Source organism: Solanum dulcamara, chromosome 4, assembly GCF_947179165.1.
Source record: "Solanum dulcamara chromosome 4, daSolDulc1.2, whole genome shotgun sequence".
In the NCBI taxonomy this organism is placed as follows: domain Eukaryota; kingdom Viridiplantae; phylum Streptophyta; class Magnoliopsida; order Solanales; family Solanaceae; genus Solanum; species Solanum dulcamara.
In genome coordinates this window covers 11,308,813-11,421,981 of record NC_077240.1, presented here as the reverse complement: position 1 = coordinate 11,421,981, position 113,169 = coordinate 11,308,813, and the positions used below count along the sequence as shown (strand labels likewise).

General features: G+C 34.0%; 15 protein-coding genes across 19 annotated transcripts; 11 read left to right on the top strand and 4 right to left on the bottom strand.

Moving 5' to 3' along the window:
* The first annotated feature begins 590 nt into the window (after window positions 1–590).
* On the top strand, window positions 591–3,177 carry LOC129886221 (increased DNA methylation 2-like). Its single transcript, XM_055960805.1, has 2 exons — window positions 591–2,521; window positions 2,758–3,177. Exons 1-2 carry the CDS (start codon window positions 1,294–1,296, stop codon window positions 2,994–2,996), a joined length of 1,467 nt encoding a protein of 488 aa, XP_055816780.1. The 5' UTR covers window positions 591–1,293; the 3' UTR covers window positions 2,997–3,177.
* A 104-nt stretch (window positions 3,178–3,281) lies between these two features.
* Window positions 3,282–7,823, bottom strand: LOC129886220 (cation/calcium exchanger 5). Of its 2 annotated transcripts, XM_055960804.1 has the most exons (3): window positions 6,796–7,823; window positions 3,894–4,490; window positions 3,282–3,832 (listed from the first exon to the last, which is right to left on the bottom strand). In XM_055960804.1, exons 1-3 carry the CDS (start codon window positions 7,687–7,689, stop codon window positions 3,830–3,832), a joined length of 1,494 nt encoding a protein of 497 aa, XP_055816779.1. In that variant the 5' UTR covers window positions 7,690–7,823; the 3' UTR covers window positions 3,282–3,829. The 2 variants fall into 2 exon arrangements, with proteins under 2 accessions (XP_055816779.1, XP_055816778.1); XM_055960803.1 differs by having other exon boundaries at window positions 3,283–4,490.
* A 4,091-nt stretch (window positions 7,824–11,914) lies between these two features.
* On the top strand, window positions 11,915–13,744 carry LOC129886222 (alpha-crystallin domain-containing protein 22.3-like). Its single transcript, XM_055960807.1, has 4 exons — window positions 11,915–12,083; window positions 12,476–12,750; window positions 13,162–13,425; window positions 13,501–13,744. Exons 1-3 carry the CDS (start codon window positions 12,067–12,069, stop codon window positions 13,410–13,412), a joined length of 543 nt encoding a protein of 180 aa, XP_055816782.1. The 5' UTR covers window positions 11,915–12,066; the 3' UTR covers window positions 13,413–13,425; window positions 13,501–13,744.
* Window positions 13,745–16,606: 2,862 nt separating this feature from the next.
* LOC129886218 (alpha-crystallin domain-containing protein 22.3-like) lies at window positions 16,607–18,319 on the top strand. Of its 2 annotated transcripts, none has more exons than XM_055960802.1 (4): window positions 16,607–16,815; window positions 17,255–17,529; window positions 17,631–17,898; window positions 17,974–18,319. In XM_055960802.1, the coding sequence occupies exons 1-3, from the start codon at window positions 16,799–16,801 to the stop codon at window positions 17,879–17,881; spliced, it is 543 nt and encodes a 180-aa protein (XP_055816777.1). In that variant the 5' UTR covers window positions 16,607–16,798; the 3' UTR covers window positions 17,882–17,898; window positions 17,974–18,319. The 2 variants fall into 2 exon arrangements, with proteins under 2 accessions (XP_055816777.1, XP_055816776.1); XM_055960801.1 differs by having other exon boundaries at window positions 16,609–16,815; window positions 17,631–17,894.
* Window positions 18,320–20,883: 2,564 nt separating this feature from the next.
* LOC129886217 (alpha-crystallin domain-containing protein 22.3-like) lies at window positions 20,884–24,240 on the top strand. Its single transcript, XM_055960800.1, has 4 exons — window positions 20,884–21,118; window positions 22,558–22,976; window positions 23,465–23,740; window positions 24,030–24,240. The coding sequence occupies exons 1-3, from the start codon at window positions 21,102–21,104 to the stop codon at window positions 23,719–23,721; spliced, it is 693 nt and encodes a 230-aa protein (XP_055816775.1). The 5' UTR covers window positions 20,884–21,101; the 3' UTR covers window positions 23,722–23,740; window positions 24,030–24,240.
* Window positions 24,241–25,450: 1,210 nt separating this feature from the next.
* Window positions 25,451–28,057, top strand: LOC129886216 (root phototropism protein 3-like). Its single transcript, XM_055960799.1, has 4 exons — window positions 25,451–25,961; window positions 26,057–26,126; window positions 26,360–27,457; window positions 27,546–28,057. The coding sequence occupies exons 1-4, from the start codon at window positions 25,840–25,842 to the stop codon at window positions 27,918–27,920; spliced, it is 1,665 nt and encodes a 554-aa protein (XP_055816774.1). The 5' UTR covers window positions 25,451–25,839; the 3' UTR covers window positions 27,921–28,057.
* A 685-nt stretch (window positions 28,058–28,742) lies between these two features.
* LOC129886215 (uncharacterized) lies at window positions 28,743–32,523 on the top strand. Of its 2 annotated transcripts, none has more exons than XM_055960798.1 (7): window positions 28,743–28,905; window positions 29,089–29,183; window positions 30,428–30,507; window positions 30,596–30,651; window positions 30,756–30,868; window positions 31,845–31,903; window positions 32,125–32,523. In XM_055960798.1, exons 1-7 carry the CDS (start codon window positions 28,797–28,799, stop codon window positions 32,423–32,425), a joined length of 813 nt encoding a protein of 270 aa, XP_055816773.1. In that variant the 5' UTR covers window positions 28,743–28,796; the 3' UTR covers window positions 32,426–32,523. The 2 variants fall into 2 exon arrangements, with proteins under 2 accessions (XP_055816773.1, XP_055816772.1); XM_055960797.1 differs by having other exon boundaries at window positions 28,757–28,971.
* A 7,737-nt stretch (window positions 32,524–40,260) lies between these two features.
* Window positions 40,261–45,446, top strand: LOC129886213 (mevalonate kinase). Its single transcript, XM_055960795.1, has 5 exons — window positions 40,261–40,632; window positions 41,498–41,735; window positions 41,828–42,081; window positions 43,831–44,244; window positions 45,064–45,446. Exons 1-5 carry the CDS (start codon window positions 40,500–40,502, stop codon window positions 45,210–45,212), a joined length of 1,188 nt encoding a protein of 395 aa, XP_055816770.1. The 5' UTR covers window positions 40,261–40,499; the 3' UTR covers window positions 45,213–45,446.
* Window positions 45,447–45,593: 147 nt separating this feature from the next.
* On the bottom strand, window positions 45,594–47,658 carry LOC129886214 (NADPH-dependent aldehyde reductase 1, chloroplastic-like). The gene is made up of 4 exons (XM_055960796.1): window positions 47,413–47,658; window positions 46,367–46,743; window positions 45,914–46,272; window positions 45,594–45,820 (listed from the first exon to the last, which is right to left on the bottom strand). Exons 1-4 carry the CDS (start codon window positions 47,533–47,535, stop codon window positions 45,798–45,800), a joined length of 882 nt encoding a protein of 293 aa, XP_055816771.1. The 5' UTR covers window positions 47,536–47,658; the 3' UTR covers window positions 45,594–45,797.
* Window positions 47,659–49,050: 1,392 nt separating this feature from the next.
* LOC129883989 (uncharacterized GPI-anchored protein At3g06035-like) lies at window positions 49,051–54,007 on the top strand. Its single transcript, XM_055958379.1, has 2 exons — window positions 49,051–49,132; window positions 53,432–54,007. Exons 1-2 carry the CDS (start codon window positions 49,051–49,053, stop codon window positions 53,935–53,937), a joined length of 588 nt encoding a protein of 195 aa, XP_055814354.1. The 3' UTR covers window positions 53,938–54,007.
* A 590-nt stretch (window positions 54,008–54,597) lies between these two features.
* Window positions 54,598–63,480, top strand: LOC129886212 (uncharacterized). Of its 2 annotated transcripts, XM_055960792.1 has the most exons (10): window positions 54,598–56,194; window positions 56,851–57,076; window positions 57,164–57,297; window positions 57,383–57,451; window positions 58,632–59,126; window positions 59,235–59,303; window positions 60,232–60,396; window positions 61,282–61,498; window positions 61,650–61,988; window positions 62,778–63,480. In XM_055960792.1, the coding sequence occupies exons 1-10, from the start codon at window positions 54,743–54,745 to the stop codon at window positions 62,891–62,893; spliced, it is 3,282 nt and encodes a 1,093-aa protein (XP_055816767.1). In that variant the 5' UTR covers window positions 54,598–54,742; the 3' UTR covers window positions 62,894–63,480. The 2 variants fall into 2 exon arrangements, with proteins under 2 accessions (XP_055816767.1, XP_055816768.1); XM_055960793.1 differs by lacking the exon at window positions 59,235–59,303.
* A 631-nt stretch (window positions 63,481–64,111) lies between these two features.
* LOC129886211 (serine--tRNA ligase) lies at window positions 64,112–71,401 on the top strand. The gene is made up of 10 exons (XM_055960791.1): window positions 64,112–64,267; window positions 64,365–64,517; window positions 64,819–64,889; window positions 65,740–65,901; window positions 65,983–66,088; window positions 67,234–67,427; window positions 67,847–67,950; window positions 68,041–68,224; window positions 70,419–70,598; window positions 70,794–71,401. Exons 2-10 carry the CDS (start codon window positions 64,385–64,387, stop codon window positions 71,001–71,003), a joined length of 1,344 nt encoding a protein of 447 aa, XP_055816766.1. The 5' UTR covers window positions 64,112–64,267; window positions 64,365–64,384; the 3' UTR covers window positions 71,004–71,401.
* Window positions 71,402–75,533: 4,132 nt separating this feature from the next.
* Window positions 75,534–79,826, bottom strand: LOC129886210 (uncharacterized). Its single transcript, XM_055960790.1, has 6 exons — window positions 79,562–79,826; window positions 79,419–79,461; window positions 79,240–79,320; window positions 78,135–78,321; window positions 76,042–76,309; window positions 75,534–75,912 (listed from the first exon to the last, which is right to left on the bottom strand). The coding sequence occupies exons 1-6, from the start codon at window positions 79,616–79,618 to the stop codon at window positions 75,706–75,708; spliced, it is 843 nt and encodes a 280-aa protein (XP_055816765.1). The 5' UTR covers window positions 79,619–79,826; the 3' UTR covers window positions 75,534–75,705.
* Window positions 79,827–81,220: 1,394 nt separating this feature from the next.
* LOC129886208 (peroxisomal adenine nucleotide carrier 1-like) lies at window positions 81,221–85,578 on the bottom strand. The gene is made up of 5 exons (XM_055960789.1): window positions 85,257–85,578; window positions 83,223–83,454; window positions 82,357–82,503; window positions 82,026–82,183; window positions 81,221–81,942 (listed from the first exon to the last, which is right to left on the bottom strand). Exons 1-5 carry the CDS (start codon window positions 85,397–85,399, stop codon window positions 81,669–81,671), a joined length of 954 nt encoding a protein of 317 aa, XP_055816764.1. The 5' UTR covers window positions 85,400–85,578; the 3' UTR covers window positions 81,221–81,668.
* Window positions 85,579–93,709: 8,131 nt separating this feature from the next.
* Window positions 93,710–106,406, top strand: LOC129886207 (mitochondrial Rho GTPase 1). The gene is made up of 15 exons (XM_055960788.1): window positions 93,710–93,923; window positions 94,304–94,542; window positions 95,026–95,158; window positions 95,356–95,505; window positions 95,728–95,904; window positions 96,026–96,277; window positions 97,931–97,999; window positions 98,873–98,928; window positions 99,637–99,718; window positions 100,499–100,710; window positions 100,838–100,904; window positions 103,353–103,465; window positions 104,508–104,658; window positions 105,015–105,201; window positions 105,984–106,406. Exons 2-15 carry the CDS (start codon window positions 94,328–94,330, stop codon window positions 106,055–106,057), a joined length of 1,938 nt encoding a protein of 645 aa, XP_055816763.1. The 5' UTR covers window positions 93,710–93,923; window positions 94,304–94,327; the 3' UTR covers window positions 106,058–106,406.
* Window positions 106,407–113,169: the final 6,763 nt, after the last annotated feature.

The window sequence follows — 113,169 nt, the reverse complement described above, 5'->3', positions numbered from 1 at the left end:
TTTTTTTAATTTTTGATATAAAATTCTATTATATTAATATAATTTCGCATAACTAATATAAATTTGATTTTCATTATTAAATTCAACATAACTAGAGTTCAATAGTGAAAATTAAACCTGAGTAAAACTACTATTAGTACATATAACTTGTACAATAATCTATATGTGATAGAACATGACAATACTCAGTCTTATTATTTAGCGGATAACAATCTATTTATATTATAACAATTCTTATATAATATTATGATTTACCAATTACAGTTTTTGTATAACCAAATATTAGACTAAAGGACGCGTGGCACTGATTGGGATGACTGATGTCTGAAAAACTCCTTGCTTTCTTTGTGGCACTAGCAAAGAGACATAGCAGCTCAACTTTCACTCTGGAGAAGGAGAACTCATTGTGGTACGCTTTCTATACATTAAAAAAACTGAGTTGTATCCAACATTTTGTATATGAAAACTGCCAAATCAATGAAGTGTATCCTTGTGTAATAATATCCCTAATTTTACACTTGAATTGGTGTCTTTTTTGGGTCAATTTCTCTGATGTTGGATTTGCACTATCATGTTTTTAGTGTTGTTGCATGTAAGACTCATCAATGAGTTGTTGTATGTGGGTCTTGCATAGTAAAACTCCACTGTCACTTGCCAATTTGTTGATGTAGTGCAGAAATTGTTCTTAATTTGTGTTTGTACCTGCTTAAATCCAGCCTAGTGAAGCAATTTTAAATTATTTCTGTTCATCTATTTACTATGGTGTCAAATAAATAGGCAGCCTAAACTTTCATCGCCCGTGAAATTCCTCTAAAAGGTTTATTTAGAAGATACAAGATAGTTTTAATCTATATTTTTGGAAAATGAAAGTATGCTCTGGTGCATATACACTTACAAGGCTCCCCTTTTATGTATAAAAATATCCTCTTGGATAACTTACATAATCTCAATTAGTACTAATCATTTGTGTATCTTGGTCGTCCTAACCATCCACTCAATCATGCTTTTAACCTTCACGTTGGGGAAATCCATCTACGGTAATAGACAGTAAAAACTCCATATAATTGATCTTTTGAACTCACTTCAAGCTATTCAATCTTGGGGTAAGCAATCTCTATTGCTTATGTATACTTTTTTTCACCAATTACTGTCTTCAGTTTTATATGTCTCAGCCATGTTTATAACTAAAGGTAGGCTTAAAGTGTTATATTTATCTGTTTCGTTTTATCTGAAACAGATGAGTAGCTATTGGATAGATTCACGATCACAGAGTTCTTACTCTTTCCATCGAGCATGGACAAAAACTTTGGTGGATTGGTTCCAACGGATGATCAGTTTTTCCTCCTTTACTTCATCATCGGAACCTACTTTGGACCAGATCTTCAGGGAGAATATCCCAAAAAGTCAGTTTTGCAAAGAAAAGGTCTAGGCCTACCTCCATACAGTTCCAATCAACTAGCTGGTTCATGCCTAAGAACCATAGAAGTAGAAAGGGCTTACTATCATGCATTGAGAAAGGCAGATCGGTCTGTTGTCCTGGCTCAACCGTGGCTGCACCAGTTCTTTCATGGAAAGCTTCCTACTCTTTACCACAAACAACCGGCAGCTTATCCTCGGTTTTGTGATCTATTTCCTCCCAGCCTGCATCCTCACTTATGCTGTCATGTGTATAATGTTATTGCAAACATTGTGTTCATCAACGACCCTGACACCAGTTATATTGAACCAGACAGTATTAAGAGGTTCAAGAAGCTCACTGGTCTAGAACATTTGGTCATGGACAAAGATTGCACAAAATCACAAGCCAATGTTGATTATGAAGCTCTAAGTAATGTTGGAAAAGAGGAGATATCAAAACCTGCTGATATCCTCCAATATGCATCATTAGCTGCTAGTAGCCTGCCATATAAGGAAATGCCTTCTTGTAGTAAGTCATTTAATGATATACCACTTGACAATGAACAATTTGACAATACATCTTTCACTAGTCTCTTGAAGGATGCTTGTGATGAACCATTTAATGGTGTGCCACCTGATAGAAATGGACAATTTGACATTAGACCTTTTAGTAGTCTCTTGAAGGATGCTTGTGGTGGGTCATTTAGTAATATACCACCTCATCACAATGGACAATTTGACACTACAAGTTTTAGTAGTCTCTTGACGAATGATGGTGTCGGACAGTTTACTGATGCACTACCACCAGATAGCTCAACAAAATTTGGCGGTACTCCTTTTAGTAATCTCTTTAAGGATGTCAATCCTCTGGCGGAAGAGTCTATGGGTCCATCATCAAAGCACACCAACTCTGGGGACTTAGAGCTTAGTATTGTCTTCCTTCCTTCTCGCCCTTCTAAGGAGGAGCTAAGTAACATTGTTGCTGCTACTAAAAGTGGATTTGCAGTGGCTGGGAGTGCAGCAAAGGGTAAGATAGGACCAGTTCTCGGGCTCTTAGATGTAGGAGAAAGCGAGGACTCTTACTTGTTCCGTGTATCACTCCCTGGAGTAAAGAGAGATGAAAGTAAGTTACAATTATGATATTAAATAGTTTTCACGTCTGAATTTGCAATAGGTCCCAGTTACAATTTTCTTCAACATACTTGATCTGCAAAATCCTTTTAAAATATGGCTGCCCTTCATCTGATTCTCATCACTGTTCTGTTGGTTGGTTCTTTCCTACTTAATTGTACTGCATTCTTCTGATGCTTCCTGATTCACTATCAGGACTAATTTGTTCAAAATTTATGGTTAACGCAGGAGAATTTACTTGTGAAGTGGAGAGTGATGGTAAAGTATTGATTAGGGGAATGACAACTGGTGATAGGACAGTCCACAAGTACTCTCAAGTATTCGAGATGCAAACTCAGAACCTTTGTCCAACAGGACATTTCACCATCTCTTTCAAGCTGCCAGGCCCAGTTGACCCTCAAGAATTTTCTGGTAATTTTGGCACTGATGGAATTCTAGAGGGAATTGTAATGAAAGCAGAAACATAATCTCAATAGAATAGGGTAATACTAGTGTCTTGTTAAATATAAAGCTAGTAGCTGTACAAATTCTAACCTAGCTTATGTCTATAGTAGTGGTAATTTGGTGTGAGTGCAACCACCTTACCTGTTCAATTACAAGCACATTCGTTTTGCAAATTTTGATGGTTGTCCTCAAACTGCAGGGCTACTCAACAGACAACAGTCAACAAATCCCTTTTCGTCCCCCCCCCCCCCTTCCCCCCCACATAGTTCTTGAAGGATTATTTTTAATTCAAATTCAGTCTCCAACAATGAGAAAAGGTTTGAATAATATGGTATGATTTGAGTAGTTCTGCATGAATACGGAGTTGAGCATTTTTCTCTAAAATTCTGTTCAATTTCACAAGAAAAAAGAACAGGTTTACATGAAACTTCTTGGTGGCCAGAAATTTTCTATACAACTAGTGGATTATGCTTTCCAGCTCACTTTACTCACTCAACAATAAACTGAAAACATGAATTATTATATTCTTGCATGGAAACCAATAGGATCTCTTAACTGGTTTGTGAATGAAGGCTAACAACACAGCCATTTCCCAAATTTTGTAGTAAAGGCGCATTTCTAATAACTGCCAGCTACTTCATCTTGAAAACTTTAGCAGCTCCCATATGGTTACAGACCAGTGATGGATGAATCAACTGTTATTGTTCAACGTCTTATATGTGGCGACTTTTCAGCACTTCTGTCTCTAAAACTCAGGCAGAGAACGTGGCAATGATCAGGCTTATTACCATGAAAACAACGTAGAGTCCTACTAGGCAAAATCCCCAGAATCTTGGCACCCGGAACCTATTCCATGTCACTAAAAGCAGAGATCCCATCAAGCTCAATAGCAAGAAAACAAAAGCAACCACAATACTCACGTGGAGATGAAGCTCATAAGCTTCAGGATATACATTTGCTGTCTGTATAACCAAAGCAGTTCCAAGCCCAAAAAGCATGTTGAACATCGGCCCAGCAAAACAACCAGCCATGGCCATGGCCGGCTGGCCAGCCTTTGCAACAGCCACATCTGCAACAAGATCACCAACTGAGTTTCCCCATGCAAGCACCGTTAAACCAAGAAAGGCAGCAGGCAGTTTCAGGAGCTCTCCTAGAACTGCAAGACAGTTGAGGAGTTCCCCAGCAACTGTGGAGATCCAAAATACACTCATCACAAATGCTATGACAACTACAGGCATTTGCTCAGTTTTAGGGGCCTCCTTTTCAACAATGAAATGTAGAATAGCCAAAGAACAAGTAGCACAAAGTACAATGAACCAAAGAGGCAAATGGGTGTCTGAGAGTAGGAAAGAGATTGGATGATTTAATGGCACGAAAGATTTGCAGGAAAACAGAAGTAGGAGGGGGCAGAGAGCAATGTTGGCAGATAGATAGAATTTACTCCATTCAGAAGGTGCAGTCTGTGGTACAGTGAGCCTAAGAAGCATCGAGACAGGAAGTGTCCAGATTAGTGAGACCTGTCAATAAAGAAAAATTAAAATGTCAAAATGAAGATATTACAATAGCTACAGACTACAAACTGAGATGCTGTGAACAGCATCAAAATTCATAAAATAGAAGTATGGATTTTGTGTGTGCCTGATGGATTCTTCATGAATGATCGAATCAACAATATGGATTGCAAAAAGAAGCAGAGGCAACTAGTTTCGATAAAAACAGTTCTTTAAGGAGATCGGTAAAATACAGAAGTTAACATAGACAACCAGGCACTCTGCAAGATACGTCCGAACCAATGCAGAAAAGAATCTCCTTGACTAGAACGGCCCATGAGAAACAACTAGCGAAAACCCAGATGATCTAATATCTGTACCTAAAATAGGCATGCTTGCAGATAAATTGGTCAGTATGCAGGGGATCTCAAGAAGAACCTATAAGACTTCAAAAGCACAGCAATACTAGAGTTCCATGCTGTAAGTAGAAAACTGAGAACATATTCCCACATTGAACACACTCACTTATCAAAAGATACTTGGTATGTAGGATATTACAAATGGCAGAAAACCACCGGAGAAGGGGCTGCTCAAGACACCCAGAAGAAATCTCTAGAAGCCGCATAGGGAAAAGTGCCAAGGAGCATTTTTTGTTATTTGGTGTTAACTGTTATCAGTTACAGAGTCTTGAGTTTTGTACTCCAAGGAAATTTTAGCACTAGATGCCCAACTCTTCACATCATATGTTATTGTATGCATCAACAAGAATAATCGCTTTTAATATATTTTGAGATTACTAAAAAGGGAAAGCTTTAGACCCCAAAACCCTCCAACTTACGATCCAAGTATCTAGGACTCCCTCCGTTCCCTTTTACTTGTCCAATATACTAAAAATAAATTTTCCCATTTATTTGTCCACTTAAGCAAAAGCAAGAGAGAATTAATTATTTTTTTCCGTTTTTACTCTCATCATTAAGTAACTGTTTCCCAAACTAATTGGAGAATTAATAGTCAAATTTAAATTTTCAAAGTTGCATTAATAAGGATAATTTAGTTTAATAAACACTTCATTAATGATTTCTTTAAGGGAATGCAAAATGGAGAAGTAACAGGGAATGGAGGGACTAAAAATTTGCTTGTCTGCATGAATAGTGGAAGTTCGAGAAACACATAAGGAAGGAAAATCATCTATACTTGTCATCATAAGACGCATGATTAGACTAACCAGAATGCTAGATGATTATTTCTAGTCAATGACGAATAGCTCTGCCTTAACCCTATTCATCATGGCTCTATTCAGTTATCTAACTTAATCGGTGGTCACATCCTGGCTTGGTACACTCCAAGATTGAAGAAATAATACAGAACTGAAGCCAAAGCTGGTTTTGTGGCATAATTCAACACTGACACTCCAATATTATCTAGATAACTTCTCTAGTTCAAAAATTTGTGACTACCTAGGCTGTAGTCATTGCTGAATTTCCCCACTAAATTATTCTGAACCTTGAAAAGCTACCATTCCAGATGGTTTACTTTTGAGGGTGCTAGAAGCGCCAAACCAGTTAGCTTTGCACCATCATTTGTCAAGACCATGATGGTCAACACAAACAACATTCAGCATCGTCAGTTACCAAAGAGAATCCTTCGAGGAGAAGATCTAACTTATGGCACAGAATGTGGGGCCAGTTTTCAGCAATCATCCGCAATATGGATCAGATGTGCTTCAAAATTCTAGACGGCAGCATATACCATGAAGTTTGTGAAGTAACATAAATCAACATAGAGTACCATTTTTTTCTTATTGCTATATAACAGGATGGATTGTTTATGTGATTATGTCAGGTTGATAATACCAGACTCAAACCCACCAACCATTTCCTTTGTCAAAGCTATGGAGCTAGTACAAGGTTGCAATTTGATCTTGATAATGCAACGGGTTTACAAATATTTCACAGCAATGCACAGAAGAACCAAATAGTTCCTACGCGGGAGGAATGACAACAAACCTATTAGCCCTTTATCTCTCGCATCAGTTTCTCACTTTATTCATTTTGTCTTTTTGGTCCATCACATGTTCAATTTTCTCCTTCTTAAAGAATTTCATACCAATTGGCTTGTTGATAATTAGAGCACAACAGACATACAAACAAGGTCGCAGACCACAAAATTAAGAAATTTTAACATGGTTACAAGATGATGAATAACTCATCTATCAAATGTCAATACAGTTTCCAGCTAAGATGAATAACTAACTGAACTTGCATTTCCATATGTGTGTTTAATTTAATGAAGAAAAAAAAACCGAGAACTACAAGCAAGATTTAGGACATACCTTTCCAAAACCTTGCCAGGAACCTGTAGTATGCCTCTTTCCATCTTCTACAGTTGCAATAACTTTGCCTTTTTCAGAATCCAACTCAACAATCCCTATATGAACTTCATCACTTCTAACCAAACCCACCTCACCTCCAAACTTACCCCCCTTCTCTTTCCCACCACCCATCCCCAAGTCCATCCAAAATACAAATCCAACAAAGAAGAGATAAAACGCAACAAACCCGATAGCTTGCCAAAGGAAAATCTCAGCACTTAAGTAGACATAAAAAAGAAACAAGGCAGCAGTCAAATAAAACATCACATCCCTCACAAACGGAGCAGGATCAACAGCAAAAGGTGCTGCATAAATCGCCACGAACCCAACCACAAAAGCAGAGACAAAAGTCCCTGCTGAAAGAATCGCGCCAAACCCAGTCCTGGCTTGACCTCCCCTAACTGCAGCCACAGATGCAAAAACATCAGGCGCACCATTACCTAAAGCCAAAAGGGTCACTGCACCCATAGAAGGAGACAGCCTAAGATGTATAGAAAGCTTAGTAACCACAACAGAAAAGTAATCTTGGGCAGTCTTGATGAGGATGTAGAACTGTAGAAATACACAGAGGGCGAAAAAAGGGATGGAGAGAAATGGGTTTCCTTGGAAGAGACAATAGTGCAAGGAAAAGTAGTTAAAGATTCCATTGGAGTTGGTGAAATTGCACACAAAATGGTCGGATTTTTCTTCAAGAATGGTGGCATTCAAAAGGGACCTGTGAGGAATTAATGGAGATTTGTGAATATGATTTGGGGAATATTGGGGAAATGGGAGGACGATGAAGAAGAAGAGGATAGTAATGATGAGGATGAGTGAGGTTACAGTGGTGTTGAAGCAGGAGAAATTGAAGGCCATGCCATTCCAGAATATTGGAGTTGAAGATCGCGCTTTTGATGAGAGTATCAACGCGTTTTCCCATTTACATAATAATGGAGTATAATTTCTCTTCCTGTAGGATCGCTAGATCCGTTTAGGGATTAAAACTAAAATACTGCAACCCAACTTTTCATAAAAATAAATATTCTTCTTATAATTATTTATTCTATAGACTAATTCAATAAATATATGTGTTTACCTAAAAAAAAAAAAAAGTGAAATTTATTGAGATCAAGAGCATATGTCATGATTTAATTTTTTTCAAGCTCATTTACTAGCCATTTGAATATTAATAGATAATATGCAAAATAAATGAAGTAGAATAAAGAGTATGGATAAAGATTTGACGTAAAGATTAGCTATATGTTCGATCCCATTGGACCTTTGCGTTCACTCTTTTGTTAAGTATGAGGATTGAAATACTTAATTCTAACTATAAATATATGAGTCAAACAATTTTAAATAAAATTTAAAACTATATGAAAAGAACAAAACAATTCAAAATATTTTAACATTTAAGAAAACTATAATCAAAGAAATTTTAATTTTTTTTTATATTTCTCCACATAAGCTCTTCAATTTTGTTCTTTTTGTTGACTCAAACTCACAACCTCCCGGTAGAAGATGAAAGGTGTTAACCACTTAACCAAGAGTAACACTTCGCATAAATAGAACGAGGAAGTTACTATAATTGACTTCATTCTACAAACTTAGGTAGACAAGGAAAAATGTTAAGTTTATACTATTAAATATATGGTATTTTATCAACAAAAATAATAATTTAATTCACCAAAACTTAAATGAATGAAAAGACTTATTATTTCAAAAAAATAATTTATAAAAAGGCTTAAGAAATCATTTTTCTTCCTTCTGAATGGTGAAATGTACATGTTCTTTGATCAAGTCAAAAATTTGGAAAAGAAAATTGGTTTGAGAAATATCAAGGAGCTTTGCTTCAAGAAATGTGAATTAATTGAGAAACTAAATAAAGAGTCATTTTCGACCATGAACAAATCGTTCATTTATTTTAAAGGCTTCTAATTCAAATAATAAAGTTTTTATATATTCTTGAGACATGAATATGAGAATAGTATATGTATCTCAACGAGAATTGCTATAATCCACCATAAATATGAGATTAGCTTTCATTAGCCAAATTAGCTCATACTAATGTACATGCTCCCACTTTACGTGATAGATACAAATTATGATCAAATAGTAATTTCATAATTTTAAATTCTATATACAAAAATTGGTAGAAAGAAAATGTTTTCATAATTTTAAATTCTATATACAAAAAATGGTGGAAAGAAAATATTTTCATAATTCTTTTTAAATTCTACTTATATAAATAAAGAATATGTGAGAGAGACTCCAATATAAATTTGAAACAACTCGTTAATTATTATATGTGAACTTAAAAACAAAAAAGAGAGAAATTGTCGCTTCATTTTTTTTTACTTTATCCAATGCCTTATTTGTAGTCTTTTATTTTTTAGACGTAATTGTTAACTAACTAGTATACGTATGTGATGCGTGAATAATATTAAAGTATTTTTTTTAATTATTTTAAATTATGATGTCTTGTTTAAATATGTTAAATCATATTATCTTTAAAATATTTAATTATTATATTGTTCTTCAATGAAATATACTCTCTCTCCGCCCCCCTTCCCTCCCCCTCCCCACAATTTCATTCCCTATGGCCTATCATGTAATTATTAAATAATTTTATATATTATATTTTTCTTTATTACATTTTTCACTATTTAAAATTATAAGATTGCTAATATTGATTTTTATTAACTTATCACTTGGCTTAACATAATCAATCTCTCTTCTAAGTAGTATAAAATAAATATATTTACTCACAATTTTTTAAAAGTTTTATTCTGTTGTTCACATTTCTGCAATTTAAAATTCATGGACAGTAATATGTGTATTATCTAAATATTTCATTATTATTATTATCAAAATTATTTCAAAATATTATCTTCCCACCCCCTCAAACTTACGTCTTTATACATCTTTTCTTATTACTTTTCGCTAATTTGATTATGACTAAACAAAAATTGTGTTACATATCATACGCAATTGAATGTTCTTTCTCTTTTATTTTCTAAGTTTATTAAAAAGAAGACAAAAATGTGTCGTTTTAGTTGTATTGAATTTTTTTTTTAAAAAAAAAGAGAGAGGAGATAAATTTAACAAAATCATAAATTTAACTGTGAATTACTGTGTAGATATACAAAAAATGTGCATGTGTTTGTGAGTTAGTGGGGGTAAAGAGACGTGTAGGTTTGTATTTAATTTATTCTTTTATATATTAAATTTAGTAACTTTTCTCTTTTATAAAATTTCAATCCTCTTCCTATTATTTTGTCCATATTTCACGGTTAGTCTTTTACATTCAGGTGAATTTCATATTTAATTAGCATGAATAAATTATAGAGTACAAAAGGTATAATAGATGAAGATATTGTCAATTTCACATATCTTCTATCTTCATCTATTTTCACAGAGTTCTATTGAAAGTTTTTCAGTAAAAAAAAAAAAAAGAAGTTGAAAGTTATCACAATTTTGTATTGCAGAATTTTTAAGGTATCCTTGTAGAGCAATGCACCCAACAATTCTTCATTTATTAAATGAAGTGCAAAAAAATAAAATTGGATAATACAGGATTTGTCACCCATAATATATGGAGATCCACCTCCTTATATGTGAGGTCATTCATCTTTTTCAGCCAATCGATAGCCTAGTCAACATCTGTGTAAAAAAGCTACTACATCAATGTAGAACATTTTTAATTGAGTTAGAAAAGCAGATACATATTTTTGAGAAAAGGTAAAAATATCAGAATAGTTTATAGAGGGAAGAATTGAACCATGTCCAGCATTAAATGGCAGTGACTTTTTGCAATGAAACTCTGCATGCCAAATGTTAAATTGTGTATTAGATGAGAGATAAGAGTATTACTATTTTATTTATTTTGAATCTATAACAAATTCTTTTCTTCTTTTTTTTTTGAAAACGAAGGGGAAAACTGCATGGGTTTTATTCTCTTCATTAAAAACATATCCAAGATATGTTATACACTCCACTGCCCAGAAAAAATGAAAAGGAAAAAGATGTACATGTTATTAGTAGATCCTTTAACCTAGTATGCTTCACTAAAAGAATCTTCCAAAAATTTGATTGATCACTGCAACTCGCCAAGCCAGAGGAAATGGAGGAAATGATGCAACTTTGCACTCAGACTAACCTAGTATGGTGTTGGGTTCAGTCTTCTCACGTGATTTGGCCGCATCTGCTCCAGTTGTTCAATACACCATTCCCTGATATCCTTCAATGGAGGCAGATCTTCTCGTATTTTATCTTCGGAAATGATAAAAAGAAACCAACATCAATTGTTTTCAATATTAGATTGTGTTGCAAGAGTAGTTCATTTGGAGGCATAGACTCTTCTACCATTTTCACTCACAAATCTATAACAAATTCCAAGTGTAGATTAAAATTTAAAAATGTAGTCACCTACAAAAAAAAATGAAGTAAATATGATCATATCTTCTACTAAATAGCATTTAAAGTATACTAATTTTTTTAAGCAATAGATTATGAAAGAATTATGAACTATATAAAAACAATGAAGAAGAAAATAAAAAATTTTCATCAAATATAAAGCAAATCCTTTAAATTTTTCATCATTTTTTCTACACTAAAACTATGATTTATTTTAATAAAAATTTATTCCTAAATCTGATCAACGCCAATTAAGAATGAAATGTAAGTAATAAATACTTGAAAATAAATTTTAAAAATCTATTACTAAATCCATTGGTCAAATATAAAGCTTAATATATAAGCAAACCCTTTAAATTTTTCATTAATTACACTCAAATTATGATTTATTACAATTGAAAATTTATTCCTAAATCTGATCAAACTCCAACTAAGAATGCAATGTATATAACAAATACTTTGAAGATAAATTTTAAAAATCTACTACTAAATCTATTGGTCAAATATAAAGCTTAATATATAAGTAAACCCCTTAAATGTTTCATCAAAAAATCAAAACATTCTTAATAATAGGGACCATTTTAGTAAAATTATTAAAGAAGAAGAAATAACCAAGTCAACATGGCTTTCAACACTCTATAAATATGAAGTCCCTAAAACATAAAGCACACAGAGAACTCTTGAGGAAAAAAATTCAAATAAATTTCCATCTTTGGGTATTTGTCGCTCGCTGAATTTTATCAGATATCCCTAGATTTTCCGAGTTGTACATCTGGGTATCGTCGAAATCTACCTCACAGTTGAATTTCCACCATCTTTTTCTCCAGCAACTTTCCGATGGAATCTCCTTCGAGGTACTTGACCGATCAGCATTTTACCTTTTTTATTCATATCTTACATAACAGTCATAGATTTCATTTTACACAAGATGATGAAAGTAAAACCCTAAAATAGCAATAGACATAAGGGGTGTGTTGATTTTCCTGTTTTTTGAGTGCTTTTGAGCATTTTCTAGTCAAAATCTAGTAAATACAGTGACCAAGATGTTTTTTCACATCTAACTTTTATTTTTTAGTAACTTCATTTAAAGGATATGCTGGAAAGATTAAATCTTATCAATAGTTGTGTGCTTGAGACAACATTTTATATGTCAAGTTAGGAGTACTAGTTTTTTATTTTTTATTTTTTTTAATTCTAGCGATTATTATAATGGAAACTAATGCTGCATTTTGCTTGTGCATTTCAGAGCATCTGAGACTTGTTTGCCGAACTATGGTGAAAATAATGGTTCAACTCCGCTGCATCCTGAACCGCTTAATGTGGCCCCCATCAGTTCTGTTCCTCCTCTACCATGCGGTTCACCAGATATCAATACTGGTTCAGTCCCAGTTGAGGCTGATTCCAAGCATATCATCAGCTCTCAGCAGCATGGTGGTCCACTTATTGGATCACTTGATGTCGCTGAATCCGAGGATAACTACCTGTTTCGTGTTTCACTCCCCGGTGTTGTAAGGCATGAAAGTATGTTCTGCATATGAGCAAGATTTTCTTAAGTAGAAAAATAATTATCAAATCTTCTTAATTATATCTCTTTACTGTCTTACATCAGAGCTTTTTATATCTTAATACATCGAGTGTTCGATCCCCTACATGGTCTGTATATGAATGTAATTAACTTGATGATGCATTAATTTCAGAATTACCTTAGCTTGCTAATAAATATGCTGCATATCGTTTACTTATTCTCAAAATGTCCCTTCATTGAATATGAAAACAATGCATTAAGAATTGCTTGTTTTTTTTTTATTAGATTGGAGACGTAAACGACAATTTAAACTGTTATTTTTATGTGGTCAATGAATGTCAAACTGCATCCATATCCATATGAATCCAATTGATGATTAAGAGATCTTTCCATTCATGTGGTTATAGGAGTCTTTTTCTGTGATGCTGGACCTAATGGGCAAATCAATATAAGAGGAGTGAGTGAAATTGGAAAGAACATGGTTCGCAGGGGCACCATGGTTTTTAAGATGCAAACTCAGAACCTATGCACATCGGGAGAATTTTCTATCTCATTCCAGCTACCAGGTCCAATTGATCATCAGAACGTAGATTATGTTTTTGGATCTGATGGAATTTTTCAAGGAATTGTGAAAAAAAAGAAGACAGCAGGTCCTTAAATCTTTCAGCTTGGTAAGTACCTCTTCTTCTTAGTGTGAAATTGCATGCAACAGTTGTGCTGAAACTAATTCTCTTTTTTGCTTGTAGATAGTAGGAGAGAAAAGCAAAAATTGACAAGACCAGGAGCAATGCTGCTGTTGATTACAGGACTTCTTTAAGGCTTATTTTTGCATCATACTTTAGTTCTTTTGTTTATCTTTTTGTTCTTTTCATTGTTAAGACTTACTAAGGCCATAGCTTACCAAACTGGGCCACTCTACCCCATTGCCTGTCCAAGCAAAAGGATTTTGTTTTTGTATTTAAAGACCAAGGTTTTGTCTTTGTTGTTTAATTGGTTTGTCATGGTACACTTATATCTATGTAAGCAGCTTTCTTAAGCAGCTTACAATTAACTCAATTCTTCTATCGTAGGAAGTCATAAGATATTAATTTCTCTCTATATATATTTTTCTCTAGTGCATTTATTTTATAATCTTTTCTTTTATAATAATGTAAACTTAAATATGAAAAATATAAAATTCTAGACTGTTGAAAAAATGAGGAGAATATAAAAAAAGAGAGAAGTTGTCTCTTGATTTTTTTTCGCTCTTACTTGGAGATGTGACTTTTGAGCCAAGGGTCTTTTAGAAACAATCTCTCTATTTTCATAACGTAGTGGTAAGATTTGCGTACATTCTATCTTCCCCATACCTCACTTGTGAAATTTTATTGAATATGTTGTTGTTGTATCTTATGCCTTTTTTTGTAGTCTTTTATTTCTTAGACATAATTGTTAACTAGTAATATGTTCATAAGGCTGATAGTTTACTTTCAAATAAAAAAATTACCCTGAATTTTTTTAAATGAAAGGTAACAGAAAAAAAAATAAAAAATGAAAAAATCATATGAATATATTTGAATCCCTTACTTGTATATTTCGTTCGCTCTAAAATTTTATTTATCTCGTTCCACTTTCTCTTATTCTATCCACGATTTCATTTCACCTTAACTTCGGCTCATGCATTGATCTTAACTCATCAGCAAGTATTGTTGCTAACGTCTTATACAAAATTAAAATATAATAAGTTTTATTTTATAATCATTAAGATAAAACTACCCACGCATGAAATAAAGATGACATCTATCTCACCTATAAGATTTGAAAATTCTTAAGATTAAGCCTCCTTTGTTCATCTTTTATATGTGCAAAGAATTGATTGTTTGATCATGAATAACAATATAAAAATGAAAGACTAAGTAGAACGTATATGAATGTCTCAATTGAAAAAAATGCAACATATCATAAACGATGCTCGAGATATATTTATTCAAGAATTAGTAAGCCTCTTTTAAATTGTCACCCATTGCTACATTGGTTATCTCTTATCACAAAGCATGCAATTACAATGTATTGAAACCGCATCCAAACAAATTTAATCCTACAAAATTATCGTGGCAATATATATATATATATATATATATATATATATATATATATATATATATATATATATATATATATATATATATATATATATATAAACTAGTTTTTTGATAGCTCGTGTTGTGTACGGTCCTAATAACAATAACCTTATATCTATATTTAATTCAAGTTATAAGTATAATTTGCGCGTAGTTATAAAATATAATAAAACTTCATCCATAACAGCAAAACAGTAGGAAAAATAATTAATTATACTCCATTTTTTCCAATAAGGCCATAATGTATTTCAAAAAAAATATATTTTATTTGAATTTATAAAGTTGAAATTGTTTTGGTTATACTTTTTACAATATGTGAATTAATATTCATATTTGTATGTACCATTTTTTTAAAATTGAGTTAGAAATTAAGACATAAGTTGTTTTTAAATTTGATACACAAGTTCAAATTAAATCTAGAATTTTTACGGCCAAACATTTGATTTTGAAATAAAGTAAAATTTGTTCTAAAAAATGTGAATCGTGATTTTTTTATAGCTAAACGGATAGCTTAGAAGTTAAATGAAATGAGCAACCGCACATGTAATTTTTTATATTTTCTATATCAATACAAAAAGCCAATTGCTACAATAATAATTTTTTTTCCTTTGAAATTTTTTGAGTAATGCAAATCTTATCTTTGAAAAATAGTAGAAATCTAAATAATACTACACCCATTTACTATTATTTGTCCATTGTCTCAAAAATATTTTTGCTTACTTTTTATTTTTAATGTATCAAGAGAAAATTATTTTTTCAACCTTAAAATTAATTACTTATTACCCAAATTATTTTTAAAATCTAAGATTATATATCAATTAATATAAATATTATGATAAATAACTCATATTATCATTAATTTAAATGGCATGCAAAATTCAAAGTAAACAAACAAAAATGAACATAAAGAATATAAATATAAATGGAACGCACAATTTTATATATGGTTCTACAATATCATTATTAGCCTAAGCAGGCACGTTAACGACTCTTGCTTGCTTAGGCTCATTCTCTTATATATATATATATATATATATATATATATATATATATATATATATATATTGTGTTTGGATATATATTTTATTTTAGAAACTATTTGATGATTTTGTGATTAGAAGTCTCAAAAATTCAAAAACTGATCTGAGCTAATATTTGAGAATTTGAAAAGATTTGAAGATTAAATTTTTAAAGTTTAATCAATTCCTATGATCAAACAGATACTTTAAGATAAATTTTTAAAATTTAATCAAACACCAGTTAAACATGAAATATATATAACAAATACTTTTAGATAATTTTTAAAATATATTCTTAAATCTATGGTCAAACGCCAACTAAGAATGGAATATATATGATAGATACTTGAAAATAAATTTTCAAAATCTACTACTAAATCTATTGATCAAATATAAAGCTTAATATATAAGCAAGTCCTTCAAATTTTTCATCAATTATACTCAAACTATGATTTATTCCAATTGAAAATTTATTTCTAAATTTGGTCAAACGCCAACTAAGAATAAAATGTATATAACAAATTAAATACTTAGAGACAAATTTTAAAAATCTACTACTAAATCTATTGGTCAAATATAAAAGCTTAATATATAAGCAAACCCCTTAAATTTTTCATCAAAAAATCAAACCATCCTTAATAATAGGGACCATTTTAGTAAAATTATTAAAGAAGAAGAAATAACCAAGTCAGCAAGGCTTTCAACACTATAAATTGGAAGTCCCTAAAACATAAAGCACACTAAGAACTCTTGAGGAAAAAAATTCAAATAAATTTTCGTCTTTGGGTATTTGCCATTCGCCGAATTTTACCAGATATCCCTAGGTTTTCATAGTTCTGCATCTGTGTATCGCCGGAATCTACCTCAGAATTGAATTTCCCATCTTTTTCTCCAGCAACTTTCCGATGGAATCTCCTTCGAGGTACTTGAACGATCAACATTCTACCTTTTTCATTCATATCTTATATAACTGTTGAGTTTAGATTTCATTTTACACAAGATGGTGATAGTAGAAATCCTAAAATACCATAGACATAAGGCAGGTGTTGATTTTCATATTTTTTGAATGCTTTTGGGCATTTTTGTAATGTAGAAAGTAACCATTTTTCTGGTCAGAATCTTGTAAATACAGCTACCCGATTATTTTTTCATAGCTAATTTTTATTTTATAGTAAGTTCTTTTAAGGATATACTGGAAAGTTGAAATCTTGTCAATAGTTGTGTGCTATTAAGGTGTATAAAAGAGTTTTCTTGAGACAACATTTTATATGTCAAGTTAGGAGTACTGTTTTTATTTTTATTTTTAATTCTAGCGATTATTATAATGGAAACTAGTGTTGCATTTTGCTCGTGCATTTCAGAGCATCTGAGACTTGTTTGCCGAACTATGGTGAAAATAATGGTTCAACTCCGCTGCATCCTGAACCGCTTAATGTGGCCCCCATTAGTTCTGTTCCTCCTCTACCATGCGGTTCACCAGACATCAATACTGGTTCAGTCCCAATTGAAGCTGATTCCAAGCATATCATCAGCTCTCAACAGCATGGTGGTCCACTTATTGGATCACTTGATGTCGCTGAATCTGAGGATAATTATCTGTTCCGCGTTTCACTCCCCGGTGTTGTAAGGCATGAAAGTAAGTTCTACATACAAGTAAGATTTCTTTAAGTAGAAAATAATTATCAAATCTTCTTAATTATAACTCTTTAAGAGATCTTTCCATTCATGTGGTTATAGGAGTCTTTTTCTGTGATGCTGGACCTAATGGGCAAATCAATATAAGAGGAGTGAGTGAGATTGGAAAGAACATGGTTCGCAGGGGCACCATGGTTTTTAAGATGCAAACTCAGAACCTATGCACATCGGGAGAATTTTCTATCTCATTCCAGCTACCAGGTCCAATTGATCATCAGAACGTAGATTATGTTTTTGGATCTGATGGAATTTTTCAAGGAATTGTGAAAAAAAAGAAGACAACAGGTCCTTAAATCTTTCAGCTTGGTAAGTAAGTAACTCTTCTTCTTAGTGTGGAATTGCATGCAACAGTTGTGCTGTAACTAATTTTCTTTTTTGCTTGTAGATTATAGGAGAGAAATGCCAAAATTGACAAGACTAGGAGCAATGCTGCTGTTGATTACTGGACCTCTTCAAGATTTATTTTTGCATCATACTTTAGTTCTTTTGTTTCTCTTTTCGTTCTTTCCATTGTTAAGACTTACTAAGGCCATAGCTTACCAAACTGGGCCACTCTACCCCATTGCCTGACCAACCAAAGGATTTTGTTTTTGTATTTAAAGACCAAGGTTTTTGTCCTTGTTGTTTAATTGGTTTGCCATGGTACTCTTATATCCTGCAGTTTACACCAAATTGGAAACTTGCTCACAGGGAGCAATCTATTAGGAAAATTGTTATAAGAATTTATTACATTGTGGTTTTTGGTACAGAAGAAATTGTTTCTCCCAAAAAAAAAATTGAAATGATTTTTATTGTTTTATTAGTACTAAAAAGTAGTGATTTTGCGTAATAGTAGTAGTTGTTGAATATTGATACTATAGGTTGATAAATGATAACAAAGTCTGAATGTTGATAAACTAGGCTTGGGATATTTGTAAAGGAAAATGGCTACCTCACAAGTAACATAGCAACTTTTTCCATTTTGATATAAATATTTCTTTTAACTCAGAAAGTTTTGTTTATATACTCGACTGAAAAATTAGAAATTTACCTAACAATCTTCGTGTTTGCACTGAATTTAAAAATACATTTTCACCATTCTCTGTTTTCTTTTTGTTTTAACATGTATTCTTATAGATTGAGTCACAATTTTAGACTTTTATAAGATATGCTACACTAGAAAGGTTTAACGATTACATACTTTAAAATTTTAAAAAAAAAACTAAAAAAAAACTGAAGAGATGGGAAAAATAATAGAAAAAGATAGGGGTGTAGTTAAAACCTCAAAAGACGTGACTTTCAGTTTTTCTTTTTGAAATTATTATTGTCACATATAAAATAAAAACAATTGGAGAACAACCAAACAATTGAGGAGAAGAAAAATAAAGAGAAATACAATGTCCCTATGTTATAATGTTAATTCAAACTAATTACATAAGACATTAATAGGCTGTAACATTTAGGTTGAAAAAACTCTGTTAAAGAAAGTTCAATGTGGAACAATTTACATAATTATTAAGTAATTAATGAGAGTGACTTTTTTTTTAACACATAAATATTAAAAGTGAAATTGGAGGTCATACTTTGTCCATATTAAATTTTTTATTTAATTATCAGAAAAGGAATACATAAATAAATGCAATTTGAAGGTTATGGAATGTTTAGTTTTTTATTTAATTATTAAAAAAAGATAAATACAATTAAAAGTCAGGGTATCACAACACTTTGTCTATGTTTTATTTTTTAAAATTAAAAATAATAATATGAATGAACATTTTCTTGAAAGACAATATCATAAATGAACCAAAGTTTTAATCGATGACATAGATAATCCTTTTATCAAAATTGGATTTATATTTGAGCCTTTTTCCTTCTTTATTTAATCATCACTAAAGGAAAAAAAATACAATTGATGGTCATAGAAAAATGTCAAATCAGCTTGTTCATCTTGTCCATGTTTAGTCTTCTCAAAAATTTATTAAATAGTTAAGTTAACCACATAACATATATTGTCTTCTTTAATTATGCGCATATGCTTCAATAAGTAGTAAAACCTTAAAAATTTTCTAATTGAGTTTGATTAGTATAATTTTAAAAAAAATGAAATATTTTATTTAATTAACACAACTATCTAATAAACTCTCGGAACACATGCAAGATTCTTTCAAAATTTAGATAAAAAATAATTCACCCGTTTCAAAAATAATGACATAGTTTGACTTGACTCGAAATTTAAAAAAATAAAAAAGACTTTTCAATCGTGTGGTCCTAAATTAAAGTTATGTCAAATGTATCAAATATTCTTTAATCATGTGGCCTTAAACATGTCACGTAAAAGCTAAAATAAAAGTATTACCAAAAAAGTAAATGAATTATTCTTTTTAAATCAAACTAAAGAGGAAAATATGTCATTATTTTTTAAATGGAAGGAGTATTTTTTTTTTAAAAAAAAAGATAAAAGTCTCATTTAATCATTGATGTGCAAAAAGTTACAATTTGAGTTTGGCATCCCAAACTTTGTACATAGAGGAGTATCTAATTAGAGGATTTTATCATGTATTTAGATTCTCAATTAAAGTAAATAGCAATTTTGAGTATCTAAATAAAATTTATTATTAAATGATTGCCTATGTATTTAGCCTTTTAAAAAGTAAATCAAAACATCCTTAATTTTTATTCGGATATTCAAATTGTTATTTATTTTAACTAGAATCAATGATTGCCTATGTATTTAGCCTTATAAAAAGTAAATCAAAACATCCTTAATAATATGAACCGTTTTAATAAAATTTTAAAGAACAAAGTCAGCGAGGGCTAGGCGTGTGTAAAAATTAAATTGAATTTAATATTTATTGGTATGAGTTCTTTGATTAAAAGATTTTTAATGATTTTATAAGAAAAAAAATTGGGTTATCAGTTTGATTTTGATTTTTAAATATTGACTTTGTTGGATAAATTGATAACTCCTATAGTAATTTATTTCTTTAAGCATTTTATAAAATATTATATATTAATATCATTACCTGGTAACTATATTTGCCCTTTAGTCTACTAGTTCTTTTATTTGTATTACACTCGTATAATTCTTTTTATTTTTTACTAGTTTTGAACATTATGTAAAATTATATTATTGTCATGTCGGGTCAAATTGGTAAAGAAATCATATATTTATTTTATGTTTCTTTTTTTATTAATTAAATCAAACCGTTAAATATGATAAATCAAAGATCAACAAAAAACATTTTATTAATTTGATTATTAATTTAATATATTTAAAAATAAAAAGCTAACAAATTGGACTGAATGGACCAATGCACAGGCGTAGCAAGGGCCTTCAACCCTCTGTAAATACAAAATCCCTAAAACATACAGCACAGCAGAACTCTTGAGGAAGAAAAATTCAAATAAATTTCCATCTTTGGGTATTTGCCGCTCGCTGAATTTTACCAGATATCCCTAGGTTTTCAGAGTTCTACGCTTCTCTGCATCTGTGTATCACTGGAATATATCTCATAGTTGAATAAGCAACTCCTGATGGAATCTCCTTGGAGGTACTTGAACGATCAGCATCATACCTTTTTCATTCATATCTTACATAACTGTTGATTTTAAATTTCATTTTACACAGGATGGTGAAAGTAGAAGCCCTAAAATAGCATAGACCTAAGGCAGGTGTTGATTTTTATATTTTTGGAGTGCTTTTGGTCACTTTCGTAATGCCGATAGTATTTATTTTTCTGGTCAATATCTTTTAACTACAGCTGCCCAGTTGTTTTTTCAGAGCTAATTTTTTGTAAGTTCGTTTAAGGGTATGCTGGAAAGATGAGATCTTATCAATAGTTGCGTGCTACAGGTCGAATATCTGTGCCATTAAGGTTCATAGAAGACTTTTCTTGAGACAACATTTTATTCCTGAAAAATGTATGACTGATTCATTGTTTGTTGGTCCTTTCTGGGGTTTGTTCTGTGTATTTTGCTGCACTGGGAAAGGGTACTGTTGTGTCCCACATCATGGTTTTAGAGTGAGAAGCATCTCAATCATTATTCACCTATGTTGAGTGCCCATCTTACTTTGTCTACACTCCAGAATGTCCATTCTTCGGTGTGCGGGGGGTGGGGAATGGGGATGTTGAGTCCCACATGAGCTAACTTAGGGATAGGCGGTCTCTTTATATGGTCCTAGGCAATCCTCATCTCATGAGCTAACCTTTTAGGGTTGAGTGAGGGTCCATAACAGGTACCAAAATGAATTGTCTGCTTGCCTAGAATTAATTGCTCAGAGTGAAATTGCCTAGGACGGAAGGTACATTTTCTTAATCCTACATGGAACTGGAATGAAAAGATGCATTTTGTTAAATAGAATAAGATTTGACATTGGATAGTTCCTTCATCTATATAAACTATTGTTGGCGAAAAACCCTAATTGTCCTCCACCTCCAAGCAATATTAATTGTGGTGAGGAGTCGTCCCAAATTGTCATGCTGTATCTCATTTGCAAATATCGACAAGTTGGTTTCTGTTTTGTAATGCCCATTTGTGTCTTGACTTCTATTTAAAGGAGAAATTGGGGAGTGTCTAGCCGTCTGGTGCCACCCTTATGAGAAACAAGGAAGTTATTTGAATTTCATGTGAAGTAGATCTCTGATAAACTGTTGGGACCTTTTCCTACCCAGATTCAAAATAACTTATTGCTCCGTGGATGCTGAAGCTTTTCTTTTTCAAAATATGTACAAATGCTTTTGTGATTTTCCTGTATGTTGAGAAATCATAAAGTGCACAAGTAGGAAATGAAACTTTTTCTTAATTCGTAAAGAAACCATTTCATACTTGTGCATCATATGAAATGTATTTGCTTACTCCAGTGAAGCTCTTATTACATTGATTTTAGGTCCTATGGACGAACTTTTTATATGTCAACTTAGGAGTATTTTTTTAATTCTAGCGATTATCGTAATGGAAATTAATGTTGCATTTTGCTCGTGCATTTCAGAGCATCTCAGACTTCTTTGCCGAATTATGGTGAAAATAATGGTTCTGCTCCACTGCATCCTGAACCGCTTAATGTGGCCCCCATCAGTTGTGTTCCATATACTGGCCCTCCTCTACCATATGGTTATCATGCTTCATCGTCACCAGACATCAATACTTGTTCAGTCCCAGTTGAAGCTGATTCCAAGCATATCAACTCGCAGCAGCATGCTGGGAGTCAGCCTGCAATGATTTTCTTCACTGCTTGTCCAGCCAGAGAGGAGTGGGATACTCTCATAAATTATGCTAATGGTGGGGTTGCACTTACTGGATCGGCTTTATTGGGAAAGGTTGGACCACTTATTGGATCAGTTGATATTGCTGAATCCGAGGATGACTACGTATTTCGTGTTTCACTTCCCGGTGTCGCAAGGGATGAAAGTAAGCTCTGCATATGAGTAAGATTTTCTTAAGTAGAAAATCACCAAATCTTCTTATAACTCTTACTGTCTTACATCAGACCATTTTATATCTTAATACATCAAGTGTCCCTCTTATCTGTGACCATATGGTTTGTATATGAATGTAACTTGTTGATGCATTGCAGTAATACCTTGATGATAAATATGCTGCATACTCCACCTTACTCAGATAAAATCTACCGTTTACTTTTTCTCAAAATGTCCCTTCATTTCATACTGAAACTTTTATTATCTCACATCAATAAATGCTTGCTTATTTTAATGCGTGTTCTTGTTTATAACATTGGGCTGCTCTTGTTTTGACTCCACCAAAGGGTTTTCTATGTTTCCTCTAACTGATCGTAAACTATCATTTCATCTGTTCTTTTTATGTGGTCAATGAATGTCAAACTGCATCATATGAATCCAATTGATGATTAAGAGATCTTCCTGTTCATGTGGTTACAGGAGTCTTTCGCTGTGATGTTGGACCTAATGGGCAAATCGTCATAAAAGGAGTGAGCGAGACTGGAGAGAACATGGTTCGCCGGGACAACATGGTTTTTAAGATGCAAACTCAGAACCTATGCCCCCCGGGAGAATTTTCCGTTTCATTCCAGCTACCAGGTCCAATTGATCATCAAAACTTAAATTGTGTATTTGGATCTGACGGGATTTTTGAAGGAGTTGTGAAAAAAAGAACAGGTCCTTTAAGGGGTATTTAGATCAGAATCTTTCAGCTTGGTGAGTACCTCTTCAGTCCAAAGTACTTATTAGCGTGGAATTGCATGCGACAGTTGTGTCTATGTCCTTCCCCACTTTCTTATGATAATCATATTTGCCATTATAGCACAACCGATTATGTCATTTCACCATATTGCCTCTTGCTTTATGAACAATCATTCTGCATAATTTTGAACTATGAATGAACTTTATATTGTTTTGGTTTTTGTACGTTGAAATAGTTAGCTTGCATAGTCACCATTAAAGAAATGTCTCTTTCACTGAAACTAATTCTCTTTTTTGCTTGTAGATGGTAGGAGAGGGGCCAAATTTGAGAAGACTAGGAGCAATGCTGTTGTTGATTCCAGGACACCTCTGTGCAGCTTTAAGCCTTATTTTGCATCATACTTCAGTTCTTTTGTGTGTATGTCTTTTTGTTCTTTCCATTGTTAAGACTTACTAAGGGCACAGCTTACCAAACTGGGCCAATTTTACAGAATGGAAAGTTTGGATTCCAAGTCTCTGAAATCGGTTTATCTGCGCGATTTCACCTTTGTCTCAGCACTCTTACCCCATTGCATGTCCAAACTAAATGATTTTGTTTTTGTATTTAAAGACCAAGTATTCGGTCCTTGTTTCATGGTACTTTTATATCCTGCAGTTTTGCACCAAATTGGAAAGTCGCTCACAGGGAACAACCTATTAGGAAAATTGTCATGAAAATTTATCACATAGTGGTTTTTGGTAGAGAGGAAAATATTCTTTTGTGAAATCACTTCTTACTGTTTTATTTAGTATAAAAGTAGTGATATTGCGTAATAGTAGTAGGTGTTGAATATTGATATTATAGGTTGATAAGTGATACCAAAGTCTAAATGTTGATAAGCTAGTGAGATTGAATTAGTTTGGGATATTTGTTAAGGAAAATGGCTACCTCACATTCTTTTATGAAAATATAATCACACACTTCAAATTAAATAAAGAAGAAAATCTACTACTTTTGAAAATGAATATGACACATAATGCACATCACCCAAAATATCAAAAACCTCATCAAAGAACTTGACTGACCACGTGGAATACTTTGATTCATTCGTTGCCTGAATTGAAGAACAAATAAAAAAAAATCAAGGCCTTTCAATGTGATATTCATTATAGGAGTAACAGTAGTATTCTTCTTCTTTCATATATAACTAGCGTCAATTCAATTTCTAGATTCTAGTAAACAGAAATATTCCTATACCACCAATTTCTATCGTACTGTGTGTGAGATGTAGTCATAATTGCTATGTCCTGTTCTTTTTTTTGTGGTTCGCTAGTGGATATTTTGGATATTTTTGGGACTCACCATAGTAGTTGGGCTATTAAAAAGGGTAGTTGTATTTTGCTATCTATACTCACTTTAAGGCACGTGAAAGATTCAATTCTAGATCATCCTCTTGAGTAGAGTGGACACCTCACCACCTTTCTACATCACTGCCACTTTTTTTTTTTTTTTTTTTTTAACCGTGGTGTTAATTATCAAAGTTAATTTGCTCGCACCTCGACTAATTCCATGAGTTATTTATTACTCTTCCACCACCATATATATCGAGTAACTCATCACCTAATAATTTGTCTCCGCTGAAATTTGAATCCGAGAACTCATGATTGCCACGCTCATGACTGTTGGGACAAAGTGTTGTGGAATATTATGTTCATGGACCTTTAAACCTAATAACTTGAACTTTACCTCTTATCTATCCTGCCAGGAAGATTTAATTTCTTGACAAAGTCCATTAGATAGAAGTTTAATTTAGGTGTAAAAAGATCAATAGAGAAATAGAAAACGACATCCAGAAGTGCCGTTGATCTTATATTTGTGTAAATACGATGTCTATTATGCAAATTGTGTGTTTCGAGTCAGTTGTATTACACATTCCTTTAGGAAGATAATGATTGTTTGCTAAGGACTAAAAGTAAGACTGGTTCCTAAAATTCCTAAAGTAGTTAGGACTCTTATAAATTCAATGCATGAAAGGGACATTATGGGGTGATGGAACTATATAATATTGCAAAGAAGAATTAAGTGTATAATTCAGAATACAGGAAACTAAGGGGCTAGTATACCTGCTGAAGATATGGTGAAAGAAAATCCAGTAACTGGTGAATCGATATTTGTGGAGAAGAGAAATCACTGTGTAATTTTTCCAGCCAGTGGCAGTATGGTGGCAGAGTCTGTGGAAAGAAGAAACAAGAGCTGGTAAGAGTACATTCCTCTCTTTGTTTGTGTTAAGTGATATTGATTTAAGTTTTAATCGTCTGCAGTGACTAATGAATGTAACAACACTGGTGCAGGTTTGTCCAAACAAAAATACCAAGTGATTTGATAGTCGAAATCAGAGACCAAAGCTTCCACTTGCATAAGGTACACAGCTACACTGTTCATTTCTCTAATTGAGAGGAAAATCCCAAATAGATAAAGTTCAAAATCACACCACGTTTTAGCTTTTTGCTTTTTATCTGACTGATCTTTCCAATTTTTCGACTAATATTTGGTAAACTAGATGGAATAGGCATTGTTAGAGGTATGGTTTTGTGTTATGGAGTTCAACTATGCTTTCTGTGGAACTTTTTAAAGTTATTCTTGTCGACTTTCAGCTCTCCGTGGTTTCAAGAAGTGGATACCTTAACAGATTGGTATTCGAAAGAAATGGGAACAACTATACTAGAGTTCAGATTGATACAATTCCCGGTGGGGCTAAAATCTTTGAATTAGTAGTGAAATTTTGCTATGGACTGAAGATCAAAGCTACAGCTTCAAACGTTGCCCCACTGTATTGTGCTGCTCATTTCTTGGAAATGAACGATGATCTTCACCAAGGGAATCTAATTTCTAAAGCAGAGGCATTCCTTAGCTACGTAATCCTTTCTTCGTGGAAAGACACATTTAGGATCTTGAAAAGCTGTGAATCAGTTTCGTCGTGGTCTAAAGACTTGCACATTGTCAAACGTTGCACAGAAGCTATTTCTTGGAAAGCTTGCTCAGAGACTGCAGTGAGTAGCATAGAAGACAATGAAGTGTTAGTGAATATTACGGCAGATGATACAACCAAGTTGGTGAAGTTGTGTGGCAGTTGGTTTTTCAATGATTTTTCATCCCTCCGGATAGATCATTTTATCGAAGCAATTTCATTGATCAAAAAGAGAAAGATTAAGCCAGAGCTTGTGGGGTCATGTATAGCTCACTGGACAAAGAAGTGGATTTCTCAAATCGCAGTTTCACAAGAGAAGCTGAAAGATCAAGAATTGTCCATCCAGCTACATAGAGTGACAACTGAATGTTTGATAAGGGTGCTTCCTGCTGAAGAAGACTCAGTTCCCAGCAATTTTCTGCTTCATCTTTTCAAGATTGGACTAATTATGAATATTGATCCCAAATTAAAAGACCAGCTCAAGACAAGAATAGCTCTCATGCTGGAAAAATGTAGTGCTAAAGACCTTCTAGTCAGGAACAGTACAACTCTTTTCGATGTGGATATTGTTGTTCAAGTGGTAGAAGCTTATGTTTCTCTTGCATCAAATAATCCCAAGTCAAGAATGTGTGTTGTCGGGAGGCTGGTGAACGACTACCTCTCCCTCATAGTGAGGGATGAGAACCTTGTAGCAAGAAGCTTTGACTCTCTTGTAAATGCATTGCCAAAAGAAGCAAGATTTTGCAATGACAACCTATATAGGTCGATAGACATGTACCTCAAGGTATGCATAATGCATTTGCTCTTTTCCTCATATCTCAAAAAATTGATTCAGTATTTCTTGGAAATTGAAATGAAATGGCTTCTTGCAGGAACATCCTGACTTAACAGAAGAAGAAAGAAGCAGCATATGCAGAAAAATGGAGTACCACAAGCTATCACAGGAAGCACAAATGCATGCTTTGAAGAATGATAGGCTGCCTGATAACATCAGGACACAATTTATACTTCTTGAACAGGTCAATATGACGAGGTTACTAACTTCAGATGGTTCAAGTTACCAGAGAACTAAGTCACAGACCATAATGAAAGTCAGCAGCTGTTTAGGCAAGAGTTGGATAAATTCCTCCCAGAAGGAAATGAAAGCGATAAAACAAGAGGTTGAGATGTTAAAGGCTCAAGTTGGTGAACTGCAACAACGTAGGATGGAACTTCAGAGGCAAACGAAGAAAGCTGTCTTTTGTTAGTTTGTTATGTTTCATGTCTTCAATGATAATGAAGCCTAAAATATTCCAAAGTTTTCTTTTGGTTAATCCGCCTTATGGTGTGGAGTTCTTGGCACTGACTAAGCATTATCTTGATGGGAATGGAATCCCAAACTTCATGATTTTCTCATCATCTTTTAGTATATTTCCTGCGCAAAAGAATTTAAATGGAACGAGATTACGTCACAACAGTCTATTCACGAACATAGCTAGACTTTGTGAATAGACTGTTGCCACTGTCTCATAAGGTTCCAAGCAAAGAGCACGAAAAGTTCCCATTTAATTTGTTGCCACTGTCCAAATATCATAGTCATTATAGTTCAAAAGCAAGTCTTCTATGTTTCCTTTTAATCGAATATCCCCAGAGGGACCAAAGTAAAATGTTTGTTTAGTGAAATTTTGGACAATGTGGTTTCAGTTTATTGAACTCAACCTGGCGTGGTTTTTTGTTATAGTCCGGTAGACTATGTTTTTTGTTAAGACGAGTTGTTTAGCTGATATGTCAATGTTTATTTTCAAATTAATGTAACTTCAAGTTTAATAATTTTAAATTTTTAACTTTAAAGACTTGCTTCTAGAGTAAAAGTACCAAGATGATGACGTATTATCATATACTTAAATTTACGAATCTAAAAATATTTCATTTTTTGAACTTCATGCCATCACATAAAATGAAATGGATCTTAAATTATTAATTTTCTTTCTTTCTAACAAGTGATGCGATATTTGTTGGAACACGTATGACTTAAATGAATATTCAACAAAACTTCTTGGGGCAAATTTAGAAAAAGAAAAAATAGGAAAAAGGATAAATTGGGGTTCTCTTACAACGTTTCCGATAGATTTTGGCAGTTGTCCATGGCTGAAGACGGCCGGAACGCGGCGGAGCCACAGGCCTCCGACCCAAATCCGTGCCCGATTTGTCTTGCACCAGTTACTGAAGAGTCCTACTTGGATCAATGTTTCCGTACGCCGCCTCTTTTTTTAGTTTTACACATATCTGCGCAGCCATTGTTAAGATACAATTTCATAGGTTTTAACTTTTAAGCTCTAATTCAGTAGCTTTTTTTATATATCCTTTTTGCTATATATGGATTGTATCTAAATAAATCAGTTAGTTAGTGCTTAAACCATTCATGTTTTTCTGTAGACAAATTTTGCTACAGCTGCATTCTGCGTTGGATAAAAGTGGTTACGAGTAAGCACTCTCATGCACCTGCTTCAGTAAAGTGTCCTTTATGTAAGGTCCGAACCTGTTTTATCATTCTTATTGGTTCCTATTTTCCAAGTGTTCTTAGTAAAATGGATCCCTTTCAGGAATGGTAGCAATTTGGTACAACAAAATTTATAGGGCATTGATTGATGAACTACTATTAACAATGATATGATTCCCTCTAAATGCCAGGCTTTCGTGTAAGAGTACTTTTACTATGTAGGAACCTTAAAGAAAAATGAAGCATTTTCTGTTAAGACATATTTGAGAGGATTCCAGAACTTCTACCATCCATATAATTGTGTGTCACACACAATTGTGAGGTCAAGACTGTGGGATTAGATATTTGGTCTTACAAACTTTTTGCTTGATCTGAAAGTTGTCATGGAGCTTTGTACATAGTGTGGATATACCAAAGTGATAGAACGGAGATGTGCATAAATGTATGCAATTTATTTGTAAATGTTTTCCTGAACTTGAATCAGATTTTGGTCCCTTTAGAAACTCTGACTTTTGTTTGCCTATTGAATGTTTTGGAGTAGCTTGTCTAAAGTTTATTGGTGGGGACATTTGTATCTGGGAATTGAAATGAAAGAAATATGGATTCTTTTTTTTTTTACCATCTTATCTTTGACGTATTAGCCGAAGGTCTTTTAGAAACAACTTCTCGATCTCCTTGAGTAGAGGTAAGGTTTACATTCACTTTACTCTCCTCAACAACCAACTTGTGGGATTACACTGGGTATTATGTTTTGTTGTATATTTGACATATTGTATCTCACTGGATATTATATTGTTATTGTTTGACATATTCTATCGACATTTTGTCCAAAAAAAAAAAGAGGCACAAAAAGACACAAAAGTTACCATTACAGGCAGTAGTTAAAAGCTTGATAAAGCTCGAGTTATGTGCCTCGTGTCTCTCTGAGTCAATGTGCTAAGGCATGCACCTCATCAACTAGTACTTTCTCATTAAGAGGCTAGCACTAGACAGCAGATATCGGTGCAAAGTGACACATTATTTTCTAAAAATCATATGAATGAATTTTTTGTTCAGAATAAAACTTAGACACTTAGAAATCTGTCACCTTTTGTTTTTCATGTTGCTTTTCTGGAGGATGCTATATTTATTATCCCTGGTACTTTTGAAATCACTCTATATTTCTGACTCTTCTTATAACTGACAAAAATTTCTAACTCTTCTATTATTAATGTATAAAATATTTTCTGCTGTATTTCCTTTTCAAATCAACACTCTTCTTTGTCTATTTTGCAGACAGATAATTTTTCTATTATACGGAACTATAGTGGAGGTTTTTTTCAACAACATTCTGTTAATGAAAACTTGGACAATAGGTAGCAAGTCCTCTATAGTTGTTCTGCTTTGTTTGTTACTTTTCTAATTTGATTTATTGAGCTCCTTTTTATGACATTTGTATTCCAGTGCATTCTTCACAAAATCTCACAAGTATAGATTGCAGTGCTATTATATTGATGAAGGTATAATGTTTTCCATCATTGGTTTACATCTTAGCCATATCTACTGGATATCTTTTATGAGATATCACTTTGCTTCCAAGAACTTAAAATTGGTAGTTCTGCAGGGGGCATATGTGACAAATTCAATGTGTTGCGTTATTGGAAGTTGCACAAGTACCTTCAGCCTAATCCTTGGCTTATAAGTTGGTTGAGAAGAGAAATCCAGGCTTTGACTCAGGTCCTTCAATCTCATCTTTTTCATTGATTAATGCTGTAATCTTCAATATAGATTGCAACTCAACCTCTTAATAACTTTTGATTATGATGGTCAATATAAGCAATAAGCCCTTGAATCACAACAATTAGAAGCATATAATGTTTCACAGAGAAAATAACTTCTGATTATTATTCTGTGCTCATAGCCTGTTTCTTACATTCTTTGTCTTATGTGTTCTTATAGCTGAAGTATTGAGGTGCAAACTCTTTTTATTTCCAGACTGAACAAGTTTCTCGGGGTCTTTGTAAGGTAGAGATGAATAATACTAATTTCCAACCAATAGGAAACTGTCTACAGAACCAGCATATCCATGGGTATTTCTTAGTCAATCTTTAATTAGTCTTCAGTTGAAGTAAATCTTGGTGTAACTGGCCTGTTTTCCACTCTGAATAAGGTTGAAGTCACTGGGATATAATCGCTGTAATGTAGAGGTAAAACTGCTTACAATCCTACTCTGATCTGTGAAAAAGCTTACTGTGAGACCAGTTATCATCAATAACCCATTTCTCATCTTAGGCTAGTAGGCAACTGACTTCCTATATGCCCATTTCCCTCCCCAAATAGTGGAACTTGTAACAATAAGGAGCTTATATTTTAAAAAATCAACATGAATTGATGTAATTTTGATCCCAATTTCTCATAAAATGATATGTTGAGAACACATCATAGTTGTCTAAAACATTACAAAATGGCTTGAATATGGTGACTTATTCAAACTTTCTTTCCTTGATTGCTGTGACTGAAAGTCGTTAAATGGCACCCACGGTGAACTTCGGTGATTATCGATCTTGCCATTGTTATTGCAATAGTACATTAAAGTATGCTTAAGTACTAAAATTAAACTGGTATGTCAATAATTCACTCATCTTTGCAACATCTCAGGGAACTTTATTGTATGACATTTCTGCTAAGTTTGATTCTTTTATGTGTCATGCAGGAAGAAGATGTAGATATTATTGTACATCATATTCTAGGTGTGATTGATTCATTTAGAAGGTAATGTTTGCTGTAAATTGTTGATTTTTCATACATTGAACTCACCACCATCAAGCTAACCTTTTAGTTTGTTTACAGCGCTATGGGAAAATTAAATGGCATTTTCTTGAAAATCAGTTACCTTAAAGTTACCATGTTATTGTTCTCATGTCCACTTAATTGGTCATCATTATGCATTTTCAATATAAGATGAATGATCTGTCAGCTGGTTAATGTTGCAGAAATGAGCAAAAGCAAATAATAGTTACTCCTCAAGCAAAGCAAGAAGAGTTCAAGATCATGGTATCTGAAGCAGCAAGGCCTTTCCTAACAGGTCGAACTGATCGATTTGTGAATGAGTTAGAACTATTTCTAGCTTCATCTTTGACTGTTGATGCTTTTGATAGAGTTTATATCCAGCATTTGGGTTGGAAAAATTCTGAAATGGTTGGGGAGGGTACTGAGGTAGGAGAACCAGTTGAGCATGCCCCTTTGGTTCCCTATTTGTACTTCTTTGATGAGGATTCTGATGGAAATGAATAGATTTGTTGTCCTCAAATCTTAAGTTCACCTCATTTGACATATTTTAGCTGGTTCGGGTGCAGTTTGTCAACCATGGATTATATGCTTGCTATTTCTCACATCCATGGTTTCAAACTCTCGCTGATCTCCCTTGTCCCTTTCAAGTTATTTACAACACTCAGCAATTTAATGTCTGAGGTTAACTTGATTCAAATTGTAAGTTCCAAATCTTCTTATTGTAGCTAAATAGCAATTTTATCTGGAGTTCTAGGCATACACAACTCATATGCTATTCTTCTTCTTGACTTGTTTAAGTTTCACTACGACAATTTTCCAATTGATTATGGATATGTTTCCATCATGTCATGTGACTAAACATTAATTCTTTTGGCATCATATTACTTTAATGTGCTATAGCAAGAAACATAGAAAAGATAAAACAAACATGGTTGGCAGCCTTCAGTAATGTATATAATTTTAATAGGCTGATATGGCAGGCGGCAAAAGTCCAGAATGGATGCCAATGGCGTTTTACCAAGACAGGAAATATTCTATTTAGCCGGCCAATTGGCCAAGTTTGACAACTAAACTGTAATCAGAGTCCACCTTTTTTTATTTGGTTAAATCATTTTGCACTAATCCAGAATCACGTCACGTTAGACCACTGAGAAGATAAAATTGTCCCTATCAAAATGCATTTCATTCTCGGGGCTTAATCTCGAACGCTATAAATGGTGTTTTACCAACTGCACCATGTTGTGTATCATGAATTCATAATTAGTTGGAAAAAAATACAAAATGAAATTAGTGTCAGAGATTGAACCAAGGTCGTATAGCACTAAAAAGAAAGTCAATTAGGCACTCAATTAACTGTCCTTTTGCAACAATTTATTCATGAATGGGAAAGTACCTAATTGATACTATATGTATAAAGTGTGCCACTTGGTGTTTGGAACAATTTGTACTACAAAGAACGTCAAGCATCAGAACATGTATAGATAAACGTAATTTTCAGTGAGCCACTTGGTTTGAACTTGACAATGGAGGTAAGAGTTGAAATTCTATTACATTTTAAATGGGAAGTGAATCAAACAGCAAATCTGTGAAAACTACAACAATGTTTAGAATAATCAGTGGTCTTAAAGTACTGTATGGTAATAGAATAATGGAAAATCATTCAGGAATATAGGGTGCGGGAAATTCTCTTTTGATAAATTTCTCACTATTTTTGGGACAATCCAAAACAGAAAGTATGAGTGTGTTTGGCATGGAGAATACTTTCCATGGAAAATGTGTTCCTCAAACATAAGTTGGTTTCTTACTTATTTTTTAGTGTTTGATAAGTCAGTAAAAAGATATTATTTCAAAAGTATTTATATGTAATCTAGCAAAACACTATAAGGATGAGAAGGGGTTGACATGGGTACGATGGTAAAGGGGTAGAAGTTGGGAGCATTGAGTGGTGTGGAGGATACAATAAACACAGAGTAGTAAAGTTTGACAAGAAAGTTGCAAATTAAGCAGAATTATTAATAAGTTATAACTAAAGATTAGTAACATTTAAATCTGAATTATTACAGTAATAAGTTAATACCTAAAGATTAATATTTAAAATATTTATAGTTTCCAAATTGATATGCTGGATACAGATTTGATCAAATTTGGATGGGCGGACCTCCAAGTCTGAAAAAAAATCTTTAACATATTTTACCTGAAGTTAGGAATGTTTAGAAAAATATCCCAAATAATTTGAAGATTATTGTAGAATAAAGTTTTCAACTTGGGACTACATATATTATTCCTACAGAAAAATTATTTTCAGCTGTCGACCATGAACTACTGCACAGAGAGTATTTTCCTCTCATATAATAGTCTATTTAGTTCTCACTATGCTAATCAAAACATAGTTATTCTATTATCTTTTTAAAAAGTTATTGAACACTACACGGATCTCCCTAAAGTTTAATTTGTAACACATTTAATTTTAGACCATTATTCATATTTCTTTTAAATTATATTGTAATATAATTCTGCCACATAAATATATAAAAGTATTTCTGTAATATTTCATATTTGTATCACAAGTGAAATGTTTATAGTACGAATGCAAATGTCCAGGAGGAACTAGGAAGTGTGTAATTCTTCCCGAGAATCACTCTATTTATGTGACATATTTTAATTTATATGTCACTGAAGACTTTTAAAAATAAGATTTTTTTTTGAATTTTATGGATTTAAATTAAATATATATAATATAGCAAAATATTTTAAAATATTGTGGTCTTAGATGTATCACGTGACACAAGGCCGTCTCAACAAAATTGGGGGCCTAAATCCAAATTTTCATAAACAATAATAAGAGAATAGAAATAGTGAAAAGGGAATGAACAAGGTAAATATAAGAATAATTATGTGGGTTTATGTTAATCATCGGGATATATGATGAAACAAGATAGGTAGCCACGTAAGAAATGATACTATAATTACCTAAAAATTACTCAATTTCTCAATTATAATGATCTTCACATTAAATAAGGTAAAAAATCATTATATTTTTATCTAAAAAAAAATTCAAATTTAACAGCACACAAATTTCTTCATAACAATATTTATATATAATAGGAAAATTGGGGCCCCAAACCATTGTTCCAGTGACTTTATAGTCCAGTTGGCCTTGACTCGGCATTGGAATATCAAGGGAAAGTTACACTTCATGTCTAATGGGAGAAAATATTTAGAAAATATTTATGGCACATGATTCATTATAAAATATTATGCAACACTAAACCTGATTTATAGCTTGTTTGGCTTAACTATATATTATTGAATATTCCATTATTTTCATACTCTTTATTTTTAATTATCTCGCACATTTGATACCATGAGAGTATATAATATACTCAAATAGTATCAAGAACAAATTGTTTGATAAAATGCTTCATACCATCAAAGTATAATATACTCCGATGGTATCAAAGAAAAGCAAGGGAGGAGACAGTGGCTTAAATACATGTTTGATACAATGAGAATATATATATACTCTGATTATATCAAGAAGAAAGAGACAGTGCTTTAACGAAACTGCTTGATATCAAAAAAAAAAATTTGATACCATCAAAGTATAATATACTCTGATAGATTATAAATTAAAAAAGAAAAAATGGGACAAGAAGATAAATAATTTTACAAGTGATCTATTTCGTGTAATTTTACTTTTTAAAATTTTATTTATGCTACGTAAAATAAAATATAGGATATTGGAGCACGTGCTCGTGTATCAGTTATGAAGAGAAAAGAAGGGGCTAAGGGATTCAAAGCACATGCCTAACAATGAGAGGGGTTTGGTAAGGGATGTCAGAAACAACAAAAAGGACAATTTTGTTAGGTATTGGATGTTTTCTAAGTGGGCAAATTACCTTGTAATCATATTCTTGTGCCTATATATATAGGCAATGAAAGAACACAGAAAGATAGAAAATATATAGAGCCCGTTTGGATGGGTTTTAAGTTGATCAAAACCAACTTAAAGTCTTTTTTTAGCTTTTGGACGTATTTTCATAATGCTAACTTTAAGCCATAAAGTTCTTAAAGTCAGTCAAAAATGAAAAGTTAGGATTTCTAACTTTTTTTTTAGTGCTTAAAGCCATTTGGTTTGACCATGGAAATTACTTTTATATCCCTTATATTTTAACTAAATTTCCAAACTATCTTTTTTTATTCTTTTAATCCTAAAATTCACATCATAAGCACTTTTATCCAAACGCTCAACTGCTTATTTATAAAAATAACTTTCAGCACTTCAAAGTTCTAAAAGCATTTCATACATAAAAGTTACTTTTTTAAGCCCATCCAAACGGGCTCATACACTGCTTCCTCTTCTGTTCTCCTCTAAATTCTCTCTCTCTCTCTCTATTTATTAATCTTTTTGTTACTGTTTCTCCTTTTAATTGTTAAACTAGTATATTTCTTAACACGTTATCAACACGAGCCTCTGTCGCTTTGAGCTATATTTTTAGCAGAAAAATATGGATATGCCTCTAATTTTATTTAGATCAATGATAAATCACGAGGATATTTGTGTAATTGATAGTGGAACAACTCATGCTATTTTTAAAGATGAGAAATATTTTTTCAACTTACTTAGAAGGAAAGCAAATGTTACTACAATTTCTGGCAATTCAAAAATGATTGAAGGCTCCGATAGAGCTATTATAATTCTGCCTAAGGGGAGAAAAATTGTTATAGAAGATGCACTATTCTCTTCTAAATCTCCAAAAAAATTGTTAAGTTTTAAAGATATCCGCAGAAATGAATATTATGTTGAGACACTAAATGAAATGAATACTGAATATCTTGGTATAAACAAGAGTGTCTCAGGCCAGAAATATGTTTTGGAAAAATTACCAACTTTGTCGTCTGGCCTATATTATGCAAAAATTAGTGCAATTGAAGCACATATGATCGTAAACTAGAAGTTTACTGATCTAAATACATTTGTGCTATGGCATGATCGAATAGGTCATCCTGGATCAATAATAATGAGACGAATTCTTGAAAATTCAACTGGACATCCGTTAAAGAACCAGAAAATTCTTATGAATGATGAATTTTCATGTGCTACTTGTTATCAAGGCAAATTAATTGTCAGACCATCGACCTTGAAGGTTGGCATCGAATCTCTTAGCTTTTTAGAACGTATACATGGAAATATATGTGGACCTATTCATCCACCTAGTGGATTGTTTAGATATTTTATGGTTCTAATATATGCATCATCTAGATGGTCTCATGTGTGCCTCTTATCATCCCGCAACCTGACATTTGCGAAGTTGTTAGCACAAATAATAAGATTGAGAGCGCAATTTCCAAATTATCCAATTAAGGCTATTCGCCTTGATAATGCTGGAGAATTTACATCCCAAGCTTTTAATGATTATTGATTATCAATTGGGATAAAAATTGAAAATCCTGTTGCTCATGTTCATACTCAAAATGGCCTTGCAGATTCATTTATAAAGCGTCTACAATTGATAGCAAGACCTCTACTAATGAAAACAAAATTGTCAATTATTGTTTGGAGTCATGCTATCTTTCATGCAGCAGCACTTGTACATCTCACACTGACATATTATAATAAATACTCACCGTCATAATTAGTATTTGGTCATAAGTCAAATATAGCCCATCTAAGAATTTTTGGTTGTACGGTATACGTGCCTGTAGCTCCACCAAAACGTACAAAGATGGGCCCTCAATAAAGGTTGGGCATATATTTTGGGTTTGACTCATCCTCCATAATTCAATACCTTGAACCGTTGACTAGAGACTTATTCACTGTTCGATTTGTAGATTATCGGTTTGATGAAATAACTTTTCCGCTATTAGGGGAGAGAAAAAGGAACCCGAAAAATAAATTACGTGGAAAGTTTTATCACTATCTCATTGTGATCCACGCACCCGCACATGTGAGCAGGAGGTCCACAAGATCATCCAATTATAGAAAACAGCAAATCAAATGCCAGATGCATTTACTGATTTGAAATGGATAACTAAGTCACATATCCCTGCAATGAATGTGCCTATCCGGATTGATGTCTCAAAAGGACCATCTACTAGTATCATAGCTTCTGAATCCCAAACACGCCAGAAGCGTGGTAGATAATTGGGTTCAAAGGATAAAAATCATAAAAAGAGAAGCGTGAGAAATAATAAAGATGATAATACACAAGAACTTTCTGAAGAAGGTCAAGATTTGAGTAATCCTGATATTAGTGAAGAAATTAGTGAATCTGAGACTCAAGTGAATGAAGAACTTTCAATAAGTTCTACCGGTGATGAGATAAATTTAGACCGATCAAAAATCACGATTGATAATATTTTTACATATAATGTTGCAATTAACCTCATGCAAGATAATGAAAGTCGTGAGCCTAAATCCATCGAAGAATGTCGATGTAGATGTGATTAGCCAGAATGACAAAAGACAATTCAATCAGAATTAGACTCACTTGCTAAACGTGATGTTTTTGGACCTGTAGTCCAAACCCCTGAAGGTGTAAAATCAGTTGTCTATAAATGAGGTTTTGTGCGAAAATGAAATGAGAGAAATGAAATTGTAAGATACAAGGCACGCCTTGTTGCACAAAGATTCTCTCAAGAAGAAACATATTCACCTGTTATGGATTGAATAACATTTCGATATCTCATCAGTCTAGCTGTATATTAAAATATGGAAATACATCTAATGGATGTAGTTATAACTTACCTTTATGGTTCACTTGATAATGAAATTTACATGAAAATCCCAGAAGAATTAAAATTGCCTGAAGCATGTAATAAGTCTCAGGAGATGTACTCAATAAAACTGCAAAGATCATTATATGGTTTAAAACAATCTGGGCATATGTGGTATAATCGCCTTAGTGAGTACTTAATAAATGAAGGTTATATAAATGATGTTATTTGTCCATGTATTTTCATTAAGAAAAAAAGAATCAGAGTTTGTTATACTCGCCGTTTATGTTGATGACATAAATCTCATTGGAACCTCTAAAAAGGTCCAAAAGGCGATTGAGTATCTAAAGAAAGAATTTGAGATGAAAGACCTTGGAAAGACAACTTTGTCTAGGTCTACAAATTGAATATTTAGCAGACGGGGTCTTTGTCCACCAATCTTCCTACACTGAGAAAATCTTAAAAAGATTTTACATGGACAAAACACATCCATTAAGTACTCCAATGGTTGTTCGATCACTTGAAGTGGAAAAAGATCCATTTCGACCTCTAGAAGAGGATGAAGAACTTCTTGGTCTTGAAGTATCATAACTCAGTGCAATTGGTGCACTTATGTATCTTGCTAACGCAACCAGACCTGATATAACATTTTCTGTTAATTTGTTGGCAAGGTATAGTTCATCCCCAACGCGAAGACATTGAAACCGTATCAAACATATTTTGCGATACCTAAAGGGTACTATTGATATGAGTTTGTTTTATACTAACAAAGGTTGTGCAGACCTTATTAGTTATGCAGATGCAGGTTATTTATCAGATCCACATAAAGCTCAATCTCAAACAGGCTATCTATTTACACACGGAGGAACTGCTATATCATGGCATTCTACAAAACAGTCTGTTGTTGCTACTTCTTCAAATCGTGCTGAAATAATAACAATTCATGAAGTAAGTAGAGAATGTGTGTGGTTGAGATCAATGATACAGTTCATCAAAGAAAGATGTGGCCTGAAAAATGATGTCAAAGTACTCACAGTTATATTCGAAGACAATGCCGCGTGCATAACTCAATTAAAATGTGGCTTCATAAAAGAAGACAGAACGAAATATATTTCACCAAAATTCTTCTTCACACATGATCTACAGAAGAATGGTGATATTATATGCAACAAGTTCGTTCAAGTGATAATCTTGCAGATTTATTCACAAATGCATTACCAACATCAACTTTTGAGAAACTAAGATATAAGATTGGAATGCACCGGCTCCAAAATATCAAATGAAGTTTTTATTAAGGGGAGTAAAGTACGCGTTGTACTCTTTTTTCCTTACTCAAGGTTTTGTCCCATTGGATTTTCTTGATAAGGTTTTTAATGAGGCAGCACTCAAGGCGTATTACCAGATATGTAGACACAAGATTTATGGATGTTCACGATAAATATGTATATTATGTTTAGTAAAGTTTTCTTTACGTAAGACATCCAAGGAGGAGTATTGCAAATTGAATGTCTTTTTCATCTAGCAATATGTCCATTTCTTTCCAAGTGGGCCCCATTTTTAAGTGGGCAACTTGGTATTTGGTCTTCATACTATGCCTATAAATAGGCAAGAACGCACATATACAAATGATATAGATATTGAAAAAGAAAAACTATCATTTCTCTTCTGTTTTCTTCTTTCTTCTCCCTTATTTCCTCCGTCTAATTAATTGGTAAGGTATAATTCTACCAATTGCGGTAGCCCACACTCCACCAGTCCAGCAGCCATACTCAGCCAACAGCAGTCTCCTTCTGACTCTCCACCATCTGATCTTTATATTTATATGTAGGTACCGATTCGTATCTCAGGAACGAGAAAAAAAATGGAGGTGAGAGCTAGAGCCCCAGGGAAAATCATTGTGACTGGAGAACATGCTGTGGTTCACGGATCAGCTGCCGTCGCCGCCTCCATTGATCTCTACACTTACGTCTCCCTTCGTTTCCCTACTCCTGCTGGTATACATTCTACCCCCGAATTAGTTGTAAATGAGATTTCTGAATCTAATTTGCTGCCTATGATTCCCAATTGAGGTTGTTGAGTTCTTAATTCCGAAATCAATCGTGTGTTTGAGACTTTTATTGAGCTCGATTCTGGAATTTTTTTGAACTTTAGGAGAAATCCTGTCCGGTTCTCTAGTTGACTTGAACGATTTTCAATTTTATGCTTTTAAACTCTCTTCTCCTTTTCATAAATATCTCAATTCAATCAATGTTTAGAAAGTGTTGTCGTCCTATAATTAGAAGAAGTATGTTAGAACACAATCGTCGCACTTTATCCTACATCATGTATGTTGACTTTTGTTGCCAACCTTTGCAACTGATCAAACACTGAGAAATGATCCATCAAAGACGGTTTTTCTTCATTGTGAAGGCACCTTAAGAGACAGAGTTTCCTCAAAAAATGTATAATTTTATTTAATGAAGTGTGGAGATTGTATTCTGATGGTTGAATTTTAGGCTTTTAGTTGTTAATGGGACTGACTAATTAGTTAATGTTACTGTGTTATGATCATTGTTTACTGCTGCTACTCCAATATTGAGATGAGATACTGGAGTTCTAACTGACCTCTAGGATTTGTCGCATATGTTAAGTCTATCCTAAATATGGATGAACCAAGATAGCAACATGATAAATTCACTTAAATTCAACTTTTACTAGTCTAAAGCAGATTATTTTTCTTTGACGGACCATAAAAAGAAAAATCGCTTTTACCCAAACTGTTGTTTCCTTTTCATGATGATCCTAATATGTTTACTGGTTTCTTCATTTAGTTTTACTTAAATTATGTTTCTTTTCTTCTTATTTTCTTCGGGGGAATAGATAATGACGAAACACTAAGCCTCCAGCTCAAGGATGTGTCCTTAGAATTTTCCTGGCCAGTTGCAAGAATTAAAGAGGCTTTTCCAAACTTGGAAACTCCGATTCCACCTTCTTCATGTTCTCTGGAGACACTTAAATTAATTGCTTCTCTAGTCGATGAGCAGAACATTCCTGAGGCAAATATAGGTCTCGCAGCTGGTGTCACAGCTTTTCTTTGGCTGTTCACCTCAATCCATGGGTATTAACTTCCATTCCTTTACTTGACTACTTGACATTCATAAAACAGTTTTCATAATATCACATTGACTTTCTCTTTGATTGCCTTATTAGATGCAAACCAGCTAAAGCAGTTGTCAATTCTGAGCTTCCACTGGGATCAGGCTTAGGTTCGTCTGCAGCTTTTTGTGTTGCACTCTCCGCAGCCATTCTTGCTTTGTCAGATTCAGTCACTATGGATTTCAGCCACCAAGGTTGGCAAGTATTTGGAGAGAGTGAGCTGGAATTGGTGAATAAATGGGCTTTTGAAGGCGAGAAAATAATTCATGGGAAGCCATCTGGTATTGACAACACAGTGAGCACGTACGGTATGTAACAGTAGCCATAGTTACCATATCTGCTTTCCTTTTATGATATGTTAAGCAATCACAGAACAAACAGAAAACATCCCAGTCAAGCTGACAAGGGACATGAAAGCGTAGAAATATCTCTACTTTTTGCTTAAGCGGGTTAAAAGCAAATATGCTAATTTGTGACTGAGAAGTGAGAAATTGGTGGGACTGTGGGAGTTAATAAGCATTTATTTAAATAATAAAAGAAGATATCTTAAAGAACTTGTGGGTGCAAGAAAAAGCACGTGATTAACTTGAAAGCCTCCCATAATTAAACATTATACTCGAGATTTTAATTAGTAGTACCATAGTCACTAATAAACATTTTAGTTTATACATGTCTTGCTGCCTTAAATGACTCTAGAATAACAGCTAATCTAAGGAGAATTGTGTTTATAAAAGTTTCACAAGAGGAATTCATTAGGCTTGTTAAAAGTATTCCTTTCTCTATGTTAGACCAGCAGTTGGTATGCTGTGTTCTCCTACTTTTGTGTAAAATCTTCTTGTTAAATTCATCTTGAACATCCACTTCAAACAGTTGCAGTTTTTTTCGTTTGGTAATTATGCTTTTGGAACCGTGATATGAATAAGATGTATTGTATCCTTAGTGATCCATGAAGAATTATTGAGATTCAAATATGGATTATAACAATGTTAGCAACACTTATTTTATCTTCTGTATAAGTCTTTAAATCTCCCCAGGTGTCTCAAATATATGTCGTATGATTAAAGACATCTTCGTTGTTTGTTTGGGAGCTATATGTGTTATATTGCCATAAATGAGGACGTGTGTCCTCATCAGACCAGAATCAAGCAAGACCTGCAGACAATGTAAATGTTAAGCTCCTTTTAATATCAACAGATCTTTTACTTCTGTGGTAATTTTTAGCAAACAAGTTAACCTCTTCATGTCCACACCCATAGCAAAAGTAAAGTTTAGAGGAAGTAACTTGAAACAAAGAAACCTTGCCTTACAAGTTAAATTATGCTCGTTTCCCACTTGTTTTGTCTTTGGCTATTTAGACATGATGGAAGCACCGGAGACAGAAAATATTCATTTTAGGGTAAATGGGTACAGTCAGCATGGAAAAGATTCTGCCAGTCACAATCTAAACATATCATTACTCACTCACAAAAGGAAATGCAATTTTTTTTCACTTTGCATGTTCTATGTTGCTCAATAATTATAACTTTTTGTTTGCAGGGAGAAGAGAATTGTTCTCTCTTCTTCTTTTGCAGTTCTACCGAATAAACTTCACATGTATGTCCTGTTTATATTTGGTCTCGCAAAACACACAATGAGGTCTTAGATCCACTAGAGAATCTGAATTTGCTATTCATGAAGGTAATGACCTGTTACAGAAGGTTATCTAATTAGAACAGATGAGCTATTGTAAAATTGAGGTCTGCTTGGCAACATAAGATTTATGCTTAGGGAAGCTCCTGAATTACAATGTTAATTTCTCTCATGTGCATTGGGAGTGTTTTGAAATTCTTTTCCTTTTATGTGGCAATTGTTTTGGGACACGGGGTTTTATAGCCACTTGCCCTTCTTTTCCTCCTACTATCATCAAGGTATCTGTAAATGATTTTGCCTAAATTATTCTCCTTGGTAGATTTTTTTTCTATGGTCAAGAAACATAGAATACTTCTAATTTTCAGATATTCAATGTCGGGCTATGTCAGGAATCTAATAACTTCCCAACATATAAACTTTACCCACAGGAAACATGATCAAGTTCAAGTCAGGTGATTTGACACGCCTCAAAACAAATATGCCACTTAAAATGCTGATCACTAACACAAAGGTTGGGAGAAATACAAAGGCATTGGTAACTAGCGTCTCCGAAAGGACCTTAAGGCATCCGACTGCAATGGCTTCTGTGTTTACTGCAGTGGATTCTATCAGTAATGAAGTTGCTGCTATTATTCAATCACCTGTCTCAGATGATCTTGCCATAACTGAGAAAGAAGAAAAACTGGCAGAGTTGATGGTGATGAACCAAGGATTGCTTCAGTGCATGGGTGTTAGCCATGCTTCCATAGAAACTGTTCTTCGAACGACTCTAAAGTTCAAACTGTCTACCAAGTTAACTGGAGCTGGTGGTGGAGGCTGTGTTTTGACATTACTACCAACCCGTATCCTTTAATTTATTTTCCTTCACAACGTGTTATTTATATGGTATCTCTATTCAATATTGACAATTTTGGAGTTACTTTTATTTCTCCAGGAAATAGCTTTTCATCATTTTGATTTTACCTCTAAATTCCATCTGCTTTACCTGGGGTCATAAATGGGCTCAATTGGCCATTCCTATGAACATAAAGATTAGGTTCTTGAACATCACTCTAAAAGGGTAAAAAGTTATTCACTGGAACACAACTCTATATGCCTATAAAATTGATTTCGTGTTTAGTTTGCTTCAACTTTTGATACTATTGAGTCAACTTTGCTTGTACTTTCACAAGAGATAGGACAACATTCTTTATCACTTCACATTTTCCGCATAGTGGCATAAGCTTTTTGCTTGTGGAACCAGCATCTTATTTGAAAGTACAATTGCAATCTTTGCCTTAACCAAGTGAGTCAGGAATATGTAATATTTGCTTTCTACTGCTCACCGTTTCACATCCGCTGCGTGTTCCACTGGTTGCCAATTTTTTCATTTTATTTGCTTAGAACAATGAAAATATTCACATGAAAGCATTCGTTAATTGATTGAAATTACATGATTCTGCAGCTAATTTACTGTGTTATATATAATTCTACAGCTATTTTACAGTGCTTTATCCATCTCTTCTTGGCTGCTATACTTGATCTTTGACTTGTCTGAAAAACCAACCACTAGACACTACTCATTCCAATCTTTCCCATAAATAGCATAGATCATGAGTGCTGCCGAGTTCCCACATTTCATCCGAGTCTTCTTTAAAACTTTCCTTGACAACATTTTCCAGTTCTGTCAGGAACAGTCGTTGATAAAGTGGTAGCTGATTTAGAAGCATGCGGCTTCCAATGCCTGCTTGCTGGAATTGGTGGAAATGGCGTAGAATTGTCATATAGTGGCATTCCTGATATTGGAGACAACGGAGGCAATTTGTCATGAGATCCGTCTCTGCACTCTTGAATGTGGACATGGAGTGCGCTTCGCAATCTAAAGAAGCTCAGATCCCTGCCATCGACTTTGTTGTAGTTCAGGTTTTGAGAACTTGCAATAATCATATAAATGAATTTCATTATTTTTCTTCCTATTTCTTCTTTGACAAAAATATAAATGGTAATGGGAGAATTCCTCGTTTTGATGATTGGAAGTACATGCTAATTAATTCTAGTTCCGAAATTCTCTTGGTTCCCTGCTATTTACTTGTCCTCTAATTTGTTTAATTTCGTTATCTAGTTGCTACCGGCTTCTTCCGGACATATGTAATAGTTGATAAAAACCTTATTTTAAGGGAAACCCCAGCGCACACACAGATGGAGACACAAAAGAGTATATTGCACTGCAACACTTAATAGAGACAAAAGAGAGTATCTTACATTGCTTAACTTATAAACATACTGGGTGGAGTATTATTCTATCGATACCACTTCACTGTGAAGACCATAGTACAAAACATAGATAGTACATTCAAAACTAAAAAAAACATATCATAGCTTCCCATGAAAACCGACAAAAGCTCCCAAAGAGACTTCAAGTATTGACTATCGTCCCACCTGCAAACCAACAACATACAACATTCAGATTATATGCTCGATCCAAGGATAACGTATTAGTTAGCAACTTGGTTATGTAAAAGCTCAGCGTACCATTAGGGTGGATGACTTGGCCAGTTATATAGGAGGATTCAGGGCAAGAAGCCAGGAAAACATACGACGGGGCCACCTCTATAGGCTGACCAGCCCTCTTCATTGGTACTTGTTTACCAAAATTTGCACATTCCTCTTCAGTAAACGAAGCTGGAATCAGTGGTGTCCAAATTGGACCAGGGGCAACACCATTAACGCGTATGCCTCTCTCAACAAGCTGAAGGGCAAGTCCTCTAGTAAATGCAACAATTGCACCCTTTGTGGCTGTGTAATCAAGAAGCTTGGCATTCCCCTTGTATGCATTCACTGATGTTGTGTTTATTATGCTGCTACCTTCCTTCATATGTTTCAAAGCATGCCTGCATCCAAAACATCACTTGAATTCTGTCAAAACGTCATTAATCCAATTTTTAGTCCTCTTTCGAGTGTATTATGTTAATCTTCTGGACCAACCTAGTGACAAAGAAGTAAGAGAAGATGTTAGTTCTAAAGACTCTCTCAAGCCTTTCTTCATTGATCTCCTCAACTGAGGTAGCCTCGTACTGCTCTGCAGCATTGTTCACCAGAATATCAATACGTCCATAGGAATTCACAACCTCCTCCACCACACTCTTGCAATTGTCGTCGAATCCCAAGTCTGTTGGCACCGCCATTGGGTCCTTCGCATCTGTCGCCTTGGCTTGCATTAGCAATTTAAGTGTGTCTTGCGCATCCTTTTCTTCTTGAGACTTGACATAAGTGAAGGCCACGGTTGCACCCTCCATCGCAAAGCAATGGCACACTGCTCGTCCAATCCCAGAATCGCCTCCCGTCACCAGCGCTATTTTGCCCTTCATAAATGTGATCACATATTATTTTCCATTCTCATATGGAGTAAGAAAATAAAAAACTTGTTATACTACTCCCTCTGTTCCACTTATGAGAACGTTTGGATGGGCTTAAAAAAAGTAACTTTTATGTATGAAGTGCTTTTAGAACTTTAAAGTGCTGAAAGTTATTTTTATAAATAAACAGTTGAGTGTTTGAATAAAAGTGCTTAAATGAGAAAAATTATGTGAATTTTAGGGTTAAAAGAATAAAAAGGGTAGTTTAGGAATTTAGTTAAAATATAAGGGATATAAAAGTAATTTTCATGGTCAAAGAAAATGACTTTAAGCACTTAGAAAAAAAAATTAGGAATCCTAACTTTTCATTTTTGACTGACTTTAAGAACTTTCTGGCTTAAAGTTAGAATTAGGCAAACACATCCAAAAGCTGAAAAGGGGCTTTAAATTGGTTTTGACCAACTTAAAGCCAATCCAAACGGGCTCTATATCTTTTCTTTTCAATCTTGGTCCGTTCAAAAAAGAATTATTTTTTTAATAAAAATAAATAAATTAAAATTTCATTTTTTTATAGAAAAAAAATTATCAAATTTATTTTTATGTGAAAAAACAAAGTAAAAAAGATGGATAAATTGGACAGAATAAGAGTACAGAGAGACAAAGAGAAGTAATTACTCGAAGCTTGTTAGCAGGCTTATAATCGTGGCTAGAATAGTGAGGAGTAGGGTCCATGACATGCTCTTTGCCAGGCTGAGTTTCCTGTTTCTGAGGTGGGAATGTTTGGCCACCTGAAGCCATTGATCTGACAATCTGGGGATATGATCTTCTTCCCTTAGTGTTGTTTAAAGACAGAGTTGTAAGAAAGCTGCTGGAGGGAGAAATTAGGTTAGTGAAAGAGGAAGACAAAGCTCTAGCTGAACAAGGCAGCAAACGAGGGTACATATATATATACAGTGGCGGACCCATGATTTTAAATAAGGGGGTTCAAAATCTAAAAACTAGACACACGAGCTAGTCGAAGGAGGTTCGACATCTACTTTATATACATAAAAAATTATTTTAACCATGTATAAATAGTACAATTTTCCATCGAAGGGGGTTCGGATGAACCCTCGGCATAAGGTGGATCCGCCACTGTGTATATATATACGTAGAATAGTAATAGTAAAGTGTTGGTGATGAATGGATAAATACTTGGTAAATTAAGGAGGTGTGTTTTATACGTATGGAGGAGGAATAGGGAAACGGTGGAAGAGTAGCAGTACGTGTCTTGTTCAGCCGCATGCAGCGGACACTTCTCTCCAAACGCACGTCATAATAACTTAGAGCCCGGGTTTTAAGTTGGTCAAACCAACTTATAAATCCCTTTTTAGCTTTTGAACGTGTTTGACTAATGCTAATTTTAAGTCATGTTCTTAAAGTCGGTCAAAAATAAAAAGTTAGAATTTCTAACCTTTTTTTTCTAATTGGTTAAAGCCATTTTGTTTGACCATGAAAATTACTTTTATATCCCTTATATTTTAACTAAATTCCCAAACTATCATTTTTTATTCTTTTAATCCTAAAATTCAAACACTTATTTTCAACATAAGCAGTTTTATCCAAACACTCAACTGCTACTTATTTATAAAAATAACTTTCAGCACTTCAAAATTCTAAAAACACTTCATACATAAAAATTATTTTTTTTAAACCCTTAGTTGTGTTCCGCCGACCACTTTTCAGCTCTTGAACACTTTTTTTCCCTCGGCTGCTTTGATATGCTTTTGAGCCGAATTAAGGTCATCTATCTTAAACAAAAAAAAACAAACAATTTTTCTATCTTTTTTCTTTAAATAAAAAAGTTTGAAGTAAGTTTTACGCTGCTTTTTTATATGCTACTAAAATAATTAATTATCAGAATTGGTTAAATGATTTTAACATTAATAAACGCCATTCTCATGTTTTGATCTTATCCTTTTATTTTTAATTTTTATTTTATTACAAGATATAGCTAGATAAACTAAAAAGAGAGACTCAATCTCATCAAGAAATAAGACATGCGGATTTACTTTACAGGTGCCAATAAGAGGTATGTTCAGAGGTTAACTTTATGCGTCAGCTGCTTTGCATGTCCACAACGTGTTATTACTTCCATGCAAATTTCTATACGGCCCTCGATTTCACTTTGGGACTTGAGAAAACTAGGCATATATCCAGATAACTGTCCAATATTCGACTCTACACAGCAAGAAAATCTGGTGTAGTTTCATATTCCACTGGAAACAAAAGGAACAAATTTGATCCAAGTGATTTTCGGATCAGAAACGTAAAATGGCGTCACTTAGGATTCCTCCTCCTACATTTTTATTTCTTCTAGCACCGCTCCTTATCTTGGCTACGGTGAACTGCGATGGTGCACTCTCTCTCTCGCTCTTACATTTTCTGTAATCCTTTCGCTAGCTCTTCGTTGATTCATTATATATAAAAGCTTGTTTCAAAGGTTGTAATCAGGGGCGGACCCATTGCCAGTTCATGGGTTCATTCGAACCTCCTTCGTTAAAAAATTATACTTTATATATAACATAATTTTTTTAATTTATGTATATATATTTAACATTGAACCCCTGAGCATAGGCCAGAGGACTAGCTCAGTGGCAAAGGGTTTAATATTTCGCCTTAACTTGTCTCGCGGGTTCGAATTCGAATAAGTACATTTTTTTTCTTTTCTAATTAGCGTGTTTAATTTTTTTTAACCTCTTTTGTAAAATTTCTGGCGGAAGTCAAAATAAAGGCAGGATTCTCTCGTTTTTTATTTTCCTTTTTTCTTTATTTTCCTTTTTTCTGAGAGAGATGTCGGTGTAGGTTTACTGATGGATTCAGTCAGCGAAAGTCCCTCCAACTCAATTAATATCATATCCATTCGTTAAAAAATTATACTTTATATATAACATAATTTTTTTAATTTATGTGTATATATTTAACATTGAATCCCTGAGCATAGGCCAGAGGACTAGCTCAATGGCAAAGGGTTTAATATTTCGCCTTAGCTTGTCTCGCGGGTTCGAATTCGAATAAGTACATTTTTTTTCTTTTCTAATTAGCGTGTTTAATTTTTTTTAACTCCTTTTGTAAAATTTCTGACGGAAGTCAAAATAAAGGCAGGATTCTCTCGTTTTTTATTTTCCTTTTTTCTGAGAGAGATGTCGGTGTAGGTTTACTGATGGATTCAGTCAGCGAAAGTCCCTCCAACTCAATTAATATCATATCCATCAGCGAAAGTCCCTCCAACTCAATCAATATCGACATCTATGTCGTGACCGTTTAGGCTTGTTTTTGCTTTGTTTGCCGGATTGGTATGTTTTTTTTTCTAAAAACCCTTCTCTCATAGGTCAACTCAATCAATATCATATCCATCAGCGAAAGTCCCTCCAACTCAATCAATATCGACATCTATGTCAGTGACCGTTTAGGCTTGTTTTTGCTTTGTTTGCCGGATTGGTACGTTTTCTTTTCTAAAAATCCTTCTCTCATAGATCGTTACATTAAAAATAGAAAATAGAATCAATAGAAAGCGCTAGAACTGGTAAGTAAGATCTTCTCCAACGTATAATTTCATTATAACAATACATTGTATTTTATCCTCCTGGGCAATAGCTTAAAGGATATTTTGGTATTTTTTACATATTTGTCTAAAAGTACAAAATTTAATTTAGCAAATTAAAAACGGAGGGACTATAATATATAGTGTTGTATTGTATCGTACTTTGTTGTTTTAACTTATATACTATTGAAATACGTTGTATTATTTTTTGTCATTACATAATTTCACACTTGAAGAAGGATATAGTAAAAGGTAAAATATAATTATTAGATATTGAGCAAAGAAAAACTGAAGAAAAAAAAAGTAAGGATGCCGGCATCATACCAGATCAGGGGGATTTCCTTAGTTACGTGACAATAGATGTAACAGATTAAACGATATAGTATATATAATAAAATCATAAAATGTAAAGTAACCATCAAAATAAATATGTTGTTAGTATTTGAACCAACAGTACACTAAGTTGTTATCCAGTCCTACAAAAATAATTGTAGGATAAAAACTTTTATAGGACAAAAACTTTTATAGAAATAATAAACAACAAAATTTCTGGCAAGTTAGTTTTCAAAATCAGAAATTAAAATTAGTAATGATAACAGAATCCGTAAGAAAAACAAAAATAATATTTTGATGAGAAGAAAATCGAATCCATTAATGGTAGAAATTATTCCCCTTCTTAATTATCCGACGTTAATGAAATATATCCTCCTCTCAACATAGAATGATCTCATGTATTGATATCTAAAATCATGATGACATCGAACCATTTCATTCTGAATTTCATCGGGGACAGGTACGAGATCTGGGTCGGTCTATACGAACCATTTAACAACAGTAAAGACTAAAGTACATAGAATATTAGATTAGCAGTAGAAGACTAGAGTACACACAGAATATTAGATTTAGCAGTAGAAGAGGAAGTCCAGAAATTTGTTCTTCAGTAGAAGACTAAAATACACCTAGAATATTAGATTTAGCAGTAGAAGAGGAAATTCAGAAATTTGTTCATTGAAAAATAAGAGGAAAATCCTCTAAATAGACTACAATAGTGTGAACAAATGTTTATTGTGCATGCCTATTGCATGCCTTATTGTCTTATTGTAAAAATCTCAACCTTAATCAACCTTTCAGAAAAGTAACAATTCTTCAAAAAGTCTGGAACTTTCACAACTCTTCATAAGAGTCGGCACCTTTTCCTTTTCACTTCGCGCCTTTGATTGAGAAATAGAACCATCTGATTTCATTCGTTCTCAATAGCCACGAGATGATCATCTTAGGGCAGTGTTTTGAGAAGCAAAGCGGAAAAAAGCGATGGGGGCTCGCTTCACAGAAGCGAGAAGCGTGAAGCGAAGCGCATGCTTTTTTCAGAAAAAGCGCTATTTAGTATAAAAATATAAAATATAAAATATGCATAGATAAATAATCAAGAACTCAAAAGACTTAGATTAAAAAGTAAATAGATAGTCAATAATCCTCATAAGTAACAACATATAAAGCAAATGCATAACCAAATCACAAAAAGAGCAAAATCCTATTCTTCAACAAGATCCTCAAACTCTTGAAGTGCCATCAACAAGGGTTCTACTTGGTCCTCATCTTCTTCATCGGAGGACTCATCAACAAGAGTTCTACTTCTATTTGAACTTGAACCTGTAGCTACTCTTTTTTCCTTGCCCCTTAAAGTACTCCCCTTAAAACTATAAGATTAAAAGATATTTAAATACAATTAATATATCTTTAGTTTAAGATCACAAGATTCATAAGTTTTTTTCTAATACTTTGTATTAAGTCAAAACCAAACAATCAAATTGAAACGGAAAGAGTACCAAATCGAACCTTTAGAAATTGTGAGTGTAAGCATATCATAGTATTTGTGTAGAAATAAAAGCTTTTAATTAAGAAATTATAAAAATGTTAATATTATATCTGGACGGGCTAATAAGAAAAATAGTGTCAAATAAAAATAAAATGGAAAAAGTCATATAAAGTGAGCAGATCAGTAGTATTCTTATAAGTAATTTTGATTAGCTTTCTAATTAAATATTAATATTATATCTGGATTGAATAAAAAAAAATAGTTTCAAACAAAAATGAAATGGAAGTGAGCAAAGTATTAAATTAATCTATACCTAATTATCAATCCTCTGAGTGTAACCTTTTGGACTTTGTGGCAGACAAGTGATTCATGCTTTTGCTATTAGACCTTCATGGCAATAGCACTAAGTTAACTTTATAATTTTTCTTAATATACAATTATGAGGAAAAATATGAATGATTTTCTCTATAAATTTTTTAATACTGAGATTATTTTTTTCACTATCCGCTTTTTCCAAATAAGCGGTCTTTTTTCTCGCTTCTACATGAAACGGGCTTCTCGCTTCTCCCATGAAGCGCACGCTTTTCTGAAATCGCTTCGCTTCACGGTATTGAAGTGCTAGAGCCTCGCCTCGCTTCGCTTCACGCTTAAAGCGAGTGCTTCAACGCTTTTTCACAACACTGTCTTAGGATGATCCTTTTGTCGACGGATGTTCTTATTACACTCATAGTCTCTAAAGGATGAGAACCAACTATGTAGCATCTACATCGAAAATTCAAGTATTGTATACGTTATTAGTTCGATTCTTTATAGGAACTACCCGTAATAACGAACTTGCAAAATGAATCTCTTTATCATAAAGAGATTCTTCGTTCCTAACCTTCCAAACAAGCTTTTTGCATTTATTTTCACCAATAGTGTAATCAACTCACAGTATAGTTTACCCCCTTGTTTTATTACTTATTACGTTAGAGTATTTATTTTACTTTATTATGAATATATTACTTAAAAGTTACCTTTAAAATGATGTGATAGTGGTTAACAACTATATTGTGTATACTGATCAGAGTAATACTGATACATGCTAGCGTATAAAAATTGGAGTACTAAAACTAATAAGCTGCTTTTTGTATAAAACGCTGAATAACTAAATCTTTAATTAATTTCTAAGAAGTTAGATACGGAAACGTTATACTATAAACAAATTTTGCGCATGAGAGAAAATTTCAACCTTTCCTCCCAACACTTTTTGCTTCACCATCTTTTAAAATGTTGACATGATCATATTATTGCAGATGAAGAAGGCCACGTCCTTTCCGGTATCAACAGTTACCGGCAATCTCACAACTTACCAGCCCTAACGAAGCACGACAAGGCAGATTGCCTAGCAGATGAAATCGCAGAGGAGTTGGAAAACCAACCATGCCCCAGTGGCGGCATTACTCCTGCTCCGGCATCTCAATTTTCTCAGTATCCCAAACTGTTAGACAAGTGCGACATAGACATTAACACGACAACGGAAGGCGTTATCCTCCCGGTTTGCGTCCACGATCGTGTTGCGACCCTCGTGCTCACGAACTATACTCTGTCTCGACATGCTGGATACCTTAACAATTCTAAGTATAGTGGAGCTGGAATTGGCACTGAGGAAGACTGGACTGTCGTGGTCTTGACCACAAATACTGTCGGTGGAAGCTTTGCTAATGGAGTTACTAGTTTGATTAATAGTAGTGTGTTTGGTATGAATACTATTCATTATTATTTTATGTTTTTGTTGTTGGGGTTCTTCCTAGCTATTTAATTAACTGATAGGACTAGTAGCTACTTATGTGTATCGACTGTTCTTCTCTACATGTATGTATATATGTATTGCAAATATATCGTGGAATATTACGTCTAAATCGCATTAAAGGGTCCCAGGAACACATTGGAATTTTGAGCCGCCAATGCCGTTGTAATGGCATTAGCAGTTGGACGATATATATCATAACTCATTAGACTTTTAAATTATTTTTTCCAACTTAAAAGTAGTAAGAATATGACAAGAAAATCTTAAAAGTAGTAAATTATCCTGTGTATTTTCTTAGTTCTTTTTGTTTTTTGCTTTCAAGACTCAATTACTATGGACTTTTGGGTTAAAACTAAAATGAAAAATAGACCAAAAAAATGCAAAGCTATTCCCTTTACATATATGTAACTCACAAATAATTTTCCAATGATTTACAAAAATGAGAGAGATCGAGTTATTTTTAATTTTATCAACAAAATATTTAATTGAATATAGATAAATAATAAATTAAATTGCAATTGAATAAGTGATTTTCTAACTTCATACCTTTGCGATATTATTTTTAATTACATAATTTTATACTTGCAAATATATCATAGTTTTAATTAAGACAATTACTTTGAAAAATTATTTTAATTAGTTATTACCGAAGTAGTTTCGGTGCTGATATGTAATTTTCTATAAAAAGTCGATTAAGTAAATCTAGTCGGAGTTTTAGGCGGTTGAGACCGCAAAATGGAACACGACAACTTCGCAGAGGGAATAAAGTGACACAAAACCGCCGCGCAGCACCGCCGCCTTTTGGAGTCCGTCAACTATGGCGGAGGATGACGATGATAGCTTTGGCGATTTCACCTTTGCATCTTTCTCCAACAATTCCCTGAATACCCAATTCACCCCACCCAAATCAATCACCTCCCCTGAAGATGATGAATGGGGTGATTTCGTTGAATACCCTAGTGGATCTGAACCTTCCACTGCATCCCTCCTTACCCAATCGAAACCCTTCGACCCTTTTGGTTTCTCCCCTAATACTGCTTCCGCTTCTGAATCTCCCTCCAAATCTGAACAAGCCAAGAAGACAACTGGGTGGGTGAAACCTTCTGGAGCTCTTCCACTATCATTATTCGGTGAAGAAGAAAATGCTGAGGAAGATGAGAAAGAAAAGCCTGCTAAAGAGGATACGAATAATAAAGTAAGAAACGGATCTAACGCTAATTTGGGTTATGGGTTTGATTCAAACTTATACAATCAGAAGTTGAAATCTGAAAATGGGTCACTTTCAAATTCCAATAATTTGGTAGGCCCGGATAATGTTAATTCGAATTCCAAAAAGTCCTCATTACAGTTGAATGGATTGAGTTTCGATCCGAATTTGGACTCTCCCTGTGTTAGTAGAGTGCAGAGCTTGAACTACCTGGCGAGCTTGATGGGTGAGGATCAACAGATCAGGGCACAAAATACGGGTCTTGTTTTGGATTCGAATGATTCAAGTTCTTCCGCTAATGTATCAAGTTCAATTTTTACCATGTCGAATCCAGATTTTGATGTGTCCAAATCTATTCTGAATGGATTGAATAGAACTTTGAGTGCAGATGCTGCAACAAGCTTGAATGATCATGGTCTGCAGATCAAGACCGAAAGTACTGGGCTTGTTTTCGAGTCAAATGCATTGAGTTCTTCAGCAAATTTCACAAGTTCAAGTTTTGGTGTGTGGAATCCGGATTTCCATATGTCCAAATCCAATCAGAATGGATTGAGTAGAACTTCGAGTCTGGATGTTACATCAAACTTGAAGGATCAGGGTCAGAATGTGGGAATTGGTTCTAATTTAAGTGGTGTAAGTTCTTCTTCAGCTACCACTAGTTCAAGTGTGTGGAATGCGGATATTAATAGGTCCAAATCCAATCAGACTGGCTTGAACAGAACCTTGAGTCTGGATGGTCTAACAAGCTTGAATGATCAGTATCAGCAGATCAAGACTGAAAATGGCGGGCTTGTTCCCAATTCAAATGGTTCTAGTTCTTCTGGAAATGCATCAAGTTCAACTTTTGGGGGATGGAATTTTGATTTTGGTGGATTTGGATCTGCTGTTGAAATGCCAAATTCTAGTTCTGATGTCGGTGGGTTGAATTCAAACATCAATGCCGTTGGCTCAAGTGCATATTTGAATGATGCTCACAACAACAATGATGACGATGACGATGAGGATGGATGGGAGTTCAAGGATGCTTACTCAATTTCTGAAGTTGGAGATTGTAATATTAAGGTAAAACTTGACATTTATATGATCAGTAATAGTTATGTTGTGCACTAGTGCAATTAAAAAAAGGTTATGTTGTGTACTAGTGTAAAAGCCTTCTCTGCACTATTTTAAAACTCATATTATGAACATGTGATATTGGAGTCATCTGCATCAGTTTTGACGGTAGGATGGAAATTCCAGGCAGTTATTGTTTATTTTCAGGTTCCCCACTCTTCAATTACTGCACAGCAAGATGTAAATTTTTTGGTGGTCAGTGCAGTTACAGAACTGCTTGCTATGTCTTACACTGTTCAAGTGTTACATTTTTGGTGATAATTTTTTTCTATTCACAATTCATGCAATTCTGTTATTTTGGTTACTCTTTTTTTTTTTTGACACTAGGGCATGATTTGGTCAGGAGGTTTTCCCCCTCTGGTTAGAGATTGTATTGGGGAAAGACAACTCCTTATTTACCTTTAAAGACACATTATTTAGTGTTTGGATGAAATGTGACCGAATTGAGTAGAGTGGACATAGAGGATTCATAATGTGACTATCTAGTTTGAGATTGAGGAATAGTTGATGATTTCTTGGTTGGTTGCCTTTTTTGTTCTTATTTTGGCTAGTTTGTACGCATGAAGGTGTTTATGGTTCACTAATCTTGTTCCTTGTGTGTGAAGGCTGCATCAGAGGCAAAAAAAGAGCATGTAACTAATGCCTTCTCTTTCGATTTTCACAATGGATTGAATGGCTCAGTTGACTTGTTTGCAACATCAAACGGATCAGTAACATCTGATTCAGAGGCACATCATGCTGGTCACATGCAGGCATATTCCTCTGGATTCGGCAATAGTTCTATGGATTTATTCGCCATGTCAAGTCAACCAATTGATCTATTCGCGACATGTAATGGAATTTCTGCTGTTCACCCTGACAATATATTTGGATTTGATTCTGAACCATCTATGGCATCTTAACATGTGTATATTTCAGCATCAGACGGTAGACATGAGCAAAAAGAGAGTAATGGTGCACTGGACCTTCATCCAGTTGTTGGGAGCTCTGAATCCGATGAGGATTTTGGGGAATTTACAACGGCATCTTCAGACTCTGGATTGAAATTAGAGGTAATTTCATATTGAACTATTTCTGATTAGATGCTATTACTGGAGTTTTCCCTTTACAGGCCATTCTTCTTATCTTTTTGTGCAGGAAGAATGGAAGATGGGTGATGTTGCTCATTCTGAACTCCAAGCTTCCGAATCTGATGATAAAGACCAGGTCGATGGTTGATTTAATGGCATTTCCTTTGGTTAAGAAACCACTATCTTTTTATTGGAAAAAAAATTATTCCTTCTCCTACTTTTTCCTCCTTTTATTTTCATATATTTTGTGAAGTTTAGTTAGCAATCTGGATTTTGTTGAAGGTAGTCTGTGTGTAGTATTTACTTGTTTCTTTTGGCTCTTCTTCCCATGTTTTTCTTTTCCGGTTTTGCTTAATAATTTGGACATTGTTAAAGATAAGTCTTCGTTAAGCAGTTAGGATATTCCTTTTGCATCTTCTTCTCTTTTTTGTTCCTTTTCAAAATAGCTTAACAATTTGGACCTTGTTATAATTTGTTCCTTCATAACATTCTGGTCATGGTGAATTCTTTGCCCCTGTCAATTATAGTATTTCTGTTTTACTTGTAATGTATAAGCAATGTGCTGAAATTTTGATATGAAGAACCAATCGTCCTCGCCTTTTTCATGCCTACAACCATGGTGCCTGCATGTATCTCTTGCAAATTTTTGCTTCCTTGTTCCATTGATGCTGGATTTGTGCAGAGTATAATTTTTCCAGATCAGTTGGCCATTTGGAGCTTTGAATTCCTTTAGAAAAGAACGATGTTTCCTTGCATACACTAATAATAAATCTTTAAGCTTACTACTCTTGGTGGGATGTGTGGATTGTGTGTTGGTATAATGGTTGGGCTATTCTACACCCAAAGGATATGGCCTAGTGGTCAATGAAATGGGTTGAGAATCGTGAGGTTTCAGGTTCAAATCCAGTAGAGACGAAAACACTAGGTGATTTTCTTCTCGTGTGTCCTAAGCTTTGGTGGACAGAGTTATCTAGTACTTGTTGTTGGTGGGAGGTTTCAAGTATCCCGTGAATTCAGTCGAGGTGCACGTAAGCTGGCCTTGACATCACGGTTATAGAACTGGTTGGGCTATTCTTCTACTTTTTAATTTTCTTAATTGGTGTTTGGTTATTTTTATAGGTAGGAACTTATAATTAAATGAGATACATGTAAAGTAACTACCATTTTTTAGTGTCTTTATCTTTCTTGAATTGTCAAGTTTACATTAGAGAACTGCATCATCTACCAAGATTGGTAGAGCTTTTCTTCTTTATGTTTTGAACTTCGGCAAGTCTAGATTCCAGCCTTTCCTTACCTTTTCTTGATTTATTATCCAGGTGAGGGATTCAAAGTTAGAGAATCCTAAAGGGGCTCTTCCCCTATCTATATTTGGGGATGAAGAGCTGGAGATTGATGAGTCTTCTAATACTGAAGATATTATTGTCCCCCATAATGCTTCTCATTCGAAGAATGATAGAAGTCCAGATTCAAACATTTCCATTAATGATCTCATTTCAAATTTATATAGCGAAGCTGAACAGACCTCACCTGTTCACTCTGTTCAAGTGACAAATAGTATTAGTTTTAGTCCACAAGATTCAGTCGCACATTCAAATTTGTTGAATGGTGAGTATGACCAGGATGATGGTGAATGGGAGTTTAAGGACGGATCTTCTCAAATGAGAACATATAATGATATTTCTTTTCTTACTTCTGAGGATCCCCCACAGAGAAGCTCTTCCAATCTCAATCTGGATAATTATTTGGATTTGTACTCTGAATTAAGGAATAAGTTGTGCTATCTTGCTAAATGCCAGCTCGATGACCTTAAGGTATGTGGTTTCTTAATATTTTTTAAATTTTCATCTGTAGTTCCACATACAGAGAACCAGTTGAATTTGTGTACTGGTGCATTAACTTGTTTATAATCTATCCTCAAGAGAGCTCAAAGCATTGATGGACTTCCAGTAGAAGAAGCAAAAATTTCGCCTCTTAATAAGGAAATTGAGGTTTGTGTTCTTTTATTTTATGTCCATATATTACTGAATATAATGAACATTTGTTCATGGTTTTTTGCCCCCCTTCCAGTTTGCGAGATGATTTTGAGAAGTGTAGAAGTCCTACCACCAATGCTCGAGGATCTAATGATGTTTTGGGAAAATATAGAACATGTTACTATTATGGAACTTCCTATACTTAGCAGAGAAAGTTTTTCTGTTGATGAATTCTAGAATTTACATGCAACTTACATTGTACTTTTTTTAGATTTAATGGCACCTTAATGGCACTGACATATACAATCCATATATATTTTATCAAACTATTAGTAGATGCCTTCCATTTAGCTAAGCCGAGGCTACTGTTTCTGACCACAGTTTAACTCACGTTGAATATAGTACTAGAGCCTAGGTAGTCGATCTTGGAGAGAGGACATTTGTTTGGTACGGACCCAAAGTGAAAACATGCATCCAATTTGAAATAAAGAGTGTTTTCTGCTCTCCTAACTTCTCTCCCTCTTTGAGTTCCTTTTCTTCATTGTCTGCTTTATTGAGATCCACAACATTATGCTCAAGGAGTTGAAAAAGGTGCTTCTCAATACTTCTACTAGACCTGATGATGGAAATCTTCTAAAAAAGGGGTGCTTTTCAACTCGGGAACTCACGGATGGGACTTCTAGCTACTAATAGCGCTTGTATAGCTGTTCAGTTTCCAAGAAATTATTGTAGGTTAAGGTCCGTCAGAAATTGTTTTCACTGCCATCACATGTTTCGTGTGCCTCCTTGATTCACTAGGTTTCAGTAGCTCTCTGTTTTTAATAGTTTTGAGACAAAATCTGTCCATATGTGTGAATGTACCGTTCTCTTATTTCCTCAATATGATGTGCAAAAAGATCTTTCTCAGTTGGCATTATGTGCGATTTATTTTTTTATTTTATAGGAGGCTTGCAAGGATTTTGAACAGGATAATGCTATGTGCAAAGGTGACCATTTGGAAGGACATTTATCTCACAATGCTTGTATGAGTGCATTTATTGAGATTTTGCAGGACTCAAAATTTCAAGTACTTGAATCAGAGTACCACTTATCAAGGAGACTATCATTGGTTTGTCATTTTCTCCATTTCCTAATGCTCAGAAGTCACAGGGAGAAATAAGTGACGTCACAATTAGACTTTTATATGCTTAGATGTAATTCATAATTTACTAATCAATTAAGTAATTGTGACGTCACTTATTTCTCCCTTCATCCCATTTTTATGTGATAGTATTTGTCTGAGAATGGAGTTTAAGAAAGAAAGACTTTTGAAATTTGTGGTATTAAACAATCCCTAGAAATTTCTGTGGCGGTAAATCATCTCACTAAGGGTAAACTGGAAAGTCTAAAGTTTAACTATTTCTAAATATAGAAAGGTGTCATAATTTCGGGGCAGACTAAAATAGGAAAGAGTATCAGGAAGTGGAACAGTGGGAGTAATTTTAAAAAGAAGAGAGTCTTAATGTCTTCTAAATTACAAGCTTTTAAAATTAAAATTCTCTAGATATATTCAAAAAGTTTCCAAAAATAAAATATGTTAAAACTTGTAATTTTTTTGAAATGGTCTTCTTTAACTTTTTGAATAAAAACTAGTAAGTGTTTATTAAGATATCATAAACTTGGACTCTCAATTTAATCACATTTTGAACTTGGAAAGTCCCTTCCATTGTCGTTGAGAAAAAACGTAAGAGTTGTGTTGAGCTTGGGCTTAATTGCATTGTAACAAAACTCTGACGTGGCAGCTATGCCCAATCAAGGAAATAATGTATGGCTCATTTCGGGTTTGCATTTCAAATCAATAGAGTTTCTTTTTAAATCAAATCCACTAATCAAAGAAGAATGTTTTGTATAAAATCTGATAAACTTAAGCATCCTTTTGGATATTGTGCTTGTATATTCATGTGTACAATAAGCTTTGGTTTATTGTACTTACATGTGATTTTCTGGTAAATAGGTGGACAATGATTTGGAAACAACAGTTGATCTTATAAGACATGCTACAATGATGCTAAAAATTTTGAGATCAGGATCTTTGGAGGAGCAATCAATTTATGTTTCAGTATGGTATAAAATGATCTCTGCTTGTGCACAAGAGTTGCAACATGGCTCCTGTATCTGGAAGAAGATATTGGAAATGAATGCTCGGAGTCATATGTTATCTCACCCCAGAGGTACATTATCTGTATCTTGGACATGGCCCTGGAAAAATGGTGCAATGAAAATCTTATATTCCCTAAGTAGGAAATTCCATGAGATTGTTTAGTAGGAAAGATTATATTTCTTAGTTCCAGTGCCTTATTGCAATCAATATGATAAATGCAGGAAGGGCATTCATCCGGGCCCTGGGTGAGATTTATAGGGTAACTCTAGTGCTTGAAGCATCTGTGAAACTATGCAAACCTTGGACTTGGTTGAATTCTGCTCAGTGTACAAGTATTCATTCTATGCTAGATGAATGTCACAGTATGTGGTCCTCTTTGGGTCTTGGAGAAGCTCTGTTGAGTATGTTAGACTCTGCTTCTGGAGATGGGAGTTCTGTTGCTTCATTGCTGGACTCTATCAAGTTAATTCATGGTCTTGATGGACTTTCCCTTCAAAAGCGTCTTTATGCTCAGAAAGAAGTGTGTAGTCTATCGCTCCTAACTTTGGAAGTATTGCCAGGTATACAAATTCTACGAGTTCATAATTTTAGAAGTAAAGAATCATTGCGGTTCTTACCATTCTTTTGACAAAGCCATGTTAGTATCAGGAGCCACAGAAATGATATGAGTAGTAGTCATGACAACGTGATAGTTTGTTGGAGATACATAACAGGATATTGAAACTTAAAAAAGGATTTTTGAAAAAAATGAAGAGCGAATTATAGCCAGTGGTGCATTTGGAAGTGCATTCTGTAGTAAATCTGCTTTACCCGTGGAATTTATGGTTTAGAGGCATATCTAGATTGTTGTATATTTCCTCTATTTAACTGGTAGAGATATAAATCGTGAAAGAATATTTTTGCTGACCTTTTGGATTCCCTGCAATTAAAAGGGAACCACATTTTTTTCTCCTTCTTTGAAAAGCCATTTGCAAATTCTTCCTAAGTTAGTTAAAAGAATGAAACTGGCCAAAAGTACTTTTGCATACATTTTGGCACCTTCTTGGTATAATAAGATCTTACTTATCAGAACAAACAGATAAACAAATCATGAAAGAAACAATTTTTGGGAAATCTCTCGAACAATTAAAGTGAGCGTCTGATTGAAGAATTAGGTGTAGAGTCCTAGGCTGAAACTTGCAGAAGACTTTGGTGCTAATTGTTCTATTTTTGTTACTTTGTTGCTGAAACTCATTGATCTGCTTGGTTCTGTTAATTCCTTGGGAATCAACCTCCACTCACTGTGTAATAGTTTTTGAGAATTTGCTAATTTCACTTTACATTATTTACTCTTGCAATGCCAAAATCAGGGATGGAACTTATTGACTGGAATGGAGAGCATTACTTCCTCACACTTGCAAATCTGTGGGCAAATCTTATAAGCAGTGACCCTCCAGAGTTGCCACAATTAATAATTGGATGGTGAGAAAATATTTAAGGTTGGTATCAAATTTGCGAAGTGTCAAATCTGAGATAAGGACCTTAGATTAGCACCATGTCAGCTGGAGTTGCTATGCAGAGGCTGGAGTGAAGAATGTAGGTTCCTGCTCTCCAGGGGTCTTGCCTTTGGCTTATTTGGAAGAGTTTTGTTGGCACAAAAGTACGCTTTGGGACAAAAAAAGGGTTGCAGATCTGAACAGCAAGAACTGATTGTAGAAGACAGCTTGAGGTTCTTTACAGATGGCAGTAGAGAGATGGTGTGAGATACAGATTACTTGATTTTTGTTTGGCAGCCTTTTCTTGCAAGATATGTAGTAAAGCATGTCGGTCATCGTTCCTGATTTTTCCTTTCTTTTCTCCCCAATAGGGGGAGGGAGGAGGTATGTGACATGGTCACATTGTACCATTAAGTTGCTTGTGTATAAGTTGTATGTATTGGTGAAATCTCATGTTACATCCATAAAGATAGAAGTAGGGTTGTCAGGAAAATGAACAGAGATTTTCGATTCTTTTAGTGCCTATCTTGTTAATTTCTGATCTTCAATGGTTAATTGAGAGGTGTACAGTGTTAAATATTGGTACTTGAAATTCACTCATTTGCACATATCCAAATCTACTGAATAAAATCTGGGAGAACGGTATGAGTAATTATTACTTGACTAAATAGGGTAGAGCCATACTGTGTATATGGTGTTGCTATTTGCTTGAGTTGTTTAGATGCTGGTGATGGCGTGCATACATATAATATCAGTAGATTTTGTCATAGTCAATTCATTAGTAACTTGCCTGCGAGTGAAATTTGTTATGGTATTAAGTAAAACCAGGGTCTAATCAAGGATGTAAAGAGAAGAAGCATGGAGTAAAAGGGGTCGTTTCATTTGGTGGACAAGCATAGATAATTTGGCTACTAATCTTAAAATAAGTTATATCAGAATTAGTAATCAGTACTGAAATTATCCCTATCAAATCATGGATTAATAATAATATCAGAATTTGTTATTATAAAAAAATAATAAAAATAATTTTTTTAAAATTGTATAATATATATTATTTTTAATACGATAAATTAAATCGTCAATAAATAATACTATCAAAATATTTAATCTCAACATACCTTAAGTTGGTTAGGTGTAGGACTAAAAGTACACTAGTTCATCCAATATTATGGATTATTAACACTCCATGTGAAAGAGGACTATTTTGATCCTAAGTTAAAATATGATGGACTATTTTAGGTTTTTTCTCTAAAAACGTTCGTACCCAACTGTTGCTTGGATATTGGTTTTAGGGGCCAAACACATAAACCCTCCGCCGCCGCCTTCGTCTTCGACTAGCATTTACCTTCACTCACATATCTCCGGTACTTCTTGTTTCATCTTCATTTTCTACTTCAACTTTTTTATAAACATCGATTTGGTTTTCCTTGCCAATTGATTTCGTTTTTTTTTTTTGTTCAGTTGTGAAAGTTGCAGAGAAGATGTTGGACATAAATCTCTTCAGAGAAGACAAGGGACACAATCCCGAAATCATTCGTGAATCCCAGCGTCGTCGGTTTGCCGATGTCAATCTTGTCGATCAGGTCATTCAACTTGACAGAGAATGGCGTCAGCGTAAGTCATCCTGTCCTCTTCAATTTACATTTCACGCACCAGATTTTTCTCTGTAAAATGTGTGTGTCTCATTCTGCTTATTAAAGTGTGTGATGAAAATAGAATTGATAGTAAGGGGAACTCTCATCTGTAAATATGGCTTCAGCACTGCTCTACTGATTTCAATTCCAATGTTACCAATTTCAAAAAATAATGCTTTGATGAATTGTTTGAGTATTAAAGATTGATAATGAGTTTGTGTCTAAATGTCAGTGGAGGAAACTAAAGGCGTGATTTGATGAGGATTTGTGTATTATTTCAGGCCAGTTTGAGGTTGATAACTTGCGGAAAGATTTCAACAAGATTAACAAAGAAGTTGCCAAGCTCAAAATTGTGAGTGTTCTATTTAGTTGTTGAATTCATCTGTCATTTTCTTCTTGTCAATTGTTCTTCACATGTTTTGATATTTTGTAATACGAGCTGATAATTCAGCACATTGACCAGCCTGACTCATGCCTACTTGGCATCGTGATTATTACAGTATATCACATCATTTATTTTGGACCTAACTGAAAGGAGAACCTAAGAAATTGATCAAATTGCAAGTGTAAACATGCATTTTAATGTACCGGTTAGGCAAACGGCAAGTCTGAAAGCTGTAGAGGATTAGATGGTAGAAAATATATATTACCTACATCTCTCTAATGTTTATATGCTGTTGATGACCCTAAATTCCAGTTCCAATGTTAGGCTTGGTCCTTCTCTAATGTTACAGTCTGAAAGTAAAAGCCAATATTTAAACCTTCTTTCTTGTTATGAAAAGAATTATCGAGGGTAAAAGCTTTATTTCTGTTCTGAAAAAGAAAGATTTAGTTTAGATTCCATAGTCAGAAGCAGAAGTGTTTTCCTTCTTTTTAGAAATAGATTGTCCCTCATGCTGGTGAGAAATGATGGATTTTAAGAGATAATATTACAATGATCTTCATGTTGTTATGATTATTTTTATGCTGGCTATCAACTTACCATGATTCTCCTCCTTTATTAGGACTTATGGCTCTACTAAACTCAAATAGGTGGGATGCTAATATTGGAAAATTTTAGTTCTTGATTCTTCAGAAACTAAAATTAATTCTACCCCTTTCATTGGCAACTGATTTAGTTTTCTTTTTTATTTATTACCAAGCATGTATATTTTTCTTAAGTGCAATTTTGGAGTTGATACTGTTCTTTTCCTTTGATAAAGTCTGGTGAGGATGCAAGTCAAAAAATTAAGGACACTGCAGAGAACAAGCAACTAACTGCAAAGAAAGAGGCAGAAGTACAGGAGGCTCGAGCCGCTTTATATTCAAAGCTGGAAATCATTGGTAACCTTGTGCATGATTCAGTGCCAGTTAGTAATGATGAGGTATGTAGATTTTGCTGCTTTTTTAGTGACATACATGAGCTTAAAATAGTACTTCTCTTTTAACCAAAGATTATTTTGTAGGCAAATAATGTTGTAGTTCGAACATGGGGAGAGAGGCGGACTGAGAAGGGTCTTAAAAATCATGTTGATCTCGTTGAAGCTCTTGGAATTGCAGACATAACAAAGGGTAAGGGCTATATTGAGCTTATGGGATTAGACATCTTGCATTTATTAAGTGCACTTGTTTTATGGATTGTGCTTTCTTGCATGTTATTTTGAATGACTCCCTGAACCAGGTAGCAATGAGTAATTTCTCGCCAGCTAATCCACATCATATACTGAATAGCTAACACATACTAGTAGGAGTTATCCTAATGCCGTGGAGAATATTCTTAATACTGAAAACTAAATGCATCATATTGTGTTTTTTTTTCTTAGCACGCTGTTGAAGTGAATATCTTTAGGGAAGCTCTGAAAGAGGGAAACCAGGTAGTTTGAGAAGTAGAAGTTGTTGATATCAAGGATTCTAAATGGTAAATTCCTTATTAGGTACTAGCTACACGCTACTTGTCCACATTCCCGTATTCACGACATTCTTGTTCTCAATTTTTCTAGAATTTCTATTTCCATTTCCTGAAACAGCTCCCCCCCCCCCCCCTTTTCCCAATACAAGCCTGGAATAAATAAATTGATACTGAATCGCTGCCTGCAAGAAAATATTACCAGGGCAAAAAATGTAGGTATTAGAAAACAGGACATCTTTCTCTAAAAACACCATAAGAGTGTTTTTTATGCATTAAATATCAAACAAACTTATATAGAATCCCATGATTGGCTGCTTATTTAAAACATGATGCTGAGCGGCTCTGCCTTTTCTCTCTCTCTCTCTCTCAGACTGGCTTTTTAATTTTACATTTACCCATTAAATGCTTGCTTTGTTCACAGTTTTATTTGGTCATATTTTGTATTCTGGAGTTGGTTTTCCATCCGTTACTTTTTATCTGGCAAGAAGGGGAGCCTTGGAGTAACTGGTAAAGTTGCTGCCATGTGACCAGGACGTCACGGGTTCAAAGCCTTGGAAACAGCCTCTGGCAGAAATGCAAGGTAAGGCTGCGTACAATAGACCTTTGTGGTCGGGCCCTTCTCCGGACCCTGCGCAGAGCAGGAGCTTTAGTGCACCGGGCTGCCCTTTTTACTTTTTATCTGTCAACCCACTATATTCAGGATAAATTGTTCCTCTTGCCCTTTTCCTTATTTTGTTGTTCAATTTGTATTCTTTTGTTCACTGGTATATTACTTGCAAGTTAATGCAAAGATATCTAAAATATATAGGTGCAAATGTTGCTGGAGGAAGAGGTTACTATCTGAAAGGGGATGGTGTACGTCTTAACCAAGCATTAATTAATTTTGCTCTTGATTTCCTGGAGAAGAGGAAATATACTCCATTGCAGACTCCGTTCTTCATGAGGAAAGATATTATGGCAAAGTGTGCTCAGTTAGCTCAGTTTGATGAAGAACTTTACAAGGTAATCTTCCGTATATTTTGGTACATGGAGCTGAATGGACTTAATAGAGACTCATAGTGCAGCCCATTCGATGAATTAGTTGCTGTAACTGCAACAGAAGTCCTTTTGAAAACAATGTCGGATTATTTTAGAGGATCCTTTGAGTCCTGTCAGAATGAAAAAATCTCCAATATACTGTTCATTAGTGATAGTAACTCATCATTTTTTTTTAAAGAAAAAGATATTTCACTAAATGGACAATAAAGTCCCAAAATATATACATCAGAATAGAATTTCCCTATCCCTGATGATTTAAGGTTACATTAACTCTACATTCTTAGCGTTATTCTTACAAGATGACAGGTATTTCATGCTTTCCTGTTTGAAATTATTGATGGCTTGGTGTCAAGACATACCTCAATTATCTTCTGTTTTGATAGGTCACTGGTGAGGGAGATGACAAATATCTGATTGCCACCGCTGAACAACCTCTCTGCGCTTATCATTTGGATGACTGGATTCATCCTTCACAGCTTCCGTTAAGGTATTGTAACACAACCTGGCACCAACAATGTCCTCTATTGCTTCTATTGCCAGTTGGCTTTTATGGACTAACATATATGCCATTCACCAGGTATGCTGGATATTCGTCATGCTTCCGCAAGGAAGCTGGTTCGCATGGCCGCGACACACTTGGAATTTTTAGAGTCCATCAGTTTGAGAAAGTGGAACAATTTTGTTTGACCAGTCCAAATGGCAATGACTCCTGGGACATGCATGAGGAGATGATTAAAAACTCAGAGGAATTCTTTCAGCAGGTACATCTGATTTTGTATTCCTTTTTCGGGGATATTGCCTTCTGTTAGAAGTATCTTTAAAGCTGCTCAAGCAATATTGATAGGACAAAGGTCTATTTCTAACTCAACGAGTCGCCAAAGTCCCTCAATCATTCATTGGAATCAGAATGTCCTTTTATTTGGGTTTGCACCTCCTGAACACACCGATGCAAAAACAATCACATTATCTCATTTAGCCCATCTGGGGTTCTTTTCTTGAAATAATCTTTCTTTTGTCCGCTATCCCATATTCTGATATATAGAGTTTAATTGCTTAATAAAATAGTATTCTATAATTAGCTATTTTTGAAATCGAAGTTGTTTGTTTAAGCGACTCAATTCTGTTAAATCCTGCAATTTTGTGCTTAAAGATATAGTGGTAATGAATAATTGAATTGCTGCAAATTGATCGGGCAGTTGCAAAATGAAGTTCTTTTGGAATAGGCCCAGAATCTGTTTTGCTTTTTAGTTTTTTTTATTAATCAGGACCTACTTGTGCACAACTGACTAATCCTACCAGGTACGACCTCCCACTAGCACATGTGTAGGGTGAATCTGCACATCAAGGTTTAGGTAGAAGGTAAGAATTCACCTTTTGTTGCCTCTGACTAATCCTACTTGTGTACAACTGACTGATCCTACCAGGTCCGACCTCCCACTAGCACATGTATAGGGTGAATTTGCACATCAAAGTTTAGGTAGAAGGTAAGAGTTACCTTTTGTTGCCTCTAAGGATTGGTTCCTAAGGTTGCTATTCCAACTCTTTGATCCTTAGGCCACCTCTTTAAGGGCTTTTGTCGCTCCTAGTGCTTTGATCTAGTGGTAAGACTGCAACTTGTGACGTGTGGGTTAGGTACAAGTAACATATTCAAAACTTGCCACTGACAAATGCCTAGTATTTAAGTCGAGAAGGTTAGAAGAGTGAGCCTGTTATTCACCGCGAGTTTTGAACCACTCCCTTGGTGTTTCTTGTTTATTAAAAAAAGATTATTAGTGAATTTACAATTAACCACTCACATTTAAGTCACTTATTAGCGACTTCGGTATCAAATAACTTAGTCATGCAAAACAGGTATAAGGGAATAATTGAAGTTCCTTAAATAACAGACCACCTCAACAGCTACCCATATAGGGAATCTGGACCGGAACCAAAAAATATATTGATGGGTAACTTTCCCATACATGTACTTTTCAACTGAATCATATATGTATTTTCCATGAGCATACGCGCAGAAAAGATACAGGAACCAGATACAGCAGAAAAGATGCTAAATTCTCCAACCCTACCAAGACATACTAGATACTGGGCTTTACCAACCTGGATGTGCAATTCTTCATACAGGAAATACTACAGAAAATGCTTGTGTAGAGGATGTATTAGGGTGCGTATGAGGCTGGTATTGGTTTTTAAAAGGGAAAATGTTTTCTAAAATTTATGATTATGTTGGACTGGTATGTTGGTTTGCCGATGATGGTTGGATTTTTCATTTGGTTGGAGTCTTGGCGGTGATGTTGGTTTAGTAATCGGCAACGACATGTGAGTCGCTGCTTATTGGATCCCAGCCTTTGGTTTTATCTAGACTAGATGGTTAGTAAGTTTTGTAATTTTGAGATTTACGTATCCAAAAAAACTTTGTACCTTTGAGATTTCTAAGACCACTATCTGAACAAAAATTCAGACTGAAATAGCTTCTGCAGCAAAGGAATGCATTCTAGTTCACTTTATTTCTAAATATTAGATAATTGTAGGTGTTTACTATTGGTCAGTCATGTTATCTATTATTAAACTTATCTCAAACTTTGCTTGACATACTCTGGGTGTAAGAAAATCTAAACATAGCTCTTCCATTATATCACTCTAGATTCCTTACCAAATTGTGGCTAGCGTTGGAGGTGTTTAGGGATTCCACCACCTATTGTCTTTTGGTTCTCTAGAGTCTAGATGACTAGTAAGCTTTATAACCCGAGATTTACGTATCCAAAAGAAGTTTATCCTTTTGAGATTTCTGAGACCACTATCTGATTAAAAAAAATTCACTCTGAAATGACTCTGCAGCTCAGGAATGGATTCTGTTTCACTGTGTCGACAATACTAGGCATTTACTTCTGTTTAGTCATATTATTTATCATTAGGCTGATTTCAAGGAAATCTAAATATCGCTTTTCTTGTTCACAGTTAAATATTCCTTACCAAATTGTGGCTATTGTTTCTGGCGCACTGAATGATGCCGCAGCAAAAAAGTATGATCTGGAAGGGTGGTACCCTGCATCATCGACTTATAGAGAGCTTGTGTCCTGCTCAAACTGCACAGACTATCAGTCGAGGAAATTGGAAATTCGGTTTGGACAGAAGAAGGTAATTTTCCCTTCATAGGACATGTATGGCTGCAAAAGAAGAAATCTCTAGGCATTAAGCCAATAATTGTTGATTTATTGTCTTTCACTAGTGGTGTTTATTCAGAGTGTTTGCGAACAGGGCAAGTCAGCTTCAGTTTCCAATGTTTATATTGTCACACAAATCTGAACTACTTTGACATTATTGTTTCCTTAGGGTAATGAGCAAGCGAAGCAGTATGTGCATTTATTGAACTCCACCCTTACAGCGACAGAGAGGACTATGTGCTGTATACTTGAGAACAACCAGAGGGAGGATGGAGTTGAAATTCCTGAAGTTCTACGGCCATACATGGGCGGGAAGACATTCATGCCTTTCCAGGACCCTCCAGCAAAAGAAGCTAAAGGAAAGAAGTCAAAGGCATGATAATCTATCCAATCTTACACTTAAACTTCCATTGTGAAAAGAGCTGATGCATGTATTCTCTTGAACTTGTACCCCCTCCTTATAAGAAGCCCCGAGGAGGAACAAGGGAATGAAGGCAAGGACGGCTAGTTTTGAATTTTGGAAGTGTAACAAACGAATTAGAAAACAGTTTATTTAAGTGGGGTCATCAACATAGAAAAGCAGATTGCTATTCCCACTTGATGTCATTTTTGGTTTTTAACTCATATTACTCTGTGGGGCAGATGTTAATTTCATGATTATTTAAACCTGTTTCGAACCTATATTTTGCTGTTATCCCTACTGTAGATGGAATTGTCAGTAATGATTTTCTGAATCAAGGGATTTTACAGTAATGGGCTGGTTAGTAGTATGGGAAAGCTCATGACTATATTACCATTATGGTGAAATGACTGTAGAGGGAGCCTGTTCATTCTCTTAAGTTAATTCATAACATTGTGACATTCTTATTTTAAAAAAAATGGTTTCAACTTATCAAACATCTTGTTGAAGTGAATACATATTTCACTTATTAAAAATTTCTAACAAATTGTTTGGTTTATACATGAAAAGTTCAAAATCCTACAAATTGCTGGATATTGTGGTAATTTTTCGTTGCTTTCATCAATGGTATTCTGCAAGATATTTGAGAAACAATTGCGTTATGTGACATGCAAGTTTTTGAGGATACTATAGATATATGTACATTGATACATGTCCTATCAAATCTCTGGTACTACCAGTTTTCAGAGGCAAGTTGTTATACGCAAAGGGGAGCCTAAATTAGAATATTACTAGTAGAAATTAAATGAGAGGAAAGTTGAAGTAAACTCGAAGATGCTTTTTGGAGTAATTCAATGTAGGACCTAATTAGTCCTTAATCCATGTGATAAAAGGGTCCTACAATGAGCTTAATTTTCAACGCGTGTGCATGATGTTATCTTTTTCTACAAGTTTATTAGTCACATCCCCATGGAAATCACAACTACAATTATTAGTCAAATTAATGAGGAAAATGGGAGTTATTTAATTCAGTCCTTCTGTATTATTGAAGTCAATAATTAAAGGATGTTTTAGACTTATTCTGCAAGCTTCAAAGTCTTATTCAATGTTCACCATTCTATGCACTCCACAAATGACCCTACATGTATTCCAACATAATTATTTTTTTATTAAAAAAAAACTTATTAATTATTCCATAAAAGTAGAGGAAAATTGAATTTTTGAACTCACTGTAATATTAAAAAATTGGAAATCCTGTAGTACTTTTCAAAGGTTTCTTTTGCTATATGGTAATCTTCTTGTTTGTTTGGGTAAATCTCTTTCTTTTTTACCTTTTTTTTGCAGTGGCCTGATTTTTTCCTCTCCGTGAATCAATGAAAGAATTACACAATAATATTAAAGAGACTGATGTAATATTCTACTTGAGAAAACAGCGTTCACATGGTGGGAAATAGGTAAATGTAAGCAGGTTTTACAATCTAAATAATGAAAGAATAAAAGAAAATCTCATACTCAAATCTCTAGGGATTTCCAGAGCTGTTGATTACAAGAAGTCAAAGAAAAGGCAGTAATTTATTTTTATATTTTTTTTAAAAAAAAGGAACTCCCAAGTGTTTTGTTCCATTATTACAAAAATGACAATGATTCACAGCCCCTTACAAAGCAATTCGTTTGTATCTTTCATGCAAGGGGTTGTGAAGCATCTCCAATCATACCAATTCTTTTTGCTAACATACAAAATAGTATAAGAATATTACTCGCACCCAAAGGTGTGGTGTAGTGGTCCTATAAATGATCAGATGGGCTTTATCGAAGCAAAACTCAAATTCCAGCAGAAACAAAAAACGATAAATGGTGATTGAATTTCTTGAGTTACCCACGTCGTTGTTTATGCCGCAAGAGATAACAAGTACCTAAAGAATACACACCTTGCAATGATTTATCTATATATGTACAACTATCTCTTCTTTAATTTACTCATCTATTGTGCAAGGGATCAGGAGTAGAGGGCACTTCTCTATTGACATATGCAACAAAACCACCTTCATCATCTCCAATAATATGGCTTCTCCTTGTAATAGCTACAGGACTTTGTGCATTATCTTCCATATTAATGTTGTTGTTATCTTGCTCCATCAGGTACCCGCGACCTCCCAAAACATCTTGTTGTATCGTCACAAAGATCATTAATAAAAGTACTATACTTCTTTTGGCAAACATGGCCCTTTAATGATTGATGTATTTTGCGTGAGAATGTGTTTGTATTGAAAAATATTAAAGATATTGCTACTGAACCAAGTGAGAAAAGATTAAATGTTGTGAATGAGTATATATATTTGAGGGAGCTGCATGGTAGTAGCTTTCTAAACAATGTGTGTGTGAAAAGTAATTAGTCAATATATACAAAGGGCTTTCGGTTTTGTGTGGGATTTGGTTGAATTTTTTTTTTTGTTTTGGTTAGTAATTTTAAATAAAGAAGTTACATTCTTGGAGAAGTATGGATGATGACAAAATGTAATGTCAGCACAAACAGTGATTGCTAAAATTCTTAGAAATTTCTACCAATAGGCTTTTTCTATAAACTTTTAGGTAAAAATCCACATACCTTAAATTCAGGATCTAACTTGACTCTAGCTTAGTATCTTTCCCTAAAAGTCTAAAAGGCCAAAACCTAATGTTTGTGCAAATACCTAGGTTATAGTAGGACTTAATTTAGCTCTTGTGTTGACTGTGACCTACGCCCTAAAGTTCAAAACAAAAAATTAAAATTTGTGGTTTAAAATAAGTAATAGAATTTTAAAATCTAATTTTTTTCTTAATTAAGGAAAGTGACACTCTTTATATGATAGACTAACAAGAAAAATGTGTAACGAATCGAATGAATCGAACAGGGAGAAATATGTTAAAAGTACTTTATGGCTTTGATTTCATAATCAAAAGGGTTCTTGCCTTTGAAGAAACAAACACATTTTTCATAAAAGGCATCTTTAGCGTTTTGTTTTGTTTTGAGTTAGACTTCTTCCTTGGTTTAATACCATCTTTTGTTTCTTCTTTTGTTCTAACCTCTCTTAAAAGTAGAGATTTGTACTATTAAATTATCATCTCTCTCTATCTCTCCGACCATGAAATCTTGTGACGTTTTGTTTAAATTATATACTATAGTAAAACGAGTTATTGGTACTCTTTCTTTTGCATCAAGTCGATTATGCTTTTTTCCTCAAAAGCTCAACTCTTTCTTCAATAGGTTAATTGATTACTATAAATGAGTACTCATTTCTTGAATTTTTCTGACTTATATATGTTTTGGTACTTTGGGATTTATTTTTATTAACAAGTTAACAGACAACCTTCTTGATTTATTAAATCTACTTCTTCACAATTCATTGACGGGTTTTTTGTGTTTGGGCAAATTGTTTTTTTCCCTTTTACTAATGCCTAATTTTTTTACTAAGCAAACCAGTTAATATCTCTAATGCACTAAACGTATTGGAAAATGAGCACTTATAGAGTTAAGAGGCGTAGCATCTAGATGAGCCATTTGACGTGGTGTCTAGCCGCCTTCTTGGTTTTTGAAATTCTTGTAATTACTTTTGAAATATGCCTGGAGAAAATACCCTTTCTACTATGATTTCCGGGGGAGAAGAAAGTCATATATATATATATACACACACACTTGGGCCGCAGGAAGAACATCTTTCTATATTTATTCAAAGATCTGAAATTGCTAGTCAAGTTGCTAATTGAGTTATGGCTTAGGGTGATTAAACTGTATTCCCCTCGGGAAAAAATACCTTTGTTTTAGTGGCACATTGGTTAAACTCTAAGATACAATCACTACACGTGTTGTATAATGTATATGGTTAAACTTTGAGATTATGATCATGTGTTGGGATCTTCCTGTATGCTAACTGGCAAAATTATAGCTTGCAGTAGTTGTCTCCTCATGTCTTAGCCAACTTGATGACTTCAAAAGATTCCAGGGTCGTCGATTTAATCAATCTTTCTAAATATATATACTCCATCGACTTGTGAAAAAGTTTATACGTAAATTTAATATCATGTATGAAGAAAAAGAACCCCTCTTTATATTCACAATGAATGGTCTGACTATGAGGAGATATAGAATTAACGAGTGCAGCAGCAAGAGTTGATAAAATAGTAATTAATCATTAGAATCAAATGTTGACCGCAAAAGGAGAAGGCAAAGTAAGAAATGGTAAGACAACAAATTGAAAATTTGGTCATTCAAGGATCATCGTGGCAAGCAAAAGTATTTCCGCATGCTTTGAATATCTTGTAGGTGGAATTTGCTAACAAATCTTGACATTAGAATTAAAACCCCACTAAATACAAATGCTTGACCAAATCATCGATCCCTGGAACTTCAAGACCAATATTAAAGCTCAAAAGGGTAACATTCTCAAACCTACTTATGAAGACACCGCTAAAGATTTTGACATACACCTTAAAATAAAGGGGAAAAGAGGACCAAAAGTTGAGAAAGAACCCTTTTGTTGAAAGTGAACTATATTATTGTATATCGTCAAAAATGAATGAATACAGTTCCGTTTCAATGACCAAGCCACACTTCCAGTCAAGTGATACGAAGAACAGTGTGCTCACTCTGTGATTAATATGACATGTTCAAACCGATCCTCGACACATTTCAATAGTGTCATAGCTATACTGTAACGTTGAATAAGTAAACCCTCAGTACCAAAGCAAGAGCAAGTTGCAACAGGAAGATAGCAGCCACAATAAAGAACCACCTTTCGCCAGCCGATGCTATATGGTGTTTCAGATTAAGAGAAACAAATGTGGCAGACATGAAGCCAGCTACACCAGCAACCACCCATCTCACTATCTCCCAGGGAATAAGAGACAGACACTGTAAACAGAGTAACCATAGATCTTAGTAAGGATCTTAATGCCAAATTTAAAATGAGAGTGAAATGGTTAATCAAGCAACAGGATTCCAAAAGTTCAACAAAAGTATACTGTAATCACGAAAACTTACCAATGCTGGAATGAAGACAAAAAGGGAATAGCCATAAAGGCACAGCAGCTGAACGAGACCAGATGGAGCAGAGAAGTACTTGAGGACTAGAAACAAGCAAAGAGGAACTATAGTGGAATAACCATAGAATAAACCCGCGGACCATGTGACAAGGTTGATGTCATAGTTCCACTCCTTGTTCTGTAGCTTGTGTGCTATATAGGTAATAAATGTACCAATGGAAGCCGCAACAAAAACCAAGGTACTGCATATCCAGAACGGGCCATACCTAAAATGAAAAAATTGTATAGTTATGGTAGACAAGTTTGCAAATATGGAAACAATTGAAAAATGCACTGATAATATCTTAAGGAACACCATCCAATGTAGATAATGGCTGCATAAGCATCTAGCAAGAGTTTAGGCTGGTCTAGATGCAAAGTTTGCAAACGTTTTTTCTCTTTCCTACACTGCATCCTTTAGCAAAACTTTCCTGCAGGCAAGTTCTGAACAAGTTTCTTCTTACTCACAGAACAGGTAAAGCTGGGGCTAAAGACATACAGAGAGGCAGTAGTGGCAAAACTTCATTTGCTAATCAATGTTCTTTCTTTTTTTAATTTCTTTTAGTAGGTTGTTTCATTGTTGTTACTTGTTTGTCCAGAAAGGTATTGAAATTCCATAGGTGCACTTCCAATTCCGACAAAGCAAACCAAATGGAAACCAAGTGAAAAAGAAGCAAAGGCATGAAACCAGTCATAATTTATCACAAGGCCAACAACTGAAATAACTTTTCTTCAAACAAATTTGACAATCATCACATCATTGGTTCCATCATTCTAAGCAGAATCCAGAACAACCATTATAAGCTTGCCAATAAACAAATATGCTTTTATATCCTGCTCAGAAGTGACGGAGGAACATGCATAAAGAAGATGAAACAAGAAGCAATAAATAGCTGAATGATGCAAATCCACCCACCCAAACAAAAACCACTAAGCAACTTAAAATACAGAAAAGTAAAAATAAAATTTATGAAAAGAAACCAAGGAAATAAAATGCCCGAATCATACAATAGAGTAGCTTAAGCAATCTTAATATAATAGTAGAAGACGTGTAGTAATAAGAGATAGAAGAAGAAAGCAAAACAAATGCATATAACTTCTAGAAGGAAATCTGATGATTTGCACAAAATACACTAGCAACAGTACATAGCACGGCACAAATTCCAACTCGAAATTGGAAAAGATAACAGCCCATATTTTTCTCAGTTGCTTTTTCTGTAATGGTAATTTTCAAAATATACCACCAGAATTTGAAACAAACTCCCTTTGTTACATTCCTAAATTTAACAGAGAATCGAAGGAAAATTAACAGAATTGCCCCTTCAGTTCCCCTTCCTTAAAGTTTTTCAAGCGGGAATATCACTTGACATAAACATTAGACGAACAAGCAACAAGAACTAACAAATCTTTATCACAACAAGAATTATAAAAAATTGTTCCATATACACTAGCCTGAATTTACACAACACAATCCCCTTACAACCAGCACTTAATTGGAACTTCAACACCAAAATAAATCATTATTTAAATCGAACAGTCAAGAACAGTGGGGAAAAAAAAGGTCAAGAACAGTGGCTTTGCCATATTATGTCAGGCCCATTAGACAACCTCCTCTTAGTCATTTTCTGCTTCTAAGGTAAAAATCAAGGTCTAAATAGCTGATCAATGAGAATATTGTAGGCTGGAATTGTCAGAAAGGGATACTCGTTAAGGGGAATCTCCCCCCAAAATCAAAAATAAAAATAAAAAATCGAACAATAATATTCAAGAAGAGAAGTGTCAACAGGAGGGAGACACATTCTTGTTCTCTTAGAAATGGGAAATACCAAGGGCAGAGAACTGATGGAAGTGAATGGGATAAAAAATATAAATGTCATTTAATAATAGTCAAACCCCACCTTATCAAAAAAAAATGGTAAAAGCCCAAAAACCTATATTTCCAGGAAACAACTACTAGTGATAAGTTTTCATAAGAGCTATAATTCAGAATAGTATACGAGAAATAAAGGCTAATTCAATAAACGATAGAAAATGAAAGAATGGGGAGCATACAAATCTGGCTTATCGGCAGTCTTCTCCGAAAAGGACCCCGTGAATGGAAGGAGTGAATCTTTTATCCTCTCTAGAACATCAGAGGTATCAACATCAAAATAGGGCTTATAAGCAGCAATAGTGAAAGCGCGAAACCAACCACTCTGCTGGGGCTCATCAGAACCGGATACTGGTTTAGAGAATGTATCTACAACAACAAATTATAATTATTAAACAAAAAGAGAATAGAAGTAATTTCAACTTGAACCAAGAAAAATAAATTTGCTAAAGGTACTAATAACATAATGAAAAGGACAGAATAGCATGACTTGCAGCTTCCTTCAGTTAATGCTTTGAGAGTTTATCTTTTTGGAGATAATGAAATAACTAAATAGTCAATATGAAGGAGCATCAGATGATACAACCTGTATGGAACTAGGTATACCTAGAGTACATGTAACCACATTATTGTCTGGAAAAACGATCTCTACCTCACCATATTAGGTATACCTAATATTTTTTGCCTCTATTGAAGTTTAACCTAAGACCTCATGGTTCTCAACCCATTTCATTGAACACTAGGCCACACCAGAGGCAGATCGAGCATTTAAACTCTATGGATTCAACTCTTAAGGTTTTTCGCAATGAACCCATTATATTTTTAAAGTTATGGGCTCATATTTACTATTTGTTGCAATTTTATTGAATTTATAAGAACTTCTGTTCCGCATAGTAAGTATTGGGTTCAGATGAACCCAGTACCGTAACGGTGGATCTGTCCCTGGGCAACACCCTTGGGTGCGGAATTGAATATACTTAACAACAGGAAATGTTAGCAAACTCAACTTTAGCAACAGAACGTGCCTAGACCCTTACCTGATACAAGAGTAGTATCAGCAACTTCAAAGATCTAGAATCAAACCTACAAGCTGCACTAGCTCCAATACTAATATGTCTAAATTCTAAAGAATCCTGCTTCTTTTTCCTTTAACTCTTTTCTTCTTACTTTTGCAGAAAACTGAGCTGAATTTAGCTGAAACCTACACGCTTTATGATAGCAATCATACTATTATTTTATTATATGTATCCAAAAACAGTAGTATATCAGTAAATTAGGAGCAGATACCGTCAGCATCGCGTGGAGGTCCAGAAGCACCAGAGATTTTCCCATGGGAACTGGAAGGTGGAAATGTCTGCAAATTCGACTCTGCGATCACAAATTAAGTCCAAATTTCACAAACTAATTCAATATGATCCCAAACAAAAACTAATCGTATGATTTTGCTGAAAATGTGAAGACATTACCAGTGAATTTGACGGCAACTTGACCAGGTGGATCTGCGGCTGCCTGCAATAATCAAGAAAATACACAATTAGATCTGAACAACGGCTAGAAGAATAATTCAATGAAACCGAAAAAAATTTTAGAAAAATTGAGAAAAACTTACCGGAACAGATCCTGAAACATTTTGATTATCAATTGCGGTGTAGTTGCTGGACATCATCTTCGTTTCTTTTCTATATACGAATAAAGGGGATTTTTATGTCTGTATATATGCAAATTTCTTCTTTCAGCTCAGTCTCAGACACAGATCTGTGATCCTCCCCAAATTGTTTCTATTGTTCCCTTTTTTATTTTTTATTTCTTTTTTCCTTTTTGGGGTTTTGTTGGTTTGGTTTTTTCAAGCGAGGGGTGGTGGATCTCCTTGCCAAAATTTCTGAGACAAATATATTAAGCTTAATAATTTTTTTAATACTCTCTATAATTATATTTATGTTTATTGTGGTCATTAATGTTTGTATATTTTGATGCATTTTACAAATTGAATTTTCAAGGAAAAGATCTCTGTCACAACTTGGGCTTTTTCATTTGTATATCTCGTTGTATTATATAAATTGAATTTTTAAAGAAATTGTATATATTCGCTTTCAGATTTGTATATTCGCTTCTAGACTTGTTTTAGAGATTTGTATATTTGCTTCTAGATTTGTATATTCGCTTTCAGATTTGCTTTAGAGATTTGTATATTAGCTTTCAGATTTGCGTATGAACCTCCAAATTTGTATAATAGTAAATTTCATCAAACTATATCTAATTCATATAATTAATTAAAATTATACCCTTATAACGCATGATTATAGTAGTAATGTTTGCCGGTTAATTTTCCCATCTTCTAATATATTTGGAATTTGGGTTATGGGTCCCAACTTTCCAAAGGGTTACGTAGTGAAATTTTTGCCCATTGTTCCTTTTCGACGTAATTGTTCAGTAAATGATTAGATTGTTTTTTTGTTATAATTATGAAATTTTTAGATAATGGTTTAAAATTATTTTTGAGTAAAATTAAATATTTATATGAAAACATTAGGTCACCATCTAAATTTTTATAAATTATTGTAAATGTTAGACAATAATCTATTTTATCTTTTAAGTTAAGCAACAAATAAATATTAAACTCGAGCCTGAAATTATCCCGGAAGAGTAGTATTTGCACTATTCTTTTTTTAAGAATAAGAATAAATCTGTATAAGTGAATAAGCACGTATAAACGAATCTTCTCATTCAGCTTTCTTATTTTTTGTAGAAAATTTGGGAGAAAGTAAAAAGGAAATAAATTGGAAAATTTGTTTCAAATTAAAGGATAAAATTTAGTAAGAGTATTGGTAGAAAACATGCATAAGCTATCATACAAAATCTAGTTCTGGTTTTCTCGATAGACTATATATAGATTTTTTGTGAAATATATTATAATTGCCCTATACAAGTTCTCGTTTGAAAGTTAATTCTTTTTTTTATGGGAAAACAATTCATTTGAGTTTTTTCTTTGATTAATTTAAATATTAAGTGCACAAATATAAAATAGCGAGTACTTAACCGAGAATGAAATCATTCTCGTTTAAATGAAAAAGGTGCAAGTAGCTTCGATATCGGCTACAAAAAGTGTTTTTTTACTTGCTAGCGGCACTGAATTTTAGTTGTAAAATTGAGTGAGATGATGAGAGCCGAAGCCTAAGGTTCAGCATTTTGGTTGTAATTTCAACGAAGCGTTGTGTTAAACATATTCCCTCTGTACTATTAGATATCTCCCAGAAGCTATGACTTCCAATAAATCCAATAATATAGCTTCAATATAATAAAATACAGACCTTATTGTATCCTTCATTCCTTCTCCTGGTTCCACAATACTTGGGCTAGTACATGCTCACAGGAATCCAAAGTCGAGAAGATATCACAATGAATTTTGAAAGCAGGTGCAGGCATGTTGCCGCCACAAGTAAAACCCCGTATTTCTTCTAAAGAATTGTTCCAGAGTAACTAAAAGAGATTCTTTAACCAGATTATTCTAACATTATAAAAAAAAAAAAATCTTGTCAAATTACTCTCTTCTAGGTAGATCAAAAACTATCATATTGTTCCTCTTAAATTCATCATTCTGCTAGAGCACCTTGAAGAAACTAACTACTTAGAAAACCTTGCAATGAACTTCCATTCTTCTGATTTCTCATGTAAGCCTTTTTTTTTTTTCAAATAGACTCAGCTCAAATGATCACAATTTAAGCACTTTTTAGCTTTCTCTGCCTGAGCAGCAGAATTCTCCTAAGTGCAAGTATGAGGACCCAAGTTGTGGCAGAGATCTTTTCCTTGATCATTAGAAGCAATGCAGAGCTTACCACTGTTTTGAGGATTTGGGCATGTAATCCCTTGAAGAAACCCAAGAATCCTTCTTTCTTCCAGATAGAGCATATGACACCACTGATTGTCTTACTTGATTTAGGTTCAGCCTTCTTATCGTCATCATTGTCTGCTGCTTGAATCATGACCTTGCACCTGATTTCAGGTTAATGTTAAAAGGCTTATATTGGATGTGTGAAACAACGTCAATCCATGACAAAAGTCAAAAGAGATCCAACCTGATCGCTGGATAGGTCAGAACAGTGGCTATGCTCTTTGATAGTGCACCTAATACAAAAGCTGAGAATGCAGAAAGTACAACAGGCGATGCGCCTTTCTCTGTCGTCTTCTCTTTATCTTTCAGCAATCGTTGTTTAAGTTGATCAAAAACTGTATACTACATCAAATAAACATATATTTTAGCATATACTCTATCGTCAATCAGTAGAAAGTTGTGGCTTCACATATAATAACATTACTTGCATTCACAAGGCTCCATTGAATCAAATCAAATCTGTATACTAATTCAACTAGACACTTCAGCAATTTTACAAGAAAATATTGAAGTACCTGAATGGCAGGGTTGGATGTCAATAGTAAAGATATCCCAAGGCCATCAAATGCTTCACTCCAACTACCTTCTGTAAGTGTTTTCCATAGGCTTTTTGATTTCCCAAATGCACTTGTTTGCATCCTTGAGGAAGCGGTATCCAGTGGCTACAGAACATCAAATAACTTAACATCAGAATCCAATTGAGCTTTTGGCTTAGTAAATATCCAGGGAATCTGATGTCAAACAATTGGAGTAAGAACAATGGACATTTGACAATGAGTTTTTTTTTGGCTCATACACCTACATTTTCAATTCTTAGCACACAAAACCCTTATATCATACATAAGTAATGACCTTATCACACATCATGATTAGACATTTGAGAAATTTAGTGTTTAGAGCAACAATCTTAAATTGAGAGAGTTGAACTAAACCTTTTGCAAAGGGAGCTATGAACAACCTGGAAAGTCGCTCCATTAATTTTTTACTGGTCTATGTGCCGGAATTAAGAATAGGAGCACTGCTTCTAAGACAATACCCAAATTTTGCAATTTTTCCTTGGGAAAATTTGAGGAAACATATTATCTGAAAGATACATAAAGCTAGTTCCAAAGTCTCAACAATTTCTTTTCTTAGTTCCTTCCCCGGTTGGAAACAACCAGATCAGCATTACCGTATCTACCATAGCCAAAAAGACAAAATGCTCGCTTGTCCTTCAAGACGCATTTGATGTTGATCATAAAATATGACTTCAAAACATACTCTTAGGCTGTATTTCCTCACAACATGCAAGTGAGATAATAATAAAAAAAGAGGAGCTCTTCTTTTTCCAGCAAGTCACTTAATAAGAAACTAATCAAATCCTAGTATACAAACTTCTTACCTGAGTTGTTATGGCTGTACAAGCGCCAGCTGCAGCTGCAATTAACAAATTGGCTCTTGTTCCAATGGATTTGGCACCACTTCTCTCCAAATAGAGTCTCTTAAAGTAGCTATATCCATAGAAATACACAAACTGCGCAATGAAAGATTGCAAGTTCTTGGTTCCCAGACCTTGGTACAGTGATAGTATCTTGCCACTTGATATTGCCTCCAGCAGAACATCAGAGAGATTACTGCAGAAGGGCAAAAGTGAATTAGTGACAAAATTAACAATGTTGGAAAACGCATAATACTCCATGTTCTACCAGACAGACAGTAAGAGGTACCAAATAACAAGTGTATTCAAATATTAACTATTAGCACATAGTCAGAAAGGATGTGCAATGTACAAATTTCATGTGTTATGTCATTTCAATGAGATAAACAATTAGAAAAAGGGACACAGAAAAAGAGACTAAAAGCATTTCAGTGCCAGACTTCATTAAATTCCAAACCTTTAAAGGAGTGGTGAATATTCAAATCAGGGATCTCTTCCTTGCTACCACGAGAATGAAACATCAATTGTTGACAACATCTTCATGATAACTGAGTAGTAAATAATGAGAGATATTGGTATTTGGGCAGGACTCATTTCAGTAAACTAGGTTATAAGGTCAATGAAAATTTTCTCAGCAAACTTGGTAAACAAAAAAAAACTAACCCAAAAAAATTAGCATGTGCTTCCAAATGTTCCCTTTTAAAATGAAATTGCCTAAACTAAAGGTCTGCAATCAATAAAACCCTCTCTAATGACCCTGGACCAGAGAAGGTAGAGATACTTTCTAAACCTTCTAATATAAGCAGAAGATGCAATAGAAAGCTCATGTACACCATCTGCTTGGCCTACCCGGAATTAGGGAATTTTCTTAATCCAAGATTTCTTCAGATTGGACATCTGTAAATTTGATGATCAAGCATCGCAGTAACACTGCTTTTTGTACAAAAAATGGCAAAAACCTTCTTGCCTGGAAACTCTAAGGGCTGGACATTTATATGAAGGCAATACCTCAATTCCCCACCATGTCAATCAAGTTTCACTAGAGAATACAAAGTCAATAAAACAGTGAAATCTTTTGCATCTCCTGGGATCAACAAAAGATGTGCAACATACATAATTATGACTTGTGAGGTTAATATAGATAATTCCAACAACACAGCTAATCTCACACATTATGGACGTTTACTCTTAATCGGCAAGAATATTGAAAACTAACTCCTATTGATGCAACTCTTCAGATAAAAGCAGACCAAAATTCATATCTGTATTTGAAAAATTCTCGTAGCTAACAAGGTCAACTGAAGCTTTTCAATGGACTTTTCCTTTGCTTATGCCCCGAGTTGTTGGGAGTTCTGGGATAACTCAATTCTCAAAGAAACTTCTTTTTTGTAACAAGTCGATTCTTACAGAAATTTCCGACTATTCTACCCTCCTTGGATGCTGTAAATTTTCTTACAAACTCTAACGAACAAATCATTGATATCCATTAACCCTGATAACTTGGGAAATTTTGGTGCATCACTTTCTTTCTCTGTAGATCTCAAACACTGGAAACTCTCACATAAGCAATTGAAGGCTAGAACTTTGAAAGGTTTCACTTCCAAAAGTTTCACTACAAAAAGTAAGTTTTTTGCAGGAAAAAAAAAAGGCATTTTAGCCAAAAGGCAAGGGAATAATGATGATTTGAAACCCAACTCTTTAATAAAGGTGAATATCTAAATTAAGCAATGGAAGCTTTTCAAAAGACAAAAATTCACTTTTATTCTTGAAAAAAAAAACTAGATTCGGTCACATGGATTTCAGTTGATCTGATGCACAAGTCCCTTTTAAAGATCCAAACTTTACCAATCAAGAATTCCTGCTTGATCCAGTCCCACCCCTTCATATAAAATTCATGTTTTTTTTCCACAAAACAACAGCAAGATTCAAGAATCAAACAACTTCCCATTTATACAAAACAACCAAAAAGAAATCCCATGATCAGAGAAAACAAGAAACCTGTATTTACGGAGACCATGAGCTTGAACCTCTGCTTGGTACTTAGCTTTGCAGGTATCAAGAGGGTACAAGATAGTAGTGCTAACTAGAGCTCCAATGGCTCCAGAAGTCGCTTCTGATATAGATTCCAGATCAGCTGACATCTCTCTCTCTCTCTCTCTCTCTCTCTCTCTAAACTATACAAATTATAATCAAGAATTGTATTTACAAAATCAAAATTATCAAAATTCACAGACTCCAACTTTATATAAATTTGGAAAGAATTGATCTTTTAACAAACATGGAAAATTTCAACATCTGGACTAAAAAAGTAGGCGGCTTTGAACGCTGCTATAACTCCTACGCTATGGAAAGGCGATACATATACAATAGTGTGGGGTCATATCATGGCTCTTCTTGGGAAGTACAATACGTGATTATAATAGGTAAAGGATTTTATCTTATTTTTAATTTACATCGTGGTTAATTATTGTAATTTATAATTTTATTTATTTTTTAAAAATATTTATTATTTGAGTAACTTTTTTTGTTTAATTTATAATATTTAATTTTTAAAAAAATAAAATATATTTTAAAATAACATAGATATTTTATTTTTAAATTTATAATTAAAATTTAGACGTTTCAATCTCGAAATTTTAATTATTTTATATAAATTGTGACTGGTGAAGTATAATATAAAAACTAAAGGAAAAAGGCTCAAATATGCTATCGAACTTTGAGAAAAGACTCATTTATATCATCCGTTAAAAAATTAACTTATTTATGTCATTTTCATCTGAAAAAAGTTCACCTTTAATATATGACACATGAAAATGCATAAAATACAAGAAAACAAAATCGTCTTTTCAAGCAAGTTTAATTTACTGACTATAACAAAACAATATATTTGTCTTTCACTAAATCTTTTTTTTTAAAAGAAAGACACTATCAAAATTAAATAACATTTCTTGCATATATCACATTCAAAATTCAATAAAATGTATTCACAAAAAAAATATTGTTACTATTATTTAGTTTTGAAAAAATGCCCAAATATGTCATTAAATTTTTAGAAAAAACTTATCTATATCATTCGTTAAAAACTTGGCTCGTTTATGTCATTTTGGCCTGAGAGAAGGTTCATTCATATCATAAATGAGCCAAGTTTTTAACGAATGGTATAGATGAGTTTTTTTTCAAAATTTAATGACATATTTGAGCATTTTTTTCAAAACTAAATAATAGTAACAATATTTTTTTTGTGAATACATTTTATTGAATTTTGAATGTGATATATACAAGAAATGTTATTTAATTTTGATAGTGTCTTTCTTTAAAAAAAAAAAGGACAAAATAAAAGATTTGGTGAAAGACAAATATATTGTTTTGTTATAGTCAATAAACTAAACTTGATTGAAAAGACGATTTTGTTTTCTTGCATTTAATGCATTTTCCACGTGCCATATCCTAAAGGTGGTCTTCTTTGCTTACACGAGTCCTTTGACCTTACTTTTCCTCTGAGTGCCCGTTTCAGAAACTTATTTTAATTTTTGAAAAATATCTAAAATTTCCTTGAGTTATTAAATTTTATAAAAAATATCTTTTGTTAATTTTTTGGCTTTAAAATATCTTTGACGTTAATCTATTGATCCTGAAATATCCTTATTTTTAAAAGCTATATTTAAAAATTGAATTAAATTTATCATTTTTATTAGAGTATTTTATAATTAACATAAAATAATTAAATATCAATCTAAAACCGGATCCACCTAATAATTCTATACTCGCCCCGCCTAAAAACTCCATTAAACTAAAGGAAAAAAGCCTTGGTTCTCATAAATTTGGGTGTTCTTCAAGCTTTTTCAAATTCTCCAATAATGATTTTAATTTTTCTTTAAATATATCCCCAAATTAATAAATAAATCAAAAATTAAGTAAAATAAATGATTTTCAAAATGATTTTAATAATGGGTAGATAATCTACAAACTTCAGATCTCCAATTTTGAAAACGAAATGCGAAATTCTTCGGCTTCATAAATGGAGTTTCAATAATTTCCTTCAACGTTTTTTCCTCATCTTATTCACTTAATTTATTTTAGTAAGTGTACAATTTTGAGCTTAAATCTGATTGGTATTGGATTTGAATGTAGTTGAATATTGAAAAGAAAAAAAAATTAAAATATGTTGAACACCATTGAAGCTCGGGTGAACTTCTAATGGAGATATCAAAATTTTGATATATATGTTTTCGGCATTATTGTGAAGTTGTATTTTAATTTTGATGGGTTTGAAGATGAATTACGGTGATTTGGATGGATTTTATAGTTGGTTCTATGAAGAAGATGAATAATGATTTGAAGAACACATAAAATTTAGAATAAATAATAAAATGATGGGTGGAACGGGTATTAAATGGATCCGAATTTGAATTGGAATTTAATTAGTTTATGTTAATTATAAAATACACCAATAAAATCGTGTCACGTAATAAATGAGAAATTTAATTCTATTTTTATTCTAACTGTCAAAAAATAAGGATATTTCAGGGCCAATAGGTTGACGTAAAGGGCATTTTAGAGCCGAAAGGTTAACAAAAGGTATTTTTATACCAAATTCAATAGTTCAAAGGTAGTTTAGATCCTTTTTCGTTTAATTTTTTAGGCACGTCATTTTATTTGCTCGCTTTTTTGGAAAGTAAACATTAAGGGCAGTAAAGAATTTCATCCTTTATTAATTAGTATCGAATGTTTATTTCTTGTATTTCGACGAAGTGTTTAGAAGGTGAGAATCAGTTTTTCCTATTATAAAAGTCAAATCTTATCCAATTTTAAATCATACACATCATCTTCCTTCTATTATACAATACAATTAAAATGTTAATCTATGATTTTAAAAAATCGCTATTTTACATTTTGAATTAATAACATTCTTGATTTTTGTTTTGTTTTGTTAATTTAATGTTAATATGCTTTTACTTACCTTGTTTTTCTAAACTTGAATGTTTTACTTATAATTTGAGGATCTTTGTTATTTAAAGAGTGATTTCAAACTCATTCATGATATAACTATAAAACAGGGAAGCTTTTTAAGAAATTCACTACACATTTTAAGAAATTCACTACAAAATCTATCCAATTTTGGTTAACGTTTTTGATGATTATTTGAGTCCTTTCTTTTATTTTTTGGTTTTAAATATTAATTATTTTTATTTTTGATTGCCATTTAAAATGAGAAAATTTAAAAAATAGTTGACATTAAGTCGATATCAGGCCATCTTAGTTGTACTTTGGCTAATAACATTCTGTAGCCACGCTATTGTTTGCTATCAAATGAATTTAATGACAGTATTCAATGCAACGCATTAATTGTGTATCAATATCTTTTATAAAAAAAATGTAGCATAAATCACGTTCATTAATATCCCAAAATTCCATAATCAATCAAATAAAAATCTCACAAGATCTTTTTCATAATAATAATAAAAAATTGTGCTACAAGATCAATTTTTTTCTTCCTTGATTTTGTTATATCACTAACTATTACTTGTATGACATTGATACATTTTTTTTTTACATAATTTTTTTCACTTGAATACATTGATGCAACATTGATAGAAATACATTTTGATGATGAATATAGAAACATTCAAATACATTGATACAAATATATAATAGTAAACATATACACTCAAATACATGATACAAATGTATAACAAATAGTTAATATACTTAAATACATAAATACAAAATGAATAACAAAAAATAAATACACATGATATAAATATATAATTAGTAGCATATGCATACAAAGATAAATGTATTTGATATAAAAGTATAACAAAAAATACATACATTTTGAATAAATTGATAGAAAATTATAACCAGTTGTCGATACACTAAAATACGTTGATAAGTCATGAATAACAAGGAACAAAGACAAATCAATTGCTTCAACAAATACATTCCAGTGATAAATACATTATAAAACACTCAATACATTAACACAGATGTATAAACACTAAACATGTATACTCAAACACATGAATAAGATGAATATACAGGTGCATTGATACATAACTACAGTACATATACTTGTGTGTTTGATTCCTTGAAAAATCCACTAAATATGCCTCAAATTTGCATCAAAATTTTATTTGAGATGTGAACTCCTCATGATATATCAAATCTTTCAAAATCTTTCAAAATGTCACTCATTTAAATCTAGTAAGAATTTTCTAAATCCGCAATTCAAACTTAAGCTTCAAAGCTTTTTCTCATGGTCATCAATGGAGTTTCGTAAACCATCACAAGCTAATGACGATGATGCTTTACCGTAGTAGGAAGAGAAAGCAGGATGTCATTGAGTTTGAATTTTGAGAGAATTTGAAGAATCGTCTACGAAAGAAAGAAAGAATGATTACATTCATGAAATAATGAAGATGCTGCCAATTTTGAGAGAGGATAGAGGAAATAGTATGGCTGTTCAAAATCGAACAGAAATCGATAATTCGAACCGAAAAAAAGTTATTGATTTATCGATAATGGGTTATTGGTTTAGCAGTTTTGGGAACGGTTTTAATTTTTAATTATTTGGTTATCAATTTTTAGCGGTTTTAGGTTTTTTTCTTTATGGGTTAACCGATAACCCGATAGTAAATTAAATGATTATATTTGTAGCATTTGGTATATAAAGTCCTTGACAGTTTCATACTTTTATTTTTTATTGTCTCAAATTCTCAGTTATTATAAATGTGGCAGTGTTTATTTTTGAGCAAGATGCAATTTGTCAACTCATGTGTATGATTCATTTTGTTTGTTACCATGTTTCTAAGTAATTTTCAATAGAGAAATTTTTGTGTAAAACCTTAACGGTTAAGCCAACAACCGAACTGATAACGATCAATCACTGATAAATCAATAACTGATAAGCCAATATCTTAATGGTTCTATAATAATTTAGCATATCTACAAACCAATAACCGATAAGTAAAACCGATAAACTTCAAAATCGAACCGAACCGGCCTATATTTAATCTATCACTTTTTGGAGAATTCGTTGTCTTTTTTTTAATATAATAAATGAATAATGTAAATGAAATACTTCATTACGTGTTTTTTTAAAGATGCACGGACTAAAGATGCAATATTAATTTATATGCTTTAATATTTTCGTCAGTGAACTCGTATTAACTCTTATTTTCTAACATCCACATACACGTGCACTTATATTCTTTTATATATATATATATATATATATGATACGTTCTTGTTATTGCGTTATATTTCAATTAATGAACGAGAGCTCGTATTGCTGCAAGGTCTTGTATAACAAAAAAATTATATTATCAACATTATTAAGTAAATGGATAATATTAAACCTCAAAAGGTTAAATATCATAAACACATAGAACACTGAGAATCAACTGCAAAAGAAGGTTGATGATGAGGCTTTTTTGGTTATTGTTTTTAATTAATTTAGTGTGCATGTAACTTTCAAAGATGAAAAAGAGTAGGCAAAAATTACTCTTTAATTTGTTTTCTTTTAAAGGGGACCAATCAAGTTTTAAACAAATACTCTTGAAGGCTACAATACGATTAATACAATTCTACTATCATTCTATATAAATGTGAGTTCCTTTGGATGGCAAAGGGTATTAAAGTACAATTATGGCTCTTAAACATTCATGCGACTTTCCTTCTTCATGGTAGGTAAATTTAACTTTAGTTATATTCATTCTCATACCCTTTTTTTTAACCCCTCCCTTGGAGTTTTTCTCCCTCTGTGACTTAAACTCATAACTTTGGGTTTGGAAGCGAAGGATGCTTGTCATTTGAACAATTTCCTCTTGTCATTTGAACAATTCCCTCTTGTCATACCTTCTCTCTTTATGTGCTGCTTTCTCTAATTTTCTCTAGTTATCAAGAGTAATATTATCTTCGTGTGATCGCTTCATCCTTGACCATCAAACAAATGCATTTAATGTTTAAAAGAAACGTTTGATATTATGATAAACACTCTATTTTAAGAAGTGATATTATAATTAAGGTCATAAATCTGATCATTCCCATAAATATTGTGTGTAGCAAACATTAATGACAATTATTAGTAGTGTTTGTCAGTATCTTGCCTAACCAAACCTTATAATCATGATTAAACATGAAGATTGCTTGACAATTTTTATTCAAAATTTTAAACATTATGCTTCGGCATCAATCATAACTTTTGACGTGATGACTAACACTTGTATTTAATATATTATACAAATGGGTGAACTTGATTTAATAAATAACAAGGTTAAACTAATAATACAATTCACGAATAATCAGTAAATTAATTGAATTTATTAAGAGCATATTCTTAAAATTGAGAAGGATTTTTTGATTGAAAAAATCGATCCTAATGAGAAAAAATCGGGAAAAAAATCGATTGGAATAAACGAAATAAGTAAAAAAGTACCTCGGTGGTCACATCATCATAAATGATCCGCTTGCCCCGAAACCTTACTGCCACTCTACAGAACCGTACATGAGATTTTCACCTCATACGGCTCTTTATTTTCAGACCAAGAACAGGGAAGAGCGAATTCAGAAAAAAGAACGAAATTTGTAAAATTTGTATTCAAGCAAGGACCATGATTGGGAATTGTTTGATCGAATTCTCTTTCGGATAGGCCCTGAAAGGAGAAGGAAGGCTGGAATGCCCGAAAGGTTATGAATCGATTTGTATTGTTTTTATAATAGGGTTGATTTTTTTAATTTAGTTTTGGAGTGACAAATAATATAATCTTCATATCAAAATATAGATAATCACCCGATCAAAAGATTTTCAATAACGTATTAACAATAACAATAGAAAATATTAAATTACACATTATAATTATATCATAACAATAATAATCAATAAGTATAAACTTATAGAAATGTGTCTTTGACATACTTTAATTATAAAATAGAAATTGACATAAGTATTTGTTTTGTCATCTACTAATAGGCTTGATGGTGGGTCTCAAATTCCTCAACGTTCTCATTTTGATGTTAGTGTTGTGTTACTCGTTATGATTTGATAAAGTCTTTGTTTATTCGTTGTACAAAATTCAAAAAATCAGTTTTCAAAGCACGTTGATATTGTTTCTTTTATGTTTATTGTATTCTTCTTACTCGTCCAATGTCTTCAAATCCTATTTTTGATCATTTCATTCTTGTCACTTTTCACCTCCTCCCACTCCTATGATATTTTGATGAATTATCTATAAATATTTTTAAAATAATATTTTTTGTTAGAAATGTTTATAGCTCAACGGCTAATGAAACTTACTTCGTCACAAGCAACTAGCTCCAATTGATGAGAATACACAGAAAGATGGAGCTTGCATGCAGATTTAATATGGACATCAGTAGCTCAAACGAAGCACAAAATAATAATGTGGCTGACAGTGTTAGGAAAATTGCTAATCAAAGAAAGAGCGATCAAGCTAAACATGAGGATGGATGATCCCTTCTACTACCTGAGTGATATATAGACCATGGATACAAGCTCGCATTTATATGCTGAATGTGCCTGTATACTATTTTCAGAGAAGAACTATCATTATGGACCAACATTCACATTCAAACAGGGGCTTGAAGCAAGTGTTAATGTCCATCATAAGAACGTACTGAAAGAAATTTCAAAAAAAAGTGATGACAACTATATATGTGGTGCAATTTAATACTATACTTGAAAGGCTCGAAAAAGGAAGATCTTTCAACATAGAATTATACAAAACACAAATATAGTTACCCAAAGAAACTGTACATACAATCGAGAAATCAAAGAGGACATATAAGAGTATGGAGTTTATACACATAATACTTTGCATTTAGTTCAGGGTGTACTTTGCCCAAATGTTGTATCTAGCTTGGAGGCTCACCATCCATATCATTCCTTGAAATGGTTATGGAGGTGAGTGGCTCCTAAGTGTATTATTTTGCTTGTTAATGGTACTGTTTACATGGTTATCATTTTTTTTAGTTTACTTACCACCTACAAAAAAATACATAAGAAATTAATTTGTTTTAATTTTTTTTTTTGAAAAAAATATTCTCCTTCACACCAAATACACCAAAGTTTAGAATATTTTTCAAATTTCTGGTATTATCTATTATTTTTTGTACTTTGATTTGCTCTATTTTACCTGGATTGCTTTCGTTATTTGCTTTGCCATACCACTTTGTACTTCTTATCCTTATCTGACTTCTTTTTATGATTTTCTTGAGTCAGGGGTATTTCGGAAACAGCCATCCTATCTTCGTAGGAGTCAGGTCTGCGTACATTTTACCTCCCTAGACTCACATTGTGGGATTTCACTGAGTTGTTGTTATTGTTGTAAATACCACTTCAAATTGTATTTTGAAATTTTCACGATAAAAAGCTAAATTTGAAATAAAGCAAAATAAATAAGTCATAACGCAGTGTTAATTGTCTTAAAGGGACACCCAACAGGTATTCGAACCTTAGTGTGGCGGCCCTGTTGGAATGTTTCTAGTAAAAAGTAAAAAATATGTATAGTAACATTTCTCAAACCCTTGAGGTTCATCGACACCCAAAAATCTTTCTGAAAAATCTTTTTCTCCAAGCTTCCTCTTCCAGCAGCCTATTTTAACACCCCCTCGGCCTTCAGAAACTCCCAAATCTCACACTGAAAGGTATTTTTCGTGATATCCAAATACTTATATTCTTTGTTGCGGGTTTAAAGATTTAGCATTTTAAATAGATACTTGTTTCTTGTTAGATTTCTTGATAGCTTATTGGCAAGACTCGGTTGGGATTTTGATTCCCAAATACTTACTTGATTTCTCTATTTTGTTTCGTGTTTCGTGTTCTTGGTGAGTACCCCAGTTGGGATTTTTGATCTCAACTACTTTTATGTAAGTATTTACATGTGACTGATTTTCTTTTGTTTGGTTTAGGGTTTTATCTTTCAAATGAAGTGATATCTTGATACTCTTCTATTGTTTTGTGTAATAAAATATTAGTGAAGACCCTTTTGGTGATATTGATTGTTTTTGTTTGTGTGTGCGCGCAGAAGGAGAGAAAGAGTAGTGAGTGAATGGCAGGAGGTGGTTCAGCTGCTGGAAAGGGTGATGCTCCAAGTGTTAGGATAGTGGTTGCAGGTGATGCTAAAACTGGAAAGTCTAGCTTGATCTTGACAGCCGCCACTGATACTTTTCCGCCCAATGTCCCTCCGGTGTTGCCGCCTACGAGGCTCCCTGATGATATCTATCCTGATAAAGTACCTGTAACTATTATTGATACGTCTTCTAGGTGCTTATCAGATTCCTTTCTTTACCTCCTTATTGTTGGTTTCTTGGCTAGTGATTGTGCCTATGATACATGTTAACTTGCATGTACATTGTGTCTATAGTTCCGTGAAAAGAGGTGGCTCTTACCTTCTCTAGTATTTATTATTTTGTGGGCAAGTATCTCCCCTACCTGTGTTCCAGAGCTCTCTCTTCTGGAAAGATCAAAGATGTTTTTTTTTTCCTTTTCATGTTTTTTATATACCCGGCCCTTTGTTTTGATTCAGTTGTCTTATATCAGACCTGCCTATAAATCTTTGCTTACAGAAGATTTGTGCATAGAGCTGAAATGTCTTTTGTATGTGCGAGATTAATGTATATGCAAGTCTGGGTACATCTTGTGGCTTATCTTGGATATTTTTCATCCTCTAACAGTAGCTAGTTATAATATGTGAAATAACATATGAAATCTCTTGGTTCAGTTCTGATGTCTATCTTTGTTACACAGTCCTGAAAATAGAGGTAAACTTGTGGAAGAGCTGAAGAAAGCTGATGCAGTTGTATTAACTTACGCTTGTGATAAGCCTGCGACTCTTGATCGGCTGAGTACTTTCTGGCTCCCTGAACTCCGCAGATTGGAGGTTTGTACCAACAATATGTGTATTCAGTAAACTCATCTTGGAAATTGTCAGGAATGTTGCACAACATAACGTTGGGAGGGATAGTTGTGCGAAAAATGAATTTCTCTAGAACTGTGGGAGTAATAACTCATTAATTTTATCTCCAACAAACTTGTCTTGTATTTTACTAATGTGTTGTGGACTACATAATTGGGCAGGTTAGGGTTCCTGTTGTTGTTGTGGGTTGCATGCTAGATAAGAGGGATGAACAGTACCCTGTCAGTTTGGAGCAGGTGATGTCACCAATTATGCAGCAATTTCGAGAGATCGAAACATGTATTGAATGTTCAGCATTTAGACATATACAGGTAAGTCAATTTACTTTGTCCTGGCACCATCATTTTGTAGCTGATACTTGATACTGTCAAGCTAAAATGACTATAGAATACTTTCATTGTCAGACTCTTTCTCCTGGTCTGAATTTTGATGGTGTCCCTTCTTCCTTCTTTTGAGTAAAGACGGAAGTGTTATTTGTAAGTTGCCCTCATGAATTATTTCTCTCCTTTTGCTCATAAATGGTATGCTTGCAGATTCCTGAGGTTTTCTACTATGCACAAAAAGCCGTGCTTCATCCAACTGCTCCACTATTTGATCAGGAGGCCCAAACTTTAAAGCCTCGATGTGTCAGGGCTTTGAAGCGAATATTTATTCTTTGTGATCTTGATAGAGATGGTGCCCTAAGTGATGCAGAGTTGAATGATTTTCAGGTCATATACTTCATAGATTTAGGGTAGCTTTTTTCATTCAGTAGATTAGCCACTGATTTGTGTTATCTGAGGACTAACTTTTGAAGTTGTGTGTTTTTGTTATCATTCAATGATCGTGTAGGTCAAATGCTTCAATGCTCCACTACAGCCTTCTGAAATAGTTGGTGTTAAGAGAGTTGTGCAAGAAAAATTACAGGAAGGTGTCAATGAACAAGGTCTTACATTGACAGGTTTCCTCTTTCTTCATGCACTGTTTATTGAAAAAGGGCGTCTGGAGACAACCTGGACTGTCCTGCGAAAATTTGGTTACAACAACGAGATCAGGCTGAGTGAGGATCAGCTTCCTCCCCCCATCAAGAGTCATCCGGACCAGGCAAGTTTGTCCCTGAACTGGACCTGAAGTTGGAACTTCCTATGCTTTTTATTACTCGAGATTCCATTTTTTTCCTGTCCATCTTCTTTCGTCTCCTTTCATTCTTACCAGCCAACGGAAGTCAAAAACTTTTACACTATCCTTCCCAGTTATTGCTCCCATTATGATCTTGTCCTGATACTTTTTTTTTGGGTGGGTGGGTGGTAGAATTCCAGCTTCAGATTTCACCTTCACCTTTTTTTCAGGTTTGCTCATTTGTATGGCATGCATGTTTCTCCATTTAACATCTAGTTGGAATTGCCTCTTCCCCAGGAAGAGATCTATTAACTCCCTGGTTCATGGGGGAAAGAATAAAAAAACTCACAATAAATTTATCATATTTTTATCTTTGAAACAATACAACAACATAGCATGTGTATTCCCATAGGTGGGATCTGCGGAGGATAGATTGTGCGCAAACCTTACTCTTACCTTGTAGAGATACTTACTCTTACCTTGTAGAGATAGAGAGTGTTTCCAAAAGACCCTCGGCTTAAGTAACACTTTTAAACAATAATACTTCCTCCGTCCGCTTTTACTTGTCCTCGGTACAAAAATAGATGTCCACCTTTACTTGTCGAGTTTGGAAAATCAAGAGATAATTTATCAATTAGTTCTTAATTTACCCTTATTATTAACTATATAGTCATTTCCCCAATGCATTTTCCAAAATATTGAATATATTACATTCAAAGGGGGATATAGTAAAATTGTCATTCTATTTATGTCTCTTTAAGGGCTGTGCCAAGTCAATACTTGACAAGTAAAGATGGACGGAGGGAATATCATTGAAATAAGAAAGAAAGAAATATTCAAACTTGAATCTTGCTTACTTTTAAATAATTGCATTGAGTATTGCCCAACAAATAGTTTATCAATGACCAAAGAATATGAACTTTCTACTTATGATCTTCACGAATTGAATTATATCAGATAACTTTGGGTTTCTTACCAATGTCAGCAATTGATGGTTACAGAATTCAAACAACAACAACAACAACAATTCGAATTTCAAATTTACCTTAAAATAAAAAATGAATGAGACCTTGAACCCCTTTCATATGGGAGTTTCCGGCGTATTGGGTGCTGCTTTACTATTCACCAGTCATGGTGCTACCGTAGAATATACTTTATTTGAAGAAGGTGATGGTGAAAATACATTCCGTGCTTTTAACCCAACTCAAACTAAAGGAACTTATTCAATGGTCACCGCTAGTTTCGGATTCGGCTTTTGAGCCTTTCAACCATTAACTAAAATTTACCTTTCAAATATGTATTCCATAATCAAATTCGTTTGAAAGGTTCTTCATAACTTATGCCTCTTCGTCAGTTCCCGTGTGTGTGTGTGCCCATACTATCTGTTGATCTGTTTGTTCATTTCTAATTGCTGTGATGTTCTGCCAGCTTAACTATGTAATAACTGTGAGTGTTCATTTTGAAATACTGAAGTGTCCTTACCCTCCTGTAGAGTGTGTGTGTGTGTGTGTGTGTGTGGCCATACTATCTGTTGATCTGTTTGTTCATTTCTAATTGCTGTGATGTTCTGCCAGCTTAACTACGTAATAACTGTGAGTGTTCATTTTGAAATACTGAAGTATCCTTGCCCTCCTGTAGAGTGTGGAGCTGACCAATGATGCATTGGACTTCCTCAGAAGAATCTTCTTCACATTTGACATTGATGGTGTATGTACATTTTCTCTCTTTAAAGTTCTTGAAGTTTTGATAAACAACTCATCTATGAGTCTTGTTGAGACTGCTTGTCCTATGTAGGCTTGAAGTTTCTTTCTCATAGGGTCTGTCAGTATAATTGAGATGTTTCCTATGGATTTTTTTTGTGCAAAATATTGGATGCTAATTTTAATATCTTTCACGGCCTTGGTTGGACATAAAATTAGATAACTTGGAAATAGGTTGAGGAACGGGAATGTAAGATGTGTTATAATGATAATTTTGAGTGTTGAAGGTTTGAGTACTTGTGTGGTGGTTAAAACAAATGACATGGAGCAAGAATTGAGATAGCAGTAGAGGAAAATGATATATGTTTTCTTGAGCAGAAATTACATTAGGCAACCAAACATCTCGTCATGGAAAATGGTTGATACGGCATACCAAATACACTTTTATTGTTGGAAAGGGAGTTTTTGGTATCTTGGATATGGTGGGGGAGTAGATTCCATTAAAAGTGCTATGACTAATGAATTTTACAGGTTTTGTTGTTTCCTTCATCAGCTCTTATAGGTAGCCCGTGCCACAATTGTTTTCTTTTTCTATGTTGCTCGGACTCTCCAAAACTGTTACCGCACCTGTGTCAGATCCTCCGAAAATGCACTATACTTTTGGAGGATCTGACACGCACCTATTGACATTTTTCAAAGAGTCCGTGCAACACTTTCTTTTAATTTATAGAAAAGATTCTTGGTACTTAGCTCTTTGACAGTTATTTGTTTTTATCTTGATTCTGGTTGCTTTGAGGTTAAATTGTTTTATGAAATATTGCTCTGATGATGTTATTTGTCATCTCACAACTTTGACAACTTTGTTTTTGATCTTAATCAGGATGGTGCTCTTCGATCCAATGAGCTTGATGACTTGTTTTCCACTGCTCCGGAGAAGTAATCTGGCTTTCCTAATATCTTACACTACTTGGTTATTTTCTTTTTGATTGTGCTATTGAAGATGAGGAAAAATGATTTGATATTCTGAGGTTTTTATTTTGGTTTGCATATTGAGTGGTGATGTATTTGTGGCTTTAGTTGACAATGGGGAAAGTGCCTTTCCGGGCCTGCCAAAAATTGTTATTTGAGCTACGTTCTTGATGCTGGAGCTGTTAAGAAGTTATAGTGAGAAGTGATAGGCACTGGTTCACTTGGGAGTTGCTACTCCTGTTTTTTTTTTTTTTTGATGAAATAAGAAGGATATCATTAACAATAAAGCATGAAGAAGATGCAAGCATTACAAAGAGATTATCAGCTCCCAGGAAGGCCAAAAAAGCTATCACAACTATCAACATAGATCTATGGAACTGATAATTCTAGGAAAGATTCAACAATAGTTACAGAGGAGTGGCCTTTTTAGGTTATTGAAAAACATTATAGTGAATAACCTTATAAAAAGAAGACACTATGGTGGATAAAATAAAGTTTCAATAGACTATGATCATGTTGTTTTTACCAATTAGGAAATCTAATTATGACCATGATATTCTGTTGGTTGCACATTATCATAAATGCAAGGGTTAGGAGTAAAAAAGGTGAATAGGTGGATTTGAAGCCGTATATCATACTAACTGATTGTTGTTTTGTATAATCATCTTATATCAGCCCCTGGAGCGCAGCTCCGTATAAGGATGCTGCAGAAAAGGATGCCTTGGGAGGACTCTCTGTTGATGGTTTTCTTTCAGAGGTGCATATTACTGGAGCATTTTTGCTAACTTGCTCATCTGCATATTCTATCTGTTTTAAAATGATACACTATGACATGCTATAAATGTATTCTTTTGGGCAGTGGATTCATGGGTGAATGGTATAGTATCTATGGATCGATAGACTTGTCATATTCTTCCTTTAGGGGGTCTGTTTAGGTTGGCTCAATATTTTACGTGCATTACAAATTTGAGGTACACATGGTTAACCCCAAGATTGAAAAAAGTCTAGGGTCGCTGTAGGTGCATGACCAGTGCTAAAATAGTTCTGAGGGATCCTCTAACTGTTGAACGCCGATAAAGCGGAATGGATAAGATATATATAGCTGACCTTAATTAGTTTCGAATTGTTTGATTGATTTTATCTTCGTAATGGTGTAACTTCTTCCTATTCTATTACTTGGGTTTGAGGCACTTGAGCCGAGGGTCTTTCGAAAACAGCCTCTCTACCTCCTTGAGGTAGTGGTAAGGTCTGCGTACATTCCCCTCCCCAGACCCCACTTAGTGGGATTCCACTGGGTATGTTGTTGTTGTTGTTGTTGTTGTAATGGCGTAACTTCAAAAAGCCAATATTTGAGCTGTGTAGAAATTGATGAACATGCCAATTTCTAAACCTGTCACTGTTATAGGATCTTGTGCCAGGGATCAGAATTTTAATATTTAAGCTGCCTTCTATGATTCTATTTTCTTGGAGTGTTTTCTTTGCTTATATGTTTCCATATACTATTGTTTTGATGTTTCTTTCTATCCTGTGGATGCAGTGGGCCTTGATGACACTTCTTGATCCCATTTATAGTGTGGAGAATCTTATATACATTGGCTATGCTGGTGATCCTTCATCTGCTATTCGTGTAACTCGAAGAAGACGTTTCGATCGCAAGAAGCAACAATCAGATAGAAATGTCTATCAGTGTTTTGTTTTTGGGCCAAAAGAGGCTGGAAAATCAGCCATTCTGAATTCGTATATTGGAAGGTTTTTTTGTCTGAAGATGTTGCACATCAACTCGTTTTCCTGAACTTCAATTGAGAAAGATTTTGATTTGATGGCCCATTTTCTGCTGTGCCTATCTGATTTGCGTTTCCTGTAATTTGTGATGCAGGCCGTTCCCAGAAGAGTACCAATCAACTACTAATGATCAATATGCAGTAAATGTTGTTGATCTAGGGGTACGAGATCTTTTTATTTTTGTTCTTTCTCAAAAAAAATTTAAAAGCTTTCTCAAAAAGATCTTATTATTTTGGTTGGTTGAAAAAGATGAAGTTACAGATATATATATTGTCAGTAGTTAAAAGAACGGGAAAAGAGAAGATTGAGTTACTGATTGAAAGAGGAGAAGAATGAACAATCCTTTGATTTTACATTTATGTATATTCAGATATCTGGTACATGCTTGCGCGGTACTTCTTTTCTTGGCTAATGTTGAAAATGAAAAACTGATTGCAAGAATAACATTCCTGCTCTATGCTTACTCTGGTGCTATGAATACGGTATTACACCATAATGTTGCGTCTTTTGATTATGGTTCTATTGGTCCTAATCATGTGCATGACTAAGTATGGAAAAGTAAAAGAATGAGAAGTTAAAAGAAACATGTCGAGAAGTTAACTTTTACAATTTGTCAACAATGAGTTGCCTATAACTGGCGACTGGTCCAAGAGATGGTTGTTCATATAGATTTGGCACAAGAAATTCTCAGCTTCACTGATCTTCTTGGAGCATTAAGTCATTGAGGGTTTAGAGCTCTGAGAATGATAGTTTGTGTAAATGCGCAAGATTGCCCGGACAACACTGTTTTTAAAAAGGGTGATAGGTAGTGCAAGACAATGTGCTATGACCACGGTATTACACCATAAGGTTGCATCTTTTGATTATAGTTCTATTGGTTCTAATCATGTGCATGGCTGAGTATGGATAAGTAAAAGAATGTGAAGTTAAATGAAACATGTTGAGAAGTTAACTTTTGCGATTTGTCAACAATGAGTTGCCTAGAACTGACGATTGGTCCAAGAGATAGTTGTTCAAATAGATTTGGCATAAGAAATTCTCAGCTTCACTGATCTTCTTGGAGCATTAAGTCGTTAAGTGCTTAGAGCTCTGATGATGATAGCTCGTGTAAATGCGCAAGCTGGCTCTGACAATACTGCTATTAAAAAAAGTTCTAGGTAGTGTAAATCTGGATAGTTCTTGCAAGACAGTGTGCTAAAATAACCTTGACTAGTGAAAGATTGTTGAAAATGAGTTGGTCTAAGATGTAATAAATTTTTATTAGTTATATATGGTGGTGGGGAAACATGTTTCTCTGTAATTATATCCACTTTGCAGTTTGTTGTTGAGGAAAATAAGTTATAATTGTTACGAAATATATGCTTTCTGACGATTGAGGTAATGCCGCCATGCACAGGTAAATAGACAAAAAGTGGTTATAGAGGAAAAGGACATTGAAGTCAAAAAGTAAGATTTGTTTGGGACCAAAGGGAGCTCGTTTGTAAGTAGGGAGGCGAAATATTTTTATTGGAGTTCACCAGTAGTTTGACCTTGTCTTTCTTTCAAGTGTTGGGGCTGTCATGAGTGCTGAAACTGATATTGGTAAAGCTTACTGATTCTGAGGAATAAAGGGAGGGGATTGGCCACAATTTCCCAAATAAGCTATAGGATTTCATTTATTTGGAGGAATGAATCAAACACACTCGTGTAGGATAACGAAAAAAATTCAATATATCTTGCAGGTAAAAATACATTGACCTCCCTCCAATTTGATGTAATTATACCCCTTTCCGATTCATGATTACAAAAATCCTACCTCTTGTATGGAGGAAAGTTTGAACAAATTAAGAGAGATATTGTAAATACAAATTAAGAGGTAAGGCTGCGTACAACAGACCCTTGTGGTCGGGCCCTTCCCCGGACCCTGCGCATAGCGGGAGCTTAAGTGCACCGGGCTGCCCCTTTTATTGTAAATATAGATGAACTTCTACTTATTTTTACAGTTCTTATTGTTACCATTAACAAGTTCCTTAGGTTCTTAATTTACAAGGTAGTCTTAGGATATTTTCTTGAGCATGCGATCATCAGTTTTAAGACTGTATAAAGTGCGCATGCTATTGTAGTGGAGGTTTGTTCTATATGGTGTTTCAAAATGTAGTTTGAGTGCAGATCGTCAGAAACAAGGAGTGTCCTTTAACAACACCTCAAGCTGCATTTGTTTGTGATTTCCCACATATAAGTTCCCTAAAATATTGCATATAATGCAAGTTTTTCTTTCCTTTAAACACCAAATTCTGTCTATCAGTTTGCGATCTCTTCATAAACCTCCATATCGAAGAAGTTTTAGTGAAGAGCACCCTGGCTACTGACAATTCTTTTAATGTGCTGTATGATTCTGTGTTTATTGTACTGAAAAGGTACATAAATTTTATTAATAAGGTGGAAATCTCCCTGTATACAAGCGATACCTCATTTTTTTTAATGAGCCTAATCTTGTTTCCATGTAATGATCTCTCTTCAGGTTACTTATTTACTGTGTCTGGTAGTAGTTGGATTTTCTCTCTTCTGCAATTTAATCAGATTCTTAAATTTGTCATCAGCACAAGAACACTTATTCTGTACATTGGCAGGGGGCTAAAAAATCTCTTGTGCTACGAGAGATACCAGAAGATGGAGTAAAGAAGCTTCTATCTAGCAAGGATGCTTTAGCAGATTGCGATATAGCAATTTTTGTCCATGACAGGTGACTTAAATGCATCCTTGCTGAATTGATTCAAGTTGATTTTGGTTGTTTCCTGAAATTTCTCTCTTTTTACCTAGTCCTCTGATCACAAATCATCCTGTTTATTTTGTTCTTGGCTAGGAAACACAACATTGCATGCATTACTAGTTATCTTCTTCATTGATTTCTGTTTGACACCTTCAGCTGCGTAAGAATTCAGTTAACTACAACAATGACATACCCAGTATAATCCCACCAGTGGATCTTGGGAGGGTAGGGTGTACCCAGACCTTACTTCTACCTTTATGAGGTAGAGAAGTTGTTTCTGATAGACCCTTGGCTAGAATGAAAGTAGTCGATGCAGGATAATAAGAAAAAAAGACAGTAAAATAGCAAGATACAAAACGGGGTTGGGTGTGAAGTTGTGGGGCATGAATGAAAATTGATTACAGAAAGATACAGGTGAAAACATTTACAATTTTGGATATATATTATTAGCTATTAGGGTCCAGAACAGTGTTGATGGCAGTACGTTTAGTTGGTTGTAGTTATTATTACCTTTCCGAGGACTTCTACGTAATCTGTAAAGTAGTATGAGACTCTTTAAATGTTTCGAAACACACGCGTCAAAAGGGTAAAAAGGGAAGAGGTGAGAGATAATTGAGTAGTTTTATTTTGATCAGGTAAAATTTTCATTGATAAAGACGAGGCCATCTTGGCCATATACAAGAGGTATACCCAGAAAAGGAGAAAGAGATAGTTGAGTAGTAAATGATGCAAGTCCATTCAGCATGTTTTGGGGGGGTAGATTCACAGGTGCTTTGTTGTCTCAACTTTTAATCCAGATAACTAAATGCAACCATTCTATGCACACACATGTTGTCTTCTACTCAACTGTTGGACTTCTTCAACCTTATTACCTGGAAGAAAAGGGAAATAGAGAAGAAGAGAGGGATGAGCATACCATTATAATTCCCCCCCATATTCTATTCTTACTTTCTTTTTTCTCACTATTGTTCCTTGCATTTGCGAAGTAGCTCATCTTAATACCTTTTATGTTCAGTTCTTGTGAAACTTCATGGAAGAGAGCAGCAGATTTACTGGTGGATGTTGCTAGCCACGGAGAAGCCACTGGGTATGAGATGCCTTGTCTCATTGTATCAGCTAAGGATGATCTGGAGCCCTATTTGACTGAAATTCAAGATTCTACCAGGGTACCTATCCTACATACCATCAAGAATTGAGTATATTTTTTTGTCAAGTAGTAGTTTTACAGTCAGGTTCAATTTATTTATCTCCTGACATTTTTAGTGAAATGCCTTTTACCTGCGTGAAGTTTACTTGTATGATTGCTGCACCACATCAAAACAATTTTCTTGATGAGTGAAGCTCTGCTAGTACTGCTGCATGTGATTGAGTATATCCATGCTCCTGGTCTAATTTATCCGTCTGTACCTTCTCTCTAGTTAAAGAGGCTAAACCTACATGATGTAGCATCTAAGTTGTTAGGCAGTACTCATTTTTAGTACGATTTGATATTTGCTAAATCCGTGATGAATTTGTTTAATAGGTTAGCCAGGATTTAGGGATAGAAGCTCCTATACCCATCAGCACGAAGCTTGGGGATTTCAGTAATTTGTTCCGAAGGATAGTTAATGCAGCAGAACATCCACATTTGAGCATCCCTGAAACTGAAGCGGGAAGAAGCCGTAAGCAATATCATCGGCTCGTCAATCGATCTCTCATGTTTGTATCAGGTAATAATTTGATTTCTTTTTGGACCTTAAAGAACTTTTTACGGCAATCAACTTACTGAAAACAAATAATTAGAACTAACGTCATTATGGGTTTCACATTGTACATTTCCTTGTCTTTGTATAAAAATGATGTCCTTATCCTTGGAAGTTAATAGTTGATGACACAGTAGTTTCTTTTGTTTTTTAGTAGGGCTGGAATTTATGTTCAAGATATTTCAAGTGTCTTGTTGAACATTTAGAACCTATACTTTACTGCCGTCATGTCAAACATTTCCATTGGAAGAACACTTTAGAGCTATTGACTTTGACCCTGCTATTATTTGGACTTCGATGACCTGGAATGTAGTTCTCGATAAAGAAAAACACTGGGATGTAATTCTAACCTATATTAGGAGCCAGCACCTAGGTTATGAATATTTGACAATTTGTTTTGCTGCAAGTGTTTTGCGTTTTCCTGAGTTTAAAAGCATCAAGCTTATAGTTCGAACTCGCTTCGTATTAGCAAAGTACCAACTGGCTGATGCTAGAAGTCATTAGGCGATTTATCTAGTAGCAGATTGGAATGAGCACCCGTAGAATAAATTTCACGTCTTTTAAGTTTTGTAACCAGCTAGGATCGTTGGCTTGAATATGTTGTAGTTACAGTTGAAGATGGTATGGTTCACATGTGGAGGGTACAAATTCTCTTTATATTCAGGCATTCTCTAAATTCTATCATATGTCCAGATGCTTTGTCATCTTTCATTGTTCGACATGCAATTCTAACTCTATTGCTGTCACAGTTGGGGCTGCTGTAGCTGTTGTGGGACTGGCAGCTTACCGTGTTTATGCTGCGCGGAAGAATGCATCGAGCTGAGATGGTGTGAAGCATAGTATGCCAGTCATGGTTTCAAATATCAAGTTTCTCGTCTGTTTTCTTGTGCCATGGTTTATTGCTTTGGTTTTCTGCTAGTCTGCATTTCTCTGAATTCCAACGTGGAGAAAAGTATTTTTGTGATCGCTGCTTTAGATCTGTTACATATTAGCCGCTCTTCTTTTGTAGCATCTCAGTTAGAAAGTACTGGACAGTGGAGAAGCCCAATTGCTGACAGGGTTGATTTGCTGCGAAATAAAACGTTTAAAATAAATTTTGTGTAAGAAAATTGGAAGTAAACATGAAGCAACCTTTTAGGTTATATCGTATTTTAAGGAAAATTTTAATTGAATTTTTGTAGGATTTTGTATTTTTTGAAAAGTTGTCTGGTATTTCCCATGAAAGCTTGAAGAACTGATATCATCCAAATTCCTAATTTGCATTATTCCTTGATGGACAATTTTGTAGGGACATGCTTAGGTTGACTTCCTTGTATCGGTAGTAAATCTAAACCTTTTCAGCAATATGAAGTTGGAACCTCCAGTAATTTTATTATTGGGTTCTTCAATGTCTCAAGTTACTGATCTTACAATACTTATCTTGACGCTCAAGGGGGAGAGGTGGAGTTTTTAGATAAATCTACGACGCCTTGATTAAATTCTAAATTTTATAGGAACATTACATATGTTCGATCTGTAAAACGAAGCATCTTCTATATACTGACCTTTGCACCTGAAAACACATTTTTCCTTCTCTCTTGTTGGACTTGTATTGAAATTTTATTGAATTTAAGTTCATAAATTATTTTGTACTGTATTAAATTCAAGACAATAGTTATTGTGGCTAATATAATAATTATTTAACGGAAAAACTATCTAATTACAAAAGCCTTGCTGCCATATTTACAAATTATTTCAAGAGTTTGAAATAATTATGTATTGTTTCACTAATTAATAATTTCATATCAGATTTTAAATAATATATAATTAAATGTATGTTTTTTTTGCTATCAGTTACACTGAAATAGAGAGAGAGGCGAGCGAGAGTTGTCTATGTATGTATTTGGTGTGATTCGCATGTATTTGGGATACCATACGCGAGCGAGATAGGAGAAAGTCGAACGAGATTTGTTTATGCATCCAGATATATGCGAATCAATTTGGATACAATGTATCTAGAACATACTATATTTAATTTTGACTTCATCTATCTCAAGATACATGTATTTGGACGCGCCAAAAGATGGTAAGATTTGTAATATTGCAAACTAGCGTGAATCCAACTAATTAGCTTCTAAATTAGTGAAAATTATGTAAGATACCCTTATTTAATTGGAAAAATTTCAGAAATGGTAAACATATTAAGCTTAATAATTTTCTATAGGTATAGTTTCCGTAATTACTTTCCATAGCTATATTTATGTTTGCTATGATCATTAACATTGTATATCTCGCTGGATTATACAAATTGAGCTCTTCTGCTTGTATATCTCGCTGCATTATGCAAATTGAGCTTTCAAAGAGATTGTATATATTCACTTTTAGAATTGTATATTCACGTCCAAATTTACTTTAGAGATTTATATATTCGCTTCCAGATTTGTATATGAGCTCCCAGATTTGTATAATAACAAATTTTATTAAACCATAGCCAATTTGTGTAAGTAATTGAAACTATACACTTATTGCGTAATTAGAGTAGTAATGTTTGCCAATCCGTGTAATTTTTCCTATTTAATTTTGAGTGTGTTGGACTAATTCATTTAATTGCGCTACAAATAATGAGCCCGCTTCATTTAGCCCATGGTTCAAATAGCTATTGGACTCGTTTGGTAGAGTCATATTGTTTTTAGTTTGGGACAATTTCAAATATATACATGTATTATTTACATAAAAAAATAGCCAAAATTATAGAAAATATACATTGACTATATAATATAGCTTACCAAAAGTCATAGAAAGTATACATTGACTATATAATATAGATTACTTAAAAATTAGCTATACACTGAATATACATTAATCTTACACTCAAAAACTAAATATAGCTTGACTATATATGAAATATACACTGATTATACATGCCTATTCAATGAATGACCATTTTTTTGATAATTACTTTTGCCGAATGGCCATGTGACATAATTATCCCTTTTTTAGTTTCTCGTACTAGGCATCTATTTCCTTTTTTTGGTTAAATTTTGGTATTTTATTGATGAACTAATGAGTATAAACATCACCTTATATCACCTTTTCTGTCCCCTCTATTCCTTTGCTGGAGTTACTCTGGACATTTTAGTTTATCACTGTTAATGATCTTTCTTTCTGCTACTTCCAAACTGCTGAAATCTTGATAGTTGCACCCTCCTTTATCGATTGCAATATTTGCCAAGTAGTCTGCTAGTTGATTTTCTTTCCCGAGAATATGCTGGAATATATGTTGTTTTTCCTGTAAGGCTGTTTTGATTTCTGTCACTATCTCTGTGATTATCCAGGGACATGACCATTTTCCTTCTAGAATCTTGTACAATAGCATGGAGTCTGTTTGAATGATTATATTATTGTGTTGTTCCTGCCTACTATATTTACATGCTTCTAGAATCGCCTTTGCCTCTACTACATTGTTAGTGGTGTTTTCAATAGTAGTTCCCTCTGCATACAGTAAATCCCCTCTTTCATTCTAAAAAAAAGGCATAGGAGCTTATACCTGGATTTCCCCTTGAAGCTCCATCTGTATTGTATTTTTGCCAGCCTACTGGTGGAAAATTCCATAATACTCTTGTTACCTTCATCTTGGGATCGTAACCTTCCAATTCTGTAATCATATCTAGCCAATTACTAGGACATTTCATATTAGGCTTCCTCATTTCATTTCTAAAAAAAAAAGGCATAGGAGCTTATACCTGGATTTTCCCTTGAAACTCCATCTGTATTGTATTTTAGTCAGCCTACTGGTGGGAAATCTCACAATACTCTTGTTACCTTCATCTTGGAACCGTAACCTTCTAATTCTGTAATCATATCTGGCCAATTACTAGGACATTTAATATTAGGCTTCCTCATTTGTATCATCATGAAAATGTTCCTGATAATATTATGAATAACTCTCTGAATTGATGTCTTCTTTCCCTCATGCTTCATTCTATTCCTCATTCTCCAAAATTCTCATATTATAAAGCTAGGGATAGCTCTATAGTATGGTCTCATTCTTTTTTTAACATATGTCTCCCACCATAGCATTATAACTTCCCTCAAGTGTAGTCCTTCAATGTTAAAATCTGCAAAAGAACAAAAATAGGACCAAGTACTGTTAGCTAAAAAGGCTCTCAAGAACACATGAACAAGTGTCTCCTGAGTAGGTTTTTCACAACACCAGCACCTAGATGGGCCTTCCAGTCCCCATCTTCTCACTCTGTCATCTACAGGTAGTTTGAATTTCCATAATCTCCACATTGTAAATGCCACTTTAAAAGGAATGCCTTTTGTCTAGATCCACTTGTAAATTTTGTTTTCTCCTTTTTCATGCCTTATATACTGCCAAACTGATTTCACAGAAAAGGTTCATTTATTGTCCATCATTCATATTGGCTTATATAATTCAATCATTTGTCCAGGAGGTTGAATATTATGACTGATATACTCTACTAGCTCCTATGGCAGTATATCATTTAAACTTCTATGTCCCATTTTCCGCTCTTTACTATTCATCAACTCTTTGTAATTGTCTTCCCATTCAGAGTCTTCTCCTATAATGGTGTACAAGCTCCCCATTTCCATCCAGTTATCATGCCACACTGATGCTGATCCTTTTTTTATTAGCCAAAAGATTTGATGCTCAATAAGATCTCTGGCCTGTAGCATTTTCTTCCATACTTGTGATCCTCCATTTTCTATTCTCCACACTATTTTATTTGCATGCTCCTTTCGACAATACTTATTCCTCATATACTCACTCCATGATGATGGATTTGTTCGAAAATTCCACCATAATTTATAAAATAGGGCTATTGATACATTTTTCATTAGTCCGAATCCTAGTCCTCCTTTCTTCTCTGTCAAGCATAAATTGCTCTACATTGTCCAATGTCTTCCTCTCCCTCCAACACAACTGCTCCAAAAAATTGTGCCATCTTTTTTGAGCTTGATTTAGTACATTTATGGGAGGATTTATGTCTGACAGGCAATGAATGAGAGTGCTTTGGAGCACATGATTTATTAGAATAGCTCTTCCTCCATATGATAGTAATTTTCTTTTCCATACCTAAATTTTTGAACCAATCTTTTATAAAATCTACTGATAATATACTTTCTGTTTCCTTTTATAGAACATAGGGCATCCCAAGTAAGTGAAAGAGAATTCTTTTCTTTGGATTCCTGTTGCTACCTCAGCTATGACTGCTTCTCCTCCTGCTACAGAATGATGCATATAAATAACACTCTTCTCCTTATTTATTTTCTGCCTAGAAGTATCTTCATATCTCTTCAAAGTATCTGTAGTCATCTGCATTGTTCTCACTTCTTCTTTGCACATTATAATCATATCATATGCAAATGCTAAATGATTTACTTTGAGACTACCTCTTGGCATTCCAAATCTCTTAAAGTCCTTCTTTTTCAAAAGAGCATTTAGGGATCTAGACATAACTTTAGTTGCCAAAATAAACAGAGTAGGTGAGAGAGGATCACCCTGTTTAAGTTCTCTAGATGATTTAAAGAATCCCTTTGGTTGTCTATTTAGTAGAATCGAGTATCAGTTGTTACTTATTAGTCTGAACACCATATCAATAACCCTTTCCCCAAAATCTATTCTTCTTAAAACCTTAGTCATGAATATCCATTCTACCCTGTCATAAGCTTTCATCATATCCAGTTTTATAACTAGATTTGGTGGTTTTCCTCTCTTTCTGATTTCAACAATGATTTCTTGCACTAATAGCACATTCTCTGCTATACTTCTTCCTTGCACAAATTTGGCTTGTTCCGAAGAGATAATCTTAGGCAACATTGCCTTAAGTCGTTCATGAATAATTTTGAAAAGATTTTATTCACGAAATTTCTTAAAGAGATAGGTCTAAGATATGAGAAAGTATTCACATTAACTTTCTTAGAAATGAGCACTAAATTCGTATGGGTTATAAACCTCAGCAGCTCTGGCCCTCCAAAGAAAGCCCTGACCATACTGTAAATGTCCTCTCCAGTGATGTCCCATGTTTGCTGATAAAAAGCTACTGTCATTCAATCCGGCTCTCCTACACTATCCTTATTTAGTCCCATGACTGCTTTTTTGACTTCGTCTACTAAAGGCATTTCCTGAAGTTGCACTTTTTCTTCCTCACTAATCACGACTGGTAGATCATTCAGCATTTTAAATTCATCCCTATCTGCTTGTTTTGTAAACTTCTTTATGTATAACTCTTCAGCTGCCTTTGCAATGTCTTCTTGATCCTTTAACCATTCCCCATCATCATTCTAGATTTTGTTCATTCTAAGTTTGTTCCTTCTCCCTTTGATTATTGTATGGAAGAACTTTGTGTTTCTCTCCCCATCGTTGAACCATTCCATCCCTGCTTTCTGTTTTTAAAATTCCTCCTTCCCTAAAAAGTTGTTTTTTAAGCTCCACTTGAGTTTTGTGAAGCTTTTCCCTGTTGGCTTCTGATGGGTCTATGTCAAATTGAGTTTTCTGAACTTTAATGACTTCTTCCAAAGTGATTATCTTCTGAAAGATATTCCCAAAAGTATCTTTACTCTATTTGTCCAAAGCTTTCTTTAATCTTTTTAGCTTATGATAGAATAAGATAAAACGATCCCCTTCAAAATCTGCTTTCCAGTGTTGCTTTACCACCTCCTTAAAATATCTCTCTCTTAACTAGAAATTAAAAAATTTAAATAATCTCACTATTATCTCATCAGTGGTTTTGAAGGTAATTAGAAGAGGACAGAGGTGTATGATCTGATCCGTTTCTCACTAAGTGCTCCACCTCCAGTACCGGAGAGAGATCTTGTAATTTGTCATTGCCCATCACCCTATATAGCTTTTTTAAAATGTACTCTGCATCTGTTCTACCATTCCACCAAGTGTATTTAGTTTATTTAAACCCCTTATCCTCCAGATTACACACATTAATACAATGATTGAAGTTCCTGACTTTTCTTTCGAAAACTGGTAAACCGTAAGACCCCGAAAGTAGAAAAGTCGAAATGAAATAAAATTCCAAAAAATAGGACTGTCCTAGAGTTTATGACTTGGCCTACGAGTCATAGTGACTTCTACGGGTTGTAAGCGCGACTTGTAGGAATGGTATTAGGGCTGGAAAATTGACTAAGTTTGGAATGAAGATTACGAGTCAAGTTGATGACACGTAGCAATGGTGAGGACTTGTAGAGTTAGTCGTAGAGTTGATCTTTGATTTTGTGAAATTGACAAGCCTTAGTACTTTCAAAATGACTCAACAGGACGGATCGTAGGATTGGGTCATAAGTTCTGAATTTTGACTAAGTCTAGGGGGAAATTAACAAGTCATTTATACGAATCGTAGAAGAGTCGATGATTCGTAAGGATGAGTTATAGGGACCAAGTTTCATTACAATAGCCTATGATTTTAGAGCACTACTTTGACGACTCATGTTAACGACCCGTAGATCAAATGACGAGTTGTAGAAGCCATCGTAGTGTTGTAAAAGGGTGATTCTTAATTATGCATAGATGTTAAGACCAATTATTAAGTGTGGGAATAGATTTTGAGACGTTTTAAGGTCACAAGAATCCTCTAGCACAAAGTCGAGTAGAAAGCTTCTTTACCGATTGAGGTTTGGTAAAAAATTTTACTTGAGTCAATTTTAAACTATCATATATCCTAGAATATATCAAATTAGGTAGTCCACGCCCTATCAAATTAAAGGTCTTTGAATCTTCTTTGCAGAGCCACCAATTTTGTTTTATTTGGAGTTCGAAAGAAAAAGTTATGATCATTTTACTAAGACTGTCAAATCAGAAATATTACGACCTTGTGCTACGACCCGTAGAAACAAGTGACGAACCATAGAAATAGTTACGACCCATAAATATTGGTCGTAAACAAAGATTAGAGGCTCATTTTTTGAGCCCTTTTGCAAGGT

Excerpts from the sequence above, each read along its gene's own strand:
- LOC129883989 (XM_055958379.1), top strand. The coding sequence starts at position 49,051 with ATGGCGTCACTTAGGATTCCTCCTCCTACATTTTTATTTCTTCTAGCA. Across the intron at positions 49,133-53,431 it reads GGCTACGGTGAACTGCGATG|ATGAAGAAGGCCACGTCCTT; the intron begins GTGCACTCTCTC and ends ATATTATTGCAG.
- LOC129886214 (XM_055960796.1), bottom strand. The coding sequence starts at position 47,535 with ATGGCTTCAGGTGGCCAAACATTCCCACCTCAGAAACAGGAAACTCAG. Across the intron at positions 46,744-47,412 it reads AGCCTGCTAACAAGCTTCGA|GGCAAAATAGCGCTGGTGAC; the intron begins GTAATTACTTCT and ends ACATTTATGAAG. Across the intron at positions 45,821-45,913 it reads CCAAGTCATCCACCCTAATG|GTGGGACGATAGTCAATACT; the intron begins GTACGCTGAGCT and ends GTTGGTTTGCAG.
- LOC129886211 (XM_055960791.1), top strand. The coding sequence starts at position 64,385 with ATGTTGGACATAAATCTCTTCAGAGAAGACAAGGGACACAATCCCGAA. Across the intron at positions 64,890-65,739 it reads AAGTTGCCAAGCTCAAAATT|TCTGGTGAGGATGCAAGTCA; the intron begins GTGAGTGTTCTA and ends CCTTTGATAAAG. Across the intron at positions 67,428-67,846 it reads TTGATGAAGAACTTTACAAG|GTCACTGGTGAGGGAGATGA; the intron begins GTAATCTTCCGT and ends CTGTTTTGATAG.
- LOC129886215 (XM_055960797.1), top strand. The coding sequence starts at position 28,797 with ATGGCTGAAGACGGCCGGAACGCGGCGGAGCCACAGGCCTCCGACCCA. Across the intron at positions 28,972-29,088 it reads GTTAAGATACAATTTCATAG|ACAAATTTTGCTACAGCTGC; the intron begins GTTTTAACTTTT and ends GTTTTTCTGTAG. Across the intron at positions 29,184-30,427 it reads TAAAGTGTCCTTTATGTAAG|ACAGATAATTTTTCTATTAT; the intron begins GTCCGAACCTGT and ends TCTATTTTGCAG.
- LOC129886210 (XM_055960790.1), bottom strand. The coding sequence starts at position 79,618 with ATGATGTCCAGCAACTACACCGCAATTGATAATCAAAATGTTTCAGGA. Across the intron at positions 76,310-78,134 it reads ACTGCCGATAAGCCAGATTT|GTATGGCCCGTTCTGGATAT; the intron begins GTATGCTCCCCA and ends TTTTCATTTTAG. Across the intron at positions 75,913-76,041 it reads TTGTCTTCATTCCAGCATTG|TGTCTGTCTCTTATTCCCTG; the intron begins GTAAGTTTTCGT and ends CTCTGTTTACAG.
- LOC129886208 (XM_055960789.1), bottom strand. The coding sequence starts at position 85,399 with ATGTCAGCTGATCTGGAATCTATATCAGAAGCGACTTCTGGAGCCATT. Across the intron at positions 82,184-82,356 it reads CATCCAACCCTGCCATTCAG|TATACAGTTTTTGATCAACT; the intron begins GTACTTCAATAT and ends TATTTGATGTAG. Across the intron at positions 81,943-82,025 it reads CTGACCTATCCAGCGATCAG|GTGCAAGGTCATGATTCAAG; the intron begins GTTGGATCTCTT and ends ACCTGAAATCAG.
- LOC129886212 (XM_055960792.1), top strand. The coding sequence starts at position 54,743 with ATGGCGGAGGATGACGATGATAGCTTTGGCGATTTCACCTTTGCATCT. Across the intron at positions 61,499-61,649 it reads TATGTTATCTCACCCCAGAG|GAAGGGCATTCATCCGGGCC; the intron begins GTACATTATCTG and ends TGATAAATGCAG. Across the intron at positions 61,989-62,777 it reads AACTTTGGAAGTATTGCCAG|GGATGGAACTTATTGACTGG; the intron begins GTATACAAATTC and ends TGCCAAAATCAG.
- LOC129886213 (XM_055960795.1), top strand. The coding sequence starts at position 40,500 with ATGGAGGTGAGAGCTAGAGCCCCAGGGAAAATCATTGTGACTGGAGAA. Across the intron at positions 41,736-41,827 it reads CTGTTCACCTCAATCCATGG|ATGCAAACCAGCTAAAGCAG; the intron begins GTATTAACTTCC and ends TTGCCTTATTAG. Across the intron at positions 42,082-43,830 it reads CAACACAGTGAGCACGTACG|GAAACATGATCAAGTTCAAG; the intron begins GTATGTAACAGT and ends CTTTACCCACAG.
- LOC129886218 (XM_055960802.1), top strand. Across the intron at positions 17,530-17,630 it reads CGGTGTTGTAAGGCATGAAA|GAGTCTTTTTCTGTGATGCT; the intron begins GTAAGTTCTACA and ends ATGTGGTTATAG.
- LOC129886216 (XM_055960799.1), top strand. The coding sequence starts at position 25,840 with ATGGTGAAAGAAAATCCAGTAACTGGTGAATCGATATTTGTGGAGAAG. Across the intron at positions 25,962-26,056 it reads GAAAGAAGAAACAAGAGCTG|GTTTGTCCAAACAAAAATAC; the intron begins GTAAGAGTACAT and ends ACACTGGTGCAG. Across the intron at positions 26,127-26,359 it reads AAAGCTTCCACTTGCATAAG|CTCTCCGTGGTTTCAAGAAG; the intron begins GTACACAGCTAC and ends GTCGACTTTCAG.
- LOC129886207 (XM_055960788.1), top strand. The coding sequence starts at position 94,328 with ATGGCAGGAGGTGGTTCAGCTGCTGGAAAGGGTGATGCTCCAAGTGTT. Across the intron at positions 94,543-95,025 it reads ATTATTGATACGTCTTCTAG|TCCTGAAAATAGAGGTAAAC; the intron begins GTGCTTATCAGA and ends TTTGTTACACAG. Across the intron at positions 95,506-95,727 it reads CAGCATTTAGACATATACAG|ATTCCTGAGGTTTTCTACTA; the intron begins GTAAGTCAATTT and ends GTATGCTTGCAG.
- LOC129886220 (XM_055960803.1), bottom strand. The coding sequence starts at position 7,689 with ATGGCCTTCAATTTCTCCTGCTTCAACACCACTGTAACCTCACTCATC. Across the intron at positions 4,491-6,795 it reads CCTGGCAAGGTTTTGGAAAG|GTCTCACTAATCTGGACACT; the intron begins GTATGTCCTAAA and ends CTTTATTGACAG.
- LOC129886221 (XM_055960805.1), top strand. The coding sequence starts at position 1,294 with ATGGACAAAAACTTTGGTGGATTGGTTCCAACGGATGATCAGTTTTTC. Across the intron at positions 2,522-2,757 it reads TGGAGTAAAGAGAGATGAAA|GAGAATTTACTTGTGAAGTG; the intron begins GTAAGTTACAAT and ends TGGTTAACGCAG.
- LOC129886222 (XM_055960807.1), top strand. Across the intron at positions 12,751-13,161 it reads CGGTGTTGTAAGGCATGAAA|GAGTCTTTTTCTGTGATGCT; the intron begins GTATGTTCTGCA and ends ATGTGGTTATAG.
- LOC129886217 (XM_055960800.1), top strand. Across the intron at positions 22,977-23,464 it reads CGGTGTCGCAAGGGATGAAA|GAGTCTTTCGCTGTGATGTT; the intron begins GTAAGCTCTGCA and ends ATGTGGTTACAG.